Raw genomic sequence first — 135,909 nt, 5'->3', positions numbered from 1 at the left:
ATGCGCTGTTAGAGTGGTTTAAAGACGTAACCCCTTTCCATTAGCCGATAAATACCTGAAATTGCTCCATTAGACACCAGTACTCGAACTTCGGTGAATTATTCAAGCGGGATGACCCAAGAAACTGGGCAATATTGGAAGATAAGTGTTGGCACCTGGCAGTTAAGTCCTGCCAAACCAAGATAAGGGTGTAAAAAGGTGCCAGGAAGGTCAATTGTTCGATAATCTTAATTTTGCAGGGCGCCGTGGCTGTTAGCAAGAGGTGGCGCCAATTAAAACCCTTTGTCAATTAGCAAGTGGAAACTTTCAAGATCTGCCACTAAACCTCCTTGTTCCTTTTTCCTTTTGGCTTCTGTCCCTGCTGGGAAGGATTTCAGGACTCCTTTGTCATCTGTGGGCTGGATAATTCAGTGCTGTGCATGATTCCTTTGGTTACTGTTAGGAATAATAAATGATCGTCTGCTACATTCTCCTTAGTGCAGCCTTTCCCAACTAGTGGGCCACCAGGTGTTGTTGGACCACAACTCCCATCAGCCTCAGCCAGCATTGCCAATGGTCTGGAAAGATGGGAATTGTGGTCCAACAACATCTGGTGGCCCACTAGTTGGGAAAGGCTGCCTTAGTGATTTTGTGGTGGTGAAGCCTCTGGCTGTGATTGGTTGAGCTTCCCTGACATCACAGTAGGATGGGGCAGGAAATAGGGTATCTGGCTACCATTGGCTGAACTTTTCAGATCCTAGAGCGGGGTGGAGAACTCCAGGCCTGGGCCAGATACGGCCCTCCAGGGCTCTTTATATGGCCCCTGGGACTCTCCTCGGTCCACATCCTCTCGCCGGTCCTGCTTCACACCTTCTTTTGTGCATTGTCATCTTGAATCCTCATCCTGCCTCTTGCGTCTCTGGATGGAGAATGGAGAGGGGAGTGGGAGGTTTGTAGAAACGAGCCTACTGCATAAAGGTAAGATTGATATTTGTCTCTCCAACCACTTTTTCTTCTGGCCCCACCCAGGTGGCCCCCAGAAGGTTGCTCAGGAGGGAATATGGCCCTTTTTGGAAATGTTGTTTAGTTGGCAAACTGCCTCCCAAAATTCTAATAGATGCGAATTTCGAAGGATGGCCGTGTTTCAGCTCTCATATTGTTTCGGAACTTGTGAATTTGATCAATTCTGCTTGAAAGGCGAACTGAATCGAAATTCTCACCCATCCCTAACAGTTCTGTCCTCTTCCACTTCCTAATACTTCTTTCTCCCGTGAGAAAGGTTCTTACTAAAGAGCTCACGCAACCATGAGGCCCTTCCTGGTCTGGTCTTGCAGTTGAACCAAACGTTGCCGGCTCCTGTGATCATTTGGAGTACCGAATCCCCAGTTCTCTCCCCACCACCCCGTGCTGCCCCCTCTCCCCACTATCTGCACCAGCGTGGTGTTTGCTGTCTCCAACAATGACAGGGCTACAATACTTTATGTAAATAGCTTCCAAGTGCCGATCCTCATTATTAATGCAGACAGTTCCAAAGGCGAAGCCAAACAGCATTTGGCAGTGAAGCCTTTTTAATGAGGATGTCATTAAGGGATTCAGCTTGCAAACCACCATGTGATTCCCAGGGCTCTTCCTTTCCCTCTCCTGTTCGCTAAACATATTTTTTTAAAAGCACCCTATTTGTTTTTATAAACCGAGAAATCTGGACAATATCTCTTGCATCCCCCCTCCCTTTTTTTAATTAACCAATTTATTAGCAGGATGCATTCAGCCGGCTAGATCAAAAGAGCGCTGGCTTTTAACCCTCTTTCCCCATTTCCCCTGCCCTTCAAGGGGCAATCTGCCTCATTATTTATGGTCTTCGGCCACTGGGGTTTCTATAAATCCAGACTTCTCCCTTCCGGAATGCTGTCATGCTGGGCTGAGTCAAAAGGTGCCTACTGCGCCAGTGGAATTTTTTTTTTTAATGGTTGGGGAATCACATATCTGGTTGGTCTTTTGTGTGCCAAAGTGGGGAGAGTTGTGGGCCTCCATACAATTGAAGCTATACAATAGTGTAGTGGCGAATTCAGAAGTGCAGGGTCCCTTCATGTTATTCACAACCACACAAACCTCTTTTTTTTTTGCTGCTGAGTTGAGAATGAGATCCCTGTTAATGCCTTTTCCCATACTATGGGAATTTGCTCCCATCGGAGGCAGTGATCGCCACCAACTTGGATGGCTCTCTGAGAGGATTAGACAGATTCATGGAGGAAAAGGTTATCAGTGGCTATTCCCCACAAAGGCTCTGCTCTGCCTCCATAGGCGGAGGAAGGATGCTTCTGAATACCAGTTGCTGGAAATCACAGGAAGGGAGAGTTGCTGTTGTGCTCAGGTCCTGCTTGGGGGCTTCCCTTTGGGGCATCTGTGAGAACAGGAGGCTAAACTAGATGGGCCACTGGCCTGATCCAGCAGACCCTTCTTATGTTCTGTTCTTACGTGCTATGGGAAGAGCACTTGCTTTGCATGCAGCAGCTCCCAGCTTCAGTCCTTGGCATCTCTAAGTAAGACTGGGGGAGACGGAGACCACTGCCTGAAGCCTTGAAGAGCCGCCGCCAGCCAGTGCGGATGGTAATGGGCTAGAGGAACCGATGGTCCAACTCAGGATAAGGCACCTTCTTCTCTTCTGAGGCTTCCTGCTGAGCCCTGCGAACGGATGAGCATTTTTGAAAGAAAAATTAAATCATAAAAAGAGGGAACATTTTTCAGTCGTGTCAACAACGTTCATGAGAAATAGGTCGCACGCACACCATACATTGAAAGCACATTTAAACACATTTAAACATACATTGAAAGAACATTTACCCTCCCCCCCAAAAAGCATCATGGGAACTGTAGTTTGTTAAGGGTGCTGGGAATTCTAGCTCTGTATGAGGTAAACTACAGTTCCTGGGATTTGATTTTGGGGGAAGGGAGGAATGTGCATGAAATGTGCTTTAAATGTGCTGTATGCATGCAGTCATGTAGTTGTTTCCATTTAATTCAATTTATTGCTCATCAACAATCAGGCCATCCACACATACGCACAACAACGACAGTAAAACAACAGCAAAACAGGTACATAGGGAATTCCTTACCATTGTAAAATCTGATTGTAAAATATTCCCCTGCAAAATCTTAACAATGTATGTTCACATATATTATCGTCTAAACAATAAGCGACTTCCTTTTTCTGAAAGTCAATTTGACAAATCTGGCTGATAAGAATCCCCACACGATATGATGTGTTGTAAATCTGTGCCAGCCAGTAGGAACAGATTTACACTTAGAGGGGAATTTGCTACTGATCCTTACAATTAAAGGTTCAAGGCATTGAGTCCTGAGATCTAGATATAAGGGGCATTTCCTTAAGAAATGTACCAGATCCTCTACCTTCAGGTATCAAGCTGGGCAAGATCTAGCAACATCGTACCGAGAGCCATCGTTGTCTTCTAACCCTTTTACAAATGTACAGCTTGATCTGACATTCACAGCCTAATGTTTTGACTACCTGCTGAATCCATAGGGATGGGATGTTTTGCAACAATTCACCTTTGTCCCACAGCTGAAGATCAAGCGGACAGTCTGAGGCAATGACTGTGGATTTCAGTCACAGGCCTTGCTTCAGAATGTCCGCTTATCCTTTCAGCTTTCCTGCACTTTTTGCATGACGCCTTCCCTTCCTCTCTCCCCTTTGTGGCTCCTAAATTTCTCTCTTCCACTTATTAATGTCAGCTGCGATGTCACTCAAGTCCCAGCAGTAATGAAAGCCCTATCCATACACGGAGTGGCCACTTATATCGGGGAGCCAGTTTCCTTCTTTCCTATTGGCTTGGGATTTCAACTTGGCCCGGCCGCTTTGGGGCAGCAGAGTTTGCTACGGAGCAGCGGATGAGACCTTAGCTTCTCAAATACATGTGTGATCTCCCTTTAAGGGCCACTCAAACCTGGAGTGCCCCATAAGAACTGTAGAATAAATATCTGGCCAATATCTGCAATTCACAGATATGCAGGGAGGATAAGGCTATCAGTGGCTACTAGCCACAATGGCTATGTCAGAGGCCTCTGGATATCAGTTGTTGGAAACTGCAGGAGGCAAGAGTGCTGTTACACTCGGGTTTCCCATAGATGTGAGAACAGGATGCTGGACTAAATGTTCACTATCCCCGTTCCAGAGCATTCTCTAGGTGAGAATTTCAATTCAGTTCACATTTCAAGCAGAATTTATCAAATTCGCACTTTCCGAGACACCATGAGAACCGAAACACAGCCATCCTTCGAAATTCGCTTTTATTAGAATTTTGGGATGCAGTTCGCCAGCTAAACAATATTTATAACAATGGATATATTAGGAGAGAGTGTGCATAAAAATGAATATATGAGTGAAAATAAAAGGCAAAAAGGCAGGAAGTGATGAGAAACGGGTTTCAAAAAGATGTACCTTTGTCAAAACTGCCTACAAAAATGTGCTTATTGAAGAAATTTGCACTAAAACGGTGGAGAATATTCATAAGTATTTTTTTTTAAAAAAAAATCGCCGATTGCTGTAGAAATGTAGAGGACTGAATTTAACATTAGAAAAGTGAGAAACTGAGAGAACCAAAATCAACAGATCTTTCCATCCCTGGTCCCAGGTGCGGAAAAGTTGACAACAACTGTACTGGAACAACACTGAGGCCTCCCCCAGATCTTTGCACAAGTTTGACACGGGAACGTTGCAGCGTAACAAGGGTCCTAAACTGGTGCTCCATCTGCTATACATTCCTTGCTTCAGCTTTTGCTTTCTTTGACCCCTGGTGGCTGCTCCCCAAAGGGTCTCCTCTCCTCCATTAGGAGGATTATCATGTCTCCTCCTGCCACTCGGCTAGTACATCTCTCACAGTTCATTAATGCGGAAAGCCCGGGATGCAAAGTTTCTGTAATCAATAATGCAAATGAGCAACATGAAGCAAAATGGCAGGAAGGATTCCTTTCTTTTGGTGCACGGCCACCTCGCTGACAGAACGACCGCCAAGCAGGTCTGTCCAAACTCCCATGGTATTTCCTGAAGACGATTTGGGGATTCTGGGTTGCATCAAATGCTCATTCTGTTCAGAGTAGACCCACTTAAATTAATAGGCATGGCTAACTTAGGGTCCATTAATTTCAATGGGTCTACGCTGAGTAGGATGAGCATTGGAGACATCCAATGGTGCAATGAACTTGTGGGAGAGGCAGGTTGCGGAATGAATAGTCTGTCGGCACCTGAAGCTGCTCCCTTGCTGAAGTGAAAGAGGTACAGAAATATCCAAGGTCAGTCTCTTGGGTGGGTGATTACCTGGCGCCCAATGTGAGAACAGGGTATGAGTATCATGAATACTTTAGGACAGGGGTGGAGAACATTTTCCAATCCAAAGGGCCACATTGCCTTCTGGGGACCACATGCCAGCAATGGGTGGGGCCAGAGGCAAAGGTCGGTGGAGCACCGCATGCAAATTTTACTCTTGTACAGTAGGCTAGTTTCTGCACACACTCACACATGCCTCTCTGTCTTCCATCTACAGAAGCAAGAGGCATGATCAATGCTCAAGGACACATTCCAGCTAGGCAAAAACACTCGTGGTGCAAGGCAGGGACAGAAGGAAGAATGCAGCCTATTCAGAGGGAAGGCAGTGCTGAGCACCCTCACTCTGTTTTGGCTTTATGATGTGATCACGCTGACTTTGCTATGCCTGATTTTTATTTATTTAGTAATGGTCACCTTCTGGGAGGAAGGGTGGGATGTTAAATAAATAAATAAATAAATCTCACAAAACATCAGGGTGGTGTACAGCAACATTAACACATTTTAAAACAATACATAACAATCATTGAAAGGACTGGCTAGTAAAAAAAATCCTTTTAAACAGCTGCATGGGCCTAATTGGCTGGGATTGCCACAAGAAGATGCCTGGGTGTTTTTGCACTTTTAAATGGCAGCAGAGATACAGATCAAGGAAAGAAGCAAATGTGAAGAGGCAGCACGCTAATAAAGTTAGGGAGATTGTGAAACTGCCTCCTCCCCTCTGATGCCACAACTGTAGTGTCTATCCAATATTGTCTGCGGCTGCCTTTGTTCACTGGAATATAGCTTTCAATTTCAGCCTGTAGTTTCAGCTTTTCAGCTTGCCATGCCATTCGGCACAGCGCACATCCAAGTATTGGAAAGTTTGCAGGTGCCTTGACTGCTTTTGTAAGGTATCAACAGCTCCACCTCGTGGTGAAAGAACAAGATGCATTTCAGGACGAGGCATCTTGTTGGTCTTTTGTAAGCTTCCCCAACCTTGTCTCTTCCTGGTGTTTTGGACTACAATTCCCATCAGCCCCAGCCATATGGTGGCTGGGGCTGATGGGAAGTGTAGTCCAAAACACGGTGGGCCCAAAATTGGAGAAGGCTATCCAATCACAGCGGCTTTCAAAATGTGTTGTTGGGGACTTTGGGGGTCCTTGGAAGATTATCGGGGGAGAGCTCCCCAGTGAGAAGATCAGATATGGTGGACACATTTCCCCCAAAGACCTACAATCTTTCCCTGCCATGTGAATTCACAAGGAAGTTTTGGGTTTGTTCTTGGAAGCACCTGGATACCAGTATTCTATTGAACCAAACGACCTCCCAAGGACAATCCCGGAATCCTCTGCACTGTTCAGAGGTTCCACAGCAGAAGCACAGAGGTCTAGGTCAAAAGGATCTCTCCCCAAAAATATTGGAAATCACATTATTATTATTTTAAAAAACATTGTCAGTGACATTGGATACGTGTTGGGTAGAGACAGGGAAGAAATTCGATTCAGGTTGCATTTAAAGCTGAATTGGTCAAAGCACTTTCTGAAACAACATGAGAACCGAGACTTAGCCATCCTTCCAAATTCCACCTGTCCAAATTTTGTGATGCAGTTCTCCAGCCAAGCAATATGGACAAAAATGCATATATTAGGGGAATATACTGGTGAAAACAACACACAAAGCGGATTGCATTAGGATAAGCTGCTTGCAACAGAAAATATGTACATTTGTCAAAACTGCATACAAAAATGTATTTATTGGGAGAAATCCACACTAAAACGCTGAAGAATTTTCATGAGGATTTTTTTTTAAAAAAAATGGTAAATTGCTGCAGAACCGTGGAGAATCAAACTGAAGATGAGAACAGTGAGAAACTGAGAGAATCGAAATGGATAGATCCTTCCATCTCTGGTGTTGGAACTGACCAGGGGTTCCCATGTCCATAACAGCTATGGGGAAGGGCCATTGCTAGAGCATCTGCGTTGCCTACAGAAGGTCCCAGGTTCAGTCCCTGATGGCGTCTCCAGGTAGGGCCCGGAGAGACACCCTGTCTGAAACCCTGGAGAGAAGCTGCCGGTCAGTGTACACAAGACTGAGTTAGATGGTTCTATGGGCTGACTCAGTGGTAGGAAACTGCCTAGGTTATAAAGCACTTTGGGGTTATATAGACCTCTTCTTCAGAACAAATGTTCACAATTTAAAGAGGGGGAAATTGATACATCTGAGAAAAGGCATGGATTTAAGTCCTTTTACAAAAACTAAATTGTTTTCATATTATTATTATTATTGTTGTTGTTGTTGTTGTTGTTGTTAATAATAATAATAATAATAATAATATAGGTTGGCAACATGAGAACAGGCATTTTTAGTGGTGGCCCCACCGGTTGTGGAATGCTCTCCCCAGGGAGGCCCTCCTGGCACCTTCTCTATGCACCTTTTAGGCGCCAGGCAAAGGTCCTCCTTTTCATGCAGGCCTTTAGGCCTTGATGTGTGCTGCCTTCATTTTTTTTGTTTGAATTTCAAGTTTTTATATTGTATGTTTTAAAATTTGTTTTATATTGTATGTTTTACAATCATAAGTCAGCAGAGACTGCTGGGTATAATAATAATAATAATAATAATAATAATAATAATAATAATAATAATAATAATAATAATAATAATATGACACAAGATGTCATTACACAAAATGAATATCGAAGATTAATTCAAATTGAATCCTGTAGTTTCTGGATGAAGTCAGTCCATCACATTGTTTGAATGTCCATCGCTGGTAATTCTCCCAAAAAGTCTCTAATCAGATATTCCTTCCAGCAGTGATTAGCAACAGTTGCCTTATTTATCAACACGATCTTCCTCATTTCAGCCCTCCCTCCACAGTCCCACAGATGCTAAGTGCTCGGCTTCCTTGCACAACGAAAAGTGCACTTTTGCCCCAGAAGATTGGATGGCAGTGGGTTTGTTGTGCAAGGGCAACAGAGTGCTTTCATCCACTTTAATTGTGCAAGCCTGGGTTCCCGGTACGCCGTTGAACCCCTCCTGCAAAAATACAGAGAGTCTGGAGGCACCCATAGATGCAGGTTGCACGCTGCTTTCGTCGCACGGCAATGGGGGCATGGAGCCACACCATGGATACACCACCCACCCTGATTAGAAGGCCATAGCTCAGTGGGAGAGCATCTGCTTTGCATGCAGAACATCACAGGTTCAACCCCCGCCATCTCCAAGTAGGGCTGGGAGGGAACCCATCCGAACCCATGGAGAGCCACTGCCAGTCAGTGTAGACAATACTAAGCTAGATGGACCAATGGTCTGACTGCTAAAAGGCAGCTGCCTATGTTCCTAAGGTTTCTGACCTGATGAATGTCTGAATGGGCTCTACGTCTGTTTATCGAGGGCAGGCAGATGAACTCGGATGCTATGTGAGTGTCTGACAACGGAGAGAATCTCCCACCCTCACTCCTGAGAAGAGTGAAGCCCATATGAAAGATTTTGAAGGCAGTTTTGAAGCGCACCCGCATGCAGAGGCCCAGAAATGAAGTAAACAGCAATGAACTATGTTTTGCATCTTTAGGATTAATTCACCGGCTTTGTGGAAGGCTGCGACTAGGGGCGTTGATAAAAGAAGCATAACTTCAAAGCATGCATGCAAGATTTTTCTCTTAAAGCCATCCGCCGATCCGCAGAAAGGTTCCTGTTGCCAGCTCTGTTTTCTCGAGATCTATACAATATTCCTGGGAAGGCCCATCCCCCTTGTAAAGAATTGCATGTTTGGCAAATTGGCGCCCCTCCCCCCGTTTCCAGAACATTTCCCTCGGAATCTGCAAACATCAACATGAAGATTCTACCCCAAATTAATCGGGTTTTGCAACTCTCCCCCTGCAGCATATGTCTGATGAGCACCTCTGGAGAACAACCCACTTCCTATTCAAAGAACACCAAAGTGAATGGAGCACATGCGATCGCCCAACCTTTCTCCCCTGCCCCCCCAGCAAAGATAATTGCATCTTGTCAGGTATGACGGCACCTGAAAAAGAGTATGTATTAATCTCAGAGGCATTGATACCGAGAGACAGAGAGAGAGAGAGAGAGAGAGAGAGAGAGAGAAGAGTGAACCTTTGTTGAAAATCCTTGCTTTTCACGCTTGCAGTGAAGGATCAGTTATTATTTATTTATTTATTTAATTTCTATCCCGCCCTTCCTTCCGGCAGGAGCCCAGGGTGGCAAACAAAGCACTAAAACACTTCTGACTGATAGACCGGCTCATGCATGCACACCCCTCACTTGAAGACTGCAACGTCAGAGCCCTTTTCAGAGGACGATCATGGGAGGCTGATTTGAAGGCCGTCACCCTCAGGCACATTGGATGCCCCACCTGCATTGAAAGAATGCGTGCGAGGGGAGTGGGCTTGTCAAGCCATGCCAAGCCTGCCCGCTGTTTGCAGCATGTCAGAAGGGGCTCTATGCATGCCATGATGGATGTCTCCTGGGCACAGAGCTGCTCCATGTGAGCAGCTCTGGATGGCACCCATTGGGACTGGTGGGGTGGAAGGAAGGCAGCCCAACAGTTGGTGGAGCCAGAGCCAATGACAAGCAGAGCCAGCTCATTCCAGGTTTGTTCCCATCCTCTTCTGTGCTGATTTCTACAAAGGGCAACCCTGAGAACAGAAGAGGAGGAGGAGGAGGAAGCTGCCAGCTGGGGCCACCAAGGGGGACCCAAGGTTGAAGAACAGTGCTTTATAGCACCTGCTTTAAAGTCCCCAGTAGGGGGAGTCACCTCCTTCTCCTGCTCCCATCATGTGACTGGGGTGTACAGATGATTCCCCCTCCCTCTTCTGAGAAGAGGAGCTGTCAGGTCCTGGAGTCGCCTCGCCATGAAATTTCCATTCCCAACAGCAGATGAGAATCGTGGCAATGCCATTGTAAAAATGGCGGCCTGATCAAAATTCTGGTCCTGGGAGAGGCGTTTGTGTCCGTCCCCCGTCCCCCCCCGGTGAATGAGTGTGGCCTTCGGAGAACCCTTTCCCTGCTCTGAAGGGTTGATGGGGCTAACACGGAACGGCGCTCCCAGGTTCCGCCACGTCCCCGGTGACACCTCTGAATGACAGGCAACAACCGGCAGTCTCCGTGCGGCAGAGGCAAAGCCCGGCTTTGACAAACACTCACAGGGAAATAATAAAGTGGCAAACTAATTTTGCATCGGACACACTTACCAGAGCATAAAGAGCCTCTGAAAAGGAGACATCTTGTGCCATCTATCTTCCTTAAACACCCAAGCTGTGACAAAGTGGAAAGCAAAATTATGATGAATGATGGGACATATTTCCGTCGGTACCTGGGAGCTTTAACCTGGCGGAATGGGTGCTAATGAAAAACAGAACTTCTGCTGGTGGGAGCAGGGAGGGCAAGAGTGAGGTGATCTACTTGAACACACACACACACACACACACACAAGTCTTTATTATAAATCGGGGCTTCATTTTCATCAAAGGCGCATAATGAAGGCGCATCTCGTGACATAAATTAAAACCGGCAAGAGATGGGTCAGCATTGCGCCATGTTGCGCGAAGACAAATGGTCGCCGGTCCCTTGACAGAGGCTCCATCTCATTTACAATATTCCCCCCCTCCCTGTGAGTACATTTCCCGATTGCAAAGGGGAACATGGCGAGGTTTTGTTCCTCGACGGCATCAGCGTCATTTGTTTTACTGCCTCATTTGAATATGATGAATACTGGAGTCCTTTATTTGCTCACAACAACCAAATAATTGTAGATCCACCAGTTTAGTAGCAATTAATCATAGGGTGGATCCCTCCCCCAACTATCTGCTATAAACATGACATTGAACAATAAAAAACATTAACCTTTGCTTTTCAGCAACAGAAATATATATATTACACACACACACACACAGATACAAAAGCACAAAACAAAGATCTATTCGGTTATTTAAACTCTGCAAGGTTAGTGGTTCATCGTCACTGTCTTTCCTGGTCTGTGTACACACCCTACATTTAAAGCACATTTAAGGCACATTTAAAGCATGTCTCCTCAATCCCCGCCCCCCAAAAAGAATATTAGGAACTGTAGTGTGTTAAGGGCGCTTGGAATTCTAACTCCGTGACGGGTGCATGAGAGCACACAGGATTCTTGCAAGAGGATGTGCTTTCAATGTGTGGCATGTACGGAGCCCTGATGTGGCAACACAAAATTATTGTGGAGTTAGCTTCATGTTGCTTCCTTCCCCATGATGGGTTTTTTTGGGGGGGTAACAATGGTTAACATTGACATTAACAATGGTAACAATGATCCTCCGTGGCGCAGAGCGGTGAGCGGCAGTAACGCAGCCGAAAGCTCTGCTCACGGCCGGAGTTTGATTCCAACAGAAGGAGGGAGTCGAATCTCCGGTAAAAGGGGTCGAGGTCCACTCAGCCTTCCATCCATCCGTGGTCGGTAAAATGAGTACCCGGCATATGCTGGGGGGTAAAGAAAGCCCAGAGAAGGAACTGGCAATCCCACCCCATATATACGGTCTGCCTAGTAAACGTCGCCTCACATCAGGGCTGTGAAGCCTTACATCAGGGCTGGAGAACTTGTGGCTGCTGGACTCCAGCTCTCATCAGCCCCAGCCAGTGTGGTCAATGAGTGAGGGATAATGGGATCTGCAGACTAGTAGCATCCGGACGGTCACCAGTTCCCCAGCCCCACTTTATAAGGCTCAGGGCCACAATATCTGACCTCCTCTCCTAATAAGAATCATACCCAGACCTTACAAGTATCAGCTGAAGCTCTTCTTCATCTAAGAGAGGGTTGGAGGCCGACCACCATCGAGAGAGGGACTTTTCAGTTGAGGCTCCCCTGCCTATGGCATGCTCTCCGTAGTGAGACCCACTTGGCCACAAACACGGAGATCTTTTGCAGTGCCAGGTGAAGACTTTCCTCTTCAAGTCTTGGTGGGACTTGAAAAGCCTTTGAACTTGATTGCAAGGCCCCCAGACACTGTTCTGAGTTAGACGAGTGACACGCCAGTCAGGACCAATGAACGACTCGAGATGCAGGACTACGTCAGGACTCAGGAAGACCTTGCTGGCTGAGCAAGTCTAAACTGGAACCGGCAGGCTTCTTCTGTACTCCTTTCTGTCCAGGGCAAAGTCCACCTAGGACCCAAGGGCACTTCACTGAGAAGCTGACAGTTGCAGTTCAGTAGTTGGCCACATGGGGCAGCAACACACTGGCCCAGCAGCTCCTAGATCTCCACCTCATAAAAGAGTTGAACAGGGTTTTTTCCCAGTCCTGCGTGGAGATGCCAGGAATGGAACCCAGGACCTTCCCCATGCAAAACAAAGGACTCTACCACTGAGGGACAGGAAGAGGAGGAGCTATCTCCACCATAATTTCCCATAACCAACGTGGTGTGGCTTCAGTGCTGCTGCTATTGCCAAAGAGGGGAATGGAAAGGATTTTGCCACAATCGGATTTGATACCAAAATATGCCCTGTTGGCTTGTCGGTGAATGGTTGCAAGCTGATCAGGCTTGAAGTGAATGGCGGTGACCAAAGAAACAGCCCAGACAACAGCTCTGAAAGCCACTTTGTGACTCTGTTCCTTGTTAGATCTGTTGCGCTATGGAAACTCGTGTTTTACTGAGGTGCTAATGGAGCCGTTAACACTAAGATGTAAAGTGAGTGGGAACAGCAAAGCACTTTTGCTATCGCGTGAAGTATTAGTTCCCCACTATTTGGCACTGGTTAGGCCTCATCTTGAGTACTGAGTCCAGTTCTGGTCTCTGCACTTCAAGAAGGATGCAGAGAAACTGGAACGGGTTCAGAGGAGGGCAACGAGGATGATCGAGGGACTGGAAACAGAGCCCTATAAGGAGAGACCGGAAGACCTGGGCATGGTTAGCCTGGAGAAGACTGAGGGGGAGATATGATAGCACTCTTCAAGTACATGAAAGGGTGCCACACAGAGGAGGACCAGGATCTATTCATGATCGTCCCAGAATGCAGGACACAGAATAATGGGCTCAAGTTGCAGGAAGCCAGATTTCAACTGAACATTGGGAAAAACTTCCCAACTGTTAGAGAAATACAGCCAGGGGTATAGTCGTCCAGGGTCTCAGGGGTCTTAGACCCCTTACTTTTTGGGGAGCAGGATTCCAGCAGGCTCCCTTTGTTTCCAGAATCCTACGAGCCAATCAGCATGAAAGGGGAGTGTGTTAGCCACTGAGAAGAGTCTTCTCACATGCTTTCCTTACTGAATGGAGCCAATCGGAGTGCAAAGAGGTGAGTCAGTCACTGAGAAGACTTTTCTTAGTAGCCAACTTGCTTCATTGTTCACATTCATTGGCTTCTAGGGACATCTGTTGTTGTTGAAGAAGGCATGAACAAGGATCTTATTCTCAACCCTGCAGCAAAAAACAGGGGAAGGAGGTGTGGCTGCGACTCTTATGAAGGGACCCTGTACTTGTGAGTTTGCCACTACACTACTGACGACAATGGAACCAATTACCTGGGAGGCGGTGGGCTCTCCAACACTGGAGGCGTTCAAGAGGCAGCTGGACAGCCACCTGTCGGGAATGCATTAACTTAGATTCCTGCGCTGAGCAGGATGTTGAACTCAATGGCCTTATAGGCCCCTTCCAACTCTACTATTCTAAGATTCTATGATAAGATTATACACACACTACACCTGGGGGCAGTTAAGTACCATAAACAAAGAAGCATTCAGTATAGGATATTAAACCAGTTACAAAATCCCAGAAATTTGAGGAAACAGGACCAAAATGGCCACGAAGTTATGAAACTGAAGAGTTTATGGAACGGGATTAACAGAAGATGAGACAAACCAGTGAAAGAATGCTACACAATAGCAAATCATATCCCTGCTGCTAGGTAAGCCTGCCTGGCAGGGCGGGCACTAATATAGGAAGGTCCTCAGTGAGGGTAGCTTGTTGAGAGATTCCTCGAACCTGGAGCTAGCCCTGTCAATCTTCATGGAAGCTACTTCTCTCTGGTCTCCTCCTAGCCAGATTAGGCCATCCGTTGTTGCTGTGTGTACCGTTCACAAGTTTTGAAATGGTGCTTTTTTTGGGGGGGGGGAAGCAGGTTATGCCCTCACTTGTTCTCAATTTGAATTGCCTTCACTTGCCCTTAGTGATATCATCATGCAATTCAACTGCAGTGTGGTGCCATCCTATTTCCTATAGGGGTACAGCTGGGGAAGAAATTTTGTTTGGTTCACGTGTTCATACAAACTTATCGTATCCTCAGTTCCCACAACAACATGTGAACCAAAACACAGCAATCCTCCAATATTACACTTCCCTGAATTTTGTGATGCAGTTGTCCTACCAAAAATGTGTAGAAAAATGTCTATAGGAGGGGAAAGTGTACATTAAAATGCATGTTGCCATGAAAATAATATATAAAAATGCATTACATTACTGGACCAAGTTCAAGGTTCTGGTTCTGGTGCACAAAGCCCTATGTAGCTCGGGACCAGGATACCTGAAAGATCATCTTACCCCTTATATATCCAGCCGATCACTACACTCTGGCCTTCTGCAGATACCATCTTATCAGGAGATCCATGCCACACAACATAGGAAGCAGACTTTTAGTGTAGTGGCACCGACCCTTTGGAATTCTCTCCCCTTCAATATTAGACTGGCGACATCTCTGTTATCTTTTGGGTGCCTACTGAAGACCTTCCTCTTTCAACAAGCCTTTTAAGTAGAGACCTTATCCCACTCTGTGTCTGTGTTGGAATTGCTTTTTAAGACGTTTTTAAACCGTTTTTTAAAAAAGATGTTTTAAGATGTTTTATTTGAATACATTTTATTTTTATTTTTTTAAAAAAACTTTTTTATTAGCATTTTGGAATTTCACATATCTTTTATATTAAATCAGCAATCAGGTACATGCCACATACAAAAATCTTATATTTCTGTTATAGAAATGGAGAAACAAACAAAATTTATCATCATGCTTAGCCTTTTAAATCCATGCTATATTAACTTAACTACTATCTAAATACTCATATCTAATTTCTAATTCCGAAATCCTATCTGAACTCCCTCCCTTTCCACCCCCAGCAATGGCATATTTCTTGAATGAACTCAGTTAAATGAACAAAAAGAGAGAATATTAGGTATTCGATTTCTCTTAAAATTGTTATATAAAGATTTCATGACTTAGGCATTGCAGCTAGGTTTGAATATGTTTTAAAGTCTTTTGTTTTTAAGATGTTTTAGAGCGCTTTTAGTGTTTTTGTTTGCCGCTCTGGGCTCTTTCTGGGAGCAAAGGCGAGATATAAATTTAATAAGTAAATAAATAAATAAATAATAAATTACATTAGAGAATTTTTTTTTTGCAAAAAGGTGTATATTAGGAGAATGGCACACTGAAATGCTGATGAATTTAAGACTATTTTTATTTATCTGTTTGTTTATTTATTTGTATACCACTTTATATTTCAAAAAAATCTCACAGTGGTTTACATTTCAACAAAAATCAATATAAATTCTGCGTTTAATACAGTTGATAATAACATCCACATCTCAAGCTACGTAACTGAGCTGTACATCGCTAAACAATGTACATAAAATGAAAACAGAGTGAATCATATGAAAAAATAGATATAACAATTATAAGATATGTCTAAAAATCTACACGAATATTACATAAAAAGCATCCTCACATCTAATAATGCAGACCAGAAATTCAAAGAGAGGGAGGGAGAGAGAGAGTTAGTTAGTTAGTTGTCTTGTATCGTATTTTTAACATGGCTGTAAACCACCTGCAGGGAAAGGTCCTTTCCCGTGGTGGGGGGTCCGAGTGAAGACGCAGAGACAGGAAGGAGGAGAAACAACATCAGGAGACATCAAGAGCTGGCAATGGGTCCTCAGCTGGGATGTGGATCTTAGCATGTGCCCAACAATGCCTATCCCTGACGCCAGCCCTTTGGTCTTCCAGAACTTTCCTTTAGAAACTTGAAGCTGACTTCTAGTGATTGGTTGCTTCATAAAAGACATTGCTGCCTTGATTTTGTCTGAAACTTTTCCTGAAACTTTTCTGCTGCATCAGCCGACAGACCTTCTATGTCCCCTGCCACTTTCCCCACTATTTTCTCTGGGACATTCTCTCTTACATAAGACGAGCCCTATTGGATCGGGCCAATGGCTCTTCTAGTCCAGGGTCTTGTCCTCACGGTGGTCCAACAGATACCCCAGTGGGAAGCCTGCAGGCAGAACCCAAGAGGAATCCCTCTCTCTCAACTTGTGATTCACGGCAACTGGTATTCAGAAGCATACTGCCTCCGTCAGTGGAGGTAGAACACAGCCATTGTGGCCAGAAGCCATTGATAGCCTTGCCTTCCATGAATTTGTCTACTCCTCTTTTAAAGCCATCCACGTTCGTGGCCGTTGCTCCTTCTTGCGGGAGGGCATCCCACGGCATAAGTGCGCACCGGGTGAAGGAGGACTTTCTTTTGTCGATTTATTGTGAGGACTTTCTGAAAATAAACAAATCACAAACCAATGTGGAAATGTGGCAAAAGGAATTTAGGATTAGGATAATAAAAAAAAACCCGAGAGAAGCAGAAATGGACCGATTCTTCCCTCCTTATTTGTGTGTGTCCTAAACACTTTGTGACCCTTGATTAGGGATGTGGGAGAGGTTCCGTTTGCATTTAAAGGCCAACTTACCTAATTTGCACTTTCTGACGCAATGCACAAAGAGGAACGCAGTCATGCTTTGAAATTCAGATGTTACAACATGTGCCTCCTCTGGATTTTGCCCCTCAGGTCTCCACTCAAGACATGTACGCAGACGTACATATACTAAAGTGTGTATAAGGGTGAAAATTGTTGCAGAGTAGCAAAAAAAGCACCTGAGTGAGCGTTGTGTGTTGGAATCCTTGCTAAATATTGCACCTTCTCTGGAATGAGTCACACTGAGACTTTTACTCTTCAAAGTAAGAAAGAACTACTTTATTCTGGACGCGCATACTTGATAGGAAAGAGTTCTACATCTAGCTAACTAGCTACGTTGGAGACGCTAAGCCTAGTGTTTGCCCTCGTGCTGTGAGGAAAGGGATAGACGAAGAGAAGATGTCTTCACTCTCTCTCTAGAGAATGAAGAAGCCGGAAGATGTGGTCAGCATCCTAAGAATAACAGTTTACATAGGAAGGAAGAGTTAGCAGGAGATCAAAGAATAGGTATAGCCTAGGAATCAGGAGGTCTCCTCTCTATCTACCCTTTTTAACCCCGTACAGACCCAACCCTCCAGTTCGAGTTGAACCACATGTTCCAACAAAAATAACATGTAAAAGTGCATCCTATTCAGTAGTGTAGTGGCAAATTCAGAAGTGCGGGGCCCCTTCGTGTTAATCACAGCCATGCCCCCTCCCCATTTTTTTTTGCTGTGGGGCTGAGAATGAGATCCTTGATAATGCCTAGGAAGCAATAAGCATGAAAGAGGGAGAGTGTTCGCTACTGAGAAGAGTCTTCTCACTCTTCTTGTTTCACTCTGATTGGCTCCAATTCACAGGAAAGGACAAGGAAGCGTGTCTCTTCTCAATGGCTGACACACTCTTCTTTCATGCTGATTGGCTTGTTGGATGCTGGAGACATAGGGACCCTGCTGGGACCCTGCTCCCCAAAAAAGTAAATGGTCTAAGATGCCATGAGACCTTGCATGACTACGCCTCTGATCCTATTAGGGGAAATGGCATAGAAAAATGTGTATATTGGGAGAAAATGTGCACTAAAATGCTGAACAACTTTTATGTTTTTTAATGAGTTTGCAAACTGATGTGGAAATGTGGGGAACTGAGCTTAAGATGAGGAGAATGAGAAATCAATGAGAAATCAATGAGCTTAAGATGAGGAGAATGAGAAATCAAAATCTGATGTATTTGCTCATTCCTGCCCTTGATACGAGAACATTGGAGCAAAAAATCTTAATTTCACATATACGCTCATGGGGTCTGAACTGGCGGTGACCGACCAGGAGAGAGACCTCGGGGTTGCAGTGGACAGCACGATGAAAATGTTGACCCAGTGTGCGGCAGCTGTGAAAAAGGCAAATTCCATGCTAGCGATAATTAGGAAAGGTATTGAAAATAAAACAGCCGATATCATAATGCCGTTGTATAAATCTATGGTGCGGCCGCATTTGGAATACTGTGTACAGTTCTGGTCGCCTCATCTCAAAAAGGATATTCTAGAGTTGGAAAAGGTTCAGAAGAGGGCAACCAGAATGATCAAGGGGATGGAGCGACTCCCTTACGAGGAAAGGTTGCAGCATTTGGGGCTTTTTAGTTTAGAGAAAAGGCGGGTCAGAGGAGACATGATAGAAGTGTATAAAATTATGCATGGCATTGAGAAAGTGGATAGAGAAAAGTTCTTCTCCCTCTCTCATAATACTAGAACTCGTGGACATTCAAAGAAGCTGAATGTTGGAAGATTCAGGACAGACAAAAGGAAGTACTTCTTTACTCAGCGCATAGTTAAACTATGGAATTTGCTCCCACAAGATGCAGTAATGGCCACCAGCTTGGATGGCTTTAAAAGAAGATTAGACAAATTCATGGAGGACAGGGCTATCAATGGCTACTAGCCATGATGGCTGTGCTCTGCCATCCTAGTCAGAGGCAACATGCTTCTGAAAACCAGTTGCCGGAAGCCTCAGGAGGGGAGAGTGTTCTTGCACTCGGGTCCTGCTTGCGGGCTTCCCCCAGGCACCTGGTTGGCCACTGTGAGAACAGGATGCTGGACTAGATGGGCCACTGGCCTGATCCAGCAGGCTCTTCTTATGTTCTTATGTTCTTATTTTCACAATGAGGGCACACGCACACCACAAAAGCCAGCACTGCTGCAGGGATGTCTGTGAAAACTGAGGTCTTTAAAATCGGCTCTTGAAGGGGAAAATAAAAGGGCTGGTTTGGACTGTCCTTATAGTTGTCTGTGAAATGTGCCGAAACTCCACATCGGTGCGCTTAGCCATCCCTGAGTCTCCTCCCATAATCCTTTGCATCTCCTGTTCCCTGATGGATGTCCTGCGGCACCCGCGCAGCAGAGAGTGTTCCTTTTAGTGCTCTGTATCCTGCCTGAGGCTCTGGAAAAGAGACGCTGCAGAGATGCCAAAACGCGTCGCCTCGGGCAAAAAACACTTGAGCACTCTCCAGCAGGAAAGGGAAGCAAACGTGCGGTGGCCGGACTGACGGAGGGGGATGGATTCGAGCTCTCTGCTCCTGAGAGTTCGAGAGGTGGAAGGAACTGACACCGGCTCCTTTTAAGTCTGGCTTGTTGATTTAGGGCAGGTGAGGGGAACCTTTGGTCCTCCAGATGTTTCCTGAATGACAACTCTCATCCGCCCCAGCAAGCAGGGCCAGCGCCGGAGGGTGGCCAAGTTGGGCCCTGGCCAAGGGCCCCTGCAGCCCCGAGGGCCCTCTGAAAGCTGCCTCCTTAGGGTGGAAGGGTGGCATTCCCATTCCATGATCTGCAGCAGCATTTGGTCCTGCAACCCAACCCTGCCACGAATTGTGGAGAGAGGACTTCAGGCACCCCCCCAATATAGGCAGCGTGGGCTTCAATAAGCCCGCCCGCATGTCCCACCTGCCTCTCCCATCAGTGGGAGTGCTGTGTGTGCATGCTTGTTATCACCCAAGATGGTGGCAGGGGCTTCCCTAAGGGGCTGATGCCCCCACCGCCATTTTGGTTGATGGCAGGCATGCGTGCTTTGCGCTTATGTCATTCACAAAACTTGAGAGGTAGGTGAGGCACATAGGTCGACTTATTAGCCCCGTGCCATCTGTATGGGGGTGTTGGGCTATGGCGCTAAGGGCCCGGGGCAGGCTGGTGCCCAAGCGCCTAGCCATGCCTGGTGCCGGCCCTGCCAGCAAGCATGGCCAATGGCAAGAGATGATGGGAGCTGTAGTTTGCAACATCCGGAGGGCCAAAGCTTACCCGCCCCTACGGATTGCGTCCAGTGTCACAAGTTATAACCAGAGAAGGCTTATGGAAATGAGCAGATGTGACTAACCGAGGTTTATCAGGTGAACGAAGGGATTTGCTCCCCAGGAGGCATCGATGGCCACCAACCTGGATGACTATACAAGAGGATTGCAAATCCATGAAGGATATAGCTATCAGGGGGCTACTAGGAATGATGGCTATGCTCTGCTTCCACAGTCGGAGGCAGTTGAATGCCAGTTGCTGGAAACAGCAGGAGAGGAGAGTGCTGTTGCGTTCAGGTCCTGCTTGCGGGATTCCCATTGGGGCATCTGGTGGACCCCTGTGAGAACAGAAGGTTGGATTAGATGGGCCATTGACCTGATCCGGCAGGCTCATCTCACATTCTTAACCATTCCAGTGGATCTACTCTGAGTACAAGTCAGTTGCGTGTATCACCCCCTGAATCTAGCTTGAAGAGTGAGGGGTCCTGGATTCCCAGACCTGAAGCCCTGCAGCTGAGGAAAGAGAGGGGCATCCTTTAAATACCAGCTGCAGGGCTTGACTCTTCTCAGGGACTAACACACTCCCTTTTCATGCCAATTAGTTTGTAGGATGCTGGAGACACAGGGACCCTGCTCCCCCAAAAGTAGGGGGATTAAGACCCCCCACACACATGCACCCTGGATGACTACATTCCTGGTGTTGGCTTCGTAGAACTCAGCAGGGAAGAGCACTGGGGACAAAATGAGAATGGGTTGGCTCCACCTACCATTGGCTCTGGCTCCACCTACTATAGGGGCTCTCTGCCTTCCGCCCCACCAGTCCCAAAGGGCATCACTGGTGCTTGAGTTCTTAACTGCCGGGCCGGCAATCTGCATCTTCCTTGGCCGACAAAGATGGTGCATTCTCCAGTCTGGATGTGTTCTTCGGACAAAGGCACAGAGCCTTACAATGCAGGCCTCACCCCTGCCCACCCCAGGCAGTCTTAAAGAGGCCAGCAGAGCTAGAAGAGCGCACAACAGGGGCCACCCTCCTGTCCTTGCTCAAGGAGTCCGGAACAGAGAGTTTTCCGTGCATCAGATGCAGGGCGTCCCTCTCCTCCCGTCCCCGTCCAAATGGATGGTGATGAAGGCTCACTCCAGCTGCCGGCGCCTCGCTGCCCTTGTGCAGTTGCCTGCCAGTTGTGCGTTGCCGATTGCAATGAATGCCACCATCTGCCGTGCCACGTGGACATCATAATCTTTCCTTAATTACATTAGCTGTGCAATCAGTTACTGCATTACAAGGCCGACGATGAGCTTTTAAATCTTGGTGGAAATCATAAATAATTGCAATAAGTGCCAGGCGCCAGATGCGAATGCCAACGCCGCGCGCGCTAGATAGATGGTAACCTTACGACGCAGCATCCCGCCACTGTCCAGCCACCGGGGGCCATGGGGTGGCTTCTCACACACACATACACACACACCAGACTCTCACCTTTGTGACTTGCAGTTCCAAAGAAATGCTGGTTCGCGGGCTGATTGAGTTGCATGCCTTTGTTCTGGGTCTTTTCATGCGAATGTTGAAAACGGCATTGGCTCTGCACATTGTGGATTTTTTGATGTTGATCATTTCGAGTTTTACGTTTGGGTTCTGTGAAATTTATTCAGCGGAAATGTTTTCAAAGAAAGGGGAGGGAAGGAACAGGAGGTAGCGAAGACATAAGAACATAAGAACATAAGAAGAGCCTGCTGGATCAGGCCAGTGGCCCATCTAGTCCAGCATCCTGTTCTCACAGTGGCCAACCAGGTGCCTGGGGGAAGCCCGCAAGCAGGACCCGAGTGCAAGAACACTCTCCCCTCCTGAGGCTTCCGGCAACTGGTTTTCAGAAGCATGCTGCCTCTGACTAGGGTGGCACAGCACAGCCATCATGGCTAGTAGCCATTGATAGCACTGTCCTCCATGAATTTGTCTAATCTTCTTTTAAAGCCATCCAAGCTGGTGGCCATTACTGCATCTTGTGGGAGCAAATTCCATAGTTTAACTATGCGCTGAGTAAAGAAGTACTTCCTTTTGTCTGTCCTGAATCTTCCAACATTCAGCTTCTTTGAATGTCCACGAGTTCTAGTATTATGAGAGAGGGAGAAGAACTTTTCTCTATCCACTTTCTCAATGCCATGCATAATTTTATACACTTCTATCATGTCTCCTCTGACCCGCCTTTTCTCTAAACTAAAAAGCCCCAAATGCTGCAACCTTTCCTCGTAAGGGAGTCGCTCCATCCCCTTGATCATTCTGGTTGCCCTCTTCTGAACCTTTTCCAACTCTAGAATATCCTTTTTGAGATGAGGCGACCAGAACTGTACACAGTATTCCAAATGCGGCCGCACCATAGATTTATACAACGGCATTATGATATCGGCTGTTTTATTTTCAATACCTTTCCTAATTATTGCTAGCATGGAATTTGCCTTTTTCACAGCTGCCGCACACTGGGTCGACATTTTCATCGTGCTGTCCACTACAACCCCGAGGTCTCTCTCCTGGTCGGTCACCGCCAGTTCAGACCCCATGAGCGTATATGTGAAATTAAGATTGTTTGCTCCAATATGCATAATTTTACACCTGTTTATATTGAATTGCATTTGCCATTTTTCCGCCCATTCACTCAGTTTGGAGAGGTCTTTTTGGAGCTCTTCGCAATCCCTTTTTGTTTTAACAACCCTGAACAATTTAGTGTCGTCAGCAAACTTGGCCACTTCACTGCTCACTCCTAATTCTAGGTCATTAATGAACAAGTTGAAAAGTACAGGTCCCAATACCGATCCTTGAGGGACTCCACTTTCTACAGCCCTCCGTTGGGAGAACTGTCCGTTTATTCCTACTCTCTGCTTTCTGCTTCTTAACCAATTCCTTATCCACAAGAGGACCTCTCCTCTTATTCCATGACTGCTAAGCTTCCTCAGAAGCCTTTGGTGAGGTACCTTGTCAAACGCTTTTTGAAAGTCTAAGTACACTATGTCCACTGGATCACCTCTATCTATATGCTTGTTGACACTCTCAAAGAATTCTAATAGGTTACTGAGACAGGACTTTCCCTTGCAGAAGCCATGCTGGCTCTGCTTCAGCAAGGCTTCTTCTTCTATGTGCTTAGTTAATCTAGCTTTAATAATACTTTCTACCAGTTTTCCAGGGACAGAAGTTAAGCTAACTGGCCTGTAATTTCCGGGATCCCCTCTGGATCCCTTTTTGAAGATTGGCGTTACATTTGCCACTTTCCAGTCCTCAGGCACAGAGGAGGACCCGAGGGACAGAGAGACCCAAGAGACGGAGTGAAGGGAATGAAAACTCAGCCAGCGAGGCCTTTAAAAATAAACTGAGACGTTAACCTGAAAATAACAATAATCTTGGTGTGGTGTCGCCAAGCATCAAGATGCCAGTCTGGGAGGGCGGTCTGTTCAATGGCTTTGTTGTGCAAGAGCTGGCACATTTTCCAGATTACTGGGGATGGTGAAGCCAGTGTGAGGGAAGAGCCTGGAGGACTCAAAGCCTTTGCTCACAATGGCAAAAAAAGGGGGGCAATTAAGTTCTAATTAACAGCAGAAGCAGTTAATGGATGGGCCTCTCTTGTAAATGGGAGCTGCGGGTAGAGATTTTGCAAAACAAAGTAGCCTTCTCTATTCTATTCTTATTCCAAATATTGCCTCCATTACTATACCATAAATGGTAAAGCGGTAATGCAGCCAAAGCTCTGCTCACGGCCGGAGTTTGATTCCAACGGAAGGAGGAAGTCGAATCTCCGGTAAAGGGGGTCGAGGTCCACTCAGCCTTCCATCCATCCGTGGTCAGTAAAATGAGTACCCGGCATATTCTGGGGGGTAAAGAAAGGCCAGGGAAGGAACTGGCAATCCCACCCCATATGTACGGTCTGCCTAGTAAACAGCGCAAGACGTCACCTAAGAGTCGGAAACGACTCACACTATAAGTGCGGGGACACCTTTATCTTTTATCTCCCTTTCATCTTGCAATTTATATTGGGGTGAGGGAGAAATTCAATTTGGTTTGCATTTGAATGCGAAACTCCCCGATTTGCACTTCCCGAAACAGTACACAAGCCAAAATGCAGTTCTCCTTTGAAATGCACACTTCTTCCAAATGCGGTGACACGCTTCTCCAACCAAATCATGTTTACAACAATGGATATATTTGGGGAAATTGCATACAGAAGTGTGCATATTAGGAAACATTTGCCCTAAAATGCTAATAAATCTTCATAAGGACTTGGGGAGGAAAAAAGATTGCAAACTGATATGGAAATTGAAATTAAGACTGGAAATGCCAGGCACTGAGAGAAACCATTAACAGATTCATCCTTCCTTAATTGCATGCCATAGTTGTTGTTTTTTTATTTTAAAAAACCTATACATAACTTTATTATAATTCAAAGGCTCTCATTTGCTAACTGATATTTGGCAATCTCCTGTCGACATAAGAACCTAAGAACATCCGTCTTCCTGGACAGGGCCAGCGCCAGAAGGCAGCCAGGTCAGGTCCTGGCTGAGGGCCCCTGAAGGGCCCCTCCTCAGAGTGGAAGGGTAGCACTTCTGTTCCACAATATGTGGCACTGTCGATTCCCAACCCTGCCGCAAATCGCTCAGAGGGAGCTCCCAGGCACCCCCTCATATAGTCAGAGCGGGCTTCAGCAAGCCTGCACGCACACACCACACACCTCTCCTGTCCCTGTGAATGACATGGGTGCTGTGTGTGATATCTTGCCATCAACCATGATGGTGGGGGGGGGGCTTCCCTAAGGGGCTGATGCCCCCGCTGCCATCTTGGTTGAGGGCAGGCATGCACGCGAATCACACACGTCATTCATGTGGACGGGAGAGGTAGATGGGATGCACGGGTGGGCTTATTAGTCCTGTGGGCCTGGGGTAGACTGGTGCCCAGGGGCCCAGTCATACCTGTCTGGATCAGGCCACTGACTTCTCTAGTCCAGCATCCTGTTCTCACAGTGGCCAACCAGATGTCTACGGAAAGTGTGCAAGAGCACTCTCCCCTCCTGCATTTTCCAGAAACTGGTATTCGGAACCATACCATGATGTCATAGCCATCATGGCTAGTAGCCGCTGACAGCCTTACCCTCCATGAAGTTGTCTACTCTTTTAATGCCATCTTACTTGGTGGCCATCACTGCCTCTTGTGGAAGCAAATCCCATAGTTTAACTATATGTTTATGTGCAGAAGTCCTTTCTTTTGTTTGTCTTGGATCTTCCAACATTCACCTTCACTGGATGTCCCTGAGCTCTGGCGTTATGAGAGAGAGAGAGAGAAACTTTTCTCTGCCCACTTTCTCCCCATCATGCCTAATTTCATGCGCCTCTGTCCTGTTCTCATAGGGGCTCACCAGAGGACCTGAGCACGAACACTCTCTCCTCCTGCAATTTCCAGCAACTGGTATTCAGCACACTGCCCCGGACAGTGGAGGTGGAACAACAGAGGTGGTTCTCCTTCTTGCACGCACGAATGACCACCGTAAGAGATCTAAAAGCACAGACAGAACTTCTGTTAACACCGCAAATGTAATCTTTTTTTCACCTGAAAGCCTGGCTTACATATAGATGCACATCACTTGTTTTTTCTATAATCAGCTGCCACATGCTTGGCCGGTGTAGGGCACTGGGGGGGTCTTGAACCAGGAACCCTAGGAACAAGCCCCGGGCACCTTCCACCCTGGGCTCCTAGCTCTTGGAGAGAGGGACCTTCTAGCTTGATATCTGCTATGCTGCAGTGCCACCCCCATGTTGGCCAAGGGTGGTACTGCAGCGTTTCAGCCCAGCTGCACCAGGTAACCTGAGGAATCCACAGGAGTCTGCCTAACTGGTTGGCCACTGTGAGAACAGGATGCTGGACTAGATGGGCCACTGGCCTGATCCAGCAGGCTCTTGTTATGTTCTTAACTCTTGCTCAGACTTGCTTCCTCATTTGGTCTGAAGTTGTTATGCGTATTAATTTTCTCTTGGTGAAATCCTCAATATCTGCAGGGCCAGGAACTGGCTTCGCCACAGAGAGCTGTCCAGCAAAGAACCAAGAGCTGTCCACTCCTGAAGGCAGAACTTCAGGCAAAGGCCCACAGACCACAGTCTGCTGAGTCACAAAGATGTTGCATCAGCCTTTGCAACGTTTAACAACCGGATTTATGACGTATTTCACTGTCCTCCATCTCTTCGTAAAGCCCTATGTGCGGCCTCACTACTTCAAAGACCTTGACAGTGATGATGTCCTGCTCCTTGTGGACTTTCAAGCAGCTGGGTGCACACTGCATCTCCTGATGAAGGCCTTCACCCCACTTATTTGCCTTTGCAATGCTTGGTGCTGAAGTGGAGGGTCATAAGGGTTACTTTCTATGTCCATTCGAACAATGGGTTTGGGACCATGCCATCCTTGGCTGCGTAGCACCGCATGTGCCAAAACAGGAAGCATGAGTGAGTCCAGGAAGTGAGGCCTGCAGCTCAGGGGTAGAGCACACATGCTTTGCATGATGAAGGTCACAAGTTCACTCTCTGATAGGGCTGTGTGGAGTCCTGTGGCTCCAATCAGGGGGAGGGACAACAGGGCCAGATGTAGGGCCTAGAGGGTCACATTTGGATCCAGGTCCAAGATTCCCTACTCCATCTCTAGTTAAAGCAGTGATGGAAAAGGACAGTACCTGAGACTTTAGAGCACTGCAACCATTGAGAGTAGACAATATTTGGCTAGATCAGGAATCGGGGAACCTCTACCCTTCCAGGTGTTGATGGCCTCCAACCAGAGGCAAGAGCTGTTTGTGGGATTCCTGGACAATTTATTTATTTTTAGAAGAGTTTATAAACAGCTTAACCACCCTGGGCTCCTACTGAGAGGAAGGGCGGGATAGAAATTGAATAAATACATAAAATAATAAACCAAAAATAAACAAATCCCTAAGCGTTATAGATAAAAAAAAAATCTGCTTGACCTTGTTGGAAACAGGATACTGGGTTCAAGAGACCAGCTCACATTGCAAACACCCCTGATTTTTATATTCACCCAAATTGTGACTCTAAAGACAGTTTGCTCATACTGTGGAGTCCATCCGGCACTGGAGGCTTGATGAGGTTAAGGAAAATCCCAGTAGGGCTTGCACAACTGATAACAAATAATAAATAATCTGCAATATCTCCTTCTGGCCAGCAACATGGAAGAGGAGGGGACAGGGGACATCCCACTGCAATAGAGAACAGGACAGTGGCTCCCTCTTCTGGCTAGTTATGATACTGCCACACAATTGAAATGGAAGTTCCACCCCCATTTTCCCATTGAGACCTCCAGCTGAAAGTCTTTGAAATAAGGATCCCCAGCGTCCTTCAAATCAGAGGCTGCCCCCTTACGAAAGGAGTTCTGTGCAACTGATGTGACTTGCTGGATTCTGGCAACTGCCTAACTCACAATTGCTTTTGTCCATTTTGCTTTCCCAAGGCAGTGTGACTTTTCCTTTGATGAGTTAAATGAACACGTTGCTCTGTTGAAAAACCAAAAACACCCCAGTTAATTGGCTGTAAGGGATCACTAATTTCATTCGCCATCCCACAGGGAAGGTGAAAATCTGTCCAAGTGTTTCTCTGTTGCTCTTCAAACTAAAGAGCAACAATAAAACATTTTAACGACGGGATTTCTCTTGCCGACGTCCAATTATGACTAAACTAGAACTAAGGTAATTTTCACACTTCCTGTCTTCCAGATTTCTGAACAGCTGAGATTTAATTTTTTCTGCTAGTGTCTTTGTCAGTGTAACAGAGAAACTGAGGGCAAGACTGATAGAAGGTTGATCAGCAGTCCAGTACTAATTCAGAATCCACTATCAGTGGCAGAATGAGTTGTGTGTAACTAAGGCCTATTCAGAGTAAAAAATGGAAATGGGCTGCCTTCAAGCTGATCCCGACTTATGGCTACCCCATGAATAGGGTTTTCATGGTAAGCGGTATTCAGAGGGGGTTTACCATTGCCTCCCTCTGAGGCTAGTCCTCCCCAACTGGCTAGGGCCTGCTCAGCTTGCCACAGCTGCAGAAGCCAGCCACTTCCTTGTCCGCAACTGGCGCCTGGGGGGCAACTGGGCTCCTTGGGACTATGCAGCTTGCCCACGGCTGCACAGGTGGCAGGGCACGTAACCCCTGAGCTACTCACTGTGGGGTGATCTTTAGCTGGGCCTTGACACCCAGGAGACACGAGCGGGGATTTGAACTCACAGACTCTGGGCTCCCAGCCAGGCTCTCCTCCCCACTGTGCTATACCAGCTGTGTGTATATTCAGAGTAGACCCACTGAAATTAAGGCATCTAAGCTGGTTATGGTTATTTTCAATGGGTCCACTCTGAGTACAGCTATTACCAGTTGGTGAGAAGTGCAAGTGGAGAGTGCTCAGGTCCTGCTTGCAGGCTTCCCATTAGGGCATCTTGTTAGCCGCCCCCTCCCCTCCCCTCCCCATCACTTCTGGTCCATATCAGACTGTGGGCACACTAGTCACTTCAAAAGCTGAAAGAATGGCTTTTCTTGCTCTGTTCTGAAGCAACCTTGCCCTCGGCTGGACACACCTCCTTTCCCCGCTGCTGCAAAGCGTTGGGCTAATCGCTGTCTCTGTGTGAGCCGACAGCAAAGCATTTCCATTGGATGCACCTGGAGGGGCAACGGGTTGATCTACCAATCATGTGTGACATCTGTCTGAAGCTGGATAAAAAAATCAACTCAAGCTAATCCGACCATGTTTTAGAGTAAGAAACGGGTGGGGTTTGACTAGCACCGTGCGCCCCCATTTTCAGAAAATAGATGCACTGGAGCTGGCATAACAGTAAGTGCGTCTCTACCCTTACTCACCTTCCGGGCAGACTGCCAGTTTCTAAGATTGTTGGACCTTTCTTCCCAGACACATCACAGACCACCTGAATGAAGCTGGTGGAGTTTGGAAACCTCTGCCATAGGCAAAAATTGGTAGATTTGTGTACTTTTTCCCATTGCAAGCTCATGAAAAGCAGCTAGTCCCTATGAGGCAAGGCAGGTTATGGAGGAGAGACAGCTTGTTGCAGACCATCCTCCCACCCCGCAAGCACACACAGCCATATGTTTGCAATATGCGTAGCAATGTTTTCTGGCTACTAAGTACCAATTAGATGCTTTCTCGGAAAAGCAATGGCTGTCCCCTTGCTGCCGGATCTTACTGAAACATGAGGTTTATAAAAAATATCATTACACTAAAGACTGTCTCAGTAACGGCACAGCCGCAGGGGAGCATTAACACTCCAGAGCTTGTGCCAGTTTTTTCCCCTTCAGTTTGAGAAATCTTGCATTTGTTAATGGGGCATTGGGGGCATCTATTATGGATGGGGTGTATATTCTACTTGCCAAGCAACATCGCTGCCTTAAAATTAGTCTCCGTTCAAAAAGGGGGGGGCGGGTGAGGGAGAGAGATCCCTGCATATCTGAAATTGCAATATCCAGTTCTGAGATCCAGACCGGATCCAGGAGCAAAGCTTGCATTGCCTAGATCCTGGGTTTGCTAAGCAGATGACAAACTCAGAGGAAAAGCTGGAGCTCACAGGTGGGGCATCTGCTGTACGCAACGTCCCAGGGTCAATCCCAGGCCTCTCCAGGTACAGCTGGGGAAACCTCCCTCCCTGCAACCCTGGAGTGCTGCAGTCAGTCAGTGCAGACAGTACTGAAGTAGAAGGACCAACGATCTGAGTTACAAGGCAGATTCCCCTTTTCCTAAGAACTGCCGTGCTGGCTCAGAGCTGTATTGTGGCTGAAGTTCATGTTACCTGTCTCATAATCTTTTATTTATAGATTTCTGGGCCGCTTGCCACTTACAAAAAAAAAAAATCCCCAAGGCGATGTACAATGATTCAATAATAATACGATAACATTGCATCATGCTACTGGAATAAACAATGAAATAATAAGGGAACTGTGGAGCTGACGTTTAACAGTCAGTAATCTGCATTGCATGAATATAGATATTTTAAACTGTCGGTGGAAACGGCTTGAAAGTGCCTGCTATATTTCCAAGATGTTCCCTGGCTCCGGCTGAACCCGGGACCTTTTGCAGATGTTCCACCCCTCGGCTATGGCCCAGTTGCGGCCATGATGACCATTGCAGCCCACTTCCAGGTTGGGCTCCCTTGAAGAAGGATGCCATCTTATCAGGAGGTCCATTCTGCACAACTTTAGTGTAGTGGCACTGACCCTGTGGAATTCCCTCTCCTTAAATATTGGACAGGAACCATCTGTGTTATCTTTTGGGTGCCTACTGAAGGCCTTTCTCTTTCAACAAGCCTTTTAAGTAGAGACCTTGTCCCAGTCTGTGTCTGTGTTGGAATTGCTTTTAAAGATGTTTTTAAACCTTTTAAAAATGTTTTTAACCTTTTTAAAATATATATATATATTTTGAATGCTTTTTTAAAAAACGTGTTTTGAAAGACGTCTTGTTTTAATGTATTTTAAAGTCTATTTTTATGATGTGTTTTTAGTGCTTTTGTTTGCCACCCTGGGCTCCTGCTGGGAGGAAGGGCGGGATATAAATCAAATAATAAATAAAATAAGTAATAACTTAGTGAGCAGGCTGGTTCCTACGGGAGGAGGCGTCCTCTTAGATAACCGGGTCCCAAATTGTTCAAGGCTCTTAGCAAAACCTTAAACTGGCTCAGTAACTCATTGGCAACTAGTGCAGTTCCTTCAGCACTCGGCGTGGGCTCCAGTCGGTAGCCTAGTTGTCTCATTTGGTACCAGGTGCATCTTCTGGACCAAGCCTAAGGGTAGCCCCACACAGGGCATGTTAACCGCGATCATGGGTCACAAGGTCTAGGTTTCCCATGTTCAGTCACAGTTAGGGTTCCAGCCAAAAGCGGTAAAAGGTGCTCCTCGTCACGATGGCTTCCAGTGACAGAGATGGTCCCAGGGGCACCCCTAAACTAGGCACCTGTTCCTCCAGGAAGAACACAATCCCATCCACAACACGCCAGTCATCTCATCCCTGGATCTAGGAACTCTTCAGCATCTAGCTTTGCAACCCCTTTTGAACTCAAGCCAGGCTGCAACCGGGGGAGAGGGGACACCTTTGCAGGGAGCGTGAGACTTCTGGATCCAGACTGCCCACCGGATCCCTTCCCCTGAATTAGAGGCTTTATCATGCCTCAGGGTTAGGATCTCATTCCACAGAGTGTAAAGCCTTTTAACTAAAACACTTACACACGAGAGAGGGGAGTTCGAGGCGCAGCGTTGCCTCAACAAACACAGAGCATTGGTCCAAGACCAGGAAACTCCTCTATGAGGAAAGGTTGCCACATTGGAGGCTTTTTAGTTTAGAGAAAAGGCAAGGAAGAGGTGAGATGATAAAAGCGCACATAGTTATGCGTGGCATGGAGAAAGTGGACGGAGGAACATTGTCCTCCCTCTGTCATAACGCTAGAACTTGCGGACATCCAACGAAGCCGAATGTTGGAAGGTTCAGGACAGGAAAAAAGAAAGGGCTTCTTCACGCAGCGCATAGTTAAGTTATGGAATCTGCTCCCACAGGAGGCAATGAAGGTCACCAACCTGGATGGCTTTGACAGAGGATTAGACAAACTCATGGAGGATATGGCTATCAGTGGCTACTAGCCATGATGGCCACGCTCTGCCTCCACTGTCAATGGCTGTTCTACCTCCACTATTGGAGGAAGGATGCTTCTGAATTCCAGTTGCTGGAAACCGCAGGAGGGGAAAGTATGGTTGCACTCAGGTCCTGCTTGTGGGCTTCCCATGGGCCCCTGTGAGAACCAGGGCTGTGGAGTCGGTACTGCCAACTTTCGACTCCGACTCCTCTATTTTTCTACTGTCCAACTCCAAATCCTTCATAAATGGCAAGTGTATATTAATGTATTAATATTAACATTAATGTATTAATGTATTAATATTAACAAATTAATATTAATATTAATATTAACATTAAAATATTACTTTTATTTTGAAGACGGAGTTGGAGTCAGTACATTTCTATTGACTCCACGACTCTTGACTCCACAGCCCTGGTGAGAACAGGATGCTGGACTAGGTAGGCCATTGGCCTGATCCAATAGGCTCTTCTTACATTCTAAAAGTCAGAAAAAACCAAGGTTAACGTCACAGGATGTTCAGCAAGGAGGGGAAACTAGGAACCAGGAGCCTGAGTTGTTTCCAGCAACTGGAAGGTTCAAGTTGGAGGCTGTAGAGACTCTGGCCTCCTAAACTACACCTTAACAGCAGCTGCTGGCAGTGAAGGAACATCAGGGAATGCCTACTAAAGAGCAGACCTCTGACTCAGGAGCATACCAATGACTCTGAGTCTGTAGACCAGGTGTGGGGGACTTTTTTGCTCTCCAGAAGTTGCTGAACTACAATTGCCATCATCCTTGGCCATTAGGCCATGCTTGCCGAGACTGATGGGAGTTGTAGTTCAGCAACATCTGGAGGGCCAAAAGCCCCCCACAATTGCTTGATGGCATTTGTGAGAAGCTTGCCACCTACACAAAGGAGTCAGGTGCCCTGGGAAAGTAACATTTCCCAGGATCCCCGGAGCTGTTGTTGTTGCAGTATTCAAGACAGCTGGTACATAAGAAGGCCTTACAGAGAGGCATCCAGTGAGTGAGAGCTCCCTGCTGCTTTATTGCAAGGTAAGTCGAACAGGAAGTCAGGAATGGAGGGTTACACTGGTTTGCAGAGGAGAGTGGAAGGCATTCTGCACATGTTGTGCTCCCAATAATGTCACCCAGACTAGGACAGTCAAAAAGTTCCATAAATGAAATAAAAAAAGTTATTTTCCACACACAAAAGTGGGTGGGGACAGGGGAAAGGGAAATTCCAAATTGAGGGGAGTTGCCCTGTCATTTGAGTATTTTCCAGAGGGCACAGATAAGGATAACAAGTAAGTAAGATATATATATCTATTAATGTCTGTAGTTAACTGTTTAGGTATTGAGAAGATTTGCATCCCACCTTTTTGCCTTAGCAGGCCACTAAACACCCCCTCCCAAAAGAGCAGGTGAACAACTGTGGCTCAGTTCCCGATGAAATCAGTTATTACAGCCAATTAACATTACCAGCAAGTCCTGGCAAACAGGGCTTGCTTCACCTGAGGCCAAGAAGATCACAACGAAGGCAACTTTGCAAGGGGAGGTGGGTCCATCACCACCAGCGCAACACCATTAAAAAGGCTCTTCACCCACCTAGCGAGAGGCATCCTAGTCTGCAGTGCGGCAAGGATGCTGGAGACATAGGGACCCTGATGGGACCTGGCTCCTAAGAAAGCAAGGGATCTAAGACCCCCTGAGATCCTGGCTGACTGCACCCCTGATGCCATAGTTCTTAACTTTAAAAAATTGGTGCCTGATGCATTTCTTTCTCTTCCCTCCCTGCTCCTTTTTCCTTTTGTGTTGCATCTTTTGGATTACAAGCCTGAGGGCACTGCCTGTCCCGTTTTACTTGATTGCACACCAGCCACTCTGGGAGCCCTTCTTAGCTGAAGAGCAGGGCACAAACGCTCTACATAGATAAAATGGGCTGCAAGGAGATCCCAAAGGCTCTCTCCAAACCAGGCAAAAAATGGCAGATGCCATTCAGTATAAGCAAACGTCAAGGGATTCACACTGGGAGGAGGGGGGATTTTTTTAAAAAATCAAATTTTACACAGGCGCTACTGTGGGTCAGAAATGGAGGTCACTGACCAGAAACAAGCCCTTTAGGTTCTGGTGGACAGCTAGACGTAGATGTGAACCCAGCGTGCGGCACCTGTGAAAAAGGTCAAAGGCCCATCTAGTGCAGCCTCCGGTTCTCACGGCGGCCAACCAGACGCCCCAGTGGGAAGCCCGCAAACGGGACCTGAGCGCAATCGCAACTCTTCCCACCCGGGATCCCCTGCACCTGGTGTTCCGAACCGTACCTGCCTCCCGCGCTGGGAAGCTGCCTGCGCTCTGGAGCCCACGTTGCCCAGGGCTGCCGGGGGAGAGGAAGATTCTCCAGCTCCCCAGGTGCAATCCTGAAGCTCTTCTTCCTCCCCACCAGGAGACGCTGAGGCTTCAACCGCGGGCGCGGGCGCGCGCGCTGGAAGCCTCCGGTTAAGGGGGTGCCTTGCCCTAGCGGGAGCGTCCCCAGGTAAGTCAGGGGCCGAAGAGGATGATGGTGTTATTTTTTCTATCCCCATCTCTGTGAGAGGCCCTGGACAGGTGGGGGGCGGGCTGGTTCGGGCGACCGAAGAGGCCCTTTTTCGGGCGGGCCGGGCGTGCGCCCTGGGCGCGTCGAGCGTAAGTCTCCAAGGGCCCCCTGGCCTTAGGCGCAAGGGGCATGGCCGGGGCGGGGGCAGGCGCGCCCATTCCTTCGCCTCGGGCCGGTCGGCGGCGAGAGGGAGGCGAGCCGAGCGGCAGTGCGGGCTCCGGGAGGCAGGGGGCTCTGTGCTCGCGCCGCGGCGCCTCCTTCTCCTCCTCCTCGTTGGAGCGCCTCGGAGGCGGCGTCAGGCTCGACTCGGCCGCCTTCCGCCGTCCTCGCCCCATGGCCCCTGCCGGCGGCCTTGGCTCCTGAGGGGCTCCTGCGCGCGGGGCGCTGGGCTGCGGGGCGGTGGCGGAGGGGGCGCTCGGTCTAGCGGGCGCGGCCCCACCGGGTAAGGATCGCCGCCGCCCGCGGGCCCTGAGAGGCCGCCTCTTCTCCCCGCTTGGCTCTCCTCCTCCTCCTCCTCCTGCTGCCTCCGCTCCGCTCCCCAATGAGAAGCTGCTTCTGCTTGAAACGGGGGAGCCGGGATCAGCCGCCGCCAGCGCCCCGGGCAACAGTTAAGTGTCTCCCCCAGGAGCCTTTGGGGCCAGGCCTGGCTTCCATCCCCTCCCCGGACTAGGCCCTACGCCTTTTCCTTTCCCCACTTCTCTCCTCATCCTCTCTTTTTTTTTTTGAAGGGGGTCGGGCTTTGCATGGCTTCCTTTCCCCCAAACTTCCCCTGGCTTTGTGATCTCCTCGTCCCCCCGCCGCCCTTACTGGGAAGGGGGTTGTGGTAGAGTGTGTGTGACCCTCGCCTTAGGGGAACTGATGTCCCTATTGTCCGGCCTGGCCAGACTAGGGTTGGGGCCGCTCAAAACCACAACAAAACAAAAAGCTGCGCTGGGGTATTAGTGAGGGTGGGAGCATCTCTCAGCTGCTTCCTTTCATTGTGTGGACTGGCTTTCCCTTGTTTCAACTCCATTGGGAGGCTGGGAACAGGCCTTGTTTTTTCCCCCCTTCAAAAAAGTGATTTCCTGGCAAGGATTCATAACAATGGCCTGGCTTTGTCTCTGTCTAAATATCTCTTCCCCTCCCTATATTCTGATTCAAGAAAAATTGTGTGTATCCCAACCAATCAATATATCCCAACCAATCAGTGACAAAAGTCCAGCAAGGCACATGCTGTGATATTTAATTTAGCGCATAAAGTGTTGACCATGTATTTATTACCCTCTGTCTATCAGCCACCTCCTTGTTTGTTGGACAGATGAAGCCACCATATACTGAATTTGTGTATCTTGCCTGTGGCTGTCTACTTTGATTGGCAGCGCCATCCCAGCCCTTCAACCTGGCGTCTTTCTTTTCTCCACTGGGCATGCTGGGGGTTGAATATGCCAGCTTGGGGGTGCTCCTTGACCCAGCATTGTCACTAGAGGGCCAGGTGGACTCAGAGGCTTTTTGGGCCCAGCTTTGTCTGTTTCTGGACAGGATTACTCTGTCCAGAGTGACTCAGGGCCTGGTCACTTCCCAGTTGGATTACTGTGATATGCTGTATGTGGGGCTGCCCTTGGAGTCTACTGGGGGGGGGCTTCAGTTAGTGCAGAATGTGCCTGCCTGAACTCTTAACCAGTACAGCTGGTCAAATTGTGCACTACACAGATTCTGAAGGAGTTACAATGGCCACCTCTTTGCACAGCAATCCAAAAATAATTTTTACATGTGTCTTTGGTCTTCTTAACTTGGATGTATTCCTGCACTGACCAAGGGGTTGGGCTTGAGGACCTTCTAGGCCCCTTCCAAGTCTACAATTCTTTGATTCTGTGTGACCTATCTCAGAGGATGGCTGCTTCCTGTGGCTCAGAGATTTGTGTGCTGGGATGCTTAAGAAGCTCAATTTTTAACTTTTAAAAAAATGATAAAGGAGGTAGCGGTGTGTCATCCAGGTTGCATGGAAGGTGTGCTGCATCCAATGTGGTTTCATTATGAGGGGGGAAAGTCCTGTTAGGTATCTCTCCTCAGAACGATAAGGACCATGCCAGTTTTGTAATGCAACGTGGATCATGCTGTGCGCTCGGACCACCCAGAACAGGCTCCCTGTCAGTTTTGTGTTTCTTTGCAGGCTATTGCCCATTGCATCTGGTGGGCTTTTGTGTAGTTGCAGGAAGATTTCCTTCCTGATGCAAACATCATGAGGAAAAAACAAACCCCTGCTATATCATTGGTTATGTTATTGACTTATTTGGGGAGCATCTTCAGAGTAAGTGTTTGAGGTGCCTGCAAGTCCACTTCCTTCCCTTTTGCTACAGGAAGCTTCATGGAGGGCTTAACGCTTCCATCTGCCCACATTCGAGTGACGTGCTTCCTCCCTGATAATGAGGCTGGTATCGGGTGCGAAGGAAACAATCAGGTTTCTTTCTTCCCTTGCCACCTCTCCTTCAGCTCAGAGTGGAATTGACCGAGTAACATGCCTGTTGGGGAGCTGAGCTAAGGGCGTAGAGGCTAGGGATGGAAAGGTCTGTCCGTTTCAGTTCTCTGTTTCTCATTTTTTTGATCTTAAATTCAGTTCTCCACATTTCTGCAGCAATTTTCAATTCATTTTTTTTAAAAAAATCTTCATGAAAATTCTCCAGAAGCTTTTGACAGCAAATTTCTTCTAATAAACACATTTTTGTAGGCAGTTTTAGCTAGTGTGCATGTTGGCAAGCAGTTTCTGATCATATAATGCATTTTTGTATTCCCTCCCCCCTCATATATTCATGTTTGTGCACCCTTTCCCCTAATAGATGCATTTTTGTAAACACTGTTTGGTTGGCAAACTGCATTGCAAAATTTGACTGAGTGCGAATTTTGGAGGATGGCTGGGTTTCGGTTCTCATACTGTTTCGGAATTTCGAATTTGATAGATTCAGCTTTAGATGCGAAGTGAATCAAATTTCTCACCCATCGCTAGTAGAAACACACTGTTCTGCTGGTTCCAGTACGTCTCCGCCTCTCTCTCCTGAAAATGGGGGCACATGATGCTACTCAAACTCCACCCCTTTTTCCTGTAAAACCTGGTGGGAGCAGCTTGAGTGCATTTTTTTAAAAAAAAAATCATTTCAAAGAGATTTTGCAACTGATAGGCAGATCAACCTATTCCCCCTCCAGGCGTGGCCAATGGAAATGCTTTGCTGCAGGTGACTAGTGTGTTTGCAGCCCTAGATGGAACCAGGGTCTCCTGATTGGAGAAGGGTCACAGCTCTGTGGTAGAGTCTCTGGTTTGTGTGCACCAGGTCAACAGTTCAGTCCTGGCATCTCCTATTCAGAATCATGAGTCTTACCTTATATTTTCGGTGAAGGACAATAATTCATTTGAAGGTCCCAGGTTTGATCCCTGGCACCTTTAGGGAGGGCTGCAGATTTCCCCTGTCTCAAATCCTGGAGAACCACTGACAATGATGTTTATTACCTGCCTTCCACCAGCAGGTCCCAGGGTGCGTTACAAAGGTTTAAAACTCAATATTAAAAACAATTTCAAAATAATGTACCGTTAAACCTGTCTTGTATATTTTTTATTCATTGGATTTATTAGTCACTTGTTACCTGAAGGTCTCAACAATGAAAATGGTAAACATACCTGGTGTTGGTGGTGATGGTGATGTATGGTATATTTACTTTTGTTTTCAGCAGTGTTGCAAAGTTGCAGCCAAGCAACTTGCAACACAAACAAAACATACCATACCTTAATAATAATAATAATAATAATAATAATAATAAAAGGTACGCTATATTTACTTTTGTTTTTAACAGCATTGCAAGTTGCTTGGAGACCTTCAGGTAACACATGACTAATAAATCCCATAATTAACAATTAATAATTAACAATTAATAATACAACCGCGACCTCCATACAGCCACAGAAAGCTTTCGTAGCACCCTAATACAAACATCATCTCAGTCTGTCAGATGCCTGAGGGAAAATACGAGTCTTTACCTGGCACCGAAAATGTGTTGATGAAGGTGCCAGACGGACCTTACTGGGGAGCGCATTCCACTGATGGGAAGCCACAACTGAAAAGGCCCTCTCCTGTGTCATCAACCTCTGTGACTCCCTCAATGGGGGAACCTGGAGAAGGATCTCAGAAGAAGAACTAAGGGTCTGGGTAGGTTCATATTGGGAGAGGAGTTCCAGAAGACATTGGGGTGCTAAGCAGTAAAGTGCTTTATAGGTCAAAATCAGCACTTTGAATTGGGCCCAGAAGTATACACATCCGCAGAAGTTCATAGTCCGTACAAGTTTGTATTGGCCCACCTACCTTTTGTGGCTGCTTGTGACGTAAAAGGAAAGGAACCATTAGAAAGAAACCTGTGAGTTGTTTTGGAAACCTTCTCTGCCTGGTCATCTGGAGGTAATCCTTACACACCGCAGGTGACTATAGGAAGCTGCTGGATCTTGAGTTTGATGATTGGTCCATCTAGCTCAGTATAGCAGCTCTCTGGGATTTCAGGCAGTGAGCCTCTCCCAGTAAGCAGGTCTGAATCTGGTCAGTGCCTGGATGGGAGACCACCTGCAAACCACATGTATTCCACCTTGGGTTCCTTGATGAAAGAAATATGATATAAATGTAAGAATATAAATGAATAAGGGGGCACAGATCCCTCCAAGGGGTGGGAGTTCCACATCTGGGGTGCTACCACGGAGAAGACGCTGTCTTGTGATACCATGCAATGGTGCATGCAACACAATGGACCTGGGACCTTCTGTCTGTAAAGCAGAGGTTCTACCACTGAGCGATAGCCCTTCCCTCCTGTGTCCTCAGCAGTGATAGCAGGCATAATGGTCCATATAACTTGGTATTGTATGCACTGGCTGGCAGCAGCTCTCTGGGATTTCAGGCAGGGAGCCTGTCCCAGTCTTGCCTGCGGATGCCAGGGGATTGACCCTGGAACCTCTTGCATGCAAAGCAGGTGCTCTACCACTGAATTATGGCCCGTCCTCTACAACCTCCCCCCCCCCCCCGGCTTCCCCAGACAGTTCTTGTCTGGCACCAAAAGACTAGCTGGGAATATATATGTAGCAATGAATCAGATCTAAATGCTCCATGTGGCATGGAGGGTAAGGCTATTAATGGCTACTGGTCCTGATGGCTGTGTTTGACCTCTGCTGTTGGACGCAGGGTGCTTCTGTAGGCCAGTTGCCACTTTTTATTTTTATTTATTTATTTATTTATTTATTAAATTTATTAGTCGCCCATCTGGCTGGTTGTCCAGCCACTCTGGGCGACGTACAAGATAAAAAAACAATACATTAAAACGTTAAAATTTAAAACCATAACAGTAAAAACCTAACCCACCCCAAAAGCCTGCCTGAATTTTTAAATATTGCTTTGAATTGGATTAAAGTCGTACGTCATCTTCCAGTAACGTTCAGAAGCCTGTCACATTTCTTTCTAAGTCTTACCCAGTCTTAGAGTTTAGACCTGGAAACGTTGGCTTGAGGACTAGCTTGTTGACAGTAGGAAGTTGATTTTTCCTGCTTCTTGTGGGAAGGCAAGAGGACACCAAAGACATGCCGGCAAGGAGAGCATTCCTCCTTTTTCTGACACTTTCAAGCCTCAATCTCTCCTTTCCTTCGCCCTTCCAAGCTCTTTTAGGTACACAAGAAGCCACCTTATACCAACAGTCCATCTAGCTGGAAGATGCATAGTGGATGCAAAATCCAGCCGTGGGTTCAGAAGATGGTCAAAACCAAAACAGTATCCCAGGTGGGGTGTGGGTGGCAGAGATGGTCTGGACTCAGTCGTCTGCTTCCTCTGATAGCAAAATCCAATGGCCTGTGCAAAGTTCAGAGCAATATTTATCTAAATCTCCCAATCCATATCCGGCTTCTTTTTAGATCTGAGTTGGGTGCATCCTGCAAGCTGAAAAATAATGCCCTTAAATGGGCAGTTAGGAACCCAGCAAAACAGCTTGCTTGGATCAGTGGGGGAAATCGTCATGTAATATGGAACAGGCCTTTCTCTTTGTGTTTGGGGTGTATGTCAGGATTCTGTGAGGCTGAATTTTCATTCTTTGCATTTTCTCTTTCCCGTGCCCCTGGGGGGAATCTGCTTTTGCTGAGACTCTGAGTCATTCGTTTTAGGATTGCATAGTTCTCTGATTTTTGACTTTCTATCTCCCGGGCCCACTTTGAGATGGCTGAAAATGACTGAGGCTCACCAGCGTGGGGCAGAGTCAGTCAAAAAATGGAGGCAGGGGGTGAGATCCGATGCTGCTCCTCCTTGGAGTAAACTCATTGAAGATAATGGACACGACTAACTTAGGTTCATTGATTGCATTGGGTCTACTCTTAGTCTACTGTTCCAGAGCCTGGAATAATCATTTGGCAATTAATTTCAACTGTTATTGAATCCCACCTTTGGAAATTGCTAAAAAAATTTTTTGCTACTGCTTTTTCCTTGTGGCAAGGAGTTCTGCAGCTCTGCTTTGCTTGGGCACGGCATAGAGATTTGTTCTGGAGGTGTTGTGGTTCAGCCTCCCTGTTCTAGGTGGAATTTACTGATCCAGAGGCTCTTAAGTGGAGAAGGCTTGTTCTTTTTATATTTTTCCCGTTCCACTCCAATATGCTTCTTACAAGTATTTTTTAATCTCTCCTGTAATTTCTTCTTATTTCTACTTCTCTGTCTTTCTCCATCTCCCAACCAAACCATTTCTTTCATCCTTCTTCTCGGGTCCTTTTACATCCTTCCATCTTCCCTTTCTCATCCTTTCTTTCTGGTCCCAGTTGATTTATTAATGTGGTGTTGGGTTATAGTGAGCTAAATTCTACTCTGAGTACACTCATTGAAATTAATGGACCTAAGTTAGTCATGCCCGTTAATTTACTCTGGGGAAAGCTCCTGCTTGAAACTCTGGAGAGCCGCTGCTGGGCAGTGTGGACAGTACTGACCTACATGGACCAATGGTCTGACTCTTCTGTAAGGCAGCTTCCTGATATGGGCCCTCCTTCCCCATCCCCTGAAACTGGCCTTTGGAGCTAGACTTCAACCAGGAGATTCCTTATCCTGCTGGAGCTCTTGATGGACATACTTATGGAATATGGTTCTAGCAAACCTTGGTTAGAGCTCTTGGTTTGTTTGGAGGGCCAACGAGCTAAGCTAAACCATGGCTTAGCTCACAGCTGTACAGCAGGATTAGAGGAGGAGCAAGTGACCATGGTCCTCTTTCTGGGAGCAAACATATAGGCTGTGGCTCAGTGGTGGAGCATCTGTTTTGCTTGCGGAAGATCCTGGGTTCAATCCCTGGCATCTCCAGGGACGACTAGGAGAGAACTGTGCCTGAAACCATGGAGAGTTGCTGCCAGTCAGTGCAGACAATACTAAGCTCAATGGACTGTCGATGCGACTCCATGTAAGGCAGATTCCTACGTTCCCAGAAAGGCCCGTAGCTCAGTGCTAGAGCATCAGCTTTGCAGGCTGAAAGTTCCTTGGACCAGAAGCTTCAGGTGGAGCTGGGAGAGACCTCTGTCTGAAACCTTGGACAACTGCTGCCAGTCAGTGCCGACAGTACTGAGCTGGAGGGACCAACTGTCCGACTTGGTATAAGTGAGCTTCCTGGCTTCCTATGTGTTCGCTGCCACTGAACTATTGGTCTCCCCCCCCCTTTTCATCTCGTGTTTTGAGGGGATAAATTGTGTGTAATGCATATGTAAATTTCTAAGGAACAGGAAACTAGAAGATTTATTGGGGGGGAAGGGAGAGAAAGAAGAGGGAGAAGGCACGATGTAAAGGGGGGGAGCCCCATGGCTCATTAGCATGCGAGAGCCTCGTTTATCAGCATTAATTAGGCGCCTATGTCTTTCCACCGCTCCGAAGAGGAGAGAAAAGCGGATTGTGTGACGGATGTATCTTGGGAATTCAAAATTGGGATAGATACAGCATTTCCTCTGCTGGAAAGTGGGATGTGTGGGAGCTAGTTAGTTGCACCCCCATTCCCAAAGACAGTGGGCGATTTCCTTCTCCCCCCTGCCGCAACCTGGAAGGGCCTGCCTCTCTCCTTCTCAGTCTTTCTCCCGCCCCTTCTTCCATCAGATCTCTTTATAAAACGGGCCTTTGTGCACCCAGCTAGAAAAGTCCGAATTGATGCAGGTTTCCTGCCCGCCTCCCGCCGCTCACTCACCCACAAGAACGCTTTTGTGCTCCCGAGCTGACAAAGGTTTCTCTCTCTCTTTTTCCCCCGTCCAGATCGCATAGATTGGTTGTAGTTGGCAGCTTCTAATGGGGGGTGGGGTGGGCGAGAGGAAGCCATACTTCTTTGTGCCAAAATACATTCGGGAACTCCGGAACCCCCGCTTGGCCACTGGGCCGACCGGGTGCTTTTGTTCTGAAATATGGCAGCTGTCCCACTCGGTTGCTCTGTAGCCTAAAAATGCATTTTTTAAAATGCATTTTAAAAATGCATATTTTTTTTTAAAAGAGGAGGAGCCCTCTTGAATTTCTGGGAAAGGGTCCCTGTCTGATCTTTAATGTCCTAACGTCCTTTGCCCCTAGATGCGCGGCAGTGGATGGGTCGAACTCTGAAGATCACCGGTGGGGAACTTTTTTTTCAGTCTCAGGGCCGCATTCCCTCCTTGGCAACCTTCTGGGGTCCACATGCCAGTGATGCGCGGCGCCAGAGGCAGAAGTGGGTGGAGCCTTGCATGTAAATTTTACTGTTGGCTGTTCCAACAGTCAGGCACAAGGCGGAGGTTTCTCCATCTCGGGAGGAAAAGGCATTATCGCAATTCAAGGACAGGCAAAAGCACTTGAGGAGAGGGTGTGGCCTAGGAGGGGGTCTGGCCTGGGAGGAGTCCTGAGGACTGTATAGGGCAGCCTTTCCCAACTAGTAGGCCACCAGATGTTGTTGGACCACAACTCCCATGAGCCTCAGCCAGCATTGCCAATGGTCAGGAAAGATGGGAATTGTGGTCCAACAACAACTGGTGGCCCACTAGTTGGGAAAGGCTGATAGGGAGACTTGAAGGGCTGTGTTTCACCTCTGGGCCTGAGGTCCTTCACCTTGGAGTAGTTCTGCACACTCTTGTGGGATGCTTTGCCCGCTGTCCTTCACTTATTCTGGGGCCTGGCTCAACCCAGATGTGGTTGAACTACAATTCTCATCGTCCTCTAGCCGGCTTAGCCCTATGGTCAAGGATGATGGGAGATGTTGTCCAAACAACTTCTGGGGACCCAAGTTTGGAGAACACTGTCCTGCAATCCAGTATGCATTTACCTGGGAGTAAGTCCCATTGAACCCAACGGAGCTTACTTCTCAGTAGAAATGCTTTGGATTGCAGCCGCAGGCCATCACCCTTGGGTGTCTGTTAACTTTTCTTGGATGGAAGCCCTTCCAGGTGAAATGTTCTTGAGGCAATAATCCTTATCTGGGCCAAATTGCATGCCAGGCCGAAAAGGGAGTCAATCTGAGTGAGGCTTATCAGCAGCAAAGGCCTCTTTGCGTAGGCGCGCCTGGCTGAAGTGTTTCTTTTGGCAGCCTCTCGCTATGCAGTGATAGGCCCATCTGTTGGCTCTTTGCCTGTTGACCTTGCCATTCCTCTAAATCCTCTTCACTCTTCCAGGATCAGTCCACGATGCCTGAGGTTCGAGAGCTTGCCGATGCGTTGCCGGAGGTGTCAATGGACCCAATCACCGGCGTCGGGGTCGTTGCCTCCCGGAACCGAGCGCCTACGAATTACGACGTTGTAAGTAAACGAAAAGCCTTGCAGGCCTTGTCTTGTCTTTACGAAGGAAAGGGGTGGGGTGGGGGGAAAGTGTCTTTACAATTTTGCATGATTTGTAGGGTGCGGAGTTTTTCCTGGCACAAAATGAGGACTGTGTGGGTGTAGATTAGTTTGGTTTCCTTGTAATGTAGCGCACGGAATCCAACAGATGTTTGCATGTTCTGCTTTGTACGTCGCTTAGAGTGGCTGACAATTCAGCCAGATAAGCGACTAATAAGTCGAATAAATAAATAAATAAACAGCTCACCTGACAACTTGTCTCGCGTGGTTGCTGTAGACGCTCCTTACTTGCGCACCTCATGTCACGCTTAAGAGTCGTTCTCTGGAAGCTGAGACTTCGCTGTGCATCGCTCTTGTCTTTTTGTGATCCCCTGAGGACCAGAGCAGAGGTGGGGAGCCTTTTTTGGCTCCGGGGGCCACATTCCCTTCTGGGAAACCTCCTGGGGGCCACATGGCGGGTGGAGCAACGCATGTACCTTTTCCTTTTGTTCAGTAGGCTAGCGTGTACCCGTACGCACCCACCCACCCCTCTCCATCCTCCATCCGGACAAGCAAGAGTTATGATCGGTGTTCGAGGACTCATTCCAGCCAGGCAGAAACCGTTGGGGTGCAGAGCAAAGGCCAGGGAGGCGGGTGGTGGCCTGCGGAGAGTTCCCAGATAAAGAGGCCAGGAGGGCTGCATTTGATCCTGGGCCAAAGGGATGTTTTCAAATGCTCATGGAGGAATGCACAGCCCCGGCGACTCCTTTAATACACACCAGAAAGCAGGCTGCTCTGTGTTGGGTCTCTCTTACCACTGTCTGTCTGGGTTAAATATTTTCCTGTTGGCTCTTACAGCAAGTCTTGCCTAGGTAGTGATAGGCAGGTTGGCTTTTTGCCTGCTGACCTGTGTACCTGTTACAAGCACCGCTCGCTCTGCAAGAGCACATTCTCTCGAAGATTTCCCTCCGGTTGCTGTTGCAACCGGTACTGCTGTTTATGTGCATTCCTTATTTGAGGCATTTCTACGCTGTTTAATAGTTAGCATTTTCAGCTGTGCACCTAAAAATAAACCACCCAGAGAATAAAACTATTTATAAAAAAAAAAACCAACTGATCACTGTCTTAAAATGGCTGCTGGAAGAAGAAAGTGTTTTGACATGCGTCTGAAATTCGGCAAGGAGGGCACCTGTCTCATCTCACCTTGGGCCCACAACGATTAATGCACGGCGCCTAGCAGTTACAAGCCACGCATCTGTGTCATGCGGGAGGGAGTCGCTAACGGAGGCTCTCCCAAAGAGCTCAGTGATTGGGCCGGGATATAAAGGATCCGGTGGTCCTTAAGATGGCCTGCACTCAAATTGCTGCCAAGCCAGTGTGGTGCAATGGTTGGAGTGTTGCACTCGGTCCTGGGAGCCCAAGGTTCAAATATCCACTTGGCCTTGAAGCTTGCTGGGTGACCTTGGACCAGTCATGGGCTCTCAGCCTAACCTACCTCACAGGGTTGTTGTGAGGACAAAAAATGGAGAGGGCGGAGAACCATGTAGGTTCTTGAGGAAAAGTGGGATATAAATGGAATGGGATGGAATGTGAATTCATACAAGAACCTCAAACCTGGCCCTGTAACATACAGGTAATCGATGCAAGCTTTTAAGCACCTGAGTTACATGCTGGTGGTAGTCTGTCCCCGTGAACAATCTGGCATTTTGCAGCAACTGGAGCTTCCAGACCAGGCGCAACATTAGTCCCACATAGAGCACATTGCAATAACCGTGTCTTGAGGTTACCAGTTCATGAATCGCCACAACCACGCTATCCTTGTTCAAGAATAGCTGTAGTGGACGCACCAGCCATAGCTATATCATCCTATACGCAAAGGGTGGGGAACCTGTGGCCCTTCAGATGTTGTCAGGCCGTGGCTCCCTTGGGCCCCAACCAGCAAGGCCAGTGGTCAGGGATGATGGGACTGTAGATTTGCGACGTCTGGAGGGCTGCATGACCCTACCCCTGCTGTATAATGCGAGCAGGTTCAGTTCTGAGTGCTGATCCTTATCTAATCCTTAGCTAATAAGCGCAGGTGTCAGGAAGCTTGTGGGAACCTCAAGGTTTGCAGAAAAACAACAAAAATTAGGGAAAAAAATCATTTTAAAAAAAGGCCAAATAAGGATTGTGCATCCTCTGTGAGCATGGAATGTTGACTGGCTAACGGGGAAAGGGGAATAAGTAAAACCGAAGAGGTGGGGGAGCATGAGTGGTCTGGAGTCCTTTGGAAGACGGCATGGCTGGCTGAATGGAATGGAGTCTCTTGGAGGGGATGTAGCTGGCTGAATGGGAACACGTCATGCGACAGCATATTGTTGCAGACTTGAGTGTAGCAGCACCCGCTCGACCACTTTGATTTATAGAACTGACTCTTATACAAGGGCCACATAGTGTTCATTCAGCACTTGCGAGAAATTGATCTTTCAGTGTGGCAGCACCTGCTCTCTGGAACTCCCTGCCTATTGATATTAGGCAGGCACATTGGTTGGACTGTTTTTTTTTCCCCTTCTGTCTGGCAAAACCCTTTTTTTGCTGTTTCAGCAAGCCCATCAGACATGTAATTCTTTTATGGACTTTTGTTTTTAAAAGCTGTTGGTTTTATCTTTTGATAATATTATTATGTCTGCTGTACTGAAAGTCTGTGAAAGTTCAAAGGCGAAAACAAGCAAGGATATCGTGGGGTGTTGCTGGGGACAGGGAGGTGGCCTAGGGAGACTTCTGAGGGCCAGAGTGAGAGGACCAGAGGGCCACATTTGGTTTCCGTGTCTGAGTGTTTATATAAGGCTATGCCTTAGACAACTAGTCAGATTAGATGCTCTTGGGTTAGATTGTCTGCTGATCTGACTTGTAATAAGGTGCTCCCTAGATCCAAACTCTGATTTGGAAAGGGAGGTGCTTCTTGGGAATACGGAATTGGAAACCAGCCAGCTGTGGAGGTATGTGGCGAAAAAGCAGATGGATGAACTTGATCCTTTGTTGGCTGGGAGAAACAGGGAAGTCGATGAACTGTTGTTGAACTAGAGTGTGAAGCCTCCCCAGAGCTCAGCTGGCTTTCAGTTCTCAATGTCTCCTGATTGCTAAAAAGATGCCTAGCCAATGATTTGTGTTTTTCCGGCAGTAACTGCATATATTCAGCTGTGAAAAATGTTAATATGAAACATATATATAGAGAGATTAAAAAATACAGCTCTTGTCCTCACCCACATCCCACTGAAAGCTGCAAATGATAGACGGGGAGGGGGGGCAGGGTACCGACCGGGTAGTGGCTTGGTTTTCTATTTTCTTACAGTAATGCAAACTAAATGCTTCAGTTCCTTCTTTCTTTATTATTTATTTATTTTATTTATTTATTTTATTTTATTTATAGACCGCCCATAGCGAATAGCTCTCTGGGCGGTGAACAGCAGAGTTAAAATACAAAGTTACAATAAAACATACAAAATCACAACAAAGTAGAATAAAAACATTAAATATAAAACATGAACGTTAAAATGCCTGGGAGTATAACCAGGTCTTAACCTGGCGCCTAAAAGAAACCTGTTAGTCGCTTTTCTTCACAAAAGTGAACTCAAAGCAACTTGCAATCAATGGAAAAAAGTTAAAACCGGTATAAAAACTTAAACAAAACACAAAGAATGCATAAATATAGCAACGGTGGAACAATCCACCCCTTAAAAGAAGGGGATGCGACAGAACGGTATGTATTCTACAATTCAGGACAAGCCCGAAAACTGCCCTGAGAAGTTTTAGCATGATTTTTCTATATATAACAAAGGTGCTAGTCCTCATGGTTGCAACTTGAAGTGTGCAGGCAATGTTTGGTGGCATCTTACCAGCTGATGAATAGGATTTCCCATGGGGCTTCAGTTCCTCGCTCCTCTCTGTGATTAGCAAAAGTTGAATAAATCACTCAAAGCCTACGCGAACTTGCACACTGCATCGTCCACGCAGGGTGTAGAACGAGAACTTGGAAACCCTTGGTGCAGATTTTCCTTTTTTTCTTTTTCTTTTGATGCATCAGAGAGGGTGGATCTCATGCAGGGTATCGCTTTGGTGCTTTAGCACTAAACTGGCAGGGAGCCCTGACTGGCGACATTCTCGGGGAAAGGGCTGTAGCTCAGTGGCTAGAGCATCTGCTTTGCATTCAGAAGGTCCCTGGTTCAATCCCCAGCATCTCCAATGGAAGGACTCTCTGAGCTGAAATACTGGAAAGCGACTGCCATTCAGTGTAGGCGATACTGAGCTAGATGAGCAAATGCTAGATGAACAGCCCCTTGCTGCTCTTTGAACCCCCCCCCCGACATCCCCAACAGTCGGGGCCTTCAAAGTGCAGCCTCCACTGACCTCAGAGTGGTGTCAGGTGATTGACAGGTTGGCGGCCCCACCTGCCTGTCAGATCTGCCTCCCACTGGGGGTAGGGAGATTAAGATCTGACCCGCCGGGCAGAAAGGGTTTCCCACCCCTGCCGTATTAGGAAGGCCGCAAGGGAAGTAAAGGCAAATAAAGATGTTGGGTAACGGTGAGGCTCTCCTTTCTCTTTTTCAGGACGTTGTTGCTACTGATACTGTTGCAAGCAATTGGAATCGTACCAGATTGCTCGCAGCTCTGGGGAACGGTTGTTGGACGAGTCGGTGGAGAAGGAGTGATGAGCAAAGCTCTGTTAATTGACTGATAGGTGACTCTCCAACCCACCCTTTCCTCCGGGCTCTTGGCAAGTCTTTTTGCACAGCTGCGGACTTTTTTTTTTTAAGTCAAAGTTCTTCATCTGTGATGCAGCCCGTGCTCAGAATTGTTGTGACCGGCCCTACCGTTAGGCATGCCGAAGAGGTCTGCGCATTTGTGTGGTGTCATTACACTGATAGGCTAGAGGAGATTGGGTGCTCTTCTCTGAGGGCTGTAGCTCAGTGGAAGAGCATCTTCCTTGTGCGCAGAAGGTTCCCGCTTCAGTCCCCAGGTAGGACTGGAGAGCTGCTGCCAGTCAGTGTAGGCAATATTAAGCTAGTTGGACCAATGCTCTGACTCTGTATACAGGTGTGGGCAACATTTGGCCCTTTTGATGTTGCTGAGCTATGACTCCCATCGTTCCTGGCCATTGGCCATGCTTGCTGCGGCTCATGGGAGTTTTTGTTCAGTAGCATCTGGATGACCAAAGGTTCCCCACTCCTGTTTCTTTTCAAAAATAGCTGTGGAGAATCGCTATGTAAAAACCCACGGTGGCGTACATGTGGTTTCCAGGCAGTCTCCCATCCAGGCACTGACCAGACCCAGACCTGCTTAGCTTCAGCAAAGTGGTGGCCTCATGTGCCGTCAGGCCACAGCCTGGGACCAATCAGTGGACTATTTGGTACCAAATCAACATTGGGAGGGATTCTAGCACATTTTCATCCAGAGGACCAAAGGTTCCCCACACCTGATCGTAAAGGAGGACTGGCAGCGGGGAGGGATGACAGGAACTATGAGCTGAGCAACAATTGAATTTCAGGCTACAGCTGGAATGTGACCGGAAAGTATTTTATAGGTAGCCTGGGTCAGCGGGAAGAAGAGGCGAAGCTCTCTTTGACCCCGCCCAACATCTGTGACAGATTCTTCACCCCGTTCAGAATCCAGCTGGGCTCTTCAGGCATGGAATTTCGCTGTTACTTGAGAGCCGTTTGCTCTGCTAGAAGCTGTGGGCCCTTTTTGCGCATAGAAAGGGTGCCCTGCATTTGCATGCACATGTCAGCCATGTAAGTGGCATCTTCTGAAAACCATTAGCAAGTCCCCAAAGAGAAATCCAGGAGTTTCCTTTCAAGCCGTGGCAGGAAATGAAACGACTTGTGGCTTCTGTTTAATTATCTCAAATTGTTAGCGAGAAGGGGCGGCTCCTTGGTAGCTTTTAATTTGTCTGTTGAACTTGGAAACGCCAAGGCAGGTTTTGTGCACTGGCTGCGGAGAGAAGGGGATCTTCGTGCCTGCGTGCATGTGCGTGTGTTCAGCTCACAGCTTGCAGCCCAGCCTGCATGTGCTTTCTGCTGGGTTTCAGCTGTGGCTGGAGATCGGAGATGGTTTTGGTGAGGACAGGGGTGTAAATATTCCTTAGGAGCGTAAAAAGTTGCCTTGCACTGAGTCAGCCCATTGGTCTATCTAGTTCAGTGATGTCTAAACTGATGGGCAGGGGCTATTCCCCAGTTATAGGCGGGAGGCTCTCCTAGCCCTACTTGGAATTGCTGGCGATCAAACTGGGGAACTTCCACATGCAAAGCATGTGCTTTACCACTGAACCACGGCCCCTCCCATAAAGGGGTTGCCGATGCGGTGCTCTTGAAGCCTTCCTGTGCCGCTATGTCGGTCATGAGGTGGTGAGGATGCTTACCCTTTTCTCCTTTGAAATGTATGTAGCCCTAAAGGAGGAAGTTTGGAAAAGGGACGCTCTTTCCCACTTCCTCTTTCACCTCTATATCCTTTGTTAAGGCATAGATTAATTCTCCTGGATCCGACTTTTACCCATATCCCTTAGAAAAGCAAAATTTGTGTGTGTCCGCATGTGCATGTTTCTCGCTTTTTGTCTCTCGTGTACACAGTAGGGCCCCGCTTTATGGCGCTTCGCTTTACAGTGATTTGCTAATACAGCGGTCTCAATGAGACGCAATTAGACTAAAGCCCCACTCATACGGCGCTTGTTCCGCTTTTACGGCGTTTTTCGGGCATCGTGCACCATTCTATTCAATGGGTAACCCGCCGTATGAGTGGGGCCCTACTGTATGTGTGCATGGGCTCATCTGGGGGCTGAGCATATTGATAGAGGCACCCTGACCCTTAATTATAAGAGTGTGCTGCCCTGATCTTTCAGCTATACTTTTGCATCTTGGATCACATCCATGGCATAGACTTAAAGCACTCTTGTATCGCTTTGATGGTCCTGGTCTTCCCTCAAAGAATGCTGGGAAACTGTAGTTTGTTCAGGGTGGTGGGAATTGTAGCTCCTAACTCCTCTCGGCACCTGTAACAAATGATAGTAACTTTTAAAGTGGTATAAGAGTCCTTTGAGAGCTAGTATGGCATAGTGGTTAGCGTGTTGGACTGTGACCTGGGAGACCAGGGTTCGAATCCCCACGCAGCCATGAAGCTCACTGGGTGACCTTGGGCCAGTCACTGCCTCTCAGCCTCAGAGGAAGGCAGTGGTAAACCACCTCTGAATACCGCTTACCATGAAAACCCTAAGAATATATATATAAAAAAGATTCATAGGGTCGCCATAAGTTGGGATCAACTTGAAGGTCGTCCAAGAGTCTTTCAAATGCAGCGGAGACTGGTGGCCGTGTGGCGGGGTTTAGTCCAAACTTTGGAAAGAGGTTTCAGCACTTTGGACGGCTCCTTGAAAGTTCGGACTAAAACCCCGAGTGGATTCACTGCCCCTCAGACATCGAAGCAACCAGCCTCCACTGTTTAAATGTATGGTGTGGATGTGACCTTGGCCTGGCCTAGGATGTTCGTACCACCCTTGGCTTTCAAAGGAATAAGACTAATTTACCTCTGCAGATTTGTGCTACCGGTAGCTGTTAGCAGGATTGCATGTTGCTGGCCTTGATCTGGTGGGATAAAAAGTCTGCTTCGAATGTGTAGTTGCCCATTCTCTGTCATGCTCAGCTCTCTGTTTGCCTTCTGAGTAGATTGCATGAAGTGTCTCATTTATCGCTCCAGAGCTGCAGGAAGTGTTTGGGGGATTTCATAAGCTACCTTCTTCAACCTCCTTCAAGTAATGAAGTAATGCTTGTTCTGAAGAGGAAGGCAGGAACTGGGAGTTCAAGAATGATCATTCCTCTTCCTACGAACCTTTTGAGTCTAGGATCAGAGGAAGCTGTCTTGTACTGAGTCAGACCATTGGTCCATCTAACTCAGTATTGTCTACACTGACTGGCAGCAGTGCAGAAAGCAGGGTTTCTGGCAGGAGCCTCTCCCAGCTCTTACTGGAGATGCCATTGGGGACTGAACCCGGGACCTTCTTCAGGCAAGGCAGATGTTCTACCCACTGGGCTATGGCCCCAATTTCTAAAACCCTTGTGTTCCGGCCAAAACCAGGGGTGGGGGACCTTGGGCCCTCTTGCCAAATGTGGCCCTCCAGGCCCCTCTGGCTGGGCCTTGGACTCTCTCCAGGCTACAGCCCCTCTCTCCACCCCTCAACTTCACCTGCTCCTTGACTGTTTTTGCCTGAGTGGAATGTGGCCCTGAGGTCTTGATCATGCCTCTTGTTTGGCAGATAGAGGAGGGTGTGCGTGTGTGTAGAAACTAGCCTCCTGTACAAAGATAAAACTTGCATTCTTTGTTTTGCTCATTTCTGCTTCTGGCCCTGCCTGCCACTGACATGTGGCCCCCAGAAGGTTGCCAAGATGGTAATGTGGCCCTTGATCTGATTTTTTCCCCCCTACCCCTGGCCAAAATAGACACAATGTAACAGATAAGTAACCAGGTCTCTTGATGATGATGATGATATAATAATAATAATAATATAATAATAATAATAATAATATACCCAGCAATCTCTGCTGCCTTATAACTGATTGTAAAACATACAATATAAAACAAATTTAAAAACATACAGTATAAAATCTTGAAACCCAAACAAAAAAACGAAGGCAGCACACATCAAGGCCCAAAGGCCTGCATGAAAAGGAGGACCTTTGCCTGGCTCCTAAAAGGTGCATAGAGAAGGTGTCAGGTGGGCCTCCCTGGGGAGAGCATTCCACAGCCGGTGGGACCACCACTAAAAATGCCTGTTCTCCTGTTGCCATCCTCTGAGCCTCCCATGGAGGGGGCACACAAAGAAAGACCTCTGATGATGGATGCAGGGTCCGGGTCGGTTCATACCTCTCCCCCTGCCCTTTTCACTTTAAAACAGCATTTGTGTGTGTGTGTGTTTCTTTATCAGAGCAGTGTGGCGCTTGGAGGCTCTTTGGCTGGTCAGCCCTTCGCTGGGAGACCGCTGGGGGACTCTGCAGTTTCTCGCATTCTGCACTTTCTGTCCCTACGGGAGGCTCAGTCTCCTTTTTGAGATGTGGTAGCCAGAACGCCACATGATGCTCCCAGGTGTGGTTGTACTGCCGATTCATAGAAAGGGAATTATGGTACAGGCAGACTTATTTTTGGTCTCTTTCTTTTAACACCTAGTGTGTAACTCAAGAACCTCCAGTAATCGCCTCCTAAGAACTTAAGAAGAACTGGATCAGGCCAGTGGCCCATCTAGTGCAGCACCCCATTCTCACAGTGGCCAACCAGATGCCCTAATGGGAAGTCCATGAGCCCAAGAGCATTCTCCCCTCCTGCGGTTTCCAGCAACTGGCCTCCCAGAGCATACTGCCTCCGACAGTGGAGGTTGTACGTAGGCATTGTGGCTGGTAGCCTTTTGATGCCCTTATCCTCCATGTGCTTGTCTAATCTTCTTTTAAAGCCATACAGGTTGGTGGCAATCGCTGCCTCTTGTGGGAGCGAATCCCATAGTTCTAACTGTGTGCTGGGGGAAGGAGTCCTTCCTTTTGTCTGTCCTGAATCTTCCAACATTCCGCTTCTTATATCTCTGCTGCGCTTTCCAGAGTAGGAAATGTCCCAGGCTCCCTTTTCATGCTGGATTCTCCCTCCCCTTTCACAGGATTTAGATTTGGCTACTTCTGCATTTCACAATGTTCCTGCCTCCTTTGTCCAAGGAGATGTTTGCAAGCTTGATCGGCATAGAAATGTTATTGTGTTGCGGACATTCCTCCCCTGTGGACATTCCTGCAGCACATCATTTTCCCCTTCCAAGTAACTGTAGAAAAATAAAATATTGGGAGAGGTGTACTCTTTGAAAGCTTCTCCCCAGCCCCCTTGAAAAAACACGCTGCAAAACTCAGTCAGCTTGGGAGTTCTTTTCACTTCTCATATTGCAGAAATAGAAAAAAAAAAAAAGTTACACCAGCAAGAACTAATCGTGCAGATCCATGAGGGGGAGAAGATAATGAAGGGGAAATCACTGGCTATTATTGTTGTTATTTTATATAATAATAATAATGTCGGAATTGACTTGAAGGCAATACATTTACATTTATGATGATGATATTTATAGTCGCTTGATACCTGAAGGTCCCCAAGCGACAATGTTAAAAAACCCCACACAAATAAAACACACTATAAAACATAACAATAAACAACAAAACCATAGCAATAGCACCCCCCATGTACCCGCAGGAAGGTTTGGCAGTGTATTAAAACAAAACATCATCTCAATCTAGCAAATGCCTGGGGGGAAAAGGTACGTCTTTACCTAGCGCCGGAAAGATGTCAATGAAGGCACCAGGCGGACCTCACTGAGGGGGCATATTCCACTGATGGGGAGCCACCACTGAACAGGCCATCTCCCTTGTCACCACCCTCCAAGTTTCCCTCAAAGGGGGGACCTGGAGAAGGGCCTCGGAGGAAGATCTAAGGGTCCAGGTAGGTTCGTATTGGGAGAGGTGTTCCAGAAGATATTGGTCAAAGCCAGCATAGCCCTGATGGCTCTATTCTCCCTCGATTGTCAGAGGCAGTATGCTTTTGAATACCAGTTGCTGGACGCCACAGGAAGGGAAAGCGCTATGGTGCTTGGGTCCTGCTTGCAGGCTTCCTATCTCCGGTTGGCCACTGTGAGAACTGGATGTTGGACTAGATGGGCCCTTGGCCTGATCCAGCAACCACGCTCTTCTGATGTTCTTAATAATAGAAAGCACAGCAGACTGATTTATAACAAGTCCGACTGTGGGTCCATGTAACTCAATATTGTCTACTCTGGTTTAGGGATGGACAAATTGGTCTGTTTTTCATTTTTTCCAGCCTTCAGTTCACCATATTTCCACAATTGTTTTGTAGAAACCCTCGCAAAAATCTGTCAATTGTTGTGTTGGTTGCACTAACATGTGCATTGTAAAGCACGCTTTCCCCTCGTATATGCATTTGTGTACATCCTTTTGCTCAGAAGGCCCGCATTGCAAAATTCAGAGAAGCGTGAATCCGTACGCATAGCTGCATTTTGATTTGTGCTTTTTCCTCCCCGGAAAGTGCGGATTAGGTCAGTTTGCCTTAAAATGCACAATTTCTCCCCATGCTGACTCTGACCAGCAACAGCTGTCCGGCTTTTGGACAGGAGATTTTTCTCAGCCCTATGTGGAAATGCCGGGGATTGAACCCTTGGCCTTTCTGCATGCAGAGTAGATGCTCTGCCCCTGAGCTGTGTGTCCGAAGAGAAGGAACATCAAAGAATACAATTAAGAGAAGTAAGTTAAGTAAGTAGAATGTTGTGACCGCAGGTCGTAACACAGCAAATTGAAAAATACACTACATTAATGCATCATGTATCTGATTGAATTTAAAAGCATTAAAACATCATGCATCCAAAAATTAATAACATAAAATGAAACTTGAGTTCAGAATGTCAAATGGTTGCTGCAACACTAATATAAATGGTCCAAATCTGAAGGCAAGTCCTAAGACAAGCAATTTATCCAGAGGCTGAGGAAGCGCCTTTATATTGACTCAGCCTCTTTGGTCCATTGAGCTCAGTATTGCCTACACTGGCTGGTAGCAGCTGTCTAGGGTTCCAGACAGTTTCTCAGCCCTACTGGAAGACGCCGGGGATTGAACTTGGGACTTTCTGCATGCAAGACAGATGCTCTGCCGCTGAGCTGCAGACCTTCCCGTTCTAGTAGGATTTGCAGATCTCCTTTTGATTTTCAAAGATAAAGGAGTAAAAATGGCCACATAGTAGCTAACGTAAAGAAATGCATCTGCCAACAGGTGGGAGCTGCATTCTGCTTCTGAGCTGGAGAATCATAGAATAGTAGAGTTGGATGGGGCCTATAAGGCCACCAAGTCCAACCCCCTGCTCAATGCAGGAATCCAAATCAAAGCATCCCCAACATGTGGCTGTCCAGCTGCCTCTTGAAGGCCACCAGTGTCGGAGAGCCCACTACCTCTCTAGGTCATTAGTTCCATTGTTGTATGGCTCTAACAGTTGGGAGGTTTTTCCTGATGTTCATTCGAAATCTGGCTTCCTGCAACTTGAGCCCATTATTCCGTGTCCTGCACTCTGGGACGATTGAGAAGAGATCCCGGCCCTCCTCTGTGTGACAACCTTTCATGTACTTGAACAGTGCTATCATATCTCCCCTCAGTCTTCTCTTCTCCAGGCTAAACATGCCCAGTTCTTTCAGTCTCTCCTCATAGGACTTTGTTTCCAGTCCCCTGATCATAGTTGGCAATAAACTGACCCACCATCCTGCCTCTTACTGATTCACAAAAAGGCAGGGTAGGATATAAACCAACACCCCAAATGGGAACCTTCAGCTCAGTCTTCTTAAAGTGTGTGTGAGATTTTAAAAGCCCCTCTCTGAAGGTAATACCGACAGCATCTTTGGGAACATATGCCAGTAATTAAATTAGGCTTTGAGCCCAAACCCTTGCATTGATCATTCTGATAACATCATTACTTTCATTAGAGCCTTTTTTGTTGTTGTTTTAAAAAGAAAATGCAAACGAAGAATCTAAAAATAGCAAAGTTGTCTAGACGTTACTTCCTAGAGATTATGTAGGTCGCACTGATTTGAGATTGTGCTTGCTACTTTGCATAAGTTGTGGATGCTTTTCATGTGTTCCTTGATGCGCTTGTGTGTTGCTTGCTTCCCACGACGGAAGACGTGTAATAAAAATAAGATTTAAATTTTTGTTTGTTTGTTTATTTGTTTATTTATTAGATTGGCTGAGTGGGGATTTGAACCCTCATCTCCCAGGTCCTAGTCCAACACTCTAACTACTGCACCACACTAGCAGCAGCCTAGCCAGCTCAGTTGCTCCGTCTTGTGAAGAAGCCAGTCCTGGCATCTTCCTATAGGGAATAGTCAGCGCCACATGACTTGCTCTGATCTGTCACTGATCAGAGGCTTTGTGCTGGTTTTCACTATTCCGGCCAATGCATTGCGCTTATAAATTGCGCCTCCTTGATCTCAGATCTTCAAAGGGGGAGGGCAACTCATGGTTGCCTCACTTGGAGGATGGAGATGAATGGACAGCAATATTTCTGCCTCTACATAATGTGGCTGTTTTTTTCCAAGCGAGAGGCCTGCAAGGGAGGACACTGGCTTTTAAGTTTCACCTCGGAACCACCTTAAGAAGTGGTGGCCGGAGGTGGTTTCTTTCCCCTGTCAAATCTTTTGCATGGGGATCTCTTCAATCAATTGACTCTCTGGTGTTACTATTTTTAGAACTGACACCACCCCCCTTTGTATTTGATCCTTCTCCCCATTGGAAGAGAGTTAATGAGGTGTCGAGAGAGCCGCAGGCCAGCATTAATCAGGCATAAAAGAGAAATTGGGTCTATGCATTACCTTCAGTGTGGTTTACCTGTCCTTCTCTCTCTTCCTTCCCACTGACCCTTGCTTCTTTTTTTCTTCCCCCCCCCCCCAGGTTGCACAAACAGCAGATGGCTTGGATGCTGATCTTTGGAAAGATGGCCTCTTCAAATCCAAGGTCACGCGGTATCTGTGCTTCACGCGGACCTTCTCCAAAGAGAATGTGAGTGGCTTGCTTCTTTGCCTGCTCATTTTCCCTAAAAAATCAAAATTGAACATTGGTTTCCTGAACTGGGCTTCTGTTACTCATCTTTGGCCTAAAAAGGGGTGAGGGAAATCGAGCAAACCAAACGTTTGCCAAGCTTTCTTTCCTGGCCGCCTAGGATTGATTTTTTGCTCTCCACAGATGATCAGGCAAGCTTACTCCTTGCACCCTGCGTTAATGTTTTGAGATGCTGCTGAAGAAGGCTCCACAAAAATCAAAGATGTTGATGTTCCAGGGACCAGTTGGTGCTTTAAGACTGACCCCCCCCATTTTGAGTGAAAACCTGGTCTGTTTGGCTCAAATGCTGATTTTGTTTCTTCACCAATATGCAAATATTCTTTCACCTCAGAGGCCTAGATGTTGAAATAAAAATTCATGTGTTTTACTGCTTAGAGAGTTTTGTGATTAAGCAGTCTAAAAATCTTTCCAAATAAATAAAATATCAATTTAGAAATGTGGTGACTTTTGCAAGTCATCCCATTAAAAAAAAGTTTCTGCAAGGGATATACAGACATCCAAGTCTGTATCTTTGCATAGAATCCTGCTGGAATGGGTGGGCCCTAAATATAGATGCTTTGGGAAACATTTCCGCAAAGGTAGTCAACATGATGCCCCCCCAGGTGTTGCTGAACTACAACTCTCATCACCTTGACCATTGGCCATCCTGGCTGGAGCTGATGGGAATTGTAGTCCAGTAACATCTGGAGAGCACCACATTGGCTACCCCTGTGCTAATGCATAAGACAGGTGTGGGGGAACCTTTGGCCCTCTGCTGACCTTTAATTCCCATCATCCCTGGCCATTGGCCATGCTGGCTGCGGCTGATGGGAGATGTAGTTCAGCAACATCTGGAGGGCCAAAAGTTCCCCCATCCCTGTTGTAAAGGCTATTGGTGGGACCTGCAACAAAACGTTGCAGTGTGAAGTGCTTCCTATTTGGAAACTCCATTCCATTACTACTCCCATTCTATCAGCATTCCGTGGCCACTGAGCATGTTGTGTCCTCACTGGGTTGTTCCTTCCCTACTTTGTTGTTTGTGTACTTCTGCAAACTTTAGGGTTTACCCCAAACCTGCCGATTCCTCCCTCTTTCCATGTGGGTGGTGCCTTTTTTAGCTAAAAAAGGATTGGCGTTTGTGGCCTGAAGATCGGAAATAGAAGGAATTATGATCCGTTGGTATATTTGTGGGTTTTTTTTTTCTTTCTACAGCCCCTGATTAATCAGGAAAGACATTTAATTGGATTCCATGTATAGTTTCTTGTTCAAACTGGTGTGCAGATGCTCCTTTTTTTAACTTGTTTTCTGGACCTTGCAGCTAAATTGCATGTAGAGCTAATTAGCCAAATTCATTGCATGTGTCTTTGCTTGTCCAGATAAGACCTCTTTGCTGGGTGTGTGTAAACAGACACAGACACACACTTTTTCACTCCCAACTCAGTTGCTGTTGTATGAAATTGGGACTTGTTACCTTCCACTGTGGCTGCGTACACAGAGCAACGTTGAAAGCACTTGACTTCCCTCCCTAGATAGAATCCTGGGAACTGTAGCTTGTTGAGGGTGCTGGGAGTTGTAGCTCTGTGAGGGGTAAAACTATGGTTCCCAGGATTCTTTGGGGGAAATCATGTGCATTTAATGGATGGTATGTACACAGCCGGATTCCCCCTCCTCGATACCCTTTTCCATTTAAAAGAGCTTGGAAGGTAGCATTTATGACCCCTCCCTTTGAATTCCAAAGTACTTGGATAGCTTCCCCTCTCCTTTCCAGTATGTAATTGATTGGAATTTATTTTAAAAGAACCTTTTGATGTTGTCTGCAATTTGACAGCAGGTTTTTTTTTTTTTTTAAAAAGAAGTTACTTTAATACAAGTTCTTACAGAAACTGCAAAGGGCTCGTGCTGTCTTAGAAAAGGTGCCTGCCTCAGGAGGTGGTGAGGACTCCTTTGGTGGAGATATATATGTAAGCTGAGGTTGGACATCCATCTGTCGGGGATGTTGTAATTGCAGATTCCGACCATACAGAGGCTGCATTGAGTGGGGTTGGACTAGCTGACCTCTGATCACCTTTCTAACTTTGTGATGGTTTTCCTTTCCCATGCACAGAGGAGATCCCTGTAGGCATTCCGTAATGTCCTTCCCTCCCAAGTGCTGGCCCACACCGTGATGCACCCAGTCTTTGATGGCAACGTTCAGTCATCACTTTGTGTGCCAGTGAGTGTCATGTTAGGACTGGGGAGATCCTTGTTCAGATTCCCATTCAGCCATGATGCCCACTACCCCTCAGCCCAACCTACCTCATAGGGTTGTTGTGAGGGTCAACAAGAGGGGACCATATCCTGCAGCTTGAACGTCTAGGTGGGATGTAAATGCAGGCTTGTATCCAGTTAAGCTCTACTTAGAGTAGACCTTTCAGGGGGTTGACTCTGAGTCGAACTGGATACAACCCATAATAGAAATATACTGTGAGTCTCTGGGAGTTAGGGAAAAATGCACAGTGTGAACTAATTTGCAGCAGCTTCCTGGGTATGTCGCTATTGTTGTTGTTAATAATAACAATGAAGTTAGTAATAAATAATATATTTAGTAATAAGTATAGGTAGCAAGCACATTTACAACAAAACATTTTACCAACGAAGAAGCATTCTAAAAACAATTTAAAATGTTCCAAGAAGGGTTACAGTGACAACATTTTACAGACAGTTGCAGATACAGTACAGATTAATAATAATAATAAGCTTCTAGACTTTCTGACAAGCTCTGGCTCCATTCGGACGCCACAGGCGGGGGCCAGGCACGTCACTGCACAGGCAGTTAAGAACAGGAAGCGTCACTGTCATTTTCTGGGGTTTTGTCACTGCTCGGCAATTGCTTGTCTGTCTTTCCATTCCCTGGCAGAGCCATCTGGGCAACGTCTTGGTCGACATGAAGCTCATAGATATCAAGGACACTTTGCCTGTTGGTTTCATTCCCATCCAAGAGACCATGGACACGCGTGAGTTGAGTCTGCCGGTCTGGACTGGGGCTTTGTTTTGGCCGCTAAGCTTGACTGGAATTCTCTTGCTCTCGGACCCGTATTTGCATGGTTTGGGATTACAATCTGGGCACCCACGGTCCAATATAAGTGGGGAGGTGTTGGGTGCGTGTCACCAAAAGTTGGTGATACAGGCCAGGTTCTTCTTCCCAGAAGGAAACAGGAGGAGATCATGCTCTCAGAGGCTGGCTGATGGGTAAAGATGCTCACCTAAAGAAGCAGCCCTTATTTATTTATTTGGGCAATTTCTATTACCTATGCTTGTATTTATGGCCATTCTACCCTGAGCATGCCTGTTCTTGTCTGATCTCGGAAGCTAAGCAGGGTCAGGCCTGGTTAGCACTTGGATGGGAGACCGCGTGGGAATACCAGGTGCCATAGGCTTGGAGGAAGGCAATGGTGAACCACCTCTGAATACCTCTTACCGTGGAAACCGTATGAATACATCCAAAAAGATTCATATGGTCGCCATAAGTCGTAACCGACTTGAAGGCATATAACACCAACAGTGCTTATATTTAACCAAAGCTCTAAGCGGTTTACAGCATAGGTTAAAACACCTTAAATGGCAAATACACAAAACGGCAAAGAATTTCTACCCTCTCTACAACACTGTTAACAGCTGTCAGGAGTATCCTCTTTAGTATCGAGCACTGCCTGTGAAAATCAACTGAACCTAATGCCCCTGACGATAGTCCACACGGCCGATCCTTATGCTGCTTTAACAGTCATGGCTTCCCCCCAGAGAAGCCTGGGAGCTGTAGTTTCTTAAGGGTGCTGAGTGTCGATAGGAGACTCCCCCCACAATCCCCTTCAGGAAGCTACAATGCCAAGCGTGGTTTAACAATCAGTCCCTCTTTCCAAGGAACTCTGGGAACTATAGCTCTAAGAGGAGAACAAGGGAGATGCCATAGGGCTTTAAATGGAAGGTATAGATGCGGCCTGTATATCTGTAAGACGTATCTATCCGAAACAGTTGTCGGGAAGTTTTGGCCCTCCAGATGTTGCTGAACTGTTGGTGTTGGTTGGTTGTTACATGTAAAAGTTCCCTTCTGGGAGGAAAGGCAGGATATACAACTCCCATCATCCCTGGCCATTGGTCATGCTTGCTAGGACTGATGGGAATTGTAGTTCCAGCAACATCTTTGAGGGCCAAAGGTTCCCTGCACCTGATCCATAAGGAAGGCTGTCAGCAGGGAGAGATCACAGGGACTATGAGCCAAGAACAACTGAGTTCCAGGCTAAGCTAGTTTGTGAAGCATGCTGAGAGCAGTTAGGAGATGCCCTGTTTCCCTCCTGGAGTGACAATTCCCAGATGTTCCCTGGGAAGAGGGAGTGATTGGTTGATAAACTACTCTGATTGTTGGCACTCACCTCTGAACACCAGAAATAGGAGGAGGGATAACAAAGAAAAGACCTAGATAACAGCCAAGGGTTTTGTTTCAATTGGGATGTGAGGATGGGGAGGGCCTAGTGGTGCTGAAGGCAGTGAATCCACTCCGGGGTTTAGTTCTAATTTTCAAGGATCTGTCCAAGGTGCTGAAGCCTATTCCCAAAATGGGTCTAGTACCTTGGACAGCTCCTTTTAAAGCTTGGGCCTGGAGTGGATTCATTGCTCCACTGATAATTGGAGCCACCAGTCTCCACTGGCTATGCTGAAAGAAGGGTTGCGCCTTGTGGGGAGATTTGAAGCAAGAGAAGAGGAAACCACTTACCGCTTCCTGAACTCTCACACTGGCGTTTTGCAGAAGAAACGGCTTTCAGGAAGAAGAGGCTCTGCATTAAGTTCATTCCGCGGGATTCTACGGAGGCCGCCATTTGCGATATCCGGATCCTTGGCCGGGGCAAGCCAGCCCCTCCACAGTATACATTCATTGGGTAAGGGTCTACCTCCTCTCCTCTCCTTTCTGCCAGGGATTTGTATTAGCTGGGGTTGTTTTTTCCAGATCAGAGTCTAGCTTTTTTTTCCTTAAGGGACTGCTTGTCAGTTTCTTGGTGAGTCCCTTAAGGGCTTCTCTGTGTGTGTTACCTTGGCTGCCGACTTGAGCTTCCGGGGCTGATGGGCTTCTCTTGTCTGTTGTAAAGGGAGCTGAACAACATGGGCATCTGGTACCGCATGGGCAAGGTCCCCCGGAATCACGAATCATCTCAACCCACGACGCCTTCTCCGCAAGCTCCGGCTACGACGACGGCCGCAAACCTTCCCAGGTGAGGCATTCTCTCCTCAAATTCACCGTTGCCTGCCGTGGCTTGGGGCTTTCGGTGGGGATGGGGGTTGGTGTACGTGATTTCTGCTGATGAGCCGTGGAGATGTGAACTAGATGGGCCTTTCGTCTGGCCCAGCAGGGCTCTGCTTATGTCCTTGACCTCTCCTCATACCCATGCGCTTGGTTAGGTTTTGCTTTCCACTTGTCTTTCTAATGTTATATCTGTAGCAAGCACAATAGCAAATTACTCAGGCATGCACAAACTCCCTCTTCCTCTCTCTCTGTCTCTCTCTCTTACACATACAGTCTCTCTCACTCTCTCGCACACACAGTCTCTCTCTCACACACAATCTCCCTCTCTCTCACACACACAGTCTCTCTCGCACAATCTCTGTCACGCACACACACACACACACACACAGTCTCTCTCTCTCTCTCACACACACACAGTCTCTTTAACACACACATACACAGCCTCTCTCTCACACTGTCTGTCTGTCACTCTCTCTCTCTCTCTCTCTCTCTCTCTCTCTCACACACACACACAGTGTCTCTCTCTCTCACACACACAGTCTCTTTAACACACACATACACAGCCTCTCTCTCACACTCTGTCTCTCACTCTCTCACTCTCTTTCTCACACACACACACACACACAGTGTCTCTCTCTCTCTCACACACACACAGTCTCTTTAACACACACATACACAGCCTCTCTCTCACACTGTCTGTCTGTCTCTCACTCACACACACACACACACACACACACACACACACACACAGTGTCTCTCTCTCTCTCACACACACACACAGTCTCTTTAACACACACATACACAGCCTCTCTCTCACACTGTCTGTCTGTCTCTCACTCACACACACACACACACACACACACACACACACACACACACAGTGTCTCTCTCTCTCTCACACACACACACAGTCTCTTTAACACACACATACACAGCCTCTCTCACACTCTGTCTGTCTGTCTGTCTGTCTCTCTCACACCCCCCCCTCTCTCTCTCTCTCTCTCTCACACACACACACACACACACACACACACACACACACACACACGGAGAGGGAGAGGGAGAGGCAGGGGTTGGCACTCAAAGACAGGAGCTGGGAAGGGAGGAGAGAGCCTATACTCTACATTTACATGCAGAAGTTGAGGTGAAATCCCCAGTCTCGGGCAAGTGGGATGTTAAACACAGACGACACATCTTTTCACAATCCAAGTGCGTTCCATTTCCCAAATCGTCTGTCACAGGCTGATAACATCCGTGCGACAACAACAAAAAGTTACGTACAATTATGTCTTGTCACCGGGGGGGGGGGAGAACACACACACACAGGGAAATGACATCTTTGCTTGAAGATGACAGATTTTTTGGAGACAGTTTGAAGGATGACACAGGAGGCCCCTCTGGATGGAATCCCCACCAGTGAGCCCGTACAGAAGCGGAAGTGGGGATGGCCAAATCTGTCCATCTTAGTTTCTTCCGAGTTCATAATTCCCCCACCCCCATTTTTAAGTTTGGTTAGTTCCCTCTGTTTCTGCACCAGTTTGTGACTCTTTCTAAAGAAGCCTGCTTTGGACATTCATGCACAAAGCACAGTGGTGGTCCCTCCATTAGGTGGTTTAGAAGAGCCTTGTGGGATCAGGCTAGTGGCCCTTCTAGTCCAGCATCCTCTTCTCACAGTGGCCAGCCAGATGCCTACAGGAAGCCTGCAAGCAGGAGCTGTGTACAACAGCAACTCTCTCTCCTTGTGATTCCTAGCAACTGACGAGTTAGCCACTGTGGCTAGTGGTAGCTACAGGCTGGATGCAAACTGGTGGGTACCCCATGTTCCGGAGGTCTTCTTTCCATCACTTTTGGAAGGAGAAGAGAGTTGAGTGTAATGCCCTCTCACCACCTACTACTTTCCTGCTATCAGGCTGCTTACCTGAGCCACAGAGGAACCCTTGATTGCTGCCTATTTTCCTTTAGATGCCTGTTTGTAAGCCCAGCCATCTGCCTTGTAACAGCAAATCAGTGCAAAGCACTTTGGCTTGGAATCTGAATCTGAATGCAGATTTGTGTCTACTGCATTCACTATTATGGAGAAAACAAACAAACAAGTCTCTTTCCCCCTCTTTTGACAGAAATGGATGGAATTTGCCGACATGGTAAATCCCTTCTGAGCAGGTAAAGCCTGCCAGCCAAATTACAGACAAATAGGTCCAATGGTTTTTATTTCGGGAACCTTTAAACTTTGACCACAGCCCACACACCAGGAACCATCTAAAACCATTTTATTTGGGGGCATAATGGCATTTGCAAGCAACGGTCACTCCTCCTGTGGGGGTGACTTCTGCAAAAATTCAGCAGGATAGCTGCACAAGGGAAACTTTTTTGGAAAAATGTGCTTAATAATTGATAATTGATAATTTTAATAATTAATAATTGACAGCTTTTACAGGTTTGGGTGGTTAAAAACAGGAGTCACTTAATCTCTCTCTTCCCTCCGGAGTGTTTTGTGGGCAATTTCTATGGGAAAAAAAAGCTTTCATCAGGCAAGTGCCCCCTGATTTTTTTTTATTAAAAATCCCAAATTACAGAAACACACGTTCAGTGCTTTGTGTGCTAGGCACCTTTTTGAAAGTTGATTTTAATTATTGCGAGCCACATTGAGTTGGGGTGTAAACATTAGAAGGCAGAGCTATAAGTAAAATAAAATAATCTCTGCCTGGCAGTGGTGCTGTGCTGTCCTCCTAGGTACTACATTTCTGGAGCACCCGATGCGGCTTCGCTGGCTCCTTTCCTGCCAATGCTGACACTGGGCTGTTGACCTGATCCGAGTGGCTTTTCAGACCAGGTGGGGGCTCTTAGACTCGAGTCATTGCTTGGAGGCAGGCACCCCCTTAAGCCTGTTTCTCCTGGGATGCCCGGGAGAGCATAGAGCTCACCAGCCATTTCCGGAATTTTGTTCCAAAGTTGCGCTGAAAACCCAAACGATTTGCATCTTGCTTGGATAGCGAAGTGCCAAAAGTGGTTCCAAATCAGTGTGTTTCATCTGCAGATGGTGGGGACAGGAGGGGGGGATGTTTCTGGCTCAGGAGCCGAGGGAAGCTTAAAAGCCATTTGATCTTATATTTTAATGAGCGTCGATGAGAGTCTTAAACACTTACAGACTCTGCAATGCTTGGCACCCCTACGCAGCCCTGCCTGGATGAAACACTTAAAATATGTTGATCTTGGCCTTGGTTTTGCAAAAGAAGCAGCAAGCTTCTAACTCTGGAGGTCTGGTGCAGTGGTGCCTTTTTTTTTCTTTCCCCAATGCCTTTTAGAAGCTGGACTTGACCTTTGCTTGCGATTGCTTTTGAACGTAGCCTTGGAAAAGGGATCACTCATGCCCCCTCTTTTGACTTGGGCCATTGGTCCACTTAGCCCAGTATTGGCTGGTTGACCTAGTAGTGTTCTCTAGGGTGGTGGCTGCTGCTGCATTGGTAGAGAAAAGGCGGGTCAGAGGAGACATGATAGAAGTGTATAAAATTATGCATGGCATTGAGAAAGCGGATAGAGAAAAGTTCTTCTCCCTCTCTCATAATACTAGAACTCGTGGACATTCAAAAAGCTGAATGTTGGAAGATTCAGGACAGACAAAAGGAAGTACTTCTTTACTCAGCACATAGTCAAACTATGGAATTTGCTCCCACCAGATGCAGTAATGGCCACCAGCTTGGACGGCTTTAAAAGAAGATTAGACAAATTCATGGAGGACAGGGCTATCAATGGCTACTAGCCATGATGGCTGTGCTGTGCCACCCTAGTCAGAGGCAGCATGCTTCTGAAAACCAGTTGCCGGAAGCCTCAGGAGGGGAGAGTGTTCTTGCACTCGGGTCCTGGTTGCGGGCTTCCCCCAGGCACCTGGTTGGCCACTGTGAGAACAGGATGCTGGACTAGATGGGCCACTGGCCTGATCCAGCAGGCTCTTCTTATGTTCTTATGTCAGAAGACTGGGAGACCAACACCAGGTGGCGCCAGGGCCAATGACAGCTGCAGTCAGCTAATTGTAGTTTTGTTCCCCCATCCTCCTATCTGCTGAGTTTTCTAAGAGCAACACTGAGACCGAAGGGGAGAACAGCAGGCAGGTTAAAAAATGTAGATTAAAAAAAGTAAGGACTGGGAACTTGTGGTGGGTGAGGAAAAGGATGGAAAGTCAGTGTAGGATTATTAAGGAGAGACGTTTGAATGGGTGGAGCCTGCTGAGGAATAGGTGGGGATGTTGGCTTCTTGTGGACGGGCTTTATTTGTTATAGGGATGAAGTGGGAAGGCGGGCCTTTCCTCTGTCAGCTGTTTTGCTCCCCTCCCCTTGCGTCATTTGTCAGTTTACTTGCGGGACTGCATTACTCCATGTGTGCCCGCTTGAGCGCTTCGATCTGCGAAACTGGCCCTCTTAAAGGTGCCACATAATATTCATTCTGCACTTGCAAGAAAGTCTTCTTTTAGTGTGGCAGCACCTACTCGTTGGAACTCCCTGCCTAACATCAGGCAAGCACCTTCGCCGTATTCCTTTCAGCGCCTGCTTGAAACTTTTTTCTTAAGGCACATAGATGTTGATGTGTTTTAATCTTTTTAGTGAGTAGCTGTTCATTTTTTAAAAATGTTTTTAATTACTCGTGTTTCAGTGTTTTGTTGATAACTTTTCACGTGTTTTGTAAACCTCTTAGAGGTTTTTTACAATCAAGTGGTATGTACTTTTTGTTAAATAAAGAAAAAGAATAAAAATTGAACATTGGTGGGGAGAAGAGCGTGGCTTTCCATCCCTGCCGGTAAATAGTAATAATTGGCGTTATCTCGTTTTAATGAGGGTCTTCATTCGCCTCCTGCATCTCGGCTTTAGAGATTCTCCTGAAGATTTAACAATTACTGTTAATATCACTCAGCGGCAACTTTTCAGATCGGCCCTGTGCACTTAGTGATTTCATCTCCCTGCTGCTGTCACGCCATTGCTGCATGGCAAGTGGAGTTGCGAGTATGTCATGCGTTGCCTGTGCCTTCAGCAAGTGTGTCAAAACACAACTTCAATTAATTTGCTCTAATTACGGCTCCAGAGAGGCTGGAACTGTACTGTTGCTCATTAAAAGACAGACCTCTCCCCACCCTTTCTCTCTGTTCCCCTCCACCGCCCATCTTTCATCATTGTCTTATGGCTTAATCATATGCATCAGAGGCCAGGAGAAGTTCTGAACGGTCTTCGGTTTTGGGGAGTGGGCGGTTTTAATAGCGCTCTGTAACAGCCCATGCAGGTGTTGGATCCAGTAGGGGGAAAAAACCAAGGGAGGTCTTAGAATATATATGGGGAACTTTCCAGCCCATGGGCCAGATCCAGCCCACTGGACCTTTTTATCTAGTGCCCTGCACTCACTCCCCAGGAGAAACCCCTTCTGGTTAGGCATCCAATGACATAAAAATGATACTAAAAAGCACACTGGGTGACCTGGGGCCACTCATTTCTCTCTCCCACCCCAACCTACCTCCCAGGGTCATTGTGAGGGCAAAAATGGAGAGGGGAGAGTTGTGTACGACGCTACCTTGAGCTCCTGAGGGGTGGGGGGAAGGTGGGATGGACAGGTAAGAAATCATAAAATAAATAACCGGCAGGTAGAAAGCAGAGAAGCCACCCAGATCTTAAAATGCCAGGAATCCTTCAAAAGGGTCTCTGGGAAAGCATTTCATAGGTGGGGTGCCCAATCTTGCCTCCTCAGTAGTTAAATAAGAAACACACTTGGGGAGGGTTGGCTGGTGATGTAAGAGAGCTGGCACCGAACAGGAATCGGCAACATTGTGGACGCTGAACTCCCATCAGCCCTAGCCAATATGGCCAGCGATCAGGGATGATGGGTGTTGGAATCCACAGCATCTAGAGGGCACTGGCTTGGCTACTCCTGGCCACAGGAGAAGGCACTGTTTCAGGTCCCTGCATCTCAAACCATTTAGGGGACCTGCAGCCCTCTAGAACTGTTGTTGGATTCGCATCCGCCCTCACCAGCAGAGCCAGTTTTTAGTGGCAATGGGGGTTGTTGTCTTAGCAACAGCCACAGGCCTACAAGGTCCTTCCATTCCCTGGTTTAGGGCTTTGAAAGTCGCCGTTAGCACTTGTGTTTAATTGGGCTTGTAGCGAACAGGTCGCTAGTGGCGCGCTTTTAACAGTGGCAAAGAGGCTGTGCCTGTCAAAAGCCTGGTCGCGGCAATGATTCCATAGTACAAAATTAAGCGTGATCTTTATTGGGGGAAATGTCTTCCTTTGAGTGTTCTGCCTCCTGGTTAAAGCCAGAGGGGTCCCCGCCCCAACTCTCAGCGCATTTCTAATAAACCATCTGGAAGGATGCCCCCACCGTCACCCGTCAGGTTTTGCTAAATGCCTTCGCACCGCGTCGGAATTAGTCTTGTGGTCTTGGGTATGGCACCGCACGGCTGTTTGTCTGTTTCCATTGAGGGAGTTTTGGGGATTGACTTCTGCCTGATCTCCCTTCCTCCCACCCCCAGACTGTTCTGCATTTGCGATAATTTGATGAAGAACTTCACCCTAATTAAATATTCAAATGCAGCCCCCACATCAATATGGCTTCCCGTTCCTCGGAATGATGATTAATTGTATTCGAAACTCCGGCGGCCGCTGTTCGTTTCGGCTGTGCCATTGTTTCCTGATGGTTCCTATATTTGACTTGCTGTCTCTCTCTTCTCTTTCCTCCTCCCTCCCCTCGCCCTCCTCCTTTTCTTCGGGTTGGGGTGCGTGCGTGTCTGTGTGTTTCGGAATTGAAACTAGTAATTGATTTGCCATATGTTGCCAAGCTGCTCACATTTCACAATATGTGTTTAGGAACTTGGGGATTTAAAATAATAATAATAATAATAAATTGGGCTGTTGTTGGTTTCTGGAGTGCGCATGCGAGAAGGTTCCACATACCTAATTTCCTGTCTATGGTATAAAATAAGGCATTTTAAAAGCATAAGGAAAACACATTTCTGCCGTCGAATAGCCGGGATAATCAGGGTTCACCCGCCCTTGCCAAATGGTTGCATTTACTTAAGTTAGCTTCAGCGGCTGAGATATAGAATCATAGAATTGTAGAGTTGGAAAGGGCCTCAGAGGACATTGAGCTCAAGGCAGGAATCCAAATTAAAGCATCTCCGAAAGGTGTCTGTCCAGCTGCCTCTTGAAGGCCTCCAGAGTTGCAGAGCCCACCACCTCCCTAGGTCATTGGTTCCATTGTCGTATGGCTCTAACAGTTAGGAAGATTTTTCTGGTGTTCAGTTGAAATCTGGTTTCCTGCAACTTGAGCCCATTTTTCCGAGTCCTGCACAGAGGAACGATGGAGAGGAGATCCTGAGCCTCTTCTGTGTGTCAAGTACTTGAAAGATTACTTAAAAAGTGCTATCATATCTTCTCTGTCTTCTCTTCTCAAGGCTAAATATGCCTAGTTCTTTCAGTATCTCCTCACAGGACTTTGTTTCCAGTCCCCTGATCAGACTTGTTGCCCTCCTCTGAACCCGTTCCAGTTTGTCTGCATCCTTCTTAAAGTGAGGTGTCCAGAACTGGATGAAGTGTTCAAGATGAGGTCTAACCATTGCTGAATAGAGGGGAACTAATACTTCATGCGTTTTAGAAACGATACTTCTGTTAATGTAGCCTAAAATAGCATTTGCCTTTTTTGCAGCCACGTGACACTGTTGGCTTATAGGCTGGCCATACTTCAGCTTCCCTCTTTTTTTATTTCAATCATTATCATTTCCATAACCTCATGAAGTGAGGTTGGGACCAGGTTGAATGAATGGCTGCTGACAGCTGAAAGCAGTCCTGGGAGAAGAGGGGCTGGACATTACTTCCAGCCAGGCCTTGCTATCTTGGCCCTTCGTCTGATGCAGCCGGGTAGAAAGGCCACAGTTGGGAATCAATTTAGGGAAAGAAGAGCCAAAGTGCTGCTGGTCTCCTATCACTGCAGCTTAGGGGCTAGAAACATGAAAAACAAACACATACTGGGAACATCAGGAGTTTGAATTGCGCCTGGTACCAACTTGCACTCTCCTGTTGTGTGATTAGAGAATATACACGGAGTCTGATGATCCTTTCTGAGTCCTTCTGCCAGAGAGCCATTTAACTGGGAGATGCCAAGGACTGAACCTGGGACCTTATGCATGCAAAACACTTACTCTGTCATTGAGCTATTCTCCCTCTTCCACCATATATACGGAGATTAAAGACCCTTCTCTCCCTAAGATCCTTGAGAGCAGCTGTCAGAGGAACACTGGGTGAGATGGATGCAACCATCTGTCTCGTCATAAGGTGGGCTCATATGTTTACCAATATTAACTCTCTTTCCTTGTTCGTTTTATGCCACCGTCTCAAGTTACTAGCCCTTACTGCCTTTGCAAATTTTACATTCCACTTTCTCCCAAGAACTTAGGCCTGCCGTGGCATGCAAAAATTATGAAGTTGGCTCCAATACAGAAAGTTGACCACCAACCGTGATGCCCGGGAGTCTTAGTGGATAGCGAGCGCCTGTCCTAAAATCCCAATTTCTTCCTAGGTGTGACTGTGAACGAGAGAACTTAGTGGTCCCTGGCAGTCAATTCAGCTCTAAGTCCACTCTTGCAGACGGAGGATTTTAGCATTGCTGCTGCTGCTGTGTCCTTTCAGCAAAATCAACTACGGAGGCCATTACATTTGTTTCACAATTTTGACCAATGGGTTACAAGGTTGATTTGAAAGCAAAAGCAAAAACCCTGTGTCCAGAAATATCTCTAAAGCAACTGGTTGGTTTGGTGGAGATTGTAAGTGGGTCAAAAGCCAAATGAAGAGAATTGACCTAAAAAATATAGGAAATAACTACAGAGTAATAAGCAATAAAGACGCTAAGTGCATCCAGATGCAACATTCAAGATTTCCGTTAAAACATAGGACAAGCAGGGTCAGATTTTTTTTTTTTTTAAATGGCAGATCTATTGAAGATAGAACTCTGGTCTGAACAAAAGGTTTTCAAAATGGGGGTTGTATGTCAAGGTTTTGGTGCCACCACCAAGAAGGCCTACCCACCTGTTGAACTCCAAAAACAAGGCCTTTTGACACCAGTCTCAGGGCTCAGACAGGTCACGCTTAGTGCAAGGGCCCCTATCGTTCCACCTTTGCGATCTGCTGGTAGCCTTGACCTCTAATAATGGCACCTCATTCTGTTTTTTTTTTTTGTCTTGCTAGGCATATATCGCTGACGCTTCCTGCTAGCTTCCGAGGGAAAGGGCATGGCACTCGACCAGATTTTGAGTACCAGCACTCCAATTTATATGCCATATCAGGTAAGCCAGAGACAGCGTTGGCTACTGGAGTTGTTGCTGACCAGCTAAAGTCCAAAGCCAGCCAGCCTGACTGTGCAAGGAAACAAAACAGTCGTTTGGGGTCACTTTACCATTTTCGGGGCGTGATGGGGGGATGAAGTTCAGGATATCTTGGAGTGCTATAGAAGATGCTGGGGTGTGACACTCAGACGCGGTTGACAGGAGCTTAAAAGGAGCCTCTGCATGGTCAGAAGCCTCGAGTTGCCTGTAGTCGTTGTTAGTCTGGTTGGGTGCTGCAGTCAACTGAAAAGGCCTGTTCCAACCCTGTTGCTGTGCTGCTTCGGGCTGCCCGCTAGTCCTTCCCCACTGCTGGTCCCCAGCAACTGGTATTTGGAGGCATACTGGTTCTGAACCCAGAGGTTGCCTATAGCTGTCATGATGATTAGCTGCTTTTAGACTTGGTATCTATGAATTTCGCTATTGGCTACTGGTAGGGAGCTTTGGTCCCAAGGGCCAAATGCAGCTTTTCAGATCTCTCTAACTGGCCCTCTCAAGCCACACCCCGTCTCCCCAGGACACACACCCCTCGCTGGCCCCACTCTGCCCCAACTGCTTTTGTCTGACTGGAGCATGGCTTTGAACCGTGGTGATGGATGTGTTTGTAGAAACCTCTGAATTGTGCATGGCTTGAAGGTCACCTTCTGTGCAAAGGAAAGAGTCACATCTGCCGCTCCACCCACTTTTTGCCTCTAGCCACACACACCACTGGCATGTGGCTGTTGCACTGAGAAAGGTTATCTGTCTCTGAGCTGCAGTTTGGAGACAGAGCAGAGATGTCCTTCTGGTTTCATGCAGCTGTTCTTGCATGTTGTCAAGAGTGGCTGCCCCCTTTCCCATGTGGTGAGCCGTATATCACACAATGTGTTTTAATTTGTAATATTGCCTTACCCCTTGTATATCCAGTCAATGTGCTCTGTAGGTGAGGACACCATCAGGAAGTCTGTTCTGCACAACATAGGAATTGGGCCTTTTGTGTGGTGGCACCGACCCTTTGGAATTCCCTCCCATTGCATAATAGACAGGTGCTGTCGCTGTTGTCTTTTTGGTGCCTATTGAAAACTTTCCTTTTTCAACAAGCCTTTTAAGTAGAGACCTTCTCCCGGTCTGCATCTGTGTTGGAATCATATTTAGGATGTTTTTAAAGATTTTTTTTTTAAAGATGTTTTTAAAAATGCTTTAAAGATGTTTTGTTTTGAAGTTTTTGTTGAAAATGTTTTTGATGTTTTGTTGCTTGTTGTTTGCTGCCCTGAGCTCCTCCTGGGAGGAAGGGTGGGATATAAACTTAATAAATCGCCATCGTGGCTTGCCTAAACCAACATGCTTTAAGCAGGTGCCAGAAAGAGTACAGTGGAGGCACCAAATCGTAGGTGCTGGCAATCGCTAGCTATTCGCCACAATAAATAAATGGAAGCTCTATGTAAAGGGGCAGTCTATCTTTGAATACAAAATGCTGAGACAAAATGGGGAATGTCTGTACATAGGAGCTTCCCAGAGTCATCTGGTTGGCCGTTGGCGAAACCGGTCTGCTGGGTTTGACGGAGTTTGCGATTCAGCCAAGCAACCTCTGGCATTCGCTCGACCTTGCCCAGAGCAACTGGGATTTCTCTCTTTTTTATAATTAAAAAGGAAGGAAGGAAGGAAGATATTAAGCTGTGAAATTCTGGCAGGGCGGCACCATCGCATAGCAAGACATGCGCGCGCATGCAAAAAAGGGGCAGCCCGCTGATTTGTCGTCTTTGGCTTTTATTTATTTATTAATGGTGAGTGACACTTATGACAGAGGAACATGGCGTTCACTCATGTACCTTAATGAAAGGGCCGTTCAAGTGCTGGTCTTCTTTTCTTTCTTCCCCCTCCTCAAACAGCTGCCATAGGGCTCTTAAAGTGATGGAATGCAACAACGGCATCATTCATGTTGGTGTTGGGTCATGCCCCCCTTTGCCCCGTTAGTCTGGTGGTCTCAATGGGTTTGGAAATGAGAAGAGTGGGAATATGCTGCCCTTGCGATGATCCTGGAGCGGGGAAGAGAGGTTAGAAGGAAGCCCTGCGAGGTTTTTCTTCCCTGGTACCTCTCTGGAAACCACAGCTCTGCGGGACTTTGGACGGGCCTTTCTGCTTGGGAGGCAAGCAACCCGGCCCCTCTCAAGAGGACACCATTGATTGATTGATTGATTGATTGATTGATTGATTGATTGATTTAGAGTGTTTTCTTTTCACTCTTCAGGGGTGAAGGCTCCCCAAGTGGCTTACGTCCAATCCATTAAAACAAGACAGCCCCTGCCTGCAGGCTTACAATCTGAAAAACACGGCACACAAGGGGGAAGGAGCAGGGAGGGAAGAGGAAAAAAGCCAACTCAGGCACCAGTTCTTACACAGAAGGTCTTAGCGCGGCCAGCTGGCGTAGGGGACAGTTCAGGGGCAGGAGGTACCTGATGGAGCTGGTCTTTCAGCAAGGCTGATGGAACGGCCGCTGGCGGTTGAGGGGAGATGAGTTGAATTGTTCAACTGGATCTGACCTAAGACGCATCTGGCCCTGCATTCTGTCTCCGACAGGGAACAGCCAAGTGGCTCTGGGAAGCCTGTATCCAGGGCATGAAGGCAGTGCTTAAATTATAGGGGACAGAGAACTTGGGGGGGGAGCTCTGTTAGAGTCTCCAAGCCCCATTTATGTCCCCCACCAATTTTAACCACATCGTGTCCCCCTCTTGCCTTCTAAAAACAGGTGTGAATGCGGCCAGCTCAAAGCGAATGGGCTAAGGGTTCTCCCTCCCCATCTCCCCACCCCACCGGTAATTTGAGCACTGCATGAGGACAACGGTTTCTGGTTGCTTGTCCCTGGCATCTGTCACTTCGAGGGGGGGGCTTTTTCAGACCGAGGGCCACGTTCCCTTCCCTTCCAGGGGCCACATGCCAATGGTGGGTGGGGCTAGAGGCAGAATTGGGCAGAGCAAGGAACGTAAACTTTACCTTTATACAGTAGGCGACTTTCTGCACACGCTCTCCCGCTATTCTCCATCCAGGAAAGCCAAGAGGCAAGACCAGAGTTCAAAGACTCATTGCGGCCGGGCAAAAACACTCAGGGAGGGGGCGCAGCTGGGCGGGTGAGTGGTGTGGCCTGCAGAGAGGAGGCGTGGCCTGGGCAGAGTTCCGAGGGCCGGATGGAGAGGTCCCGAGGGCCGCATATGCTCCCCACCCAGGGGCTGTGGTTCCCCACCCCTGTGGCACTTGAAGGCACACTGCCTCTCAGCGCTAGTAGCTGTTGGCTAGTAGCTGTTGTCAGATCTGCCCTGAAGTGTTGCCCTTTCAGTTTCTTTTTTGCCCTTTCAGTTTCTTTTTGCTGTCTGTCTCTCCGGTGTCATTTAACGTCTGCAAGTCAGGCTGCTGTTGGCAGGCAACAGCCCTGAAGCTCCCTGCCAGAGTAAGCTTTGCCCGCTGGTTTCTGTGGATCAGGCTGCTATTAAAAGGCCCAGTGGGAGGCCAGTTTGTGTTGAGCTTTCGTTGGCTTGCTTGTTTCTGGTCAGTTGGCAAGCTTTCTTTCTTTCTTTTCATGAGTGTGTATACTTTTACGTTACACCACATCGCTCAGCACTGCAGCCTGTGCCCACTTCTGGTGCCCTCCAGAAGTTTTGGACTACAACTCCCATCAGCCCCAGCCAGCACAGTCACCAGGTTGGCAATGGCTGTGTAGATCCCCTAAATCCATTCACCCTTGGCCGGGGGATGCCAGGGGAGGAAAAGGAACTTTGTAGATGCTCGGAGGCACTGAGCTCAAAGCGCAGAGCTTTTCTCTAAATCGGTGGTTTGCAAACTTTCCCCCTCCCACCCACCCCCCAGACCACTGAGGGTCTCGGCGAGTCACTTAATGATTTCTCTGCCTGCTATAGCCATTGTGATTCCATGGAATTATCCTTGTAATCCAAGAAAAGAAATGAAAGAAGCAACAAAAATGCAAATAAAATCAATATGAATATTCAGTGCGATGGATGTGCCGTCTCCCATCTTCAGCCACAAACCCATCAACACACCGTGGACCACCCGAATGAAGCCCATGCACCACTGATGGTCCATGGACCACATTTTGGGAACCTACCTTAGATGCGTCCTTCAGTCATTGCGGTATGGATAAATTCTCCTGTTCCCTAGCAAGTCAGGTCACATTCGCACCTTACATTTAAAGAGCTTTGGCTTCCGCCAAAGCACCTTGGGAGTTGTAGCTTGCTGGGAGTTGCTAGGAGACCCCTATTTCTTGCATTTTCCAGAGTTCCCTGGGGATGCATTGTTGAACCACTCTGGAAAATGAAGCTTTGTGAGGGCAACAGGGGTCACTTAACAACGCTTAGCACCCTTCACCAGTTCCCAGGGTGCTTTGGGGGAAGCCATGATGGTTAACGTGGTATTACAGTGAGAGCCAGTGTGGTGAAGTGGTTAGAGTGTCGGACTTGGGCTGGGGAGACCAGGGTTCAAATCCCCACTTGGCCATGAAGTTCACTTGGGTGACCTTGGGCCAGTTGCTGCCTCTCAGCTGAACCCACCTCACAAGAGGATTCTGTGCAGTTAAAATGGAAAAGGAGAGAACCATGTACCCCACCTCGAGCTCCGTGGAGGAAAAGCAGGATATACATGCAATAAAAAACAAATAAATCATTGGGCGTCAAATAAATTGTGCTGATGAGGCTTTATGTATGGCGGCAGGCTTGGAGCCGTGATACTATTTGGGGCCAGGCCAACTACTAGCAAAAGAGATGTCGAGTTTGACAGGATTCCTGTCCTGTTCCCAAAGTGGAGAAGCTGGCCTGATGTCTACCCTCTACAACGGTGTTCCCCCAGCTTGTGGGTTGTTAGATCCCTGTCATCAGGTGCGTGGCGAGGGGGCGTACATCCCGCTGTCCTGAGAGAAGAGGATATAGTGGTGGAGGCCTGGCACCTTGTTGTCGGGGGGGGCAGAGAGGTTCGGCCTTCACTGAAACATTGTCCCCATTTGGCTCCTCCCTTCCCACAGCTGTCTCCGTCAATGGCTGTTCTACCTGGCTGTAACTGAGAGAGGTGGGCGCAGGAGCATGGGCTCCTGCATCGGCCTGGGTAGGACAGACTGCCGTTTGGTGACCTTCTCCGCACTTCCTCATGAGGTGGCCATGGCGCCTACAAACTTTCCTTCCTAGTCTCCCCCTTCGCTTTTGTGTCACGTCTACAAAATGAGGACTCCTCTTTTTAAATTGTGTATGGTCTTGAGATCACTGGCAGAAGTGTAGCAACTGAATCAATACGTTCACTGCTTATATGGAAGAAAGTAAATGGGCTCCAGCCAATTGAGGGTTGAGCCTGCTCTTATCTGCATAGCCCCGCCCTCGGTTCTCTTGGTCACACCAAAGTGTGACGGAAGACTGCGGAAATGGAACGGGATGTCAGAAACTGGCTTAATTAGCTATAGTTACTGTTTCCTCCCTGCATGCATTATGGCTGCCAGCGTAATTAAAAGTGGTTGTTTAGACCACACATTTCAGGTCTACTTGCCCTCGTGTCGGTTTAGTTTATTGAAACTGCAAGTGCAGGCAGAGAGCGTGAGAGAAAATGTAAGCAGAGGGCAAGGAGGAAGGCTTTTTACACCGAGACGACAGATAATGAAGCACAGAAATGAGGCGGAATTCTGAATGAAGGGGAAGGAGGGGAATTATTTATTATAATGGGAGTCAAACAGAAGGGGGAATAAGTCACTTTAAGGGTGCATAAATTTTTACGATGGTGCATAAACAGCCATCGCTCGCCTTGTCTTCTCGCCGTCTGTCCTCGCCAATAACAGGAGAGGGACGGCCCCGAACATAACGGAGAGATATAATCGGGCAGAGGGAGGGGACGGTCTGGAGGACTGATCAGGGGGAGAGCATTTGTATATCCCGATGTAAAAGGTTGGCGGTTGACAGGTGGCCAGGTTTTTTCTCCCATTGTATAAAGCCATGTGGGGGCTGTCATCCCCGCACAGGCGGCCTCGTTGCGATTGATGAATTACCTGCTTTCTTGATTAAACCTTCCGTCACTTAAGAAACAATAAGCCCAGGAGTGGATGAGAGAAGGGAACGCATCAAGAAGTGTGTGTGTGTGTGTGTGTTTTACCTTTCGGCAGATGTTGGGTATGGAGCACAACGTGTGTTATTAAAATTAATGTGGCTTTTATTTGGGCTTCTTTCCTTTTGTGGGAGAAAGGGCATATAAATTCTGTGTTAATAGTACTACAGTAGACCCCTTCTGAGAGAGCAAGAGTGCTGAGGTCATGAATCAGTTGAATTCATAGATTAATCAACTAAAGCTTTAGTTGACTAATCAGAGAACCGAGGTGGGTTTTATTTGCTATGTTTGTGTGTGTTGAAAATTGAGATGCTACTTTTGATTCTGGTGAACTTCAGTATTACTGGTGTGCAGCATGAAGGAGGAAATCTAAACGATAGGTTTTCTACTAAGAGTGAATGAATCTTGAATTGACAGCCATCTTGCGTTTGCTTTGCTACCTGGGAAAGGTGCCTGCGTTGAGTTTGGAAAATAATGTCGTTTAAATTTAAACAAGTTTAATTGGTTCAAAAGCAGAGGAGTCATTAGTTAAAATCTCCTGTGTTAAACTGCTTTGAGGTGTTTGAGGTTTTTTTTAGAATCAAGCGGTATATAAATTTTGTCAAATAAATAATAAACTATTCCTACTTCAAATCACACAGAAATCTTGATCTAGTGTTTGCCTTCTCCTGCTTTGCAAACTACAAGATGACAGATCCGTGCCCCCAAGGAGAATACAGTCGAAAATTTTACATGAGAGGGAAATGGAAGCCGGGGGGGGGAAAGGAAAGAATATTCAGTTCACTTGCATATAGCTTGTCGTCCTGAACACTGAAAATGCAGTTCATCATCATCATCACACATGCCTATGGGCGAGATCCAACCATGGTTTAAAGACATTTTATTTCAGTGGGTGAGATGCTGGTATGCTAAACTCTCCCGCTGATTTATGTGGGTCAGAGAAAGAGCCAAATTTTTGCTAGATCATATTTTCTCAGTTCATAGTTTCATTTTAATAAAAGCAATGTAAAGTAACAGAAAAATGAAAGGGATGCATTGCGACATTTGTAATTAATTTGACCTATGCTTAATCTCAATTCTTTCTGCGCCATTGCTTTCAATGGGACTTTGGTGTATGTTCATCTGGGTCCTGGATTGCATCCTTTAAAAGATGTCAGGTTGAGGAGTGCAAACGTTCCATCAAAAGTTTCTATGAAATGGATCAGCTTTTGAATACCTTGGCAGCTTTTACAGTGGAGTTAGTAAAACAGCCTGTCTCAGGACAATATGTTAACAGCTCCCAAAGGGATGAGGATTGGCCTTGATTCCAAAAAAAGATTTTTGTGTGTGCGTGCTGGAACCAAAAGCTGTTTCATTCAGTGGCAAGATGTTTTCTCCTCTGTGCAATCAAAAGGACACAAAGGTTTCACAGTGTTTTAGGGACAAATCGTACATTCCTGGGGCTGTTACAAATCTTTTTGGCAGTGCCAAAAACTGCTTCCCTTTTTCTTTGTGACCCGAGACTTGCAGCTATGGGCTCTGTTCTACTAAGTCCTCCTTGGAGCAGACCCATTGAAATTAATGGATCTAAGTGGGTCATGTTTATTGTTTTCAATGGGTCTACTCTGAGTCAGATTAGCAATGGATGCAGCCCTTTCTTAGTTTACTCATTTTAAATTGCCTTCACTTGCCTTCAGGAACGCCATCACTTAGCCAAATCTAATTAGTTCTCTAGCGTCATGACATATTGCAGGAAGCAGTGGTGGCCACCAGACTGGATGGATTTATAAGAGGATTGGACAGATACATGGAGGAGAAGGCTGTCAGTGGCTACTAGCCATGATGGCTGTGCTCTGCCTCCGAGACTGGAGACAGTATGCTTCTGAACACCAGTTGCTGGGAACTGCAGGAGGGGAGGGCCTTTTTATGCTCAGATCCTGCTTGCGGGCTTCCCATACGAGTATCTGGTTGGCCACTGTGAGAACAGGATGCTGGACTAGATGGGTCATTGACCTGACTCGTTCTTACGTTATTGCTCTGGGAATGGAGCCTGTGACCTTTCAGAAGTTGCTGGGTTCCAGCTCCCACTACCTCTGACCATTGGCCGTGCTGGTTGGAGGTTGATGGGAGTTGGGAGTCCCACAACATCTGAAGGATGGGACTGGTGGTTTCAGTGTCAATGGGGCAGCGAATCCTCTCTGAGTTTTAGTCCAAATTTTCAAGGAGTTGTTCAAGGCCCTGAAACCGGTTCCCAAAATAGGATCAGCACCTTGGACAGCTCCTTGAAAGTTCAGACTAAAAGCCAGGGCGGATTCGCTGTCCCACTGACATCGGAGCCACCAGTCTCCACAGGTTCCCCCATCCCTGGTATAAACCTTTTTCAGAAGTTCCCTATTCATGTGATTACAAAGAGCAGGTCCGGGCTCACAGGCTTCTCCCTCAGGGCACCAGGTTGGAGGAACCAATCAGGGATCCTAAACACATTGAAAATGGTGTTTAGGATTCCTAGTTGGGTGGGATCCCAAGTTTCTCCACCCTGGTGCCCTCAGTGTTTTCAACTACAATTCCAGGGAAGGGTCATAGCTCAGTGGTTGAGCAGCCACTTTGCAGGCAGAAGGACCCAGGTTCAAACCCCAGTATCTTCAGGTAGGGTTGGAAAAGACCCCTGCCTGAAATCTTGGAGAGCCACTACCAGTCAATGTAGACAGCACTGAGCTAGATGGTCCAAGGGTCTGATTCAGTATAAGGCAACTCCCTAAGTTCCTCATTCCAATCAGCCCCAGCCAACATGGCTGTCCTAGCTGGGGTGAATGAGAGTTGCCATCTAAAACCCCTGGAGGGCAGCAGGTTTAGAGTGGCTTACAGACCAGGACTGGAGACCCAGATTCAAACCCCTATTCAGGCACGAAGCTCACTGAGCCACATAGGAAGAGCCCTACTGGATCAGAGCAGAGGTTCATCTAGGCCAGCATCCTGTTCCCACAGGGGTCAACCAGATGCCCCAATGGGAATTCCACATGCAAGGCATGAGCACAGTGAGCCTTCTCCTGCTCTGGCTGCCCATCGGCTTGGTCTTCAGAGAAGCATGGTGCCTCTGAACGTGGAGGCAGCATATTGTTATGTGCCTTCAAGTCGACTGCGACTTATGGTGACCCTATGAACCAGCAGCTGCGGCTAACGGCTACTGACAGAACATATCTCCCTGACTTTGTCTAATCCGTTTTTAAAAAAATCTCAGCTCGCGGGTGTCACTGCCTGATAATTAATGGATTCCATCAATTCACCGTAGATGGAGTGGAATAGCACTTCGTTTTGTCTGACCGGAGCCTTCATCAGATGATGAACATCCCTGGGTGATCTCAAATGCTAATATTATGTGAAACTCGGGGGGGAAATATCTGCATATTACTAGAATAATTCCCTTGGATAGCAAACTATGGTGCTTATCAGTTTGGAAGTGAAATGAGGTATGCAAAATGATTGTTGTTGTTGTTATGCACCTCCAAGTCGATCATGACTTATGGCGACCCTCTGAATCAGCGACCTCCAAGAGCATCTGTCATGGACCACCCTGTTCAGGTCTTGTAAGTTCAGGTCTGTGACTTCCTTTATGGAATCAAGCCATCTCTTGTTTGGCCTTCCTCTTTTTCTACTTTCTTCTGTTTTCCCCAGCATTATTGTCTCTTCCAGTGAATCATGTGTCCAAATCATGTGTCCAAAGTATGATAACCTCAGTTCCATAATTTTAGCTTCTAGTGATAGTTCTGGTTTAATTTGTTCTGTTGTTGTTATGTGCCTTCAAATCGATTACAACTTATGGCGACCCTATGAATCAGCGACCTCCAATAGCATCTGTCCTGATCCACCCTGTTCAGGTCTTGTAAGTTCAGGTCTGTGGCTTCCTTTATGGAATCAAGCCATCTCTTGTTTGGCCTTCCTCGTTTTCTACTCCCTTCGGTTTTTCCCAGCGTTATTGTCTTTTCCATGATTAGTAGCCATAGTCAGCCTTATCCTCTGTGGACTTTGCCTGGTCCCAAGCTGGTAGCCGTGGCTTCAGCTTGTGGTGGCACATCCCACAGTCTAATGATGCGCTGTTTGAAGAAGTACTTCCAGTTATCCATCATGCATTTCCCACTGTTCAGCTTCATTGGTTGGCTCTGGGTTCTAGAAAGAGGGAGAATAAACCTTTCAACTACTTTCTTTCTCACAGCCTAATCTGTCTTTATGGATTTTTGGGAGGGTGACATGGGGCAGGGGAGAGCGAATCGTACACCCCACCTGATCTCCATGGAGGAAGGATAAACATGCATCCGGCCCCTTAGGCTTCTGCTGGATAGCAAATTCTGTATTGCCACCTACTGTATTTAAAGCCCTGTTGAAGGCTCTCTACCGGTTTGAGTTAGCTTAGGGTTATATCCAGCTAAGGCTGCAATCCAATGCACACTTACCTGGGAGTGAGTCCCATTGAACCCAATGGAGCTTACTTCTGAGTAGACATGTATTGGATTGCAGCCAGAGCTTGGAAACGTTACTTTTTTGAACTACAACTCCCATCATTCCAATCCTGTGGCCATGCTGGCTGGGGCTGATGGGAATTGTAGTTCAAAAAAGTAACTTTTCCAAGCTCTGATTGCAGCCTACTTTTTATTTGGAATACACCCATTGAAATTCATAAACCTGGCTTACTCATGTCTATCAGTTTCAGTGGGTCTACTCTGAGTAGGACTAGCATTGAGTCCAACTCATCGGCCCCCGCTTTGAAGGCGCCGTACCAGTCTGAGCCAACGTCGGCCCCTGTTTTGAAGTCTCTGTACCAGTTTGTATCCATCTGTGCTCCTCTAGTGCCTCCAGGGAGTTGTTGACTTTAAAACAAACGAGAACTGCAAGCTGAAGATGAACATCTTGGCTGCCTTCACTGTAAAGAACATTAGGTCCCATAGATTAGACTTGAGATGGAACAGATCTGTCAGCCTGCTGAAAAGGAGCTCATTATTCCGCAGATTTGTCTCACCATTGTCTACAAGACAATGAATGATGCCAGCCTGAGATCCTTTGTTATCTAGAGAGCTGGGTGTTTCTTTTTTCTCTCCTGCATGCCTGGGTTGTTTTATGGCATCAAAGATCTAGTGATCCACCGATAACGTGGCATTCTCAGTTCTGCATGAGATGCCGGTAATTTGACAAGGCTCACCTTCTGATGCGCTTCCCGTCTTGGACAGCAACGTTTGGGCAAGCGTTTGGACCTCAGGCATTTCAGAAATGGCCATGTCTGCAGCTGTTCCCCCGTAACCTCTCCCTTGCCTTTCCAAATGAGGGGCAGGCATTGCCTGTTATTGTCGTAAGGTATGAAGAGGGTGTTGTTGCATTCTTAGAGCATGCAAGGCGCTTCACGTATCTTGACAGCCCTAGCAACAGGTATGGGGAACCTTTAGCCCTCCAGACGTTGTTGTTGGACTACAACTCCTATCAGCCTCAGCAAGCAGCGCTTATGGCCAGGAGTGATAGGATTTGTAGTTCAGCACCATCTGGAGCACCAGGTGCTGATCCCTGTAGAAGCTCCTTTGACTTCTCAGCAATGGCTCTTGACCTAAAGTCTGGAGAGGGCCAATCTGCCACTTGCTCCGCTGTTCCCTGTCCCGTAGCGGTTGGTGGGTCCATGTCAGTAGAGCAGCGCAGTCTGCTTCTGGTTTTAGACTGAACTTTGCTGGCCGATGTCCTTTGCACCTTGGAAGACATGCGGACTGAAACCTGGAGCAGATTCCACTGCCCCGCTGACATGGAACCACCAGCTGTTGGTGTCCCTCTGTATAGGGAGGGGGCATCTCTCAGTGATAAGAGGACATGCATTGCATGCAGAAGGTTCCAGATTCAATCCCCAGCGTCTCTGGGAAGGAACCTGTCTGAAACCCTGGAGAAACTCTGCCAGTCACTGTAGACTACTGCGTCAGATGAATCAGTGCACAAATAGCTCCTTATTGTGACATAAGTGTTTTCTATCTGAGTGCAGGCAGTGAAGAAACTGAGAATACTTTGTGCCCTAGAAGGTGCTGCAAACCATTCCTCTCATGGCTCAACATACTTGGAAAAGCTGCCTACCGAGCTGAAGGTTCTTGGTTCTGGCCTGGGTGGTTCCACAGGGATGTTGGGTTGGCAGTTTAACTACTTATACAGGAGAATGGAGACTGAAGCAGGAAGTGGAATCCATTGTTAGTGATCGAACAGTTGATATGATTTAAAATTAGGTTACCAAAACTAGATGAGCTCTTGCAGTATCAGTGATGCTGCAGGACTTGGTGGATTTTGACATGGGCCACTCCAGCTTCATCTCGCGCCGCCCCCTGGAGCTTGCCTTCCGCGCCCCGCACTTCTACCTAAGCTGCCTTGGCAAGAACAATGTCCTTGTCAGAGGCACCTTCCAGCGCAGGGGCAGCCTGGGCCTCCAGCTGCCCCTGCATCCTTCTGTTTGCCATTTTTGGGATCCCCTGGGAAGCTTGTGAGACTTTGGGGGTGATTTCTGTGTGTTGGACCCTGGGTGGATGGATGGAGTCCTGGGTGGAAGCCAGGAGGCTGAGAGATGTTGAGTGGAGAAGTGCAAGGCAATTGTTTTAATATTTATTTGTTAATTTGTATTGTGTATACATTTGTATTGTGGTTTAATTGTATATTTTTATAATATTGGCTGCTTTATCTTATGTACACCGCTTAGAGATTTTTATATATATTAAGTGGTATAATAATAATAATAATAATAATAATAGAGTCCCAGAACTTTATGGTACCTCATATCTGTGTAACATGCAGAACCAGGGTGCTGAGTAGTCATGCCCTTGCATAGCGGAGAAAGAAGCATTAGCTTGACTAGCTGTCTTTTGTGACATAAAGTCTTAGAAAACAATAGGTGCTGGGGACATAGGTCCATCTGTCTGGAGTTATCATTAAGCTGTGTTGTTGTTCTTGTAGTGTTTGTTATATGCCACTAGGTGTCGCTACGGTGCCTCTTTCTGTGGCTAAGAATACTGTAACAGCACCTAGTGACTAAATATGAATGTTGCCCACAATACGTTTGCAGCTCATGATGGAGAAACTTCCCAAAGTGTTTGGCTGTCATTATTTAATTTGTTGTAGTGGGGGGTGGGATGACTTTGTTTTATTGTTTGCTGATATTGTGTTGTTACCTTGCAATACTTCCAGCGCTATCCGTGATATGGATCCTTGGACTTTGCTGGGGGAGGGGGGTTAGCTATAGTTTGAAATATAATAGGATGGCATTGTGATTTTGCTATTGCATATTTTCTCATTTCAGTGGGTCGTAAACCATCTTGTATCCAGTAATACAGAGTGGCAATATACAAATTAAAAATGAAATGAACATAGGGACTACAGCTCTTATTACTACATAAATCCTTTTTAACAGAACAACAAAACACTTTCACACCACAGACGTCCGAAGTGTATGCAGTAATTGCACAAGGGGCACCAATGTGGTGCAGGAGTTAGTGTCGGCCTAGGACCTAGGAGGAAATGGAAATGGACTGCCTTCAAGTCGATCCCGACTTATGGTGACCCTATGGATAGGGTTTTCATGGTAAGTGGTATTCAGAGGGGGTTTTCCATCGCCTTCCTGAGAGGCAGTGACTGGCCCAAGGTCACCCAGTGAGCTTCATGGCTGTGTGGGGATTCGAACCCTGGCCTCAGTCCAACACACTAACCAACTACACCACACTGGCTTTCAGGAGACCAGGGTTCAAATCCTTACTCAGCCCTAAAGCTCACTGGGTGACTTTGGGCCAGTCACTGTCACTCAGTCTGACCTACTTCACAAGGTTCTTGTGCGGAGAAGATGTGAGTGGAAGAGAACGACATATGCCAACTTGAGCTCCTTGGAGGAAAGGTGGGATATAAGTGTAATAATAATAGATAGCAATCATAATATACCTTTTTCTGTTGCTTCAACCTGTCCCTGCATGTGTTGATAAAGCATAAGCCAAACTTTGGAAAGAAGCATCTTCGCCAAAGCACTTATCGTAAAGAGGTCCAAATTTCGAGATTAAAATTAAACGTCCAGCCAGTGGTTTGGTAACAGCTTTGTCTCGAGCTCGGGCCTGTCGAAGTACTTTGGTGTTGATTAATGAGCCCCGGTGGCAGCTTGAATAGAAAAAATGTCCTTTCCGTATTTGCTTTCAAAAGGCGGAATTGGGCTCGAACCTCCAATTCTCTTTCAGAGAGAGGGAGTGGACTTTTTTTCCCCCCCTGGGTTGCCAAAGAAATGCCTGGTCCTCTGGGCCATGATATCCTGTCCTCTTCAACGTGCATTTTAAAAAATACTGTATCTTTTATCTGCCGGTGATGAGGACATTTTAATCAGAGTTTAGTCACATATTTCCTCCGCAAAAACTATTGTTTTGACCCATCCCTCTCCCCTCCCCAAACCACCCTTCTCCTCACTTTTCAAAGATGATTAAATAGTTCAGTAGGCACAGTGTGGCAGCACCTTTATTAACATAGGTAGCTGTGAGAGGCGGATAAAGAAAAAGAGATGCCATTGTTTTTAATCCGCTGCTAACAGAACTGCTTTCAGCTTCTTTGGGGAAGGAACGTTAGTTCTGGGTGGTTGTTCTTGCAGGGTTTGTCTGTTGAAGGCTGTGTTTGCACTGAGGGTGGCATCCCCCGCTGCCTCTACGTGGACACACTGAAATGCACAGCTATTGTAGGCCTGTTAGTTTTGGTGGGTCTACTTCTGAGTAAAGTCCCAGGCTATAGTCTGAAGGCATATGAGGCCAGCGTGCTGCTGAAGCTAAGCAGGGTCAGGTCTGGTCACTGCCTGGATGGGAGACCGCCTGGGAACCATATGTAAGCCGCCTTGGGTTTCTCTTATGAAAAGAAAGGTGGGATATAAATGTAATAAATAAACGATAATAAAGCTTACTGGGGTGCAACCGTGAGGCTCAGCCGCAAGGTTTCACCGGCCACCGCAAATTTTGCTGTCCCATTTGAAGGTGAAGGAACTGGGAGGCCATTGTGGTCATTTTTCAGGAGATGGAGAGGGCTGCAATGGCTGTCCCAGTTTCTTCACCTGCAGTGGGGGGGGCCTCTCACATGGCCAGGTGGTGGCCCCCACTTCTCTCCCTCCCCTCGCTCCAGAGTCCCCCTCCTCAGAATGATGCTGTCTGAAGATCTGGGCCCCAACTGCACTATTCCTTTAAAGTAGTCTCATACCACAGTAAACCGTCATGGCTTCCCCCAAAGAATCCTGGGAACTGTAGTTTGCTCAGGGTCCTGAGAGTTGTTAGGAGCCCCTTTATTCCCCCAAACAAGCTATAATTCCCAGAGTGGTTTGACAGTCAATCCCTCTTCTCAGGGAACTTTGGGAATTGTAGCTCTGTCGCAGTTCGACATGGGCTGGGCAGCTGCTTAGCGTGCCTACATAGGAAGCTGCATTATACCGAATCACACCATTGATCCATCTTGATCACTTATCCATCTAAACCAGCCTTTCCCAACCTTTGGGTCCCCCGATGTTGGATTACAATTCCCATAATTCCTGGCCATTGGCCATGCTGGCTGGGGCTGATGGGAGTTGTAGTCCAGAAACATCTGGGGCCCCAAAGGTTGGGAAAGGCTGATCTAAACTGATGGGCAGTGGCTCTCTGGGGTTTCTGACAGGAGTCTTTTCCAGTCCTACCTGGAGATGCCAAAGGTTGAAGGTTGGATCTTCAGTGTGCAAAGCTGAATCAGACCAAAGGCCGTCTCGTCCAGCATCCTCTTCTCACAATAGTCAACCCAATGTCTATGGGAAGCCTGGAAGCAGGACCTCAGTGCCACAGCACTCTCCCCACGTGATTCCTAGCTACTGGTATTCAGAGACCTGTTACCTCTGATAGTGGAGGTAGAACATAGCCATCATAGCTAGTAGCCATCAATATCAGAAGAAGGCTAGGACTGGGAAGGGCAGCTCTGAGAGAACTAGAAAAATGCAGAGATGTCTCTTGGAACCTTGGAACACCAAAGTCAGGATCATTCAGACCGTGGTATTCCCGATCTCTATGAATGGATGTGAAAGTTGGATGGTGAAAAAAGCGGATAAGAGAAAAATCAACTCATTTGAAATGTGGTGTTGGAGGAGAGCTTTGCACATACTGCGAAAAAGACAAATAATTGGGTGTTAGAACAAACTAAACCAGAACTCTCACTAGAAGCTAAAATGAAGAAACTGAGGTTATCATACTTTGGACACATCATGAGAAGACCTGATTCACTAGAAAAGATCATAATGCTGGGAAGAACAGAAGGGAGTAGTAGAAGAGGAAGGTCAAACAAGAGATGGATTGATTCCATAAAGGAAGCCACAGACCTGAACTTACAAGATCTGAACAGGGTGGTTCATGACAGATGCTCTTGGAGGTCGCCGATTCATAGGGTTGCCATAAGTCGTAATCGACTTGAAGGCACATAACAGCAAACTACAAAGCTCATCTGCGAAAGCCATCCAGGTTGGCAGCTATCACTGCTGTGAAAAAGTCCATCCTTTAGTCTGTCCTGAATCTTCCAATGTTCAGCTTCATTGGATGCCCCTGAGTTCTTGTATTATAAGAGAGGGAGAAAATCTCTCTAACCACTTTCTTCACACTATGCATAATTTGGAGGCTGTTTTTAGAGAAAGGGTGGACAGAACAGCATTCTCTTTTCACAGTAGCCAAACCAGGTGCCTCTGGGGAGCTTGCAAGCTGGACCTGAGTGCAACAGCAAGTCTCCCCACCTGTGATTCAGAGGCAAACTACCTCCGACTGTGGAGTACAACGTGGCTGTTGTAGGTAGCATTTATTTATTTTTAAAAAGTGCATTGTGCTTTTTGCCTACGGCCATACTACCCTGAACACACCAGATCTCGTATGATCTCGGAAGCTAAGCAGGGTCAGGCCTGGTTTGTACTTGGATGGGAGACCGCCTGGGAATACCAGGTGCCATAGGCTTGGAGGAAGGCAATGGTGAACCACCTCTGAATACCTCTTATCGTGAAAACCCTATGAATATATCCAAAAAAGATTCATAGGGTCGCCATAAGTTGCAATCGACTTGAAGACATATAACAGCAAGAGCTACATTGTTGTTGTTGTTGTTGTTTACAGCCATACTACCCTGAACATGCCCAAGTTCATCTGATCTGGGAAGCTAAGCAGGGTCAAGCCTGGTTAGTACTTGGATGGGAGACTGCCTGGGAATACCTGGTGCCGTAGGCTTGGAGGAAGGCAATGGTGAACCACCTCTGAATACCTCTTATCGTGAAAACCGTATGAATATATCCAAAAAAGATTCATAGGGTCGCCATAAGTCGTAATCGGCTTGAAGGCATCTCTGCTATCTTTTCGGCGCCTTTTGAAGACTTTCCCCTTTCAACAAACCTTTTAAGTTGAGACCTATCCCAGTCTGCGTCTGTGTTAGAATTGCTTGTTAATTTTTTAAATATGTTTTAACCCTTTTTAAAAAGATGCTTTAAAGCTTTTTAAAAAAAATGTTCTTAATGTTTTGTTTTAATGTATTTTAAGGTCTGTTTTTATGATGTTTTAAAGTGTTTTTAGCGTTTCTGTTTGCCGCCCTGGGCTCCTGCTGGGAGGAAGGGCGGGATATAAAACAAATCAATCAATCAGTCAGTCAGGCAGGCAGGCAGGCATATAACAACAATTCTGCTTTTCATCATCTGGATCTCTAAGTGGCTTATGACAATAGAAATATACAATATACAAAATATAAACCAGATCATAAAAAGGTAAAGAAATTTCAAAACCTCCAAAATGTGCAAACACCAGGAAATGTAAAACATCAGAGGAGTATCCATGATACAAAGGCCTCCAAAATAAAACGGTTTTAGCTGCAACTTGGACGTCTACTCAGAGGGAGTTCCACAGAGTTGGGACCACAACTCTGAAGGCACAACCTCCTCGTTGACATGACTGCATGGGGGACCGCTAATAGTGGTGCTTCCCCAGATGATCTTGGCGATCGATCGACTTGAGATGTGCAGGGTAAGGGGGTCCATGAGGTTGTTCAGGGCGTTGTACTCTAGTACCTTCAACCTAGCCTGGCAACAGCAGTAGGAGTAAGCCTGTTCACACAAGCACACTTATAAGCCTTCTCCAGACCTTGGTGACTTATTTATTATTATTTATTATTTATTAGACTTTTATACCGCCCGACTAGCAGTAGCTCTCTGGGCGGTGAACACAGAGAATACAATAAAATACACAATATAATACAATAAGAACATATAAAATAAGAACAATCTAAAATCAGTACAACAGATATGAAAATCAGGTTAACTTAAATTAAAATGCTTTGGAAAAGAGGAAGGTTTTAACCTGGCGCCGAAAGGATAACAATGTCGGCGCCAGGCACACCTCCTCGGGGAGACTGTTCCACAGTTCGGGGGCCACCACTGAAAAGGCCCTAGATCTTGTCACCACCCTCCGGGCTTCTCTATGAGTCGGAACCCGGAGGAGGGCCTTCGTAGCAGAATGTAGTGTATGGGCCGGTTCATATCGGGAGAGGCGTTCCAACAGGTATTGTGGTCCCGTGCCGTATAAGGCTTTATAGGTTAATACCAACACTTTGAATCTGGCCCGTAAGCATATTGGTAGCCAGTGCAAGCGAGCCAGAACAGGTGTTATGTGCTGGGACTGCTTGGTCCTTGTTAACAATCTGGCAGCCGCATTTTGCACTAGCTGTAGCTTCCGAACTGTCTTCAAAGGCAGCCCTACGTAGAGCGCATTGCAGTAATCCAAATGCGAGGTTACCAGAGCATGTACAACTGATGTGAGGTCCTCCTTACTCAGATAGGGACGTAGCTGGGCTACCAACCGAAGTTGGTAGAACGCATTCCGTGCCACCGAGGCTACTTGAGCCTCAAGTGAAAGGGAAGAGTCTAGAACGACTCCCAAGCTACGAACCCGCTCCTTTAGGGGGAGTGTAACCCCATCCAGGATAGGGTATGTATCCACCATCCAATCAGAGAAACCGTCCACCAGCAGCATCTCAGTCTTGTCAGGATTGAGCCTCAGTTTGTTAGCTCTCATCCAGTCCATTGTCGCGGCCAGGCAACGGTTCAGCGCATTGACAGCCTCACCTGAAGAAGATGAAAAGGAGAAGTAGAGCTGCGTGTCATCAGCGTACTGATGACAACGCACTCCAAAGCTCCTGATGACCGCACCCAACGGCTTCATGTAGATGTTAAAAAGCATGGGAGACAGAACCGACCCCTGTGGAACTCCATATTGGAGAGCCCACGGTGTCGAGCAATGTTCCCCAAGCACTACCTTCTGAAGATGACCCGCCAAGTAGGAGCGGAACCACTGCCAAGCAGTACCTCCAACTCCCAACTCCGTGAGCCTCTCCAGAAGGATACCATGGTCGATGGTATCAAAAGCCGCTGAGAGATCAAGGAGAATCAACAGAGTTACACTCCCTCTGTCCCTCTCCTGACAAAGGTCATCATACAGGGCAACTAAGGCCGTCTCAGTGCCAAAACCAGGCCTAAAACCCGATTGAAATGGATCTAGATAATCAGTTTCATCCAATAGCGCCTGGAGCTGGCTAGCAACCACTCGTTCCAAGATCTTGCCCAGGAATGGACTTGGGTGTGAAGATAGGCGACACGTGCACTCCTGCCCCGCATGTGCAATTTTGCCCTCGTGTGTCCAGGACTGAGCATCTGAAGAAGGCCAGAAGGTATCACCATTACTCATGGGGGGGGGAGGAGTGTCAAATTTTGACATTCCATTTAGTCAATTCTCAGCGAAGAACAGCTTCAGGATCATGACCTAAGAGAGCTGACCAGCGGTTCATCTTGCGCACTGTTCTTCAACTTTCGGTCCCCGGATGTTGTTGGACTACAACTCCCATCACCACCAGACAGCATTGTCACTGGTCAGGGATGATGGGAGTTGTAGTCCATCAATATCTGGGGACCCAAGGTTGAAGAACACTGATCCAGCTCAGTACTGCCTACACTGACTGGCAGTGGTGATCCAAGGTTTCAAGCAGGGGGTCTCTCCCAGCCCCTCCAGGAGATGCCAGGGATTGAACTTGGGACCTTTGGCATGCAAAGCAGAAGCTCTCTGCCATTGAGCCATGGCTCTTCCTCAACATACCCTGCTTCAGACACATTGCTAATTGTATATGCCTGTGCACATCATGTACCAGTTGTGGGAAGAACGTGCCTGAATTACCGGGGATCGGAAGTCTATTTGTTTTGCTTTTCTGCGCCCCATCGTTTTAATTTTTTTTTTAATGGGAAGCTGCTGTGCCATTTGGATATTTAAACAGTTATTAACGGAATGACAATTAACAGATTGCCGACACAGATTTCCTTTGGAGAGAGAAGCCACCTCTTCGAAAATGGAGTACAGTTTGCAAAAGTATCGTGGCACAGTAATGACAATGAATTTTGATTTCCCGGAACTGATATTAGACTCCTTATTAAACTATGTACATCTGCTTTTAATTTAGTCCAAATAATTGGAAAATGCAATGAAGCTTTCCAATTAAAGCGGGGGCTTTATGCTGTTTAATAATACCCCCATAATATTATAGCTTATGAAGTGACAGGTGAGTTGGGTGAATGAATGAATAAAACATAAATGCCGCAAAAAGGGACAGGAACACTGGAGACAGTTGCAGGGGATTTTAAATGCTCAGTGTAATTTGCATATATTAATCTCTTCTTTTCAGCCTTATCAAGCATTCTTCAGTATTTGAAGTTAAAATAGCATTGACAGGCGAGAGCACGCTTAGTTTTTTCGAGGATTTGTTACTTGTATAATTTCTGATCTTTAATAAGCAGATATGACTGATCCTCACACTTCTATAGAAATCGTTTAATTGTTCCAGATGGCGTGTACTGATTATGCAAGATTACTTTTCACACAATTTCCCCCTCCCCTCCCTCTTTTGGTGCTTGTATATCATGTGTGTGATGGAGTTTGGAGTAAAATTTAAAAAAAATTATAGCCACCTTATCGTGCTGTTTTATGGTGTGTTAAAACACACACACGCAGACGTTGAATTTAATCTGCTACATTGCATTGACCAACAACTATTGTGATTTAACAGAGGAATTCCCCCCCCCTTTCACTTGGAGGTTTGATGAAGAATAATATAACACATTGGCTATTGTTCATTTCAGTGTCACTATTTTTTTTTTTAAAAAAAAGGCTGTTCTGGTGAGAGAAAAAAGCCGATGGCTGATGAAAAATGCATAATGCATAATTCGTGTGCTTAGATAAAAATGCAAAGGAATTGTTCTCTCATTTTGGAGAGCGGATCTGTGTGGAACAAATGAAACAACCTTGTTGTGACGGCTTTCCTCCTCATCAAGAATGATTTTCTTTTAATGATCAGTGTGGCAAATTGCATTTTAATTTAATTTTTTTACTTTATTTTTAGATGAACCGGCATAGGCTGCGTCCTGTTGACAGGTGTCACTGCACTCCCCCTCAGTGGCCTGTGTAATATGGATGTCTCAATGGCCCACTTTTTGTAATTGAAAAGGCATTTGTAGTAGAGAGTGTTAGGCTGTAATTCAGTCTCTTTAAAAAGCATGCTTTCCCCCCCGCACGCATAAGTGTGCTTGTGTGCAAAGGAAGTCCTCATTGAGAGCATGGCATTATATTATAGGGCAGGGATGGAGAAACCTGTGGCCCTCCAGATGTTTATGGATCAACTCCCATCATCTGTGACCATTGGCTATGCTGGCTGCAGGGGCTGATGGGAGGTGGAGTCTCCCAACATTTGGAGGGCAACAAGTTCCCTGCCCCTGATCCAGGAAGATCAGTGGCATGGTCACTTGCTCACCTGGGAACCATTGCCTAGGATACCGAGAAGGTGTGCTCCAGGGCAGCTGAGCAGCAAAGGAGCAACACCATCCCTTGTTACTCAATCCTACAATCCTTTCAAGGTTGGGACTTGGACAATCATCAAGGCCTACACCAGGCTAAGATGCTCTCCAGATGTTGCTACACCTCTCATCAGCCCTGGCTAGGGTAGCCAAAAGTCAAGGATGATGGGAGTTGTAGTCCCAGCAACATCTAGAGGGACATAGGCTTCCCCTCCTTGCTTTAAGACTTCAGTTAAGCACTGCACTGTTTTGGGAGCAATGTGGCTGCTGCCTTGGAGCTCTCCTTGGTCCTGAAGATCTTGGTTCTGGGACCCAGACTCTTTAATTAATTTATTAACTTTGTTAAATTTATAGCCTCCTCCCAAGAAGGAGCCCAGGGCAGCAAACAAAAACATGAAAAGCACTTTGAAACATCTTAAACAAAAAGACTTTAAAACATATTAAAAAAACCTCTTAAAAACATATTTAAAAAAACACTTTAAAAACATATTTAAAAGCAATTCCAGCATAGATGCAGACTATATTTAAAAGGCTTGTCAAAAGAGGAAGGTCTTCAATAGGCACCGAAAAAAATAAGAGAGATGGTGACTGTCTAATATTGAAGGGAAGGGAATTCCAAAGGGTAGGTGCCACTATACGAAAGGTCCGCTTCCTATATTGTGCAAAATGGATCTCCTGATAAAATGGTATCTGCAGGAGGCCCTGCAGAGCGCAGTGATCGACTGGGTATATAAGGGGTAAGACGATCTTTCAGGTATCTTGGTCCCAAGCTGCATAGGGTTTTGTACACCAAAACCAGAACCTTGAACTTGGCCCAGTAGCTAATGGGCAGTGTGAAACATGTTGGCAATACCCTGCCCCAGTAAGCAGTTGTGCCACCACATTTTGCACCAGCTGTAGCTTCCAGACCAACCTCAAGGGCAGCCCCACAAAGAGTGCATTACAGTAATCCAGCCTGGAAATTACTATTGCATGGACAACAGTGGTCAGGCTATCCTGGTCCAAAAATGGCCGCTGCTGTCTTACCAGCTGAAGCTGGTAAAAGGCACTCCTAACCACTGAGGTAACCTGGGCCTCTAGCGACAAAGATGGATCCCGAAGCACCCCCAGACTACGAACCTGCTCTTTCAGAGGGAGTACAACCCCATCCAAAGCAGGCAACTGACCAGTTATCTGAACCTGGGAACCACCAACCTCATCACAGTGTCTGCGTCTTGCTAGGATTCAGGCTCAGTTTATTGGCCCTCATCCAGCTGGCTGCATCCTGGCCCCTAAGCAGCTTGTCATCTGTTCTCAACAGGCCTCCCAAGGTACGTCTCACTTTCACCTGCCAACCAAGTCCTGCACAGTCACTCCGCGAACTCTGTGCTCCACTGGGATGGGACAGTCATCGGGTGTGCTGTGTCCTTTTTGGTTCTGTGTTTTGCTTTGCACTGTTCTGGATGACAGTCGGGCTTATTATTTTAGGAAAAGGCTTCCGTTTGATTGTTTATATATGAGCAAAGCAAGGAAACATTAAGCTCCCGACAAAAAAACCTGTATCTTCGAACAGGAGCATGTGGAATTCTCACATGGATGAAATGTGGTGCATTGGGCAGAGAGAGTTTATGTGTTTGGAGTACGTCTGTGCTGCGTTTCAATTGAGAGCTGCCGACTTGCAGTCACAAATGACAGTAATACAAAGCAGAACACCATGGTGCGCTCTCTTTAAAAAAAAAAAATGTGAAAAATGGTTAGGTTTATAGAATGTATTCCCTCCCATTTTCAAAAAGTAAAAGTCCCAAAGGGATTGGCAACCCAAGTTTTTTCAACAATGCAATGATGTCGCATGAAACGCCTTGGAAACAGATTTGACGATGCCGTCATGTCATTGGTTCCACCCAAATGCCGGGGAAAACAAAAGCAACTTTGTCTGATGCCAAAACAAAGATGAGGTTGGCACCAGGCGGCCCTCATGGGGGAGAGCATTCCATAGAGGGGCTACTACAGAGAAGACGTGTTCTTTTGCCATTGCCCTCCGGATCTCCCAATAACATCAACCGACAGAGATAATCCAACTCATCTTAAAGGACATGGCTGAATAGATGGATTTATCATAACTCATAAGACACTGGGCACATGGCCCTGGGGGAGAGCGTTCCAGAAGTGGGACACAACCACTGAAAAGGCCTCATCCCCAGTTACCATCTGCCTAAGCTCTGCATGTGGGGGACATCTGGGTAGCATGGGAGCAAGCAGTCCTTGAGATATCCTAGTCTCCAGCCAAATATGGATTTATAGGTTAGAACAAGCACATAGAGTTATGTCTGGAAATGCACAGGAAGTCGGTGAATCTGGCAAAACCTGGCAATCAACCCTTGCCAGTCAGCAGTCTAGCTGCTGTGTACTGAACCCCTTGGAGTTTCAAAGTAGTCAGAGGCAGCCCCATGTATGACCTGTTGGAGTAGTCGAATTAGGATGGTACAAGGACTATCGATGAGTGAGTTTTTTTGTTTACCCGCTTTCACAGGGTTCCAGATATTGCCCATCACCTTGGCTATTCCGAACCTCAGCTCTTCATGCATTATTTATCCCTGTTGCGTAGTACAGTCATTTCCACACCCTTCATCACCCCCCTCCCCAAAAAAGAAGAAGTTGTCATTTAATTTTCTTGTTACTTTCACAATTTGTCACACGGGTTTGTGGGAGAAAAGAGGAGTTCTTACTTTCTTTGACAGTTTTCGACGTGATCTTCCTCGGCCGTGTTTTATATGAATGGCTCCAACATGGTAGATAGTGTTGTTGTGTTTAATTGTTTAATTGTTGATGGGTTTGCCCTTCCCCTTTCCCCTGTACTCTGGCAAAATCCCTCTTCTTTGATCTTTAAGTCTTTCCAGGCAACATTCTCAGGGCTGATTCAGACCTAGATGAGATGATAGACTTACTATTTTTATTTATTTATTTGGACAAGCTGCTTTTGATATAACATTACCTTGAGCTTGTCATCGTGAATCTTGTTTGCTTCTGTCTTTCTCCTTTTTCTTTCTCTCTCTCTTCCTCCCCCCCCCCGGCCCAAATATATGATGAACGATGAGTTGTGGCCAGTGCTGGGGCAAGATCATGGTGTTTCTGTTGGTATATAAAGCTCTTAACAGCTTGGGACCCATTTACTTGCAGGATCGCCTTACCCCTATATGCCCACCTGAGTGCTTCAAGCTGCAGAACTGGCGCTGTTAATGGGCGCCACATAATACTCGTTCCGCATGTGAAAGAAAGCGTTCTTTTAGTATGGCAGCACCTACTCTGTGGAACTCCCTGCCTATTGACGTCAGGCAGGTACCTTCACTGCCTTCTTTTAGGCACCTGCTGAAAACTCCCCCCCCCTCTTGTGGCATCTTAAAGACTAACAAATAATGAATAGAAAGCCATTATTTCAGAACTTGTCAAGAAATGTGATTCTAGCTGTCATTGCCTTTAAGATTTAATATTTATTTCCAATTCGAGCCAGACTTATTAAAGAGTCATAAACGAGACTAAATACGGCAAATCAAAACATAGAAAAGCCATACGTATTATTTGGAAGTATCCTGTATATACGACAATCATCCAGAAATTTCTGCTACTTGACCAAAAACACCTTGTCTCTATAATTATGTTCTCTCAGTCTTACATAATAGGTGAGTTTTGCCATCAGGGCATACTCCCAAATTTTATCATACCATTCTTTTGTTGTGGGAATGGTGGCCACACTCCATTTACCTGCATATAATAATCTAACAGCAGCAAACAGATAAGAGACCATTTTTATATGATCCTTTGATATTGAACCTAAGTATTCTATGAAAAATATTACAGGATGAGATGGAATCTCATAAAACATTTTTGTTTAGGTAAGCCTTTCCATAACACATAGATGTTGAGGTGTTGCAATTTTTTGTAGTGCTGTTAATTTTAATTATATTTTAAATGTTTTTCACTACTGGTTTTTAACTGATTTTAATTGATAATTTTTAATATTTCTTGTAAACCGCTTAGAGGTGTTACTACAATCAAGCGATATATAAATTTTGTTAAACAAAAAACAAACTGCTAGGCCTACTTTAACCTACTTCTGAGAGTATTTGGGTTGCATCTCATGGTAGTCATATGCAGAGTAGACCCATTGAAATGAATGGACGTGGTTGACACACACCCATTTATTTCAGTGGGTGTACTTTGTGTAGAGCTTAGTTGGTTTTAAAACAGCTGCATAGGTTGCCAGTTCATTTCCAGGTCCAATTTAAGGTGCTCACGTTAATGTTCAAAGCCCTAAATGACTTAGGTCCCAAATATCTGAAAGACTCCCTCCTTCTCTATAGACCTTCTCGGATGTTGAAATCGGGAGCCCTTTTGGTAGTTCTGCCACCCTCAGAAGTTCGGGGAGTGGTGGCCCAGGAGAGGGCCTTCTCTGTGGCAGCCCCTAAGCTGTGCACCTCCCTCCCGACTGAGGTGCATTTGGCAATGTCATTGTACAGTTTTCAGTGAATGCTGAAGATGCACCTCTTCACCCTGGCTTTTGACACCTGAGATGTCTATTTTTAGGTCCCACCCTATTTTGTGTTTTTAGGTTGTTTTTAATTCTTTTTAATTTTAAAAAAATTGTTTTAACCTGCCCTGGAACCTTAGGGTGAAGGGCAGGTAATTGATGATGACGGTGATAATAACACAACTCTTTGTCCTTGCAAACCTCATAGATTGTGTCTAAGTTCTGCTCGGAGCAGACACATTGAAATGAAGGGATCTAAGTTAGTCATGCCGATCAATTACAGTGAGCCTACTCTGAGTAAGACTAACGTTGCATATAACCCCAAATGTCCAATCGTACAAATGTGAAGCAATCACCCAAGATGCGAAGTTATTAATCCAAAATTTGTAAAAGTGGCATGGTAAAACTTCGTTAAAATTTGCACATGTTGTAGGCCACTGCAAAACACTTCTTTGCACATTACTGAAATATCTATAGGTCTAATAATATAAATCAGGAATGATTAGAAACATATTTGTCCTAATGAAGCAATCATTTTGTCGTAACGCGTTTCATGACTGTAGCTTTTCGGGTGTGTTAACGGGATGGACATTGTATGCATTTTCTCATTTTCATCTCCAAAACGCTATCTAATGTTTCATTAAGAGTCCCATATAATGTATCTTAAGTACGGTCATTAAATATAGTTTAAGAAGATTTATGTTTCAATATTGCTTAAAGATGGTTTAATAGGCCATTTACTTGGGCACTATTAATGAGCTCTTAGCACCTCGTTTTAAGGATCTTTAATGGGTGTTAAGAGTTTGTGACTGTGCAAAGGAACTTGGAAGCTGGCAAGGCAGTTGGAGGCCGCTCCAGAGTGCCCATTGAAACAAAACCCTTCAATACATCCCAAATGACCTCCTTGTAGCATTACTCAGTTGACTTGTGGGTTGAATTCAGCCACCATTTTGCAAGCCACGTTGGTGGCCATCACCTCTCTTCTGAGTCCGGACCCATTTCCATGTGACATTAGCCTGATCCAGCAAGATAGTTCTCCTGTAGAAAGGGGCTTCTAGTCCAGCTTCCGTTCTCCAGGGTGGCCAACCGGATGCCTCCGGGATGTCTCAAAGCGGAGCATAGAAGCCATTGGGAAAGGGGCACAGCTCAGTGGTGGAGCATCCAGAAGGTCCCAGGTTGAATCTCCAAGTAGAGGTAGGAGAGACTCCCTCCCTGAAACCCTGGAGAGCCTCTGCCATTCAGTGCAGACAAAACTGGAGCAATTTTCTGATTCAGTATAAGACCTCTTCCTAAGTTGCTGTGTTTCAGGGAAGGGCTATAGCACAATGGTTAGAGCCAGGGCTGTGGAGTTGGTGCACCAAACCTTCAACTCCGACTCTGACTCTATTTGTCTACTGTCCGACTCCGACTCTATTTGTCTACTGTCCGACTCCGACTCCACCCAAAATTGCTTCTTGTCAATCAAAATTTATTTGGAAGTCGGAGTTGGTACATTTCTACCGACTCTGACTCCTCCCAAAATTGCTCCCGACTCCGACTCCACAGCCCTGGTTAGAGCATCTGTTTTGATGCTGTGAAGGTCCCAGGTTCAATCCTCAGCATCTTCAGGTTGGGGCTGGGAACTCCCAGTTGAGGACAAATGATCCCACTCCCAGTTGAACTCCTGGTGCCTATTTTTTTTTTAATTCAAGCAGCCATTTTAACCCAATTCTGATTTTATAGTTTTAAGGGGTTTGTCTTTCCACTGTATTGTGTTACTTGTACACCGCTTAAGAGACGACTTAACTAAGTGTTATTTAAATAGTCAAAATAAACTCCAAGGTTTGCTACAACCCCCCAAAACACTTAAGTATCCCCCCAATTTTTTAATGATGCGTCACTCGGCCATTGTCGGTTTTATCGCATCTTTTTTTTAATCGTAAGCAACTTTGAAGTCTATTTTAAAAGAAAAGCAGGATGCAAATCATCAGCAAAACAAAAACGGAATTGAGCAATGGGGCAAGGGGGCAGCACAAGAGAAGGCAAGAGGTTAACTCTCTACGCCAACAGACGAGACAAATGGGCTGGTGGCATGGCAAAGACGTAGTGCCGTTTACTTTGCAGGTTGGGGCCGCCATCTGTTCTTGTACCAAAAGAGGCTGCCTTGGCATTCTGCTTCCAAGAGGATTAGCCAAAACAAACTGGATTCCAGCATGCAACACTTTCATATCACTGAATACATTTTCAACATCCATTTAATAAGCCCCTACATTAAAGTGGTCTTTCAATCTCCCTAAGTACGCATCTTTAGTGAGCAGTTCTACTCTGAGGAAGAGAGTCCATTTAAAACAAAGGGGGAAAGGACAGCAATTAGGTAGAGCATGATTTAAAAACACGGGGAGGGGTCTTTTGAAATAAAAGCACCAAGAATCATTAGGGCGGTAATGTTATTTCCACTAGGTATGTTTTATTTGCATATGCAAATTCCATCAAAATAGGATCCCCCCCATCAATGTAATTGCTAATTGCATAATAGCCAACAATCTCCATATAGATCAAATGCCCAAGCCTTGTAGCTATTAGGGAAATGGTGCTTTGTAATTAAGATCATCCTAATTTCCAGATGCCAATTAACTATATAATTATTAGCCCCCTTTCGCTAACGCAAAATTAAGGATTTTCACCCGTATTAGTAATAGCATTTTTTTTAAAAAAAATCGCTTCAAGAGATATCACCAGAATACACAGATTCCCAGGAAACCTTTCACCATTTCACAGCCGAATAGCTAAATACATTTATAATTATCCTTTCAAAGGCAACTTATCCTTGATGATTATTGAAATACTTTTTTTAAAAAAAAAACTTATTTATTTATTACATATCCATCCCACCTTTCTCCAAGGGGTTCAAGGTGGCATACATGCTTCTCTTCCCTTTCTGTTTTATCCTAACAACAACCCTGTGAGGTAGGACTGGCCCAAGGTCACCCTGCAAGCTTCATGGCTGAGTGAGGATTTGAACCCCTGGCTCTCCAAGGTTCTGGTCCAACACTCCAACCACTATGCCACACTGGCTTTATGTCTTATCATCTCATCCTTCCCCCACAGATTTTCGGGGGGATATGAATGACCTCTATCCAATTTTTAACTGGCTGCAAGACTGTGACCGGCTCAAAGTCACCCAGTGGGCTTCATGGCCGAGTGGGAGATTTGAGTCCCGGAGTCTCTGAGATCCCAGTCCAACATTCTAACCACTGCACCACGCTGCTGTCCACATGAATGAAAACATCTTACCATTCTCAGTGGGAGAGGCTCTCTTTTTCGTAGATGCAAGATCTATGGGGAGAGAGGAAGTGTTCCCATTGATTTAAACGATTGGCACATCGCCTTTCTGCCAAATGCCATTCCAGGCGGCTTAATCGACAGCCTGTAAAGATATCAAGCCAGCATAAAAACACAGTAGCACACCGCTCTGTGAAAATAATCAATACCAGCAGCAAGTAGCTGGCTGGAGCCCACGACAGACCACACTGGACAGGCAGAGTGAAAACAACCGACACCCACTGCAATCGATGAAACGAGAAGAGGACTAACTACCAGAAGTTTGAAAGAAACAGAAGAGACGTCCTAAAGGATGGTGGCCAAGATTGTCGCTCAGTGGTACAACATCAGCTTTGAATGCAGAAGGTCACAGCTTCAGTCGGGTCGGGCTGGGAGACACTCCCTGTTTGAAATCCTGGAGAGCTGCTGCCGGCCAGTGTTGACAGTACTGAGCCAGATGGACCAGTGATGAGACTCGGTGTGAGGCAGCAATCCTGTGTCTATCCCACTAGTCTCCTGGGGAGGGGAGAGGAGCGCTTCACAGGCGGGTGCAATAACAGGGATGGCTGTCTTTTTGGTGGTCTATCTAACCTCTGCAAGCAACAGCAGCCGGGGAAAAGCCTCGGGTTGTACTGGCTGCCAGGCAGGTTCATGCAAGAAACGTAGGAAGCTGCTTTATATTGAGTCAGACCGTTGGTCCATCTAGCTCAGTATTGTCCATGCTGACCGACAGCAGCTCTCCAGGACTTCAGGCCGGGGTTCTCTCCCAATCCTACTTGGAGATGCCGCAGATTGAACCTGGGATTTTCTGCATGCAGAGCAGATGACCTATGACCCTTCCCCACAGGCTAATCATTTATTAGTCTGTTCAGTAGACCAAGTGTTCTCTATTACACTGTTCTTTAACTGTGGTTCCCTGGATGTTGTTGGACTATGGCTCCTATCATCCCCAGACAGCATGGTCAATGGCCAGGGATGATGGGAGTTGTAGTTGTCGACAACTGGGAACCCAAGGTTGAACAACATTGCTCTCAGATAACTAGTGTTAGGGTCTGGATGAACTTCCTCTCCCCCCCTCCCCAGTAAATGCCAGCTCCTGGTAGCATCCCACTGACATGCAATGATTTCTCTCAGTTCCAGTTTCACTGCATCCAATTCCAGCCGGCTCATGCCTCACTTGAAAGGTTCTGACACGGCTCTGTCTCCCGGCCCTGTCCTGGCAGTCCGATTTGTTTTTTAAAGCAAAAGCTTGGGGTATGTGGTTGGAGGGGAAAAGAAGAATGTAAGATGAGGAAGAGCCCTGCTGGAGCAGGCCAGTGGCAGTAGAACGTAGCCGCCGTGGCCAGTAGTCACTGATTGCCTTATTCTCCACAAATTTGTCCAGTTCCCTTTTAACCTGGGTGGACACCACTGCATCTTGTGGGTAAGCTCTGAGCTTCTAGGTTTTCCTCGGCCACATTCCCACTAAGCCCCCTTGCCAAGGAATCTGGGGAGGAAACATTGCCAGCCTTGGTGATCTGCAAGCGGAGGTTCTTGCACCCTAGGAGTGGATCTAGCTCAAGCCTTTGGTGGTGGTGGGGTAAGACTGAGGAATCTAACTACACCAACCTTTCCCAACTAGTGGGCCACCAGATGTTGTTGGACCACAACTCCCATCAGCCTCAGCCAGCATTGCCAATGGTCAGGAAAGATGGGAATTGTGGTCCAACAACATCTGGAGGCCCACTAGTTGGGAAAGGCTGAACTACACCAAAACTTGTCTCTTTCTTCAAGTTCTTCCCCAGAAATGGCAAAAAAAGAGAGATCTAGAAACCAACGCAATGAAATCACATTCACTGCTCCGAGCCAACACATCATCCCTTTCAATCCCCAGCAGCCTCCCTCAAGGCGGCGGGGCTCTGGAGGTCACCAGGGCCCACTTGGGGGATATAAAAGAGTTGGTTCAATTGCCTGCTTGCCCTGGGAGCTCTCCAAGGTCCTGCAGCAATCTGCTGAGCCTGACAGGCCCTCCGTTATCTGCTTCTTGCGGCTGCCGATTGCCTTTCTCTCTGGGTCGGCTTCCACGGACCTTGTCCATCACTCTGCCAGCTCTTGGCCCAATGAGGGTAAGACAGACAGCAGACGTTTGTGGAGAGATAAAACACAAGGCCACTATTGATGATATGATGGGGAAGCTACCAGATGACACTCAAAGGAATCCGAGAATGAGCGCTTGCCTGCTTTATTGTGTCCCCCCCCCCAAGTTGGAAATAACAGCAAATTTAAGCTGGCATCCATGCCCTGTGACTAATGAGGGCTACCTGCTTGAGAACAGAAGGCCAGGCAGCCAGGTAAGGCCCTCTTGGCAGGAATCAACTTGGGCCACAAGGCATTCATCATCTGCTAAACCAATCCAACCAGCTCCACACCACCATTTGTCATTAATTATGCTAATCAGCAAACCATTACTCTCCTGATGACAATGCAACACTTATTAGCTAGTTACGGGGGTGGAGGAGGGGGAAGAAGGAGGCTCTCAACCCCCCCTCCTCCCAAATGTTGCAGCTTAAACATGAGTCCGCAGGGAAGAAATGTCCAATTATGAAAATAAGGAATTTGCTATTTTCTCCTACTAATAAACCAGCTGAGTAGCTTGAAACATCTTTGAAATTGGAAGGCTTTAAAGGGGAAAAAAAAAACCCTAACCATGGAAGTAAGAGGTCAAAAAGGAGCTTTGTAAAACTTTGCTTAGAAAACAATTTGGCCTGACTTTAAAAAAAAAAAAGCAATCAGATAGGGACAACATACAGAAAAAGGCAACGAACGGTCACACTTGAGTACTTCCACTATGAGAAAGGAATAAGGGAGGCTTACACTTTTAGAGGGAAGAAAATAATCATACAAACTGAACTGTACCAGTTGTTCTCTGTTCAATTGTTTGGTCAGAGGCAATACTTCCAGTGTGTGTAAAAAGTATTTCCTGAGTAAATAATCGTGAGAATGTTCATTGTCCCCAACTGCTGCAATAATACAACCCCCCCCCCCCGACTCAGTCACTTACTTTGCCTAGTTAATAGGATGATGGAATGACACTATATATAGTCTATCAGGCTTGGCTATATGCCCATGTCATGGAGGGGAAACAAAGCCAATTGAAAAATGAGGGCAATGCTTCCTGGGTCAGTCACGCGGGTGCGTCCAGCCGCTCAGGAATTCTGTTATGAATGCGATGACACTGGATAGTCAATCAGATTTGGCTAGGTGACATCACTGGAGGCAAACCAAGGCAACTCAGAGTGAAGGCAACGGCTCCAGGATAGGCAAGTGCTTTAGAAATTATCACTGAAAAATCGCCTCTGTGTGTCACCTTTTTTTTCACACACACAAGCACGATCGTTTCCAGCTCAGCCTTACTTATGGAATTTACTGCCACCGGAGGTGGTGATGGACATTTGCTTAGATAGCTTTAAAAGGAAACCAGAGGAATTCATGAGAGAGGAGGACGAGAGATCTGTCACGTGATGGCTCTTTGCTACCTCCAAGACAGAGGCCCCATGGCTGGGTGGCAACAGTGAAGGAGGACTATTAGGGACATCAAAGGAACAGAGGAAGATGCCTTATACCGAATCAGATCATTGGCCCACCTAGCTCAGCATGTCTACACTGACTGGCAGTGGCTCTCCAGGGTTTCAGAAAGAGGTCTCTTTAAATCAAGTCCAGAAACAAATAGGGCAGGCTGGGGGAACGCAGGCTGGGGGAGGCTCTGGGTCTTTCTCTGTGGCCCTGAGAACTCTCCAGGCCATCCCTTCATTGGCCCTTCTTCACACCACAAGTGTTTTTGTCTGGCAAAAATGTGTCTTTGGATAGTACCTCTCAATTCCTTAGACCAGTGGTTCTCAACCTTTTTTGCTCCATTCCCCCCTTTCACCATTGTTCAGAATATAATTCCCCCCTTCCCAAGATAGTCTCTCATAGCGTGTTGACGTTTCGCGAGTGACGGTGGTGTTTCTTGTGAGAGAAAAATGTCTTAGTTTCTATTATAACAGAATTTCTTGGAGCACTTTCTGGTCTTTAAATAATAATTTAATTTTGCAAATGAAAATCATCCTGCATGTTCAAGAATCGATTTTAATCTGTGACATTCAATAAACTTTATTGAATGTCGCAGATTAAATTAAAAACAAACTACAATTTTACAGATTGTACATAATCTACAGGACATCACACTTTGCTGAATAGTGGTCCCAATTCCCCCCGGGGGGGAATTCCCCCCTTCTTGAGAACCCATGCCTTAGACGGAGGATAGACAGGGGTATTTGTGAGGGCGCGTAGGAGCCACTCTGTTGTACAAAGGTAAAATTTACATTCTTGGTGCCGCCCACTTTGGCCATGCCCACCACTGGCACGCAGCCCTTGGAAGGTCGCCTGAAAGGGAATGCGGGTTGAAGAAGGTTCCACATTCCAGAAATGGGGAGCCAGTGAGAGTCCTTTGGACTTGCATGTTCCAATCTTCAGGTGCCAAACAGGTGTCTGACAGCAGCATTGTGTGCTAATTGACGTTTCTTGGCTGTCTTCAAAAGCAGCCACAGTGCTGAAAGGCAGCCGCAATCTTTGCAACCGCAGAGCTACAATGCGGATTTGTCATATCTTAAGGCATGGGCAGAACAGGGAAATGTCCACTTCGTGCAGTGGGTTGTTGGCTTCCCTTGTCTCTTCCATCTCCCGGTAACGGTGCCGTGGCATTCCTGTGAGTCCTGCAGCATGCCCAGCCCTCTGAGCGCGCCCAGTGTTCTTCTTCCGGCAGCCTAAGTCTGACAATGCCAGCATTTTTCACTTCTCTGACGTTCCCATTAATAAAGCAATGATCCAAAAGCGGCTTTGCTGAGTCTGTTCTTTATGCTTCCATCACTCACGACGAGATAATTTCACACAGGATCGTTTTTAAATTAAATGACGATAAAGGCGCAGGGGGCTGTTTTTTCCCCGGTGTTCACCAGTTCATGGGAGTCTATCAAGTCATTAATGTGTCGTGACAACCCTCTTGACGGAAATAGGCGTAATTAATTATTTGCATAAATAATGGTGTGGCCTTGTCTGCAAGGGTGTCTCTTGAACCTCTTGTAGAGGCCTATGCTTGTCCCAAGCTGTGCATCAGTTTTGAAAATAAAGGGTGTAGAGCGGGACATAGCTCAGTGGGTAGATTATCTACTTGGTATGCAGAAGGTCCCTGGTTCAGTCCCCAGCAGCTTCAAGTAGGGCTGGGAATGTCCCCAGTCTGCAACCTTGGAGACCAGCTGCCAGTCAGTGTAGGCAGGACTGAGCTAAATGGACCAATGAGTCAGTACAAGGTAGCTTCCTATGTTTTTGTCCAGGAAGCACATAGAGCATCTACTGTGTATGTAGGAGGTCCGAGGTTCAACCTCTGGCATCTCTGGGTAAAGCAGACATTCTGGAGAGCTGCTGCCAGTCAGTGTAGTCACTACTGAACTGTATGGAGCAATGGTCTGACTGGCATAAGTCAGCTTCCTCTCTTCCTAGAAGAACGGGCTCCTCCATCCGCAACAACAGTAGTGGTGGTAGGGTGATGCTTTCTTCATAGTCCACATGCCGAGAGCATTCTGTGCCATGGAAGACATTGGAGTGTTTATGCAAGCAGTATTTTCCTTGAAGCATATAACCCCTACTGTGAATGGGCACACCTATGGTCAGAAATGGCACAGTCCACGTCTGCAGCTTTACCACTTCTGTTAGTTGCATAAAATCGGTCCTTGGTTCTGTGCTTTCAGTGGGGTCGATATGCGCCTAACTTTTACGTCCTGCTATTTTTCAGTTGTTGGAGCGTGAATCTTCAGTTCCTGGGAGTTGGGGTCTGAAGGGGTATCCAGCAGGTAGAGAAGGAAGAACCTAGGGGTAGGACCATGGCAAGGAAAGGTCAGTTGATGACCGAGAAGCTTTTTAGAGCTCAACAAGGTCAGGGAAGGCCAATGGGCTGTCAAGGTGGGAGGAGTCACTCTGGAGATTGAGAGGGCTTCATAGTCCTGGATCCCTGATGAGTTGTCCCTCAAGGTGAGACAATTAGGGCTGCAGATGGGAGAGTTCCCAACCATTTCTGATTCTACCTGGAGCTTCTTTCTCTCCTGGTCTGGTAATTACTCAGTTTGGGAGGCTGTGAAATGAAATGAAAATAGGTTGTAGCCAACAAAATTCTACTCAGAGTAGACCTATGGAAAGTGCTAGATCTCAATCATGTCTGTTAATTTAAATGAGTCTACTCTGAGTATGACTAATGTTGGATACAACTCAATGTCTCTCTACCCAGGATGTGAGGATAGGAAGCATCACTCTGAAATGGCTTTGTGACATCATCTAGCCAACTCTGATTAGCTACATGGCATAGTCCAGGGATAGGGGGATAGGTTTCAGAGTGAGGAGACTTATTCTGATTTTGAAAATGTGATTAGCAGCATGATTTTGTGATATTATTGATATTATTAATAGTGTGTGTTGTAAATTGGAGAGAGGGAACTTCAGAGAACACACAAAACAGGTATATGAACTGGTATTGTTCTACAAGTTTTCAGCCCCATGCAATTTCCATAAGCAAAAATTTGGCAGAGTCCTTATTCTAGCCACAACAGCACTTGACAGCTATATTTGATTTTTTTTTCTTTTAGAGCATTTTCTTTTGAGCTTGTCACATTCTTTATCCCAGAAGGTTCTTTATTAACATCGATTCGAGGAAACCATCTGATCTTTGAGTCAACAGGAACAATTGCACGCGTTTTCATAATCACAATGAACGCTGTGCATAGATATAGATATATATATCCGTGTTTGAGATAATAACGGCAATTAGTAGTTAGAATTCCTCCTGTTTCTGATCCCATTGTTTGTTTTTCTTTGAAGAGAACAAGTGCTTATTATTCAAGGGAATGTTGTTCTGTTTTCAGCTCCAGTTCTTTGTCTTCTTGCAACTCAATATATTTACCCGATGTGGCCAATAGGAATTCATCAGTGTGTTTAAATTTAGGAGAGCATTGGTATCGCTTGCTAAAAATATAGCTATTCTGGAGAGAGATGAATTGCCGATTTGACAATTTGAGGTTGAAGCAGGGGATCTGATGTGCACGGAAGAAGGGCAAGCACATTATGGCGCATAATATGCCGATGTCTGGAGAAAGAGAGACAGTGTGCTTTTGTACACATTTCCCCCCCCCTTTTGCATTCCTAACCCGTCTTCTCAAAAGCATCAGGCCTCTTGCAAAGAGATGTAGAAACGTAAAACTGCAAATCAGATCAAGCTTAGCCACTATGTTGTGATGTCACAGTTTTCATCATGCTAGAGCTGTGCAGAGAGCAGTAGTCTGAGGTGAGCCTTCAGTCCTGGGACCAGCCAATCAGGGTCTGAGAGCAAGTCGGGGCAGAAGGGCAAGCCCAGAGGCAGGAGCAAATCAGGACCAAGAATACAGGAACATGCCAGCCACGAGGGAGATCTTATTGCACTAGAGCGGCTCAATGAAACACAAAGTTCTCTTCACGCTGCTTCCTGTTCAGGTGGATCCAGTGGCCAGCCAGGGTGGGTGGAGTCAACCTAGGACCTGAAGGTCCTCCACTGAGAAGCTCCCACATGTAGTTCAGTGGCTCACCACATGGGGGAGCTGTGCGCTGGCCTAGCAGTGCCTGACACGCCCATCGCCTTTGTGGAAAGCCACTTCAAAGGCTGGCTGTGCTTTTGCAACGACCTGCACAACTGTGCCAGCAATAATACGCAGCAGCCCTGATGGACACACACACAACCCGTGCCAGGAAATCTGGCCGTTGCATCGCTGAGGCGGGTCTTGAGCAGAAGGAGTTTTTGGCCTGACCTAACCCCGCTCTGCAGCGCCAACCGGATAGTGGCCGGAAAGCAGTACTGCAGTTTCATCGGCCCTTCCCTATACTGTGTCAAATCACTGGGCCATCTAGCGCCATATTATCTACACTGACTGTCAACAGTTCTCCAGGCTTTTGGACAGGGGGCCTCCTCATCCTTCCTTGGAGGTGTCAGGGTTTGAATCTGGGGCCTTCTGTGTGCAAAGCAGATGCTCTACTGAGCGAAACCCCTTTCCCGGAGCTACGGCCCTTCCCTAAAGGACATGTGAACCATATCTATCGAGCAGAGCTGGGGAATCTTTGGCTCTCCAGATGTTGCTGAACAACAACTCCCATCATCTCCGGCTCTTGGCCGTTCTTGTTGAAGCCGGTGGGAGTTGTCGTTCGGCGACATCCAGAGGGCCAAAAGGTCCCCATACCCGTCCTAGAGTCTTCAGTTCAAGACCCCGAGCCAGTGGAGGTTAGTCCGTTAGGGCAAATGGGGCACTGCCCATGTTAAGCTGAGAATGTGTGTGCGTTATGTGCCTTCGATTTCGACTTATGGCGACCCTATGAATCAGCAACCTCCAAATAGCATTTGTTGTAAACCACCCTGTTCATATCTTGAAAGTTCAGGTCTGTGGCTCCCTTTATGGAATGTAGCTGAGAATGTAGGAACATAGAATTATACTGAGCCAGAGCACTGCTCCTTCTAGCTCAACATTGCCTACGCACCCTGGCCTGTAGTTTTCCAGGATTTCGGGCCGGATCTTCTCCCAGCCCTCCCTGGAGATGCCAGGGGTTGAGCCTTGGACCTTCTGCGTGCAAAATAGATGCTCTACCACTGAGTGGCAGCCCTCTCTACCCTTGGCCAACCTCCGCCTGCTTGCCTTCTTACTTAGCGGTCCAGGGGCTGGCACTACCCCTGAGCTTCCTCCTCCTCACGCTCAGGGTTGCCCTTGTCGAACTCAGCAGAGAGTAGGGCGGGGGCAAAGCTAGAATTGGTTGGCTGCACCTGCCATTGGCCCTGGCTCCACCTACCGTTGGGCTCCCAGCCTTCCGCCCTGCCAGTCCGAATGGGCACCAGCCATCACACTGCCCCTGCTAGCTGCTGCAAGGAGGGGGTCAGGTGGCAGGAGATATTGCCGGGAAGGGGTCGAGGATGCTTCCTACCACGGCTGCGGGAAGCAGGTCATGGCAATCATTTTCCGACGCTCTGTCCCTAAGAAGCAACCGTTGCGTTTCCATTTCCTCCCTTCCCCTCCGCTCCTCCTCGGTCCCGTCCGCCCACCTCCATCCCGAAGCGTCGATTTCACAAATAATCTCTCCGTGACAGACCTTGACGAGACTGATTCTCGCGGCTCTGCGTTCGCTTCTCTTTGACGCCGCGGCATTAATAACAGGCCGCATTGTGCATCCTGACATTTCTTTTCTTTTTCTTTTTAAAGCACAATCGTTCCGATAAAGGGCACCCGCTTAATTACAGGTTTCCTTAATTACAGCTCTGCGGAAGCTCATCTGCTTGGGCGAATCCACGTTGTAGCAATGAGCCATTTTGGCATATATCTACCTTCCCCCCCAGTTTGCATCCTTTGTGGGCTTCTCCATGCATGGTACTGGCTATTTTTTTTTTTATTATAGCATACCGTTCCTCCAAGTAAGGCAGGACTAGGGATGGGATCTATTGGCCGGTGACAGCTCGAAAGCATTCCGCCAACCCAACAGAATGGTATCGATTCCCGTTCATTCTTTGTTCGCTACCTGCTGCTTTTTCCATTCCGTTCTTTTCCTCGCCAAAAAGAAAGATTGCGATCATTATTAACATTTTGAAAGGAAATATCAGTAAGTGAAAGGAAATATAGATAAAATTATCATTCTTAATACTGACATTTTAAAGGCTTTTAAAAAGACCAGTTTTTGAAACTAGCCACGGGAAAGCGCTGCATAAAAATCCGCAACGATAGAGACTACGCAAATTAAAGGAAAATTCGGTACCAATCCTAATTGGCCAGAATTCTGGCACATCCCTAATCAGAACATTGATTAGGTCTGCATGGTCTGGTCTCCAGCTCCATGTTATCCTCACAACAACCCCGTGTAGTGGGCTAGGCTGGAAGAGAATGACTGGGGCAAGGTCTCCCAATGAGCCCCATAGCAGCTGGGGCTTTGAAACTGGGTTTGAAATGGGGTCCTTGGGGAAGTGGTGTAGCTCAGGGACAGAGCATCTGCACTGAGTCTCAAGTTCATAATTCCAGGTAGGGCTGGGAAGGACTCCTGACTGAAAACCAGGAGAGCTGCTGCCAGTCAGTGTAGGCAATACTGAGCTAGATGAACCAGTGGTCTGACTCTGTTTAAGGCAACTCCCTATCTACAGTTTCTTAAATACGTTGGTGCCTGCTGTCTTCTCCTCCAAAATGTCTCCATTTGAAGTTTAGCTGTAGTTAAAACTGTTGATAAAAAGTTTAAAATCTGCAGTTTCAGAAACTTTTCTTGTATGGATTGTCAGAGTTTACCACCAAACCATGACAGCTGACATCCATTAACACTTGCCAAAAGCTGAGTTCTGCTAGAAAAAAGCTCTTTCAAAAAAAAAATCACTAAGAAATCCAGATTCTTATTGCCAGTTTCCAATTTGGAAAGAGGGCGTAGTTCTGACTTCCCACTAGCCGCCCACCTGCATGCTAATTTGAAATTATCTGGAAAGGGATGTGACGTCTTTCTCAGCTGAAGTGATGCTGAAAGACATTTGCTTTGGTTTGTGATGGTTCTGCGTGGTTTATGAATATCCCAGTTTCTTTCAGCATGGAATGCCAGGCAGAGTTTGTAGGGTCTCTCATCCAGGCACTGGCCATCTTAGCTTCAGCAAGAGGGCTATTTCATGGGCCTTCCGATCATGCCCCATGACCTATTTCAACCCACTTCTGTTACTCCTAAGGAAGAATGAGGGACTACAAACAGCAGGAACTTCTTGATCTGTGTGCAGCACCCCTGTGTGGTCAACCGTGGAATGGCAGCTTCTCAGTGGAGGACTTCAGGGCTTGCTTGAGCAACTTCTGGAACTCTGTTGTGTTCCTGTATTCTTAGTTGTCCTTAAGTCCTTGTTTCCGTCATGCTTCTTGGCCCCGGGCTCCTGGTGTTCTCTGGTCCTGAGGGCCACGGTTCAGAGGCAGAGCATCTGCCTTGCATGCAGAAGGTCCCAGGTTCAATCCCTGGCATCTCCAGGTAGGGCTGGCAGAGCAAAGAGCCGCTGCCAGTCAGTGTAGACAGTACAGAACTAGATGAACCAGTGGTCTTGCTCGACATAAGGCTGCTTCTTACAGCACTAAGAGTGGACAACTGCAAGTATTCCACCTTTCCTACAAAGAGCTTGAGGTGGCGTACAAACATGGTTCTCCGCCCAGTTTTATGCTCACCACAACCCTGCAATGTGGGTTAGGCTGAGAGACAGTGACTGGCCCAAGGCCACCCAGTGACCTCCATGGCCGAGCAGGGATTTGAACCAGTCCCAACACTCCAACCGCTGCACCACACTGACCCAGGGCCCAGTCCAGTTCTGTAACCACTGCACCACACTGGCTCTCATCATTTTATACATATATATGTATAAAAGGACCTTGAAAGAGGCTGAAATGCATCACCCATGCAAAATACATGAAGGTAATTCAGGCCAAGGGAGAAACACTCAGAGGCCATGTGATGTGTAAGAGTCTTCCTTCCTGCTTTCTTTCTCCTTTTGCTGCCCTCTGTTTGTTTCGGACTGAGGGATTTGGCTGCATTGTAATAGCTCCCTATCTGATAGTGAGCCTTAAGTTCCAATTGGTGAGGAAAGACCCACTCACCCTATAGCTCAGGTGGGGAACCTTGTGTGTTTGTGTGTAGAAGGTTGCCTGCTGTTGTTGTTATATGCCTTCAAGTCGATTAGGACTTGTGGTGACCCTATGAATCTTTTTTTATATATATATTCGTAGGGTTTTCATGGTAAGAGGTATTCCGAGGTGGTTTACCATTGCCTTCCTCTAAGCCTACGGCACCTGATATTCCCAGGCGGTCTCCCATCCAAGTACAGACCAGGCCTGACCCTGCTTAGCTTCCGAGATCAGGCGAGATCGGGCTTGTTCAGGGTAGTTTGGCCATAGAGCCTGGGACACAAAAGGAAAATTTACATTTCTTGCTCCACTCACTTAGAAGAAAAGAACCTACCAGATCAGGCCAGTGGCCCATCTAGTCAAGCATCCTGTTCTCACTGTGGCCAACCGGATGCCCCAATGGGAAGCCCACAAGCAGGACCAGAGCGCAAGAGCACCCTCCCCTTCTACGCTTTCTGACAACCGGTATCCAGAAGCATCCTGTCTCCGACACTGGAGGCAGAGCACAGCCATGATGGCTAATAGCCATTGCTAGCCTTATCCTCCATGCGTTTGTCTAACCCTCTTTGAAAGGCATCCAAGTTGTCAGCCAGCACTGCGTCCTGTCGGAGCGAATTCCATCGTTTAACAAAATGCGCTGGGCGAAGAGGTCCTTTCTTTTGCCTGGCCTGAATCTTCCAACGTGCGCCTTCGTTGGATGTCCACAAATTCTTGTGTTACGAGACAGGGAGAAAAAAAAAACTCTTCCTGCTTTCTCCATGCCATGCGTAGTTTTATATGCTTCTGTCCTGTCGCCTCTTCACTTGCCTTTTCTTGAAGCTCAAGAGCCCCAAACGCTGCAGCCTTTCCTCATAGGGGAGTCGCTCCATGCCCTTGGAACGTTTGCCTGTGGTCTACTCACTGCTGGCATGTGGCCCTGTGGAGGTTACTCGGAAGGGAATGTGGCCCTCCCTGAAGGTCAGAGAAAGTTCCCTACTCCTGTTATAGAAAGCACATGTCCTGCCCCTGAGATGCCCCCTTTCCCTAAAGGAGAGCAGTCCAAGGGTACCCCAAGACTGAAGAGGAATGGCTTTTTTGCTTGCCATGTTCCCTCTCCTCACCCAGCAGGCACCCTTATTTGCTGTCCGCACTGGGGTTGAGATATCCAAGTCCTTGGAGGTCCAAACTAGGGAGGGGTGACTCTGTCCATTTCAGATTCTCTCTGTGACTCTCCCCCCCCCCCAAATCTTAAGTTAGGTCTCCAGTTTTCCCGCATCTGTTTGCAAATTTGTTTGCTTGTTTTAAAAAAAGTCCTCCTGCAAATTCATCAGCATTTTAATTTGGCTGTTAATTGATTTATTAAATTTATACCCTGTCCTTCCTCCTAGGAGGTGTTCAGGGCAGCAAACAATCCCCCCACACTAAAAACACTCTAAAACATCTTGAAAACAAAAGACTTCGAAGCATATTAAAACAAAACTAACAAGAGCTTAAAGAGCAGTTCCAGCACAGATGCAGACTGGAATAAAGTCTCTACTAAAAAAGCTTGTTGAAAGAGGAAGGTCTTCAGTAGGCACCAAAAAGATAACAGAGATGGTGCCTGTCTGATATTTAAGGGGAGGGAATTCCAAAGGGAAGGTGCCACTACACGAAAGGTCCGTTTCCTATATTGTGCAGAATGGACCTTCTGATAAGATGGTATCTGCAGGAGGCCCTCACCTGCAGAGCGCAGGGGTCGGCTGAGTATATAAGGGGGGCTGACAATCTTTCAGGTCTCAAGCTGTATGGGGCTTACAACTTTGAACTTGGCCCAGTAGCTAATGTGCATTTCTACAAATATATATGTTTTTGCAAACCAATTGTGCCCAAGATACACATTTTTGCAAAGCCGTTTCTCCCTTTGCATGTTGTTTTTCACCAATGAAAAATGAAATTGACTACCTTCAAGTCGATTCTGACTTATGGTGACCCTATGAATAGGGTTTTCATGGTAAGTGGTATTCAGAGGGGGTTTACCATTGCCTTCCTCCGAGTCTGAGAGGCAGTGACTGGCCCAAGGTCACCCAGTGAGCTTCATGGCTGTGTGGGGATTTGAACCCTGGTCTCTCAGGTTGTAGTCCAACGCCCTAACCACTACGCCACACCAATATATCCATTTTTATACATGCTTTACCCTAGAATGTGCATTTTTTTACACATTCCAAGGCCATCTTGATTATAATGTGATGTGTGCATGTGTGTGTGTGTGTGAGAGAGAGAGAGAGAGAGAGAGAGAGAGATTGTTTGGGGAATGTGAGTGAAAAAGTGTGCCATAATTCAGAAACAAGAAGTTGAGTGCCGATGGCCAGTGACTCTCTTTGTACTTGTTTTTAGCCATGGAAGGTGTGCCTTTTATGATCTCAGAGAAGTTTGCCTGCGCTTCTGAAGGGGTAAGTGGTTTTCAAATACATATATATATTTCCTCGTTTGCTCTGATCAGTCTCCACTCTGCTCCTTATTTATTTGCAGCATTTATACTCCACCTTTTAGACACACACAAAAAGGGCTACTGGAGCAGTGTACAAAAATTAGGCTTCCAATCTAAAAAGACTTGGCACACAAGGAAAAGAGGAATGGGAGGGCAGAGGAAAAGGCAAGCTCAAGCACAAGTTAACAGCTAATGTCAGTGGCAGTTTCGGCTGCCTTGTCCTTGATAAAGAGCAGCCCCTCTCCTAAAACACTATTTCCCCCCATCCTTCCCAAACGAGGATGGGTCTGTGTGTATGTTAGTAATAGGTATTATATCTACTTATTTTATCTTATTGATTGATTGATTTGATTTATTCGTTGCTTGTTACCCAAAGGCCTCCAAGCGACTTACAACAATGTTAAAAACAAAACAAATATATCATGCTATTAAACACACACACACACACACACACAATGAAACAACAACACCCCCTGGCAGCCACAGAGCAAACTAATAACACAACAACCTCATCTCAATCTGTCAAATGCCTGGTCCTGAAACAATGTCAATGAAGGCACCAGGCGGGCCTCACTGGGGAGCACCTTCCACAGGTGGCGAGCCACAACTGAGAAGGCCCTCTCCCTTGTAACCACCCTCCAAGCTTCCCTCAAAGGGGGGGACCTGGAGAAGGGCCTCAGAGGAAGACCTAAGAGTCTGGGTAGGTTCTTACCATATTCTCATGATGAAATGCTTCTCCGTATAATTCATTTGTGAAAGTCTCTCCCTGTCATCCCTGCATATCAGGGGGAAGGGCTCTGGCCTAACCTTTCACCTGACGTGCTAGCTTTCTACATGCAAGCGAGATTTTTTTTTTCCTTTTGGAATGGGGGTATGCAAGTTCTTCCTTGCGGTTCAAAAGTGGCACAGTCCTGACAAATATATATGAAATTGTTTTTGATGTGTGTGTGTTGTTATTATAACATTGCTTCAAGATGTTTCGTAGGAAGTGATTAGTACATGGAATTAAATAAGGGGTTGCATTCAACAAAATCCTACCCAGAGCAGGTTCACTGAAAGGAATGAACTGAAGTCAGGTCTCTTAACTTCAGTGGGTCTACTCTGATTAGGTCTAGCATCGCATACCCATAGTCTCAGGCTATGGTCTGAAGGCACATGTGGCCAGCTCCCTACTGAAGCTAAGTAGGGTCAGGTCTGGTCAGTGCCTGGATGGGAGACCGCCTGGGAACCACATGTAAGCCGCCTTGGGTTTCTATCAGGAAAAGAAAGGCGGGGTGCAAATGTAATCAATAATAATAACAATAGTGCCCGTTGGAATGAATGGCTGTGACTAGCTGGGGTCCACTAATCTCAATGGGTCTACTCTGAGTAAATTGAGATGACCGTACATGGCTAACTGTGGGCCGTGAATTTCGATGGGTCTCCTCCGAATAGAAAATATTTGGCTGCAGCCCTTGGTGAATAAGATTGGTAGGCCATCTCCGCTGCCTCTACGCTTTCCGGCCGAGTCCAGCCCAGCCGGCAGCTGCCTCCCCAATCTCTATTTCTGGGAGCTGCTTAGACCTTGAAAAATGCGAGCTATTCGGCACGCAGGGAAGCTGCTGCTGACCCAGCTGTGCTCGTTGCCGTGGCGACGCTGGCCGGGGCCCTGGCTGCCGCCGAGGAAGGCGTCCTCCCCGGCCCTGTTTACCAATTCCTCTCTCGGAAGTTGAGAGGTCATTACGTCCTAACGAGGCACCAGATGGACCTCGGCTGGAGGCCAGGCAGGAGCAGCACGGCTTCAAGAAAAACCTCGTCCATCTTCCCCCGCTGCCTTGACAACGCCACCGGTGCCCAAATGCCTTTTCCTCTAGCAGAGCGTCTCTCCAGCTGCCGGGGTGTTGTAGGGGCCGCCCGGGGCCACATTTCCTGCCGGGCAACCTTCTAGGGCCTGCATGCCAGGGGGTTGGGTGGCCAGGGTCGGAGGCAAAACTGGATATAAACATTATCTTTGGCTCGTTTCCACGTCCACTTCTGAAGGGGTAAGTGGTCCTCCCTCCAGACAAGTGAGAGGCATGATTGATTGATCGATCGATTGATCGATCTAATGGCAAGGAATATCTATCTAACGGCAAGGAATATCTATCTCTCTATCTGATGGCAAGGCACTCCCTTTGGGACAACATTCCGAGGGCCCCACGTGCTTGAAGACAGGAGGTCCATTGCTTTATACGTTCACCTTGAGTTTTAATTGTACTTATATTGGCTCTTTCCTTATTTTGGATTTTACTATATTACAATCTGAGTTCTATTGAAATGCAGAACAAAACGTCCCTTACAGAAGCAATAAAAGAAGCCATTAGAAGATACGTACAGCAGAATAGCACAATTGCTGCAACAGCCAGGAAAATTATTAAGTGGTCTGCCGAGACCATCGACAATTTTTAAGTGGTCCGCGGGGGGAAGGTTTGGCCACCGCTGCAGTTGGGACATCTACACAAATTTATTCTCTCTCCTCCGTCCAGGCAAGAGGCACAATCAGAGTTCAAGCACACATTCCAGCCAGGGTTGGTGAAGGGTTGGGGTGGGCTGGGGAAGGTTCCGAGGGCCAGGCAGAGAGGCCTGGAGGGCTGCGTTTGGCCCTGGGACACCTCTGCTTAAGATGGTAATGTGTGTGCCTTGACCCACTTTGCAATGTGCAAAGCCAGCTCTGCTCTCCCCCCCCCCTGCCGTTGTAGCCCAGTGACGTCTGGAAGGGGCCGCAGGTTCCTCGTAATTGAATGTTTTTTGGCATTTCTTTGCAGATGCAGCCGGTGGACCTTCTAGGCATCACTATCAAATCCTTGGCGGAAATAGAAAAGGAGGTAAGTCCCTTCTGGAACCTTGTCGCCCCCAGGGCCTTTGTGATTTCTGCAGCTGGGCGCTGATTTCTCCGCTTTGCTGGGCCTCGTGGGTCCTGTGCTTTGAAATTCTGCGCCACTGTATCCCAAATTCTGCCACCTTTGCAGGCTGCACCGTTCTGTAAATGGACGGGAATGTGCATCCTTTTTCTCACTCTGTGTAATTTAGTTGCGAGGTAGTGGTGGGTTAGTACGAAATCCTGCCTTCGGAGCTCTGGAAATCTAATTCAGCCACTCCTCCCAACTTCTCAGGGGAATATTTTTTATTATTATTGAAAGGCAAGAGTGGGCGAGCAACAGGTGTTGATATTTGTAATGGTAAAAGACTGCATCGATGCACATCTCTCCATCCAGGCAAGCGTAAAGCATGATCTCAGTTCCAGGGCACATCCCAGCCAGCCAAAGGCACTCGAGGACTAGGCAAAGCAGGGTTGTTGAGGGGGCATAATCAACAGAATGGGGCATTGCCTGGGAAGAGTCCTGAGGGCCAGATAGCGAAGCCTGGAGGGCCACATTCAGCCATCCCTTGTGTAGACAACACTGGAAGATGGACCGCTGGAGGCTTGACTCGATATAAGGCACTTGCCGATGGGTTGTATGCAGTGTAAGTTCTCCTCAGAGTAGACTCATTGAAATGAACAGGCATGACTAATGTAGGCTTATTGCTCTCAGTGGGCCTGCTCTGAGGTTACCTTTGTTGGATCCAGCCCTTTGTTCTAATTCAGTGGTTCCCAAACTTTTTTTCCCTCCATGGACCACTGGAAAATTGCTGGCGGTCTTGGCGGACGACTAAATTATTGCTCTGTCGGTTGTAGCCATTGAAATGTATGTTTTTAAATTCCTTCTTCCATCTGTATCAGCAACTTCGGTGGAATGCAAGTTCTACACAATGAGAAATCGTACAGCGCCCATCACAGCACAAGACTATTATTATAACACTTAAATGTTAGACTCACTTGAAATGTGGTGTCAGAGGAGAGCTTTGCATGTACCATGGACCGCGAGAAAGACCAAGAATTGGGTGTTAGAACAAATTAAACCACAACTATCAGTAGAAGCTAAAATGACGAAACTGAGGTTATCGTACTTTGGACACATCATGAGAAGCCATGATTCATTAGAAAAGACAGCAATGTTGGGAAAAACAGAAGGGAGTAGAAAAAGAGGAAGGCCAAACCAGAGATGGATTGATTCCATAAAGGAAGCCGCAGACCTGAACTTACAAGATCTGAACAGGGTGGTTCACGACAGATGCAGCTGGAGGTTGCTGATTCATAGGGTGGCCATAGGTCATAATTGACTTGAAGGCACATAACACACACACATTTTCAGCTTAGTGCGGCAGTGCCCTATTTGCACTAATGGACTAACCTCCAACTGGCTTGGGGTCTCGAACTGAAGACTCTAGGACAGGTGTGGGGACCCTTTGGCCCTCTGGATGTCGCTGAACGACAACTCCCACTAGCCTCATCAAGAACAGCCAAGAGCCCTCCCTCCCATTAAAGATTAGACAGGCGCCGTCTCCGTTATTTTTTCAGCACCTGCTGAAGACCTTTGTCTTTCAACAAGCCTTTTAAGTTGAGACCTTATCCCAGTCTGCGTCTGTGTTGGAATTGCTTTTTAAGATGTTTTTAAACCTTTTCTTTCTTTTTAAAAAGATGTTTTTTAAGCGTTTTTAAAAAATGTTTTTAAAGACGTTTTGGTTTTGATATATTTTAAAGTCTGTTTTTGTGATGTTTTCAAGTGTTTTTAGTGATTTTGTTTGCTGCCCTGGGCTGCTGCTGGGAGGAAGGGCGGGGTATAAATCTAATAAATAAATAAAATACAATTGCTGCATAGAATTCACATAGCCACACAATAACATGCACTATAAGGAATTAGAAAAGCAATTTAAAAAAACTAATATGAAGATTTAATGCCGACATGGTGCAGGCCACCTGGAATGAAGCTCACGGACCATAGTTTGGGAACCCCTGCTCTAATGAACCATTGCAAACATTTTAAGATCCAATCAGTCTCTTGAGGGAGGTGTTCGCCACGTCTGCTTAATTTCACCATCCCCACAAAATCTCTTCGACTGCATTTTTGGGGCTTAACATTCATTTGGATTGTCCAGCTTAGTTTTTCTCCCACCCTTGTCCCCCCTCCCTTTTTTTAGCAGCCTCTGCTCCAGAGCACAGTCACAAGGAATGCTCTTTCAAGGAACTTATTTGCTAACTGGCAGGAATTCAGGGCTATTTTGGTTTTTTAAAAAAAAAAGTTGGTTCCAGTGATTCAGCTTGGGACTTTTGGTGATTCTCTCTTCTTCCCCCCCCCCAATCCCAAATGACTGGAGAAATTCGTCTTGATTATAATTGCTCTTACCCACGCATATCTAATTTGTGCCTTTTTAAGTGTTAATTAGTAAACAGTTTGAGCTGACATCTTTATGTGCTCGCATCTTTGAAAAATGGCGCTCACTGCTGCTTTCGCTGCAGGCCCTTTATGCGCGCCGCGACATCGTGACATTGACATAAAATTAATGAAGATGTGGGTGCCAATTTTGCTTTTCTTTTTAAAAGATGCCTTTAGGAAGCATCCTCAACGGCAAAGCTCTCCTTCATGCCACTTTATTTTATTTTATTTTTTTTTAAAAGAAGAGGGAGATGGGTGCCTGCACATCACTTCTTGGGCAACTTATTTCACTAAGCTGGAGTTCTTATCCATTTTCCAGCCACGCGGCACCTGTTTCCCAGTTACCTAGGCAGCAAGCAACCTTGGGCCTTGGATAAGGCCGAAATGGCTTCTCTTTCTTTTTTGAACTTTCCCCAGCCTTTAGGATTCAAGATAACCAGGGGTTGGTGAAAAAATGAAAATAAGCAAATCCAACATGGCTCTCTTACGGTCAGACAGTGCCATCTAGTGGTGGCGTTAATGATTGCAAGAGGAGGGAAGGAAATGGGAGAGGCGTGTGAACTTTCACACCAAAATGAAATGGTGTGTGGCATTATGTTACTGTCAAGCAGGGATAGCCAATTAGTGATCCCGGGGCTGGAAATCTTCCCCACGCTCCCTGAGTATTTATTTTCTGGTCCCTGGAGGCTTTATCAAATTGCAATTGAGGGTGTGGTGAAGTGTTTCTCTACAAAAAGAAAAGACAGGAATGTCTTTGGGGTTTCATGTGTAATAATTTCAGTGCCGTTGAAATCAATCAGAACCGAGCCATTACTAAACGGCCTGGTGGATTTCAGCGGGTCCTGATTTCCACAAACTGTAGTGGTTAAGCTGTTGGAGTACGACCGGGGAGACCAGGGTTCGAATCCCCACACAGCCATGAAGCTCACTGGGTGACCTTGGGCCAGTCACTGCCTCTCAGCCTCAGAGGAAGGCAATGGCAAACCCCCTCTGAACACCGCTTACCATGAAAACCCTAGTTGTAGGGTCGCCATAAGTCGGGATTGACTTGCAGGCAGTCCATTTACATTTTAGCCTGGATCTAACCCATTGGGAAAGGGCTGTAGCTCGGTGGCAGAGCATCTGCCTTCCATACAGAAGGTCCCAAGTTCAATCCCCGGCATCTCCAGGTAGGGCTGGGAGATACTCCCTGCGTGAAATCCTGGAGAGCTGCTGCCAGTCAGTGTAGTGAATACTGTGTTATATGGACAGTATACGGCAGCTTTCCTCTGTTCCTATGTTCATTGTGTTAATGATAGCACATAGTGGTCCATTAGGGCAAATGAGGCAGTGCCCCACCTAACCTCAGTCTTGATTCCTCTGAATCCACTTGCCTTCTGACATACGACCACTCCAGGGGGTGGCTCTGCCTATCGGCTTCCACCTCCTCCTTAGTCTCAGTGTTGTCCCTTGTAGAACTCATCAGGGAAGAGGAGGATGGGGGCAAACCTAGAGCGAGTTGGCCCCGCCTGCCGTTGGCTGTAGCTGCACCTACTGTTGGGCTCCCTGCCTTCCGCCCTACCAGTCCTGATGGGCACCAGCTGCCACTGGCAGTACACGTATAACTGGGGCAGAGCTGCAGCGGTGCAGTCCATTTTGCCGGCCCATTTCCAGGTGACAAAATGGAGGCATTTCAGGCCTTTTTTTAGGGGGAGCAATTTCAGAGTGAGGGGTCAACTTTACACCAGGAGTGGAGAACCTTTGCCTCGCCAGTTCAGACCCCAATTTTACCCCGTGAGGCCATATGTGACGTCCACGCGTGGCTTCGTATGTAACGTCAGCGGAGGGGGAGGGAGAGATGGGATGAGTTCGCCGTGGGGAACTTGCTCGTGCAGCCGATCCCTGCAGAAGGAAGTGGTTTTGAAGTCACTGCTTATTCAGCTGTGAGGTGGTGATGTTGGCACGGCTGATCAGCTGCGCTTTGAAGCACCGCTCAGGGCTCTTTGCGAGCCCGGTGTGGTGCTTTGACGTCTCGACAATCATTGGCTGACTTCATTGTGACATCAGGTGATTGACAAGTGGGCAGCCCCGCCCACCTTTCCATTTTTGCCCGTGAGGGGTAGGGGAGATAAGGAGCTGGCACACCAGCCACATCAGGTTCCCTGCTTCTGACTTACGCACACACAAACACACCATCTGTGGCCATTTCATCTTAGTGGCTGCCATTTTGGCCCCTCTGATCGGCTGGGTATATGTAAGAGGTGAGATGATCTTTTAAGTACCCCAGTCCCGAGCTGTAAAGGGCTTTTTAAACCAAGACCACCATTTTGCACTTAGCCCGGTAGCCAATTAGCAACCAGCACCTTCGACAGCATCTTGACGTTCACCGTGGAAGATGGATTCTAAGTACAGAATTGGGCCCATTTTGAGGGAGAGTTGGGGTTTTTTGGGGGGGGGGGGAGGAATCAACTCTTTCCCCTGTGAATCTGCCCAAACCCCAAGATCATCATCTGAGGTCGTCAACCGAGGGAGGCCCAGAGGGTGACACCAGAGAACGGGCTTTCTTTGCACAAAATGGAAATGGACTGCCTTCAAGTTACCTGTTGTAAACCGCCCAGAGAGCTTCGGCTATGGGGCGGTATATAAATTGAATTAATAAATAAATAAATAATAAGTTGATTCCGACTCATGGCAACCCTATGAATGGGGTTTTCATGGTAAGCAGTATTCAGAGGGGGTTTACCATTGCCTTCCTCTGAGGCTGAGAGGCAGTGACTGGCCCAAGGTTACCCAGTGAGCTTCATGGCTGTGTGGGGATTTGAACTCTGGTCTCCCAGGTCATAGTCCAACACTCTAACCACTGTGCAAATGTGGCACAGTGGTTAGAGTGACGGGACTTGGTTCAAATCCTCACTCGGCCATGAAGTAGCTCACTGGGTGTAACATTGGGCACAAGTCATTGCATCTCAAGCTTGCCTGCCTCACAGAGTTGTTGTGGGGGAAAAGGGGTGAGCAGGATAACCATGTGCCCCACCTTGAGTTCCTTGGAGGGAAAGGCAGGCCATCCTTGTAAGATATGAAATCAAAATAGCTCTGGTTTTCCTGACTGTTGTACTGAGTGTTATACAGAACAGAATCTTTTTTTCAACTCAGGGACCGCATTCCCTTCTGGACAACCTTTTGGGGGCCATATGTTAGTGGTGGGTGGAGCCAGAAGCAAAAGCGGGTGGAATAATGGATGTGGCTTTTAGCCGTGCACGGCAGGCTAGTTTCTATGTGCGCTCTTAGACGCCAGACGAGGAAGAGGCATGAACAGAGTGCAAGGACACATGCTAGGCAGGCGAAACTACTCCAGGAGGTTGCAAAGCAAGGCCAGGGAGGGGCGTGGCCTGGGGACAGTGCTGAGGGCCACCTAGAGAGGGATGGAGGGCCGCATTTGGCCCCGGCGCCTGAGGTTTTCTACCCAGATACGGAGCGCTCTCAATGGAAAAGGCAGTTCCCTGCCCCAGGGACCTTACAGTCTTGGACGCCTCGCTGGATCGTCACCTTGCAGTGGTGAGTGGGCTTGCGTGTTCCAATGAACCCTGTGAGCGATGCCGTCAGGAGACATGTGCTGCCAGCAGGGTCACCCATGGCGGTAAGGTCAAGGGAGAGGAACCAGACAAAGAACGATCCAAGAAAGTCCTCAACGGCAGAACAGGCGGAGGATAACAATATGTACGCTACAATGGCTGTGAAGGCGGATGAAGGCTGCAGCAGATAAAGGACTTCCAATCATCATGGTATCCATACCATTGGATCAAAGCCTTTTTCTGTCAAGATTGTGTGTTGATCGTGGTGCACTGATCTCCCCACGTAAAACAAATTCACGCACAGGCGTCTTCCATAACAAAAGTCCCATGGCAATTGGCAAATGGTGACGGGGGCAGGACTGTGAAATCCAGAAGCCCCTAGTCATGGTCTGGTACATCGGCGGTGGATACAGATTCAGACGGATCCATTGTTAAAGACTATATTCTGGAAGACAATCTTACTCGGTCACGAGTGATCACCAAGAAGAAGAAGAAGACAGTCTTGGAAGGAAACAACTGAGCCAAGCCTGAAAAGAGTCCTGCTGGCTCAGGCCAGTGGCCTGTCTAGTACAGTGGCCTGTTCTCACAGCAGCCAACCAGATGCCCCAATGGGAAGCCCTCCAGCAGAGCCCAAGCGCAAGAGCACTCTCTCCCTCCTGCGGTTTCCAGCAACTGGTGTTCAGAAGCATCCTGCCTCTTGACTGTGGAGGGAGAGCATAGCCATCAGCGCAAGAGAAATAAGGAGGGACAGATATGAGGAAAAGCAGCTCAATGCATTTTTTTCAGCTAAGCACAGAGAGCCAGAGGATTAAATCAATGGCCGGCCAGCCCCTCTCTCTCTTCCTCCCTTTAAAATAACTTATCAATCAAAGGAGGGCTCTAGCTCAGTGGTACGGCACCTGCGTTGCATGCGAAATGCCCCAGGTTCGGTCCTCGGCATCTCTAGGTAGGGCTGGGAATGCCCCCTGTTCGAAAGCCTGGAGTGCCGCTTCCAGTCAGTGCAGACAGCACTGAGTGAGGTGGCGTGGGTCGGTATAAGGCGGCTTCTTAGTTTTCTCTTAGGGGAGCACTGTAGCTCAGTGGTAGATCATCTGCTTGGCTCACAAAAGGGCCCCCACTTCACTTTGCAGCATCCCCAGAGAGGGTTGAGAAAGACTCCGGTCTGAAACCTTTGGGAGTTGCTGCCAGTCAGTGTAGAACAGGGTTGGGGAGCCTGTGGCCGTCCCAGATGTTGCTGGCCTCCCAGCAGCCCCAGCCAGCGCAGCTTGTGATCCGGAACGATGGGAGCCCCACAACATCCGGAGAGCCACAGGTTCCCCAGTCCTGAGGTCGCAGGGGCCAAGCTAGGTGAACCAACCGTCTGTCCCTCTGTGTCAAGCCGCGTCCAAAAGCAACCGCATCTGTTCAGAAACACAAAATTTTGCCATCCAGTTAAAAAAAAAAAATGGGTGAGGGATAGACTCTGGAAGAGGAAGAGGGGTGGAAATGTAGGTGCTAAGGCATTTTAGGTTTCGCAGAGACAGCCAAGAAGGTGGGCGTTATGGAGGGGAGATATGACAGCACTCTTCAAGGACTTGAAAGGTTGTCGCACAGAGGGGGGCTGGGATCTCTTCTCGATCGTCCCAAAGTGCAAGACACGGAATAATGGGCTCAAGTTGCAAGAAGCCAGATTTCGACTGCACATCAGGAAAAATGGGACCAATGACTTCGGGAGATGGTGGGCTCTCCAACACTGGAGGTGTCCAAAAGGCAGCTGGACAGCCTCCTGTTGGGGATGCTTGAAGTTGGATTCCTGCTTGAGCAGGGGGTTGGACTCGATGGCCTTATGGGCCCCTTCCAATTTATTTTATTTATTTATTTTATTTATTTTATTACATTTTTAGACCGCCCTATAGCAATAAGCTCCCAGGGCGGTGTACAGCATCCAACCCTGTGATTCTCTGTTTAAGGAGGTAGCCGTTGGGCAGGAAATCCTTTTCCAAAAAATGAATCCTTTACTTGGTGGTGCAGAGGATTTTTTTCCCTTTTTCTGCTCACCATGGTAGAGTAAAAGGGACATGTAACGGCTTAATTCCCAGGGGATTGCTTTCATGGGAAAAGCAACTTTCATCCGGTTACAAAGAAAAGGGAACTCACTGTCACAAGTTCTTAGAGGCTAGAGTCTTATCTGCTGGGGAAAGAGTGCTGTTCTGTTTCCACCTGTGGCTCCTCACTGAGCCTCCACGGCACGCCTGGGCAGAGAGTGCAAGCCTTAGGCGCAAGCCAAAGGGCTCTTGCCCTGTGAAATGAAGCCAGTGCGCAAGTCACGGTGATGGCCACTGGCTTAGATGGCTTGTAAAAAGGGGCATTAAGACACATTTGTGGAGGATCTAGGTCCACTGACGGCAACTCCCCCTGACGTTAAATGGAACCTCCGAGTTCCAAGGCAGTCTATCTTCGAGTGCCAGTTCCTGGTGGATTGGGAATGGCAGTGCTATTGTCTTTTATGTCCTGCTTGTGAGCTAGGAACCATGAAGCTAGGCTATATTCACCTGGTCTGGTCAAACTGGGTTAGATGAATCCCTGGTCCCATCCAAGAAGGAGTCGGTTTCTTAGAGCCTTAGGGAAAGGTAAGGGCCAGCTGATAAGACAAGCAGCGTTCAGTGTGCTGATGTTTGCTTTTAGTGTTATGCCGCAATTTGACCACAAGGCGACAGTATTTCCACATTTATTTTATTTGCAGTGGCTTGCACTCGGGTTTAATGTTTCTGTAAGTAACAGCTCAATACGGGCACTTCTCCAGTTTAATCCTGTCATGAGCCAAGGGCTTTGAGGGGCATCGGAAGGGAGGAGGTGATTCCAAATTTGGAATCCTCCATCTCTGCACCTCCCCCCCCATTTAAAGAACTTTGCTGGTTTAAGGGGGCAGGTGTTATACCGATTATGTCACTCTACATCAGGGGAGGGAACCTCAGGACAAGGAGTCAAATGTGGGCCCCCAGGCCTCTCTCTCTGGCCCCTAGAACTCTCCCCAGACAACATACTTTGCTGCCCCTTCTTTGAACAGAGCAACAAGCCTAAATGTTACTTTTTGTACAGTAGGCTAGCTTCTACGCTAGGGTGGGGATGAAATTTCATTCAGATCACACGTGAAGCCAAATGGATCAAATTCGCACTTTCCGTAACAATATGAGAACTGAAACACGGCCGTTCTTCCAAACTGGCACATTCGAATTTTGCAAGGCAATTTCCCAGCCAAGCAACCTTTACAAAAGTGTATAGAATTGCAGGAAGCGTGCGCAAAATGAATATAGTGATGGCAGTGACATACAAAAAATGCATTATGATTAGGATAAATTGCTTGCAAAAAAATGTTGCTGCTAGCCATGATGGCCATGTTCTGTCTGCATGGTCAGAGGTAGGGGCGTCACTAGGGTGGTGCGGTGGGTGCGGTGCGGTCTTGTGCACAAGACAGGGGTGACACCCAGAGCTGCCCCCCGCCCTAGGCACCGCCGCCGGGAAGCGGCAGGCGCGGCCAAGGAGGAGAGAGAGAGAGATCAGGAGTGAGCACGGCGACTGCCCTCTTCCCTCAGCACCCACCCTGCCGCCTCACAGACTGGCTCCTTAGCACTCCCTCACAGCTCGCTCCCGCACGCTGTTTCTCTCCTGCCTCCCTCCATCTCACGTGCGCGCTCCCTCAGGGGCGTCACTAGGGCGGTGCGGTGGGTGCGGGCCTCACCGGATGACACCAACCCTAGTGACACCACTGGTCAGAGGCAGCTCGCTTGCGCATATCAGTTGCTGGGCACCACAAGAGGGGAGACCACTCTTGTGCTCAGGTCCTGCTTGCAGGCTTCCCATTGGGGCATCTGGTTGGCCACTGTGAGAACAGGATGCCGGCCTAGATGGACCACTGGCCTGATCCAGCATCCAGCCTCTTCTGACGTTCTTACGATGAGGGGCATAGGCTGAGGAGAGGGCCATGGTCCGGATACAGAGGCTTGGAGGGTGCCACTTGATGTCTCCCGGGGGGGGGAGGCAACCCCCGCAACATCAGTTAAAATTGATGTGGACTGGTGCTTTTCTTGATTGTATCGATGCTTTACCTGTCTTGTCTTTCTCTTACTGCTGTTCTACTGTATTATATTATATTTGTATTATTATTGTTAACCGCCCTGAGTGCCATTTGGTGGAAAGGCGGAATACAAATTTTATTAATAATAATAATAAATACAATTGGCCCCTGGGCCTGAGGCCCCCCATGCCCTCCCGAAATCGCTCAAGAAGAAAGCTCAGTTAGGAAGTTTACAAAAGCAATTCAAGAATCTGATCACATCCACACCTTAAATTTAAAGCATGTTTAGCACACGTTGGAAGTGCAGAGTTTCCCCCCCAAAGAATCTTGGGAACTGTCATTTGCTAAGGGTGCTGGGAATTGTAGCTCTGTGAGGAGTCAACTACCATTCCCAGAATTCTTTGAGGGAAGCCATTCCATGTGCTTTAAGTCTCTGTTGGTTAGCCAGGGGTGTAGTCGCCTAGGATCCCAGGGGCTCTTAGACCCCTTCTTTTTTTGCAAGCAGGGTCCCTATGTCTTCAGTGTCCTTTCCTGCCGATTGGAGCCCGAGTGAAAGGAGGCAAGTCAGCCACTGAAAAGACTCTTCTCAGTAGCTAATACGGTATGGCAACCGAGAAGGGAAACTCAGCAAAGAAAGTTCCTTCCCTTACAGCATCTTGGTACATTTGCCCACGTACATGCACAGAAAATAGCAGATCTAGCTGAAAGGCAACACATGGACATCTGCACCGAATGTTGCAACCCATCACTAAGGGGAAATACTCCCCATAAAGTAAGAGACTGAAAGCTCAGTTTATTGTGTAATCTTAGACGTTTGAATAATCTTAGGAGGGGGAGTGGCTGTGAGGGGTTGTGGTGTGACTATTACCGATGGGACCCCGCACTTCTGGATTCGCCACTACACGACTGCAGTTATCCAAATGTAAGTAACGTCAGCTTGGAAAGGGGTCTGCCAAAAAATCGCCCAGTGGCCCTTTCCTGACCTGCCTTGGCTCTCTCTTGACAGTTGCACAACGTAGTTGATCTGTGAGCCCTGTTTAAGCGTGTCCATGTGTCTCTGTTTTCTTTTCCCTGCAGTATGATTACAGCTTCCGGACAGAGCAGAGCGCAGCAGCCCGACTTCCCCCGAGTCCCACTCGCTGTCCACCGCTCCCGCAGTCCTGAAGCCCCTCGGCACCTTGGAGAGGAAGTTCACGTACTACTGAGAGGGGGAAGTGTTTCCCCTCCCTTCCCATAACCTTCTCCCCAGTTCCCATTCCCCCCTCCCCAAAACGAGCAGTGTTACTGGAACCCTTTTCCAGCAAACAGGACAATATCTTTCTCTCTCGTGATTTGCCACTCTCTTTGTACAATATAACTGGATAGGATTTCTCTCTCTCTCGTTTGTATCTTTCTCTTTGGAGATTTTGATCAGGTTGCCCATCAACTTCTCTGACCGTCCAACCACCTCTGGGATCCGCTCTGCATCAAAACTGTGTTAACCTAGACCTCGATGGAGGTGTCAGTCGGTCCCCTTTTGATGACGATGATTTTTCCCCCTCCTGATAACTGGTTCTGCCAAGCAGTCTCTAAAACCCCTTTGAAGGGATCGTTTCCTGAAAATATCTTGCACTGCCTAAGAAGTGGCAGGCACCTAAACTTGTATTGCCGGCTTATCCTCAGCTTGTGTCAGAAACGAGATGTTTCTCATAATCAACCTGCGCCGACTGGGCAAGAAACAAGATGAAAAATCGCAAGCCAGTGCGGTTTTATGACCTGGGCGGGTCAATCGCTCGCTAAAATCACAGCGTATCATCGGCCCTCAACTTGTGCATTTGTCTCTTTCCAAGTTTGAGGTTTTATCTGGATCGAAATGAGACAATAAACTGTGTTAGCTCGATGGGCAACTGTTCTTCCATGACCTGTGGTGGTTTCCCACTTGGTATTGGCTTACAAAAGGAAATAAATAAATAGCCAATACTTTTGCCTTCTGCACCATCAAAACCATGCACAGCTGATAGTTTGGAAACAAGCTCAAGATCCTTTGTGGACTGAACTTTCACGTGGAAGCCTGGAGTTGCACTTGCACCCAACCACTTTCCCAACTCTGCTGGCAAAGTGATGTTTCATCCCAAGGTCGCCCTGTCAAAGTCGCTCGCTTTCCAAGACCTTTTTCTCCCCCCCCCCCCAGCTGAGAAGAAATCAGTCCAGACTCTTGCCTACAAGCGCGGGAGATGTTCTGCGGTGCTGTCTCTCATTCTCCCTGAACGCAAGCTGCCTGGAAAGATATCCAGGCTTTCTTCCTCTCCCCAAGATTTCTTGAACGCAGCAGCTAAGTAGACAGCCGCTCAAAATGCGCCCGTTGCAGCGGCTGATTCTTAAAGCCTTTGTGCCCCCCGTGGACTGCTTTAAGACGAGAGCGACCACCATGCGTGCCTCTGAAAGCCTTCTCGGAAGGGAACTAAGACTTCACTTCTCATCAAGGCCGGCCTGGTTTGGCCGGTCCAAGGACAATGTTTAAGCTTCACTCTCTGGCATGCTCACAGTGGCTGTCTGTTTGAGTTCCAAATGCATGTCTTGATGAAATCTGTTACTGAATATTTTTTAAGTTATTTTGGAAAGCCTGTGTGATCTCATGTGCTGCTTTTGAGAGTCCTTGCCAGAGAACAAATGCTTCATCGGGGCAGCAAAGAGGGACAGGAACATTTCTACTTTTCCCCACCCCTCTTGTCCTACAAAAATAACGTGGAAAGGTTCAAATGTGTAACATGTAAATACTGATAGTTTAACTGTATTAAAATGCAATCAATGTGTTGTAAAAAAACGTATCTGCTCTTGTGGGTTGTTTGGCTACCAAGGTTTTACCATTTTTTCCAAGGTTGAGCACAGGCCTGAGAAATCTGGTGCCCTGTAAATTTTGTATTTTATTTTATTTGGACTCCAGCTCATATCATCCCTGCCCACTGACCATACTGGCTGGGGCTGTTGGGAACTGGAGTCCCAACACAGGGCTGTGGAGTCGGAGTCGGAAGCAATTTTGGGTGGAGTCAGAGTTGGTAGAAATGTACCAACTCCGGCTTCAAAATAAAATTAATACTTTAATATTAATATTAATTTTTAATATTAATAAATTAATATACATTTGCCATTTGTGAAGGAGTCGGAGTTGGACAGTAGAAAAATAGAGGAGTCGGAGTCGAAGGTTTGACATACCGACTCCACAGCCCTGTCCCAACAACAGCTGGAGGGTACCAGGTTAGCCCAACTCCTTGCTCGCTCAGGCTGCGTTCACGTGGATGTTCACCTGTGGCGCGTCCAGTCCCTACAATCCAATCAAGGAAGCTTCAGTTCGTTTCAACAGGATCATTCCTGGATCCATGCGGTTTGCGTCACTGGCTTATGGGGATCAGCTGAGGCATGTCTCAGCTCGAGATCTTCTGCCCTTTTCCAGATGCCTGCTTTATGCCTGACCATAACTCACGGGTAGAGTGCATGCTTTGCATGGAAAAGGCCAGGACAGACAAAAGAAATAAAGGACGTCTGCGCGCAGCACAAACTATGGAATTTGCTCCCCCCAAAAATGCAATGATGGCCACCAACTTGGATGGCTTTAAAAGAGGATTAGACAAATGTATAAGGAGGATATGGCTATCAGTGGCTACTAGCCATGATGGCCATGTTCTGCCTCCACTGTCGGAGGCAGGATGCATCTGCACACCGGGTGCTGGAAACGGCAGGAGGGGAGAGTTGCTCTTGCGCTCAGGTCCTGCTTGCGGGCTTCCCATTGGGGCATCCGGTTGGCCACTGGGAGTGCAGGATGCTGGACCAGATAGGCCATTGGCCTGATCCAGCAGGGCTCTCTGTATGGTCTTATGCCCCAGGTTCAATGCCGGACAGCTTCAGTTAAAAAAGGATCAGATACCAAGCAACGGCAAAGGAAGACTTGCTCTTTAGGGTCAACCTACTACACATTAGGTTGTATTCAATGAGGTTGTACTTGGCGTAAACGCACTGAAGTTAACGTACGAAAAATCCAATAATTTCAGTGGGTCTAGTCTGAGTATGACTAACGCTGGATACAACCCGTTGCCATTAAGCATCCTCTAAGGAAACAGGACCATATCTCAGTGGGAGACCACACACTTTGTGTGCAAAAAGTTCAGGCCCTACCATCTCCAACTTAAAGCAAGGGTGAGCAGACCTCAGGCTTCTTGGATCTATTTTGATGTTTTTTAGGTAGACGCCCAAGATCTTTCAGCCAGAGCCAGGTGCAAAAGACCTACAGTGAGAATTAAATAGCATGCTGCCTCTGAAGCATATTCAAAATCTAGGGATTTCTTTTCAGTACCAGAACTGAACTGAGCTCACACTCCTTGGCCCCAAAATCCTGCCCAGATCCATCAGTTTTCTGTGGTGGCATTTCGAGGCCATGCTACCATGGCTCCCGATTTGGCTTCCCAGGCTCCCAATTTGATGCTGTAACACACACAGTCTGGCATCTACCTGTCACACGCACTCAGTGCGGGAAGCTGCCTGTTCCTACTTCATTATCCACACTGCATTTGTCGTTCAGTATTTGCCTGCCAGTTGGACAGCCTTTCTTCCCCGTCTCCCCCCTGCTTATCAAATCAATGAAAAATATTTGGAAGGTGGTACGTTTTGGCAATTTTAAAAATGGGGCTGGGGGAGGCATCTGGGGCTTGAGCTCAGAGGTATCCTGCCTCCTCTCTAGCCACTTAGAAATGTTTTGACGGTCAAAGCAGTTCAACGATGGAACCGATTCCGCAGAGGAGTGGTAAGCATTTCCTCCCACTGCAGGTTGTCAGGCAGAGGATGGATGTGTTGAGAACGCTCTTCCTCTGGGTTTCCTGCATCAAGCAGGGCACATGTGGGAAACCTCTGGCCTCCAGATGCTGCAGAACTACAACTCCCATAAGCCCCAGCAAGCATGGCTGATGGCCAGGGATAATGGGAGTTGTAGCTCAGCAACATCTGGAGGGCCAACGGTTCCTGGCACCTGAAGTAGAGGGTTGAACTAGACCAGAGGTTGCCAACATGGTGCCCGTGGGCACCAGAGTGCCTGCCAGTACCTCCTATGGTGCCTGCACAAGGTCTTGGGATATATCCTGTCAAAAATCTACAATACATCCTCTGGCTCAGTTCGTGTTTGTACCAGCTTGGCCTCTCCTATATTGAATGTGCCACAGTTGGTTGGGTGCCATTATGAGACACCCCGCCTCCCGTTCTGAACAAAGGAGAGTTGCAAAGGGCTTCTCTGGGAGTGAGTTGAGTGGTGGCTGCCATAGGTGCATTTTTACCCATTGACTGGGGGGCAAGGATGCCTGCCTCTTTTCTGTGACCCCGTCTCTTTTTCTGTGTGGCAGCCATTTTCTGTTACGCCCAAAACTCCACCACCACAGCTTTTTCATGACTAGTGCCCACCAGCATTTTTCTCAAAATTCTAAATTTGAGCAACTCCTGGACTAGATGGCCTCCAACTCCAGGGCTCCAGACCTTTTCTGTAGCCTGAGTGGGTTGACGGACAGATCTGACACTTGCCTCGGGGTTGGGTTGCTGCCATTCCATGTGCGTACAATTCCCCAGCAGCATTCGATGGCTTGTTAGTTCATATGGTCCTTTGGCTCATTCAGGTGTATGACTCATTATGTCCCGTTTTCTTTCTCTGTATAGAATCCCTCTTTTAAAGCTGAGGTGGGGAACCAATGGCTCGCCAGTCGTTGTTAGACTACAACTCCCATTGTCCCTGATATTGACCATACTGGCTGGGGCTCATGGGAGTTGTAGTTGAGCCTCATTGCTGGTCTCCAACTCCCATGATCCCTGACATAAGTCACACTGGCTGGGGTTGGTGGGAGCTTCAGACCAACGACATGGCTGAACTACAATTCCCATCATCTGTGACATTGGCCATGTTGGCTGGGGCTGATGGGGCCCCAACAACATCTGAAGGGCCACAGGGTGCCCACCCCTGCTTGCCATGCTTCTGCCATCACCGCTCCCACCCCTCAGCCCTATTTCCCCCTCTCAACCTCAAACACTGTCAACAGAGAATCCTCACAAGGCAGCAAAACCTGTGGCTGGAATGGACCGCTTCAAACTGCAGGTGGTGGTGGTGGGGAGCTCGCACTGTGGAATATTCCCCATCCACTGCAGAAGAAACCCCAATCCTGCATGTAGAAAACTAGCACGTCAGGGAGAAGGTTAAACAAATCCCTTTCTCCTTGACATACTAGTTAGGGAGGATGTTGCTTTGGTACAGAGGAGTGCTTCAATCATGCGCTGGCTGGTCCAGAAAGGTTAACCACCCCAAGTTAAACCAAGATGCAGGGCATCATTCTTCTGAAAAAGGGTTTCAGTGCTAGGGTGATTATTTTTAGGATTGGATCCCTTTTTCTCGCAAGCTTGGAAGAAATGTCTGCATTGGGACACTGCTGGCATTCATTCTACTCTATAACGGGCAGGCTGGACCTGCAATGGGGCTGTAGAGAAACCCCTAAACTCCCCCTATCCCTTGCAGGAGGAATTTGAGGCCTACAGAGGCTTTGGCATTCTGTCCTTTCCCTTCTTGGGGTTGCTAGGAAACACACGGGTTGGCTCTTGCCTCCCCCTAATGGACGCTGTTGGTATCGCATTCAGTGAGGGGTTTGAGCAGCCAGAGGTCTTAA

General features: G+C 47.2%; 1 protein-coding gene, 1 non-coding gene and 3 pseudogenes across 5 annotated transcripts; 4 read left to right on the top strand and 1 right to left on the bottom strand.

Moving 5' to 3' along the window:
* The first annotated feature begins 34,104 nt into the window (after positions 1-34,104).
* On the top strand, positions 34,105-132,047 carry MVB12B (multivesicular body subunit 12B). 4 transcript variants are annotated; one of them, XM_061604083.1, is made up of 10 exons: positions 34,105-34,416; positions 44,102-44,224; positions 57,728-57,835; positions 60,771-60,867; positions 62,655-62,784; positions 62,992-63,114; positions 72,359-72,456; positions 116,273-116,328; positions 119,150-119,209; positions 130,322-132,047. In XM_061604083.1, exons 2-10 carry the CDS (start codon positions 44,114-44,116, stop codon positions 130,406-130,408), a joined length of 870 nt encoding a protein of 289 aa, XP_061460067.1. In that variant the 5' UTR covers positions 34,105-34,416; positions 44,102-44,113; the 3' UTR covers positions 130,409-132,047. The 4 variants fall into 4 exon arrangements, with proteins under 4 accessions (XP_061460067.1, XP_061460069.1, XP_061460066.1 ...); XM_061604085.1 differs by lacking the exon at positions 34,105-34,416 and adding an exon at positions 34,542-34,565; XM_061604082.1 differs by lacking the exon at positions 34,105-34,416 and adding an exon at positions 34,766-35,083.
* LOC133374100 (5S ribosomal RNA) lies at positions 61,172-61,290 on the top strand (annotated as a pseudogene).
* Positions 89,386-89,504, top strand: LOC133374021 (5S ribosomal RNA). Its single transcript, XR_009759795.1, has one exon. It is a non-coding gene; the product is annotated as a 5S ribosomal RNA (ribosomal RNA).
* LOC133374094 (5S ribosomal RNA) lies at positions 89,653-89,771 on the top strand (annotated as a pseudogene).
* LOC133374070 (5S ribosomal RNA) lies at positions 114,074-114,192 on the bottom strand (annotated as a pseudogene).
* Positions 132,048-135,909: the final 3,862 nt, after the last annotated feature.

Source organism: Rhineura floridana, chromosome 20, assembly GCF_030035675.1.
Source record: "Rhineura floridana isolate rRhiFlo1 chromosome 20, rRhiFlo1.hap2, whole genome shotgun sequence".
Classification (NCBI taxonomy): domain Eukaryota; kingdom Metazoa; phylum Chordata; class Lepidosauria; order Squamata; family Rhineuridae; genus Rhineura; species Rhineura floridana.
This window is presented reverse-complemented; position numbering and strand designations above follow the sequence as displayed.

What these genes read in the sequence shown, in the direction of transcription:
- MVB12B (XM_061604082.1), top strand. Translation starts at nt 35,018, where the DNA reads ATGAGAAGCTGCTTCTGCTTGAAACGGGGGAGCCGGGATCAGCCGCCG. An exon ending in CGCCAGCGCCCCGGGCAACA is followed by an intron (nt 35,084 to 44,101) that starts GTTAAGTGTCTC and finishes TCACTCTTCCAG; the next exon opens with GATCAGTCCACGATGCCTGA. An exon ending in CAATTTATATGCCATATCAG is followed by an intron (nt 72,457 to 116,272) that starts GTAAGCCAGAGA and finishes ACTTGTTTTTAG; the next exon opens with CCATGGAAGGTGTGCCTTTT.